This window comes from Anser brachyrhynchus (genome assembly GCF_964034855.1).
Source record: "Anser brachyrhynchus genome assembly, chromosome: Z".
NCBI classification, from domain to species: Eukaryota; Metazoa; Chordata; class Aves; order Anseriformes; family Anatidae; genus Anser; species Anser brachyrhynchus.
In genome coordinates, this window is record NC_137697.1 from 39,673,010 (window position 1) to 39,817,188 (window position 144,179).

Sequence of the window (144,179 nt, forward strand, 5' to 3'; positions counted from 1 at the left end):
CTGAAGAGAAGGTGAGATGAGGACGTTTAAGTGTCAGCCTTCGTGGGGCAGAGAGCACTCGATGCCTGAGATACGTTGCTGCTTGGCGGGCAGTTTTATAATAAGTGCTTGTGCGCAGATACAGTACATGGAGGCTAACGGGCAAAGAGGCTTAGGAAGGACCACAGGCTTTTTTTGTAGTTGAAAATAAACATCGGTCCTAAAATTCTCAGTCTGACTGCAAAAGGAGGGTATGCCCTACAGTAGCTTGGTTACTGAGCTTTTCTAAAGGTCGTAGGAAATAAATGTTTGCGATGCTTAACTGGAATTGTCTATAAAGCTTTGTTTTGTAGGCTCTTCTTTAACGGATGCTCTCATGACTTCTCTGCAGTTGTAGCTTAGCGTTGTGTATCGTTCGCAGGAAATGATTGTTTCCGACTGGAGCTGCCACTTACGGCTGCTGCTGTTGTTCCAAGCGTTGATGGACCCGTCCTCCGGTGCCTACTGAGCTGATATCAGTTCTGATTTTACACACTGGCTCAGTTCAGCAGGAACAGGAGTCGAGCCCTAGAGCAAAAAATAAATAAATAAATAACCTTTCTAGGAGCCTTTGAGAAATGTTGTTACTGTTTTCTCTCTAAAATCAAATTAGTACACATTACGCTGTCCTGACGTTAAACACCATTCGCTTAAGGTGGACAAGCTACCTCAGTACTGTTTAGAGAACTGTTGGCTTAAGACGAGAAGGTATGTGGATATGTGTAACATCACACAGCATTGCTCCAGTAACTGACCTCCAGCGTTGTTTTCAGAGTAACCTGCTAATAACCGGGGGAATTGCTTGTCCTTTGGCTCTTTCATGTCTTCTCCAAACATTGTTGTGGTAGCTCTAAGGAGGTCTCCCTTCTGGGTACCCAGACTTCTTATCTCAGAAAATATAAGGGGAAACAATGTTTTTAAAAATACAGTTATAAATTTAGCTTTGTTAACTTTGTAACCACCGTTATGCTCCACTAGTAAGCTTAAAAAAAAATAATTTGAAAGACTGGGCCAATCAAGAATGCACAGATAATCCTCTATTGTGACAGAGTAATAACTTTTGCTGCTGTTTCCGTTGCAGGAAAGATCACAGAGAAATTCTTTTAATATATCTCCTACTAAACCCCGGTGGTACTAGGATTTCATTGACCCAAGACATCAAAGGAAGGATTATGTGACTGCTAAAACAATCAGCTGACAGAAACATTTACCTTTCAGTATTTATGTTTTCCAGAGGCTCAGTGAAACCAAGAACAGGTAAAAATGCACATGCACAAGACCAGCTACACACACGGATACACACACTCTAGTGTGCCTCTAGGTAGTTTTTTAATACCAGCAGTTGGGGTCTTACCCTTGCTGTTTGGTGGTACAACTGTTGCAGTTTGCAGAGGCCCAAGGACTCTTGACTTGAATGATTTTATGTACTCCAGTAACTTGGCCAAACACAGGAACTGATGAAATTTGATAACACTGTATTCTGTGCTTAAAATGTTGTTTGTAACTTCAATGCCAAATTAAAAAGTTAACATAAAATCAGATGGATGGCTGGGGTGGGGAAGTTAACTGGAAGATGGAATAATCTGTGGAAAGCGACCAACCAGCGATCTGGTGATTGGATGCACCGAAGCAAAAATTAAGATCAGGATTTTGTCTCTGTCTTGTTTAGGTTGACTTCTACCAGAACTGTACCTTTCATTTTCTGGAAATTTCTTCCATACCTCTGTGCTGCCCCTTTTTTCTTAGTGATGTATCAAATGCAGCTCTTCTTGTCTAGGAATGTACAGCTCCACTGATCACAAGACATCTAAACTGTTCTTTTCAGAGAGACTTTAAAACAAAAGCATTTGTGAACATATTTACTTTGTATATTATTGTTTTACACTGTACACTTGTAAAAATAAATATTTTTTTCAAATATGTGCAGTTTTTCCATTGCACAGCTGTTCAAAGTTCATATATAAACCTAAGAAAAAAATCACCTCTTTTCTACTTGTGTAGTAAGACAGAAGAAGCTGAAAGTGGAAATTAAGGGATATCAACAAGAAAAAGTGTGGAAATTACTTTTCTTTAAAGGTCCTGTGCAGAGAGTCTATTAAAAGACTGCCTTAATAGTGACTTAATTCCAAGGAGTCCTGTTCCTCTTCACCTCCCTCCATTTCCCGACCTCCCCTTCTCCAGGCACAGAGAGTTGTTACTGGAATCAGGGGACAGTCAGCAGCTTCTTTCACATGCAGCAGGAGTTTGGAAATTGTCCAAGGTCTTGCTGAGATACTGCAATGACTTCTAATGCAGTTACACTCATAGATGTATTTATTAAGGGATCCTACTCTCTTATAAAAGAGTTATGCTTCCTTTCACAAGGTTTTTCTGCAAAGGCCAGCAAAGAAAATCAACTTCCTTTTTGACTTTCCCCTATGTAAGGGAAAGAACCCAAAGCTGAATAAGGTTTTTACATGAGACATGTCAAATAACTGTGTTGTAAGCCAACGCTGGTAAAATTACATTGCAAATAAGGCGTTCCACACATTGCACATATCACCAAGTTTTTTCTTCTTTGGAACAATTATTTTTCTTACCTTTTTATTATTTTTTTTTTCATTGAGGACTGTAGTGGTTTAGATGCTTACTGTGGCTGTTGCAGTCTGTTTAAACAGTATTAATGAGAGCATTCATGTGAACATTGATGTTCCTCACAACAACTTCGTGCTCCGTTGTGCATTGCAGCAACAGAGGAAACGAATGGCAAATAAAACTCCATCACCACATAACCCACAAACGGCAGCGGTGACAGCCCTGGTTCTGTACCTGGGGCTGTATGACCTTTTGTTGCTAATCCAAGCATTCCTAAACGGAATGAGGCTCCAGATTAAGAAGGAAGCTGGAGTGTAGTTTCAAATAGTTATTATCACCAAAACTCATCATAAGCAAAAGAGAACAAAGGAGACTATTCAATATATTAAAGAGTAGCTTCATTAAACTGATAGAAGTGTTAGCACTGGTGTTCTATCTTGGTGAATCACGTAGAAAGTTCTGGGAGTGAAACACATAAAATGCCTGTTAATTAAGCTCTTAATAAAGCCTAGCAAAAGTTTTATCTGTATTTTTATATAAATATATATAAGCAGAAAGTGTAGTACTGTTTTCTTTTACTCAGCATTCCCCCAATGTGGGGGTTCCCATATTAATTTCCTTAGAGGAGAACTTTGTGGGTACTAGTTATACTAAATGAAGGTAAGCAAAAAAAAAAAAAATTCCAAACATTGTAACAAAGTAAAACCGTTACTGGAAGTGATATCAGGCCCTAACTCTAACAGCTTTGACTGTCAGCACGCTAAAATCCAGTGAAATTACCATGTTATTCTTTAAAACAGTATTTTCTTTAATCAGGCGTTTGGTTAAAGTGGCAGAAATGTTACAATGTCATTGAATCTCTCTCTTTGGAGGTGAACGCTAATACCTCAAGGCTGTCAGACATCACACAGCAGTGTACATGGTTATGACAGCAAGCACAAGCAATCATGTAGGTGCATTATCGCCCTATTTACTTTTCATCCTACTTCTGTCACCACAGAATCACAGCACCACAGGATGGTTTGGGTGTGAAGGGGCCTTAAAGACCATCCAGTTCCAACCCCCTGCCATGGGCAGGGACACCTCCCACCAGCCCAGGCTGCCCAAAGCCCCATCCAGCCTGGCCTTGAGCACCTCCAGGGATGGGGCATCCACAGCTTCTCTGGGCAGCCTGTGCCAGGGCCTCACCGCCCTCGGTGTGAAGGGTCAGCAAGCCCCCTCTGAATCAATCGAAGCGTTTCCCCACCCCGAGCTCAGCCTTGCCAAACATGCTGATAGTTTTACGTTGGATCGCATTAGAAGTCCCTGTACAGAAGTCTGGACTGTGTCCCACCTATTTCATCAGGTCAGCAGCTGGTCAGGATCTAGCTGATTATGTTTTCAGGATATAGCTTTTAATTGTAAAAATGAATCTCAGATTAAGTGAAAACTGTATCTGTCCGTACGGTTAGGCAAGGACTACCATCTATTTTCTCGCGGGTCACTTGTTTAGAGTAAAGCCAGACTGTAAGGAGGCTGTGAGCTGGATAACTCGTCCCTCTCAGACGAGATGCATTCCTGATCATACGCTTTCTGTTACAAACACGGTTTAAAACATACCAATTTGCTGACAGCAGTTCCTCTGCTTTGTTTTGTCTTCGGCTTTGCTGGGATGTGTTTGCAGCTGCTTTGGCTCTGCGCTTTCTTCTTTAAGGGGGAATTAACTGTACCATATTGCATGTTCCTCTCACATAACAGGGAAGGAAACAGGTCTAGCCTGGAAACGGGTCTAGCCAGAAAAGCAGCCTGAGCAAGTGGGCAGCTTGAGAGAACAGCCAGGGCTTCAGGCACAAGGAGCCGGTTATGGACCGCTGCCACTGATCGTACGCTGCAGCAGCGAAAGGTTACGGTGACCAGCACAGCCCTGATGATATTACAGCTACAAGTGTGTGCAGCTGGGCAATCTTGACAGACACAAAATACCCCGTCACTAATGAGAGAGATTTTAAACCCGAGCTTTGGTGCTCACATAGAATGTGTGTACCACTGAAAACAAAGGATGCTCCAGGAAGGAGCAACAGATTGTACTTTGCCACACAAAGGGGCAAAAGGATTTCAGAGTCTGGAAATCCCTCTTCAGTTAGCACAAAGATTAAGGGGATATATGAAAAAGCGTAACACCAAAATAATTATAATCCGTGGAGCGAGGTCATCATAACATGTAATGTAGCCAGCCAGTTTTTTTCCAAAGCTGATGAAAGTGTGAATGAGTGTTAAGGAAAGTTCTATTATGGAACACTTTAGGTTTTTTTGTTTGTTGTTTTGTTTTGTTTTGTTTTGTTTTTGTTTTAAATTTTACATAAGCATGTGGGAGGAAACCAGTGCATCTTTGAATGAAGCAGCAGCTATGTTACCGCAGAGATGTAGTGGTGTTTTTTTTTTTTGTTTTGTTTTGTTTTTTTGTTTTTTTAACTTTTCCTGATAGCACATTACCCTTTAGCAGATACCCTCTTCCCTCTGGCACATGGTGCTTTACTTTAAAAGTGGCCACGTTTTCATTCAGCTTTCCTTGCTTCTTTCTCCCCATTTCCCCCCGTGACTCTTTCCCCAGCGTGCCCACTACCACTGCAGCTCAGCACTCCCAGACCTGCCCAGCCATTTCATCTCTCTGTCCTCATGGGCCCAAGGCTTTACTAGTCCTGAGTGGATTGCTTCCGTAAAGCAGCTTGGCAAGCTTTAAGAAATACCTGGCTGCAACCCCACCCCTGAGCACTGGGCCGCAGGTGCTGCCCCTCTGTCCTGCAGACCCAGGGGACGGAGGGCACAGTGCCCGCTGCAAGGCTCGTGTGCAGGCACCGTCGGGCATCCTGGGACGGATTTTCCTACTGCCTAGCACTGCTGCCTCAGCTTCTGTGCTAAAAGAGGGAGGAATTTCCATGCTTTGACAAGCCTGTGTTTCCACATGTGCAGTTTCAAAGTTGGGAATTACATGGATTTTCTGGGAATGTTCACATTTTGCTTCTGTAACTTAATGGTATTTTCCTCTGAGCAAAGCACTCCCTTAATGTAATAATGTTCTTCTACAGTAAGACTAACATGTGACATAAACCCACATTCTGAGCACAAAACCTTGCTCTTTAATTCACTGCAAACACTGTTCCAGGACACTGAGTCTTAATATCTAAAAAACAATATTTAAACTGTAATATACTTACCTTTGCACTATAATTGCCAGTAACCATGAGATTTTTGTCTCCTTAAAATAGGTAAACTTTTTAACAGATACATAAATAAGTTAAAAGTAATTTTGTCCTTGATCCCAGACTTAGATGCTCAGAGTAGTACTCCAAAAAATAAAGGATTGATTGTAAGAAAAGACAAGGAAGCAACTGAAAAAGAGAGCCTGAATCATCTAGAATTTCACCATAACTAAACAGAGTTTGGGAACACATAAATAATGAAGCACATGTATACACTAATGTGGTTATGGCCTGCTGTTTCCACAACCACATTATATCGGAAGAATTATTTTAAGGAGCAATCTTGCTGGCAGACTGACAATTTTATGCTGGCGAAATATGTCAGCGCATCAGGAAATTGAGAAATTTGCACAGTATCTGAGAGATGAACTGCGTCTATCCATCTACCGTGACTAAAGCTGACCGCATATCTGCTGCACAAAATTAAGGTCTTCATTCCTGCTGCTTATAGCTGCCAGAAGAACCGGCATCTCTCATGTTATTTAAAGGTATCTGAAACTGAAGTCCTGTGAATAGATGCTTTATCATGATAATTTACACATCAGAAAGCAGAACCTGATTTTCAGCTCGCCACCGTTTTGTATTCGCTCCGCACCCCGACAGAACTCCTGTTTGCCTTACCAAAGCTGCTGTTGCTTACGCCTCTGGGCTGGGGACAACAGTGCTGCTGCCCTCCTGTGCACCACTGCAGCCTTCAGTTCTGTAGCTCTAATAGAAAAAAGTCCCCATTTTGTGTTTTTTGTTGTTGTTGTTTTGTTTTTGTATTATACTACCTAATGTTGTTACATCACAGTATCATCCGTTCTTTATATATATATTACATATATATTTGGTAGTAACAATTTTCTGCTTTACAGCTGTACCTCCTTTGCAGTAAACTCTTGCAACCACAACAAAACTAAAATATACACTATATCAGCATCCATCTCACTCCATTCTGCTTCTCTTGATGTTCCTAAAACTCACCAGTTTTAACTTCCAAGCTCAACCAATTAAAACTTTATTCCTATTTCATTTTACATTGGAAAAATAATACTCCTTTTTCTTGTTCAGTGATATAAAATCTCATTCTACTTTTCACGTGCGCCCTCCTCCTCGAGTCATGGCATTGTTCATTTAGAACCCAGTTGTTCACTTCAGTAATCTTGCAGTACTGCTCTGCCGTACTGTCACTGAGATTTTCTCATTGCCACCACTTGTACTGGAACTACCTGCCCTAGAACCATCAAAGAGTTTGGGTTGGAAGAGACCTTAAAGATCACCCAGTTCCAACCCCCTGCCATGGGCAGGGACACCTCCCACCAGACCAGGCTGCCCAAAGCCCCATCCAGCCTGGCCTTAAGCATTTCCAGGAATGGGGCACCCACAACTTCGCTGAGCAACGTGTTGCAGTGCCTCACCACTCTCAGTGTAAAGAACTTCCTCCTTGTTTCTAATCTACACCTACCCTCTTTTAGTTTAAAGCCATTACTCCTTGTCCCTTGTCCACACTCCCTGATGAAGAGTCCCTCCCCAGCTTTCCTGTAGGCCCCCTTTAGGTACTGGAAGGCCGCTGTAAGGTCTGCCCGGAGCCTTCTCTTCTCCAGGCTGAACAACCCCAACTCCCTCAGCCTGTCTTCAGAGCAGAGGTGCCCCAGCCCTCTGGCTGTCTTTGTGGCCTTCCTCTGGACTTGCTCTAACAGGTTCATGTCCTTCTTGTGCTGGGGGCCCCAGAGCTGGACGCAGTGCTGCAGGCAGGGTCTCACGAGAGCAGAGCAGAGGGGGACAATCACCTCCCTCACCCTGCTGGCCACCCTGCTTTTGATGCAGCCCAGGATGCGGTTGGCTTTCTGGGCTGCAAGCGCACATTGACGGCTCACGAGCTTCTCATCAACCAACACCCCCAGGTCCTTCTCCACCTGCTTTCTATCCACTCATCGCTCAGCCTGCATTCATACCTGGGATTGCGCCTCATGCCCTAACTCATTATCACCTCCTGGTCCTTCTGACTACAAAAAGGCTGTTTAATAAGCTCCCAATATTAGTCGAGTTGTCCCCATCTTCTTGTACACAAAAAAACAAACAAACAACAACAACAAAAAACTACCATATAAATGCTCTTTCTTTTTTTTTTTTTAAACATAGATGAGGAGTCGGAACACCTCACAAGGTTGTCCACATTATGCAAAGAACCTGTCTACGAGCTTTTTCTAGTTTCTACACGCACCTGCACAGCTTCCTTAGCACACACTTCTCCTTTCTTCAATCGAGTCACAGGAGTGCACGTTTCCCACTTGAGAGCTGAGAGGAAGGAGTGGGAATTTGGAAGCAGTCATATGAGGAAAATGGTAAGACCTAAGCCAGCTGATTCTCATCCAGTAATGGCAGCATCAGCTATGGGGAAAATGTGATGCTGAGAAAACCAATTGCTCTACACCAAAGAGAAAACGTCAATGCTGGCACTTCATGTGTATTTAGTATTATAACTTACGTTTTGGCACTAAGAGCTTCCTACACCACAACCACATGTTTATAATGGGCAAGAAACAAAATTATTCCTCTCTATGTCCCGAAGCACAGCTGGTAAGGATATGGGTTGCTGGCATGTTCTAGAGGTGGTGAGCACCCACTGCTCCCAGGGCAGCCAGGGAAGAGGAGCCCGCTCTGCAAACATCTTAAAAATCACAGCTAAACAATGCTTCAGATTCATGAAAGAAACATGAATTGAAGGAAAAATGATGAACAGGAACCACAATAGCACATCACATGGCAGTCCTTTCCCTATTTTCTTTATATACACGTCGATTGCCACACTGCAATATATTTTGACAAACTGTGCTGAAGCAGAGTTACTGTATGAATGGCAGATATTTACGGGGCTGTTCAAATGCCTAGTTTTGGAAACAGAGGGAAGAGAGAATTAATATAATACCAAACTCTCTTCTGCTTTCAGTGTCATATACATCTGAAAGAACTCTGTTATGATTGTCAAGTCTGAAGAAATCAGGGCAGGGAAGAGCTAACGCAGAGACTGATGTATGGTTAGAAGTATGTATGTGATAGACACTGGTGGATATTTGGCTTATGTGTAATCTTACATGACCTTCAACTTCATTCTACGATGTTTACCTAACTTTGCAGTATTCTACCTTAAAAAAAAAAATCACTGCATTTTAAACTGTTGGAGGTACTATTTGTACAACCTGCCCATCCACCAAGAAGAGGCAGCAGATACAATTCGGTCCCCTCCTCAGCTGCTTGAAAAGCAGAACATAGAGCAGTCTGTGAAACTAATTTTATAGGTGTGAATTAACAGTAATTGACATACTAAAATTCATATTAGGGTCGTGCCTGGGAGCAGAGCTGGCACCACATACACAAGGACATATGAGGGACTGAGACATGCCTCTTCCCCTTCTCTGACAAGGTATGCTGGATAATTCACACTATATCCTAGCTTGGCCTAGGTAAAAATGGTTGGTTTTGGTTGCTTGATTCACATGCACCTAGTAACCTGTTGATACCCACATTTGTCCTGGATCCTGGGCAGAGGGAGAAGAGGGTGGAAAGGGAAAGAGAAGGCAGTGCTTCTGCCTAGAGGGTACCTGAGTCTGAGCGCTCGCTCCCTCCCAGTACTGCAAGTGGAAGCAAAATTGTTGAAAAGAAATTAAGATCAGAAGAGCTATGATGACAGATAATGAAAAGCCATCATCTGAAACCTTTGAATTCCAACAGAAGTGTCTTTCCTTAGGGGTTGTTATAGCTGTATCTCAACGTTTGTGCTGGCTATTTGCTCAGCATGCTCCTGGGAGTTAAACAGGCCAGGGTAAGCAAGGATAGCTATTCAGCCTGGCCCTAAAAGCATGATACGCAGTATACTGCTCAGCACTGCTCACTTGTGTTTTAGCAAAGAAGCAAACCCACAAGAAAGAAAAGCTGAAACATAACACTGTTTTTTGCAATGTATTTCAAAAACGAATTTGTTGGTCTGTGGTAACAAAGTTTGTATTTTTGTCACGCCTCCAGAAAAGATGGCAATGATTCTGCCTACTGGGAACTCACAGATAATGCCTGACTTAAGACACGTATCAGTAATTTTCGTCTTAAGAATTAATTCCACACCGAACTGCAAGGCCTCTCTCCTCATCCACGGAATTTGAGAACAGCTTTTCTCTCTGTATTCTCAGACTTCTCGAGCTGATACAAGAGTGAAGCACAAATGTGAGCTTAAGAACAGTTAAACATTGCCTGGTAGTCTCTACCAGGAAAAATAATACAGATGGGAAATGTGTGTTGTCATGCCATTACAATTCTTTTTGGAATGAAACAAAACAACAACAACAACAACAACAACAACAAAAGAAAGAAAAAAAATCAGGGGAACTTTTAACAGTAGCATGTAAATGACATGCTGAACACATCTGCTTTGGGATGCTCCAAATAAACCACAAACTAAGGAATAAAACAGCAAGGAGTGAGTAAGCTGTACACACAGGTTGATTGGGCACATACACATGGGAAATCTCAAGGACAGTGCAATTCAGAACACAGATAACTAAGTGCAGCCAATTATTGTGGCCAAGAACATGTAAAACTGTGTTCAAGATGGAAATGTGCATATGCAAAAGTTCATGGTCTAAATGGACATTTTCATTCAAAGCAATATGAAAGAGAGGGGAATTGTTTCAGAGGGGCTGCGTTTTTATGAAATGAGTCTATCTAATGTAACACAGACAAGTTATGAAGCATGTTTTTGAAGTAGCAAGATTTATTGAGAGACTGGGAAGTCAGTTAAGAGCACAGAGCTACTAAAGACAGTATTGTTGGATTTTTTTCTGCTACTTGCTGATGTTTAGTTTAACTGTCTTGTATGGAATTGTTATTTCCTAATCCTGTGAGTTCTACAGTTAAACTGAATATAAAAATCACAGACAAATTTCTGCAACTGGGCTTTAGCATGCTAGGTTTCCTTCCTTCTCACCCTCTCTTCCTTCACACACATGCAGGAATATAAAATACAAAGGCACAATCCATGCCCACTGACTGAATTGCTAGAACTCAGCTACAGCCAGCTGACATTTCAGGTTTTTGTTCCAGTGTCTGATGGCAATTCAGTGCTATCCCCGGTTGGCTCTTGGCCATTAAAAGGACCCAGTCACCACGAGTACACTTAAGCCGTCGTGAGGGACTGGTGAGGTTTATTTCCTTCCAGCAGCCAGACAGCTGGTTAAGGCAAGATGGCCAACGCAAGCACGGGAAACTCCTTCCTTGGCATCCGCTAGAGAACGGACCACCTAACTGCAAATTCCCAGAATAAACTACTCCCTTCTAGGGCAGCAACCAAAATGGCTAGCATTAGCACATCTTTTAAAGTCCAGACAAGCATGTGAAGGAAAACATCGATCACCAGTAAGAAGAACTTGCCAGAGAGGTAGGTGGACTTAAACAGCCCCACATGTGAACACTGCCGTGAATTAAGTGCTAGAGGACATCTAGCACCAGATAATATAGCTACAGTGGTATAAATTTTTGTGCTGCCTCACAAAACATGCATTGAAGACTATTGGAAGGCTATAGGAAAAGACATTGAAGACTATAGGAAAAGTACAAAAATATGGATTAAAAACACACTCGGTGTTGTGGTGAAGGTCCCCTTGTATAACTTTGTAGGTTTTGACTTCTCAAACTTCAGTCTAGTAGCTGCAGTTCAGTGTCAGAATTTCCTACCTTTCTTCACTCTTCTTACATTACAATAAAAATTGCATTTTAATCAGCACAACATTATTCACTCTCACAAAACATTAGTATTTTATTCTGCCACTGGATAATACAGAAAATACATGTATTAATTTTTGTTTGCTTTTAGTGTTTGGTTTTAATAGTTGCTAGTCATTTTTGCTAGACCTTTCAAAATAAACTTGTACAATACTTCAGATTTTTTTGGATTGTATCCCCCAAAACCAAAAGTAAGCCAAACACACAGCATCTTGCCATGAACGCTAACTTACCAAAACTAATATTCACTCACTTGTTCAGTCTGACTTTCTGTAACACCTCTTTGCACTTGAAATGTCACGGGTACAGAAACCAGATTACAAATCCCAGTAATAACAGATAAACATGTTACTGTTGGTCAGCTAAATTGCCATACCTGATATGCTTGTTCCTAGCATATGTTAGAAAATAAAATGTATTGTGCGTTGTATATGCACTGCGCTAAGATCCTGGCTGAAGAGAACCACAGCAACATCTCTTTTTGAAAATGCACAGAAACCCACCAGTCCCATGCTGGGTGGACAGCTTGCAGTGTACCAAAGGCTGTAAGTTATCAGTCTTAGACTGGAAATAAAGATCATCAACAAAAATGTCAAATTCACTGATTGTATTCTTATTCAATGCAGAAGGATCTTGAACAGCTCTCTATTCAGTGTAATATCCAGGATTAGGGTGTGTGGTGATGTGGAGATTGGAGGGAAGGGAACAAGCTACTTGAGGCCCTGATTTCAGGGCTTCTTGGCTGGTTCTGCATAAAACTACAGCCCTGGAGGCTCCAAAGAACTTTTCCAGAAAGCAGGGATTACAGAGGAGAAGATGCATATTAGACGGATGGAGCCACCATACGAGAAATCTTTCATTACTCAGACCTACCAAATACATAGTTTTTTGACTTCCACTGGCAAACTAACAGAAGTAGCTTCGACATCCCACAAAACCATGGTTTATATCAATGTTAGATCACAATTCAAGCACTGTGAAAAAGCAAGAAAAAAGAAACACCAAAGTTTTATAACAACTATGCTAAATTAAGCAAAAAGAACACCAGTACAGATGTCTCTTTTTAAAGTTACAGATAGCATCACATGGCTCTTTTTCTATGAAGTCTCCTGAAACCAGCAAATCCTCCTTGTAATATTTAAATCATGCAGTACTTCTTCCTAAGTGAAACACTGTAAAACAAGAATATACCTTTTCAGTACTCATTTTGTTCTTTCTGCCTTTACTGCACATTTCCTTCCTGCTTGAATTGACTTCTCACTATTTAACAGGATATTGATTTTGTTTAAGAAAGTTAACAAGAATTGCCATATATTTTGCTAATAGTAAAATAATAATAAAAAAATAATACTGCACTGTGAAAAGACAGTTAAAAATTCATCTCCAGCAAATGAAATCAACAGGTAACTCTAATACCCATAGCATTACACTTCACAGATTTGCAAGAATCACACATTGCAACTCTCTGCCAATTCTTCTTTTAAGTAGGTTAAATTACAAATTGTTTTAATATGGAGAAAATTTAAGAAAAAACAAAGAACTTCACATCCAAGAATGGGGTTCTTCCTTTGGAAACCAATTTTAGAGTATTTGTCATTCTACAGAGAATACTGCACACATCTGTTTCCACTGGATAGATACTTCGGTTTCTGGTCAACAAACAAACAGTTTAGTTTAATCATATCTTTTAGTTATGCTATTCAAGGAATAGAAAACTGGGTTTCTTGATTTTGCTTTTGTAGATATGTGTACCAACAACCAAAAAACTGCAACACACCTCTTATTTTTTTATTCAGAACTATTTTTAATCCAAAAAGAGAAAAAGCAGTGTTCTTCACAGACATATATTAAATATTTATTATTTCTTCATATGCTGGAGTCAAATATTACAACCATATTAATAAATTCACTCAGAGGACACGTAACTTCCGTAATTTAGTCTGATATGACTCACTGGGAACAAAATTGTAAGAACAGTTACAGAATATTCTTCCACTTCTTGCAGCCAAAGGATACTAAGAACTTTGTTTTTCTTCTCCCTTGCTCAAAAACAAATGCTACACCCATAAAGCTGTAGTAATTTAAGATATGTACCTCCAATTTTATACGCAAGAATAATATTCCAACGCGTATCTTTGAACACAGCATAAGTGTTGACGTTAAAGCTAGATAGGTAATATATGAGAAGAAATGACTGAAATGTGTTAAGGTGCTCTACCATTACCATTCTCCATTCTTACTAGTCTAGTTAAGCTAGAAACATGTTCACTACACTTCTTGGGATAAGTACTTTCCTAAGTGTAAAACACTAAGGCATTGTTCCCTGTTGACGTTCTCGTCATCAGACAAATGACACAAAGATAGAAGTAAGCAAACAAACCGTACCTCTTGACACAAAAAAGGAAGCAGATGAGTTGTGACCGTATGCTTTCTTTAGGAAATCTGGCCTTCAAACTAGAAAGCTTCCTTACACTTATGTTGTGCTTGCCCTATTTTGTCTCTATGAATTAAAAAAAAAAAAAAAAAAAAAAAGATTTCTTAAACAAATAAACAATAGCATCAGTCTCCACACACTGAAAATAGGCTTTACTGAGAGAAACCTTCTATCTGCAGCATCTGTTGACAGCGACCAGCTCTTGGTATAGCACATTGGAGAGAACACTGTACTGTGAAAGCTGCAGTACTGTTAGTTAATCACTTACCAGATCTGAGAGGAGTTTTATTTTGGAAATGTTTTCAAAAAGAATTAAAGAGTTCAGGAAACACTGCTGATTTCCTGAGAACATGGAGTGCATTCACCATGAATCATTAACTCTCACTTGAGATCATCGCTACTCCTATAAAAGCAGAATTGTAGAACAAAACGTTTTAGGAACAACTTACCAACCAAACAATTGGATACAATTTGCTAATAAAACCATGAGTAATTTGGGAGAAAAATTGATCCACAGCCAGATAAACAACAAGATGAGTAAGCTGCTTTAAATGACATTGGTCTCTTGTAAAACAAGGAGAGATGAGAACAAAGTTTTCAATCATCTTTCACACTTTCTTTTATATTCTAATAGGCTACATTTCAAAACAAATAAATTTTCAAATATATGAGGGAAGAAGAAGTTATGGGCTATCCTTAAGTCAGAATGCTAAGACAGATTTTTCTTTTAACCTTGCTAACTAGTAAAAAAAACCTTCGTGAAAGGTTGACATCTGATTAAAGACCTGATTTTTTGCCTTGATAAGGAGATGACATTAAAAACCTAAACTTCAAATGTTAAGTTTTTGAAGAAGTTCATTCAGCAGCTTCACAGTCTTTTGGTTTTCTTTTCCATTTTGGTTAATTCTGTATGCAGTACGGATAAGAAGGCTACGAACTTCCTTGCTTATATCAGTTGTCTCAGTAATCTGAATGGAAATAGGGAAGATGGGAAATAATGCAATTAAGTTATTGGGTACTAGCTATTCTCTATCTAATATTAGCAACATAACCACAGATCTGTCCCTCAGATATCTGAACATGTGAGATGCTCTGATAATAAAAGCTGAATTCAAAAGAAACTTCCCTTCTGCTTAATCAGTCTTTTTTTCACAAACCTTGAAGGAACTGAGCACCTTTGAGATTTCTACTGTTCTCTCAAATTTAAGTGAAAAAAATCAAGCAGTCAATAAGTTTTCAAAGGAAACACAAAAAGGCAGACAGTACAACAATTTAGAAGCTATCTTCTTAGAAACCAATTGAAAATATGTTAATGGGTTTTGGGAGGCAATTCAATTCTTCAATGTTTTAGAAAGTAAAAATAAATCCCTTCCCCAAAGACTAAGAGCCAGGAAAAGACCCTGCGGTAGAATTTCTGCAGACCAGGATGGACTTTCCACCACATATCTGATGTGTTAATCCCAAAGTTTACTATGCTAGCCAAAACAACTGCCATGCGTCCCAGTTTGGTTCTGTACCATTCTGCCTTCCATATATTGTTTCAGGCCTTTTCAAATCACTTGGAAAGCCTAGTTATAAATCAGTGATTACACAGATGCAATCAAAACAAATCAGACTGACATACTCTGGCCTATAACAGCTCTTGACCTCCCTGCACTGGAAATTGAATACTCGGAATTTTAAAAGCCGTTTTTTGTTACTTTCTATGAAGAAATAAGAAGTTCCTTTCAGTCAGCTTTACAGCAGCATGTTGGCATACTACAGCACCCCTGCTCAACAATCAAGTCCTCAAAAGAGAAAAGCTGAAGGCAGCAGACTGTAAAACTACAAACAACCCCCTTCGTTTTATAATATTACGGTCTTATGCTGGGCAGAAATTGATCATTTCTGAAACTATATCTAAAATGTTAGAAATATCTTAGCCCTCCTTAAACAGATAAATGTCATGTCTCTTTAGCCATTCAAAAGGAATAACCACCAAAATAGTTTTCCAGTTCTTCCTGTCACAGAATCACAGCAATTATATAAAACACATAACCTATACAGAATAGAAGGGCTCACTGCTGCTGGAAGGAAATATTTTCAAAGTGCTAAAACCACACAGTACCTGCTTGTACAGGAAACTTGTACTTCTTAAGAAAAATCTTGAGAGACACAAGCACATTTTACAGTTTGCACCAATATCCCTGAAAGCTCTCCACAAAAATAGCAAGATATTGTAGCAAACATGCAAAATTTTACTCCTTTTTTCTTCATCTTTTTTCACACCCTAAGTGACACTCTCTTGGGTCTTCGTTCTTTTTCTCTCTCTCAGTTCTTAAACCATTTTCTCTCTCTGGATTTGTTAGAGTACGAAGCATCTGCCTTATCAATACTGACACTTAGTACCTGTTTTACATAAAGGAAAACAGAGAGAAGACAGTTCCAGCACCTCTGCAGTAGCTGGATAATTAAGGTAGTGATTTGCAGCTGGGGAAAGCAAACAGCAAAATTTACAGCAAGATGTTTACACATTATGCCAGCTGTAAATTAACTGTAGGTATCCCTTAGTCGCAAGCTACTACTTGGAGTATTTCTGCAGTCAATACAGCAATTTTTTCAGCGGGATCTTGTCAAGATATGTCAAGAAGGAAAATACTTTGACTGTAGCTGAAATAGATACATAGCAGGTTAGCTATAGTTGCTGTAGTATGTAGTTTCTTTCTTAAGAGGATTTAATGGAAATCCGAATAGTAAGAAAAATACATTTTGCTTAAACTGGAAAAAAAAAAGGAAAAAAAAATCACTTACATGGGAAATAAATTCCTGGGCAATCATATGTCCACTGGAAGACAATAGTAAAAAGTTGGTAAGAAGATGTGTTATAAGATGCTGGGTATAACGTTGCTCTGTATCTGTTATATAGTTTACAGCAGCCTGCAGATCTCTGACAGAAAGGGTAGTAGTGTTGAAGAGCATCATTAGATGGTTGTAGACTGCTCGAGCTTCTGCCTGTATGGAACAATTTCAAAGGATGCAGGATCAGAGAAGAGTAAAGGTCACCTATGGTATTTTTCCTACGGATTTATTCACTAACAAGACACTGAATACTTGGCAGAAACTACCCAAACATGAAAAAAGTCAGCATTTAGGCAGGGAGAACAGGAAAGGAAGGGCAGGACACATTTCTTTTATACTGATTCACACATGCAAAGGTGAGCAGAAAGGATTTGTTAACTTTCTTTAGTCTTGCAAACTAAGCGGGCAGGGCATCAAGCCAGGATTTGACCTTTTTAATAATAAAAGGAAATAGAGAAAGTCCCTCAGTAGAACATGGTCAGGTTTTTGCATTGTGGGAAAAAGAATAGAGACTCCTCAAGGGCTTATTTCAGTTTTGCTGGTACAAATCAGTCAAATCCCCATGCAACCTGACCTCAACTGATAAAATGTTCTGGTAAGAATGCAGTTCTTTCCTTCTTCCTGTGTTGTTTGCAACTTATGTTTTTACCTTTTGAGTTAGCCAATAAAAACTCATTTTTACTGGGTGTAGAAAACAGAAGACTTTGGCTCCTACACAACTGAAAAAGAATTATACACAACTATTGAAAAAAAAATCATAACAGTAATTCTGTCCACCCTATTAAAAACAAACCAAAAAATGTGTGTTTAAAAATAAAAAAAGAAAAAGAAAAAATCCACAACTGCAAACAAGTAAGTGCATGGACAATGGAAAAATGTAACAACTGCAAATCCAAAGGAAAAGGACATCCATTCCTCAACCATGTTCATTAGGACAATTTATGGCAATCATTTACCTGACCTCATTTTTCTCATCCCTTCCCCATAAAACAGCTTCTATTTTTGAAAAGAATTATGTTCACAATTACTTGTAATGCAACAAATGATACCAGAATTTAAAGAAAGGTAACTGGAATTCTCCAAAATCCTTTCTCCCTCTGTGCATCCTACTCATGGTGTGCCTCCATCCCATGTGCCAGAGTAGGGAGACTGATAGCTAACAGGACCTGCTCCATGAGCTCATGCACCCTAGGACACTCATTCTTAAAGCCAAAGTTACTACGACCAACCTCCAAATTTTGTTCCTTCAATGTTTCACAGTCTAAAGGTAAGAAAGAGCAGATGAATAGATAAGCGAGGAACAGAATATTCCGTCCTGCATATGTAAGTGAACTCTAGTGAACAGCAAAAGCACCGCTGCCTTCTATAAATCATTTTAACAGTATGTATTCCACTCTTTCTGATATCTAAGCTGCTACCTAAATTCAGTTTCAGGAATACACAATCTTAAGTCATGAGTGTGCACCTTTCCAGACAAAAATATACTGAATGAAAACGTCTCCAGCTTATTCTCTGCCAGAAAGTGCCATCCCGTCTTAATTCTTAACTGGTAAAAGGTGCAGGGGTTGAAGATGAAATAGCTCCATTTGACAGAGCTGAGAGCTAACCTGGCAAGGAACAAATAATGGCAAATATTCCTGGCAAAGAACAATAATAATAATAATAATAAATAAATCAAACATCTAAGAACGTAACGGCAGAAGCTTAGCATGAACTGTGGAAATACTTTTCAAGTAGCCTGACCTGTGCAAAAAGTCTTTTTCACTCTAAGTAACTGAAGAAAAGAACCATACTGAACTGAAATATGAGACCTCTGGGAACAGATGAGTAACTGTGTGGGCTCTAAATGGAAAACATTTTTTTCATTTAAGTTTATCATACACTGACTGAGAATAACAAACTGATAGCATAAGGGACACACGGGAAGGTGACTTTATATATGTGACAATATGATTTCGTTCTGTGGTGCTGGAGGTGGACAATGCTCCACGTATAGAGATACTAGCACCTACAGTCATTTGGTTTCATTCACTCCTGTTTGTTTGGGTATTGCCTTCTTTCTCAAAACTGCACTCTAAAACCCTTGTTTCTTTGTTACACTATAGCTCTAACCTAACTCTACTTGATCAATATTCCACCCCTGCTCCTGGAGTATAAGAAATTTAACAGAAAGAAAGTAAAAAGTGATTGGCATGTGAGTTTGCATATATAGTGGGGGAGGGGACGGAAAGGAAATGAAATATTGCAAAACATACTGGAGATGTACAAAACACACTGGAGATGCAAAATGAAAACATGATGTTAGTGTGGTGTATTGAGCTGCATTTTTAAATCTTTTTTTTTTTTTTTTTTAATTAAGAAAAATCAGATACTGCAGCCAGATTTTCAATCTGTGCTTTGTAAAGCAGACAGCTTGGGCTAGGTCAAACTTGTGAATAGATCTAAACGCTTTTAGTAGACTTTCATGCATTTAATAGACTTTCATGCACTTGCAGGCACACAAAGACATGCACCAGTCCACTCGGTTACAGAGAGCAAAGTTAGAACACTGCTTCATTCTGTTAGAAATTTAGCATGTGAGAATATAACATACGTTTTACGGCCTCAAACATGTGAAGAATCAGTAAAGAGATGTAAGATAAATCAGAATAGATGGGTGAGGTTGGGATTCAGGGCTGCGTGTAATGAATGTCTTTACTGCTTCGACTGCTGTTGTGATTTCTCTTGTGTTTTGTTCTCAGAAGATGCCGTAACACGGGAGTGCTGAATTCTGCCACACAGAGACTTCAAAAATACCATTCCCAGAGTAGTTTTACGTCTAATGAAAAGCACATGAGTTGTTTCAAAGAAAGCTAAAATGATGCTAATATATATAACAGTCTCTAAAAGGGAAAAAGTTTTCTGATTGTCAACAAGAAAACTCACAAAAATTAGCTTCCAACTTCACTGCAACACTATTCCCAGGAGACCTTGTAAAACCAATACCTTCTCCAGTGCAGACCTTTCATTTTTTCTGGTGTGTACAATTTGTTTTATAGCAATAAGATATAAGCAGACTATCAACTGCTTATCAGTGATTGCTACTGTTACATTACTCACCATTGTTTGAATTCTCTGTAGGTTTTCATTCTGAGGACAGTAGTAAAATGCCAACAGCCACAGCAAAGCATCTGGTTCTACAGCTGTCTTCAGCAATTGTTCTGCAGCAATATCCAGCCACTCTCCAAAACAAGCAACCAAAAACCAGATTTCTAAAAGGTCAGAGGAACTGCAATATGACAAAGATGTAATTAAGTATTTCTTATTAAACACTCTTAAATTTCTTACATTAACTGCAAAGGGTGTTGGCATGAATACAAAGACCACTAAGCTATTCTTCAACAGATAATGTCTTACCTGTTAAGCAGAGCCATGTACTCTGTTATCTGCAATAAGGTCAATAGGGACACCGCCCAGTGCTATTAACAGGTTAATTTTATCAGCAAAACAGAACATCCATAACACCAGTTTCCAATAAATAGCAGTGACAAAATTTATGTATTAAAATATATATCATAAAAGTATTCACAGTTTATGTTCTTCTGTCTAAAGATTTTCAAAACTTTAAGTCATATATTATGTGTATTACTGTATTCTAAAATGCCATTGCCTTATATTGGTTTTCTGTTTCTCTGTTTTGCTTTTCTGGGTTATTTTCTGTTAAAAGCACATGTTTTTGGTAATTAATGAGGAAGTACATTTAGGTGGGATAAACATAAAATTTTTAAGGATATTTATCTCCTGATTTTTAAAATTTGGATCTTCTTTAATGAATATTTTGAAGATATTACAATCTGGGCTATTGCATTAAGGAAAAGAAAGATTAGAATGGACCACAGCCCATCTCTACACTCTCTCACATTAGTTTGCGTGGGGAGACGCAAACTATTGATGGGCTTCCCATAAGTAAAAAGACAAACAGAGTGAGGAAGGAAGAAAGGACATCTGGAAGGAAACCAAGAAGCAGGATATATTACTATTAAGTGTGGCAAAAGGGTTGAAGAATCAGAGGTTTTCCTTAAGTTTTATTCATGGGGATTCCAAGAGTTGCTGTACCACCCCTTCCAGGAAACTCCAAAATATTTTAGAAATTTCAAGAGTTAACGCAGCTGTTTGATCACATCACCTGGAGAATATCATGAGATGATAGTTGGAAAAAACTGCTTTATCTTTAAGACTTCCTGAAGGAGGCACGCCCTGTTTTATGATGGAAAATGTAATGCGCACACATAATATTCTATGTCTAGAGTATACTGTTGACTTACATTGTCAATGAGTACCCCAGAAATTACTGACCCTGTAAATCATACTTTTATACCACAGAATCCCAGGATCTCAAAATTCTATTCCTAAAACATAAATCTGCCAAAAAAGCTTATCGTTATTTTTGGATAATCTTGGTCACTGACATCAGACATAAGAGGTTGATATAGGATGGGCTGGAAAATAGTGTACTGAGGTAACTGCTACAGAAGTCACTGCTGTTGATTTTCCACAGCTTTTGGAGTGGTAACAGCATGTCTCTGACTGCAGAGAACTAGATATGTATGACAAAACGTGAGACAAAAATTCCTCAGATAAAGGAACGGGATCAGCACTAGTAAAGTATTTGAAGTTATTAGAATCCAGAAATACAACATTAAAAACCTTTTTAAAAAAAAACGACGACAATAAACAAATGTGACAGTGATCTGGAAAAACAGCCTTCCCCTCAGCAAAATAACCTACTTATCTGACTATAATTCAATGTTGTGACAATGTAAGTGGATAGGCTAGCTCTGAAACACAGTGATTTACAATCAAACAAACAAAAAAACCTAATTAAAAGTTAATTACAGAGAACAGATAACTAAGGGTAACATTGACAATATTTACGGCTGGAAGCATTCATAGCTCAAAGGGTAAATACATGTCCTTAAACTTGAGCATTAAACCGATTTTAACAGGTATTAAGTAGAATAGAGTCCAACTCTTTCCTAGACAGTCTAGGCACCAGTGAACTTACAACTCACTATGACTTTCCACCAAACTGCCTGGTTTGGAATCACATAACTTCCACTTCTGACCCCGTTAAAGTTTCTGTCCACTCTGTACTGACAACTATGTCAGCCACACTACTGCCATTTCCAAAAGTAGCCCTTCACTTCTTCTGAGACTTTTTTTTCTCCTAAACTTAAGTGAGTTGATTTAGTTTTAAAATGTCACATGATATTTACTGTTTACTGAGATGACTGCATATAATAATAAGTAATGGAACAGAAGCAAACTCTTCATTAGAAATGCACAGAAAGCGCTTTGCTGCAGGACTTAATATTTGGTGTAAAACAAAATCACTGAAAAATGAAAGCATTGTATAAATACAGAGTAGTAACTATAAGACAAGAGGATATGTTGTATAGTAGCTTTTTGTGCTCCTCTGTTAATCTTATTAAGTAGAAAGAATACAGAATCAAGAATAATGCAATGAAAAAGCAAATAAAATACAGTTAGTCATTGATATTAGTACTGAAGAAGACAAGTCAGATCCATTTTCTTCACAACTGAGAGGGATTTGATGGAAAAAATAATTGTTGTGTGAGTCCCAAAGAAAGTAAAAAGATATTCTGACAAGTACAATGCTATTCAAACTAGTGTATTATCAAGGCAGAAGAGGTGAAAAGCCAAGAAAGGGCTAGGGAACAAAAGCAGAAAGACATGCTTCTATTTTTGTAACACTTTAAGATGGAAGATACTTGTTTGTTCAAAGTCTGAGTTATTTTTCTTTAAGAAATCATGGTCAGCTAGTGGTCCCACTTTAAGGGCAAAAAGGTTTGACATCACAGCAGAATGGGCAAGACATTGCACTGAACTGCAGCTCATACAGAAAATAAGAAGCAAGCAGCAGACAGCCAGGTCTCAGGGGGAACAGCAAAAAGCTTTTTTATGCCACGCAACAACAAAAATAAAAGCTTTCATCTGTTAACTGAAACCAAGTGTGGATTTAAGAATCTGCCTTCCAGGATGCTAAGAACAGGGAGACAGTTGGGTATCTTACTTTCCAAATCTATCTGGCCTAGGCATTCTATATTTCTATCTAAATTTTCAGTTTTTAAATTAAAAAATAAATTGGTTCCTTGGAATTTAAAAGCAGTTCAATATTCTTTGGAAAGCTCATTTTTGGAGCAGATCTATGCAGACTCATATCTAAACTCTAGCCAAGTCAAGTCTCGTCACAGACCCAAAAGGAAAGAATTACAGTGCAACAACAGATAGGGATGTATCTTTTTTTTCCCTATAGTCCTGGAACATACACTACCAAAGCAGAATTCATCTAGACAAACACTATCATTCATTACAGTAGCTATTTAGGAAAATAAAACAAAACAAACAAAAACCACAAACAAAAAAAAACACCTAAGGGCAACAGGTCAGAAACACTGGGTGTCAGCTCAAGGAGCAATATAGCAAACAATGTAATAGTCTAGCAGACATATCTTTATGAAACAACAACAACAACAACAAAACAATACAGGAAGTTTGAAGTTTGAATGTTCGTACAAGCCTGCAGAATCCCACTACCATCTCATACATAACAGAGTACAACTCACAACAGACTCTTTCCAATACTAGCTGTTTTGTTTTGGTTGGAAGAGTTCTCTTGTTACAGCAATAAAATGGAGAAATGTCAGATCAACTTTCCAATAAGTATCCTCAGCTCCCCCTCCTCCAGCTCATAGCCTAGGCTCTATTTTTCCCCTGACAATCCTTCCCATATATTTTCTCACACTGCTTCTTCAGGACTTTACTCCTGATGCTTTAATGAGCCAAAATGGGCTCATTTTAAGCGTGCACTGTGACTCTGCGTCCTAAAGGCAATGGCAATGCCCAAGGACAAGTTCTTGTTGGCAACTTGCATTGGACCCTCTCTGGATATGACATTATTGCCCCAATAACTTTTGAAAGTTCTGGCTAAACAGAATTAGAAATTCAATCCAGAATCAGTTTAAAAAGTTTGATGGGACAAATGGCAAAGTAGGAAAGTAAGCATTTCTGTTACACAGTTACCTATTTCCTGAAATGAAAGCAAGGAGACTTGGTTTACACAGGAGCTTATTGGACAGGTCTGTAAGTGCTACAACGTTCTGGTTCAGTAAGTAATCTAAGTTTTTAAGCCAAACCTATATTTAGAGAAGAAAATTACATTTAATGAAATGTAGCCACTAAAGAGTTCAAATGGCATGACTTTTCACAAAGTAACACATTCAAAAGACAAAAAGTTAAGAAATACTGCTTACCTAATGTTTGTGTCTTCTACCAAGGCTTTGAGCATATCAGAAATGTGTGTCAAGTGTTGAGACCAGTGTGTAGCTGGCAATTCTGAGGAGGAAGGATGAAATAAAGATCTTAAAAGATGATTTTTCAAATTTAAAAGATGACTTCTTTTTTTTTTTTTTTAATGAAAACTTTCTGTCCAAGTGGAACAGAACAGTGAAATTAACCACATTTAGCAAGCATTAAAACTTGTTCAGGATTCAGTTATTACAAAGCATTTATAATTTCCCAATTTTCAACAATAACTGTCCCTATGTTTCTTAGAACAACTCATTGACAGAGATATGTGAGGAATTACAGCTAGGAATACTCTCCAAATTAGGCCGATGTACCCTTGTGTAAATCCTCCCTCAATATTAGCCTATAATCAGTGGAGTAACATTCTCAAAGGCTCTTGTATTGAACAGAAATTACTGCTCATGAAAAACTGTATGGTATTGAGCAGTGATTTCTTGATCTATGTAAATGGGAAATCAAAAAAAAAAAGATAAAAAGTTTGCAGAACCTAAAAGAACAGCAGAATTCAAGCTTCAGAGACAAACAACAAAGCAACACAGTATTTCTTGTCAGATACACACTAGAATTTTAATAATGACAATTACTGGTATTATAAGAAAAGTGTTTGTGTGTGTGTGTATATATGTATAAATGTATATATGCAGACCGTAGCAACCTATCTTAATTCCTAATATCACAGATTCCATAAAAATATAATGTACTCTTGTTATTCTCTTTTAGTTTTTCTTGAAGTTAATACATGTAGATGTTTGTAGATGTTCCTACAAAAAATACACTAAAAGAATATTATTAAAACTGCTAAGTCAAAACACCCAATCTAGAAAATGGCAAAATTTAGTCTTAGTCCCTTTTAAAGTTATTTTAAGACACACGAAGACAATGCAAGTTGGCTAATGCTGCAAATATATCATTTAGAAACTTACCAAAAGGACGTCTCAGTAAAGCTATTACGAGGGGCTGGTGATGGTGAGGGAAGTAGGCCTTCAGTGGAAATTTATGCTAAAATAAAAAAAAATATATTATTTTAAGAGCTTTCTGGTCAGTTTTCAAAACAAACTCAGAGCAAACAATCTCATCTAACATAGTAACTAGCAACACAGTCTGAAGCAGAAGAACACAAAACTAACTCTAAACTCAATTTTAAGATTTAGTATACAGAAGAAAGGGAGATACTAGTGAAAAAATTGATTATAATAAGTAATTATTTATGGATTTAAAAAAAATACATGCATTAAAAAAGATTCAGAGTATAACAAAAAATACATCTTAATATTCTTAGTCTTTTTTTCCTGTAATCAGAAAAGTCTTCACTCTTAATACACAGGGGCTAAAAGATACTAATTAGTTTAATTTAATTTTCCACTGTAAACAGGCTCATGGACCATATCAAACCAAGAAATAATAATATCCACAAAATCTGAGGGTGTGATGTAGATTATTGCATTATGTTCAATTAATGGAAAACTAAAATTCCTTGGATCTGATTCAGCACAACGTAAGGTTGTCATAGATAACAAACTTGTCCTCTATTTATCTGGGTGTGTGAAATTTGCATGACGTGAATGTCGCTGCTTGTGTAAATGTGAGACTAACAGCAGAATATCCTTTAATCTTGTTCTGCAAGCATCTACAACAGGAGTGTTCAACGTATAACACGAACTCCATTTGAAGTGAATTGAAAACTGGCTGACACCCAGGCCCAGAGAGTGCCGATGAGTGGCACAATGCCTAGTTGGGGGCCATAATCAGCAGAGTACCCAAGGGGTCACTGTTCAGTCCAGTTTAACATCTGTATTAACGATCTGGATGATGGGTCAGTGTGCACCCTCAGCAAGTTTACTGATGGCACAAAACTGGGAGGAGTGGTGAATATACCAGAAGGTTGTGCTGCCATCTGGAGGTGTGGGAAAGGAATTCGCAGGCGGCTTCGCGCTGTTTCATACGTCCCTCTGAATTAGAGATAATGAGGAAACAAGCGGTAGAAACAAAACCTTGAGCAAGGTTGAGATAAATGAACTTGGCTGCAGTGTTAAAGATGAGCTTTGGGCAGTGGCCAGTTGCTGGCTGGCTCAAGGTGCGTGTCTGAGGGTCTCTAACCAATTGTATGACCGATTTGGGCGCGAGGACAGCGCGTGGGGCTACGGGGAAAGTATATGTAGTAGTGAAAAAGGGCAATAAAGGCCTTCTGTTCAAGAGCCATCAGGAGTCTGTGTCTTTCATCCCTTCATGGAGGCACCTCAGCAGGCTGGAGAAGTGGTCTGATGGGAGCCTCGTGAAGTTCAGCAAGAAGTGCAAAGTCCTGCAACTGGGGAGGAACAATCCCAGGCACCAGTACATGCTGGGGGCCACTCAGCTACTCAAGTAGCTTTGCAAAAAAGGACCTAGGGTTCTGGTGGACACCGAGCTGGCCATGAGTTGTCTACGTATCATTGCCATGAAGAAGGCTAACAGTATTCTTGGCTGCATTAGGCAAAGTATTGCCAGCAGGTCAAGAGATGTAGTCCTTCACTTCTACTCAGCATTGGTGAGGTGGCATCTGGAGTTGTGTGTCCAGTTCTGGGCTCCCCAGTACAAGAGAGACCTGGATATACTGGAAAGAGTCCAATGTAAGGCCACCAAGGTGATCAAGGGACTGAAACACCTCTCCTATGAGGAAAGGCTGAGAAAGCTTGGACTGTTCAGCCTGGAGAAGAGAAGGTTTGGAGGAATCTCATTTATAAACACCTGAATGGAGGGTGCAAAGAAGACAGAGCCAGGCTCTTTCAAGTGGTACCCAGTGAAGGAACAAGAGGCAATGGGCATAAACTGAAACACCGGAGGGTCCCTCTGAACATCAGGAGATACTTTTTCACTGTGCAGGTGACTGATCAGGCTGGGCTGACACAGTTTGTCCAGAAAGGTGGTGGAGTTTCTGTCCTTGGAGTTATTCAAAAACTATCTGGATATGGTCCTGTGCAAACCTGCTCTAAGTGACCCTGCCTGAAAAGAGGGTTTAGACCAGATGATCAACAGAAGTCCATTCCAACCTCAGCTATTCTGTGACTCAAGTCTCCATACCAATGACCTTAGAACTCTTCTGGCTTCTTCCTTTAGGAATAAGAGACTAGTCAGCAAACAGATCACCTCTTGAAACACAGATTGGGAATACAGACTATAGAATGTGACTAATCTCTAAACCCAATGAAGACCACATTCAGTCTAAGAAGACTTACTTAATTTGTGAAATTCATCTATGCACCTTATAAATAAATGGAGCGACACATTCTCTCTCTACTATTTTTGTTGTTATTGTTCTGTAAACAACAGTTAATTTTAATTACAGCACAGTAATATGTGCGGTATTCTCAGGCAGTCAATGTATCACTGGTATGGTAAGACTCTGAAAGTGTACTTGTCAAATGGAATTAGGCTAATTAAAAATTAATAATCCCTGTACTAAAGTATGCGTGTAGCCAATTAGCTTGCATCAAAAATCCCCATGAAAAAGCAGCTCTTGACACAGTCGGTAGTGGCCAAGACAAACCGCAGCGTGAGTTACATATCAGAACAGTATTGTAAAGCGTGTAAAAACCAGTTTTCAGCATATGGTTTAAGCAAAGTAAAAAATAAATAAATAAAAATTGCCTTCTACCATACACACAGTATTTTAAGCAGTTGTTTCCTGACATAAACCATCACGAACTGCAAAACAAGGTACCAAGAGATGGAACTACTTTGGATGTAGCTGATTATAATAATTGCCATGATATCAAATGGGAAATAAAAGTTGATGACTGGCTTAAAATATTTATGCAGCTATTTAAAACAACATTCCCAGGTGAAAAACACTGACAATCCTAAGGGAAAACAACCCTGGAGAAAATTATAATTTCCATCAAATAAAAACATGAGCTTTCAGTTCATTAATTTACAACTAACTTGACCTCAAGTCAGCTCTCACTACTGTCACTAACTGGAATGAAATTTGCTTCTACACAAGACAGAGAAGATCATCCCAACAGTCAAACCCAGTACAGCCTACAAAGTTATTAGAAAAAGCAGCACACACTGCAATAGGGAATCATTTTCCTCCTACCTACCCTGCAAACCTGTGCAGCTGCCAGACATGACCTGGTTCTTCAAAACATTTTTTGGACACATCTGTTTGCATAGCTTTTTTTCAATCAACTGTACTCTAAATCCTATGGCCTCAGATGATCCTTCTTCATCCTCTGTCATTAATGATTTTACCATTAATATTTACCATAAGAAATGTTACTGGAGCAAATTGAATCCCCATCAAGGACATCCAGATACTACAAAACGGTTGCCCTATGAATATATGTAATACTGGTATGACCACAAAAAAATAAATAGATAAATAAATCACAGTGATTTAAACAATATTTAGGAAGTAGTCTGTGCCTGCGTATTTTTATGTCAACTGTTAGTTAACATTACAGTTGATTCATAAACTGTGAAACACAGGATTTTAAGTTCTAAGAATGAAGATAGTATCTAAATTAAAAACCCATGAATTAAACTGTACAAAAGTCAAATACAGGAAACTTAACATTTAAAACCACTTTCAAATAGTTGGGCAATAGTCCATGTTGCGATGTCAGCAGATGAAGAACTTTCACCATGAATCAAACATCACCTGCACAACAGGATTAGCCCTTGGGTGTCTGATGGGTGTGGGATCTTTACTTGTGTTCTCCACCCAGTCACCCACACCTGGGGCTACACAACATGCTGCTGCCATGAAACCAGGGTGGCATAAAATTAACACGCACGGCACCGAAATATTAAGCAACACAGCTGCAGTTTCATCCTTAAATCATATTGCCTGAAGCTAGAAGATAGATTCAATCACAATGCTAATTAAAGGTCAGTACATCACAAGTTCCCAGATGAAGTCCCCACATTTTCTTAACTACTATCTCCCCAAATGGATGCAAAAAGCAAAGGAATGGAAAATTTCTTTGAGTCTAAACCAAAAACTATTAAATGATAGGATAATTTCCAAACTTACATTATATGCATTGGAATTAAAAACAAGCAAAACAAACAAAATGGTCAGGATGCAAAGTGACAGTGATACGGTAATCTAAAAAAAGTTTGTAACCTATAAACAGAACAAAACCTATTCATATCTCCCATTGTAAAAATGTAAGATAAGAAGCTAATCTTACTGATGGTTAAAGTAGTGCATACAAAAGTAAATCTACTTAATTCAGTTCATTAAGAACAGCGTAAAATTCTGTGCAGAAGAATTGATGTTAAGCTGGGAAATTTGAAGCTTTAAACTGAGGAAAAACTTCTGAGGTATTAATGACCAGAAACTGAAACTGTTTTGTATACTGTGTGTTCTACCTTTTGGTATTTGGTATCCTACTTACTGTTATTTTTGGAGGGATTGAGTGGGGGGAGACAGACAGGGAATGGGAATGGGGTTGGAGTTATTACCTCTGTTTCATGTATTATCAAGAACCCTACAACTGCAAAAGAAAAACTAATCTAAAGTTTTTCATCCTGTCTGTCAAAGGTGCACGACGATAATGATGCTCATTGTACAGGCAGAAACTTCAGCACCATGACAACAACTGCTCTTGAGAAAACAACAGCTTGTATGTTCTCAGCATGTTGTAGGATTATTCCAGGATAAACTCAGGTAAATTGCTCTGGTATACTGGTTTCATGCTGCATTTTCATTCACAGGTGAAAATATCTGAACTAAACTTTGGCATGCATGTACAGCCATAGAGTCGCTACCACTTCACTCATTATATTCAGTCACCATTCCTATCAGTAGGATTGTTATTTTCTTGCAAAAATTTTTATCTTCTCACTGAAAAGAAACATTAAGAAGTAGGTCTTGACCAACCTGCTTGTTTTCATTCTGGTGAACCTGAACGAAGAGCTGTGTAAACACCTGTATTATGGTCATAACTTCTGGAGTTCCATCAGTTTCCAGCAGTGCATTCCTAAGCATAAGCATTGAAAAGCTAAATTATGACAGATTAGAAAATTAGTCTCCCAGACACACCACTGTTATTGAAAGGAAGGAAAAAAAAGGTACATTCCTTCTAGGCTGTAGCTTCAGGCTGTGTTTGAGCTCACCATACTAATTATGCCAGTGTGGAAACTGACAGAATACCAACTTCACATGTTTTTGTTTTGTTTTGTCTTTAAGAAAACATATCAAACCCTACAGATACTATGGATTTATGTGCATAGAGTACACACACAGAAATGTAGAATTTTCCTTATCAACAGGGGAAAAAGGATAAAAATAAAATAAGACTATCAGACTATCACAACTTTACTAGGCAAATTTATTATTGGAACAGTCTTATTGGGTTCAAGGAAAGTATTCCGATGCCTACAGTTAGGCATATTTCATTGCTTTGTGGGAAGGCATCCATGGGCCATCTCAAATTAGAGAGAAATTACAATCTCCTGGGGCATGGTACCTGGAGGAAAAATATGAGAGAGAAAGAGGGAGAGAGAGACTTAAATTGTTAAGTACTGCACTCCTAACGTAGTCAGGAGAAAAGAAAAAAAAAGAAGTTGTCAATCAAATTTAAAAGTTCCATCTATAGCAAACTAGACAAGGAGACCAAACTTAAATATTAAATAATACAGCTGCTGTTCAATCACTGTGACTCCGTAGTGATCATCAAGTAATGAATTAGCAGCACAAACAGAAATGAGTATACACCAAAGGCATACTTTAGATCAGTAATTACTGCAGATTTGATTAGAGACTGATTCCAAAGTCCTTTCATTGGTGAAATCATAAAATCCATTCTGGAGGTTCAGGAATGTGAACCCTTTAACTGGCTTTCCATAAGGCATAATGAAACCTTGAGCAAATGGAGCACAAAAGCATGTGGACAGCCAAGAGTAATTTTCATTCCCATCATTAAAAGATGTGTAATGGTCAGGAGAAAATTGTTCAAAGTAAGCTGCCACGGGGATTTAATATATTTTTTTTACTATAGACTAGTTTATTTTTTTACCACAACTAACACATTACTGTAATTCAGAAATTTCATAAAGCTGCAGGCAAATATAATCCCTAGTTTAAACACATGAAATAGTACACAAACTCAGGCTAGGCTTATGGACTCTATAGCTGCACAGAGCAACAAAGTAAGCTTCTACTTTGGTGGGAAAAAAAAAGAAAAAGTTAATGTCTTGTATCTTCATTCATTAATATCTTGTATCTCCATCTCCCTGTGATGAAACAATTTAGCACAATAAAGCTCAATAACAAGCAAGCAAATAGTAGGAAAAGCTATTCCTGAAAGAGACAAAGTTTAGATGTGTGCTTCTAAGAGTGTGCTGGGGTCGCCTCTGCCCTGCCCTGCGCTACAGTTTCTGCAGTAGAGGCTCTTCTGTCAGTACCTGAACAAACCTAAGCATGCACAAATGCCCCTAATCACATGCACCTGGAAGGCATTTTGTTTTATTATAAAGGAAAACACTTGATGAACAAAGATCGTCAGCTTCTTCTTAGCAGGAAATACACTACCGTTGTATCAAATCTGATTACCACAGCAACAGACCATCTTAAAAAGAATGATAAAATAGAAGAAGGACAAGCAAAGAGAAAAAATCACTGAAACTACAAAGGACTGGAAGCCCCCATGTGGTGAACAATATACACAGCTTCAAAATAATCTCGATGCATTCAAACACAAACTCATTAGTTTGTGCAACTCATTACAAACATTAGTTTGTTGCAAACTCATTAGGCAGATCAATAGTTTAGTGCAAATAAGAGCATATCTGATGTCAATCCTGATGATAATTAACATAATGGAAAAGATGCCACATTGGTAATTGCAAATGTTATAGCTACATTCCATCTTCATGCTGGCAGGGGCCAAGCTATTACAGATTATTTACAGTTTTCACATCAAAATAATATTTCAACCACAAATTTCTACTATATAAATAAATTCTAACTTCTAAAGGCTAAAATACAATGTAGTCAATTGTATCAATAATTGTTATAATGTAACTTTCAAATAAACTTCCCAGGATTTTTAACATTTGCTATTATTTGAAATATATATTGCACTAAGGAGTATACTGAGGCATTCTGCTAAAGAGTATATCATCCAGAAATTATAACATGACATATTCTCATGAAGAAAAATCTCGGTGTTTAGACCAGTGATTTAAGACACTTTCCACTATAATTTCAAAACTTACTTGAAGATTTCATTAACAATTCTGAAAATGGCAGGATGGCTTGCTGCTTGTGGCTGTTCATAAACAAAGGAAAGGAAATTAGTCATTAAGAAGCAACTCAAACAACTGTCACTGTATAATCTATGGCTGAATTCATGGATACTATTATGCTGCAATTATTAAACTGTAAATCTCAACTTAGTTCTTACTAAACACTCAGATTTTCTCAGGGTTATATTCTCCAAAATAACTACATGAAAATCGTGAAGGGACAGCCACAACGATACCAAGCAGGCTAACAGCTGATAAATGCAAACACCTGGGATACCAAACTGTTTATGACAACAATCACTAAAAATACTACGACTGGCAGATAAAACAGGTTGTTGCATGCAATTGCTGGAGGCAAAAGACAGGGAGTAGATTTTAAAGAGCTTTTTTCTTGCCTTTAAAGACAATTCCTTTTGGATGTCCTTAGAGATTCTTGACAAATCTTCAAAATGAAATTCCAGAAATTAAATTTATTTCCTTTGTCTTTAACATTACCACATGCATTTTGGTCCAAGACATATTTTCACAGTATTATGTTCTTCTGTGAACTTCAGAGTTGCTAATATGAGCTAAATATCTCAGTGCATCAAACTATTTTTTTTTTCAATAGTGAAGCTTTTCATATTTGTGGTTCTACCACATAAAAGACTATTTTAAGAAAACTATATTAAACGTGCACGGGTAAACACACTACTTACTAATCCCATGTTCTTAAATTCTAAGATTTATGTAGGCTTTTATACAGCACTAAGATTAAATTACTATTTACATGTTCTCCAAAGTGCATTAGCTTAAGTAAAAACAAAACAAACATAAAACAAACTCATGTTTTTTGTTTGTTTGTTTGTTTTTGTTGTTGGTGTTGTTTTTTCCTGAAATTAGCACCTGAAGATTTGATGAGAACATAATTACTCAGCAATCTGGAATAATGCATGTCTGGTTAATTGCATTTTACATACTTCAGGATGCATGGAAGGAGTACACACGGCATTTATTGTAACAGCTCTAAGTGTCTGAAGCACCATTCCAAAGAAAACTTTTCTGCATCTGTTTCAAGCTAAAAAATATCAAGTAAATGTGATTTTTCTTTTTGCCTTTTAATTACACACAGGCAGACTGAGGACTTGACCCTACACGACAATCTCAGAAAACAAAAAGACAACCTTTAAGACAAACTGTCTAGAAAAACTCTTAAAAGGACAACTCTTTTTTTCTCACAGTTGTTTTTGCATATTGGAAATACTAGGTGGAACCTTATTTTTATGTTTTACCACACTGTCACACGGCTGTAGCTAGGTTTGTCCTATTGAACGTATGCCATCTAGCGTTCGTGAGTATTTACAGTTGGTTGCTTTGATGTATGAAAAACAGCATGCAGCTTGGTGCAGGGCTGGTCTCCAAAATTCCACAGTTAGAGGGAGGAAAAAAAAAAAAAAAAAAAAAAAAAACCAACTGGCTGGATGTGACAAACAAGCAAACAAGACTTCTTTTTTTCTTTTAAAGAAAACCTGGACTAGACAACCTCTAGACATCCTTTCCAATCTCAGCCACTGTATGGAAACAGTGGAGAGTTAAAGCTATGTTTACCAGTCCCGCAGGTTAAATGGTTGAATTCAGCAGTTTCTGTGCTGCCTTCAGATACTCTACCCACCTTTAACATACAAACCCCCTGTTGCCTAAGACATGTTGAGTATAAACTAGAAAGGGTCCACTAGTACATTGCCACACATACAAAGATCAAACCATAGCTCTTTTGCAAAAGACCAAAATAAATTTTCAGTGCTGAAAATCTTTCCACCCCTTCCTGACCCACAGCACCAATCTACAATACCACCTATTCATTAAGAAAAAAAAAAAAGAAAAAGAAAAAGAATAAAAGTTACCTAATTTCACAAGACTTTGATCAACAGACTGTATCCAATTCATTTGAAAATACTCAAAATAAGAATACTAACCATAGCACCAAAGACTCCAAGGCTATCTGAAGACGTGCCTTTGGTGTAGCACGTCATACTAGATCAATTTTGGAGTTTGGGAGAAATTCTCAAGTTTGGGAGGGTTTCTCACAGGGTTTCTGGGTTTTAACATTATTTTCTTTTTTTCTTTTTTCTTTTCCCCCCTGATGAGAGCTTTTTATATTTGAATAATCTTGTCTGTAACTACATGATATTTTTCAGAGAAAGCTCAGAAAATCTAACATCTTGTCTACTGGCAGCTTGTTCAATCACTTTTCAAACACGCACATTCCATACAGCACAACACATGCTAAGCTGAAAAGATCCAAATGCAGGGAAATGGAATTGCATGTCATGCATATCATGATTACATGTTTTCAAGAGTGTGAGATGTGGAGCTTCAAAAAACAAAACAAACAAATCAAACAAAAACGTAGCCATTTGCCATTTTTAAAAGGAGGAAAATAGGAAAAATACTTTTTCCCTTTTTCCATTCACCAGTGACTTTGCCTGACTGCCATGCCTTTTCAAATATGATTGAGATTGGTTTGGCAAGTACATCAGAAGATGACTAATATTAAGCCTTCTCAACCTATTGCAATATGGTAGGGTTTTCGTATATCTTTGGATGAAATAAAACTTCTTTGGAAAACTATCTAAGAACAGAATACAAATTATAATTGACATTGATTTGTTTGCATACTTCTTTACAAAAATGGGCTTAAAATTTGTGTATATATATGCATATATCTCTAGGAAAGTATAACATTCTGATGTGTTTTTACTTAAATTTTAGTGGTTAATTCACACACAAAAACTTCACCATTACTTCAGCAAGGAAGACATCCATCCACCCACCAAATTCTGAAGAAGCCAAAAGACAATTTGTGATGGTCACTTCACTTGTTTTTGTTACTTCTCAATAACCATAGAATTTCCAATATTAATTCCAGTTTAGACCAAAACCCCAAAAACCTAATAGCATACCACATAAAACTACAAGTTAGTGGACCATCACACTATAATTACACTTGGAATTCAAATATGAGTATTTCATATCAAGTTGCTATTACAATAGAAGTACAGTATTTTATAACCGTAGGGGTACTGTAGGTCACTATGAGGTTTATGTACAGTTTGGTTGCCGTTTCAAAATATTTTGCTTAGATAAATGGCCCTGATAATGCAATTACAAAACAGCTTAATGATTTTTCCTTCTTATCATATATTATAATCAAAACACTAACATATAATCTGCCTATTTGTACTCTGTAGGTCTTCTTGCAAACAGAAGAAATGTCTAAACCTATCAATTGGTGACTCATGTTTCCACTTTTTTATTACTATACCCATAAAGCAAAGAGGTCACATCCTATAAATGCCTTAATCCAACTGTCAAAACATGCATACCCATACTCCTAAATAAATATTCAAAAGTCTTTCAGGCAGGCTGGTGGATTCAAGGTGCTGACTGATCTAATACAACTATCCTTACAGTACCAGGTACAAGCCGTACAAAATATCATTAGATACTGTAGACCATAGTTTCTAGATCCAATCTTTTCCCTCTATAATTCTGAAGATTGTCATCCCATTGTTTTTAATTGCTAAGCCATCTCCCTTTTATACATCCTCTCTCTTCTGTCAACTCCTACCAATAAACTACATCCATCTTCCAAATGCTCTCATCTTTATGCCCTGCCTTCATTCCACTCCTTGTCCACAGGATGTCCTCTCTAAACCAGCATTCAGAGCTGCTGCACTGGTCTTTCCCCTTCGTGAATGTCTTCTTTTGAAAGCACCAAGTCTTTGGAGCAGAGACAAAGAAGTATAATTTAAGTGTGCTAGCAGAGTAACGTTCTGTTATTTTCAGGTATCAGGATACAATAAAACAATGTAGACATGAAAGTCATTAACAAACAACTATAAACCAACAATTAAAACAAACATTTTACTTCCTGCTACATCTTAACTTAGACTTTTTTCTTCTCAGCCATGTGTGGTACCATGTACTGTATTCAATTCATACTGTATCTGGTACATAAAACTATGTACAGGCCTTGTGTATAAGCTTTGCCTTCTGGGACACCTAGAATCCCAGATGATGCATGATACGCTGTTGATGCCAAGCATTTATGAGATTCGTAAGCATTATAAAGACACCCTGAAATAGAAATTTGCAGATTCAATTAAAACAGAAGAATTTTTAAAACTCTAGTCTTCCTATCTAAAATACTCAGTCTTTCATAAGTGGAAAATAAGATATGATGTACCATTTTTGAGTGCTATCCATTTTAAGAAATACATAATTTAAGTGCATAGTACATATGTTTTTTCACACTCTAAATAACAAGTTTGCATATAGCGTTGCTAACTATCTCATTATTTTGTAAGAGGTACAGCGTCACTATGTTTTCTAACAGGAAAGATTTTTGGTGCATTTTAAAATAGATTGTAATCACAGTTTAGGAAATGTTTTGTGTTAAGAATTTTGTTCAAGTTTTCAAACAAAACCAAGTAACTAAACAGTCCACAATAACAGTAAACTACAAGGCATTTCAACTTTAGCAGTCTAAACTGCTAAACTTCAATGGGCACAGAGACTGAGGTAAAAACAGATTCAAATCCTCCCTGGCAAAAGAGGATAATTTTTAAAGACATAGGCAGGTATGCAGCACTCCCACCAACAGGATTCTCAATTTCTTCATCTGTTTTTCATCACAGGATGAAACTTCTTTTTTGCCGTCAATCAATTAATTATAAAAATTAAACATTTAGTGAAATTTATAAGACTCAAGGTTTGCCTTTAGTAATGCCAAAGTTATTGCCACATGACAGCCCGGTTCCCTCAAAGATGCTGACATATTTGAAAACCATCACTTCTTAAGCCTGAAAGAGCAGTATCAAATGTACTACAACATTGTACATACCAGAAATGAATCTTTTATGACACAAGTCACTTCTTCCAGTGAATTCATCTGAATGGAAACCAGCTGGTCTAAAACATGTAACGTAGTGTTTTCAAGGCTTGGTAAGTGACGAAGCCAGAGACTGAAGACAGCTGATTCAGAAAGGGAGATTTTCTTCCTGGGTTAGAGGAAAAAAATACTGTTTTTTCTTTGAAAAACTGGAAGACGTGCAAAAATGTAACTTTTACTTTTTCTCTTTTGCTGCAGATCAACCTGCAGCAAAAGAGAAAATCTTGTTTGGAGTACTCTATTCAGTATAAAAAAATAGTGGCAAAGAGTAATAAGGAATCACCATCACCTAAAAATGATACTTTCTTACACATCATTAAAATCTAAAAGCATGGTTAAGCCGGACCCCAGCAAACGGAAATAGAGGGTTTGAGACTGGTGTTTGCTTAGCCCCAGAGAAAGGTTAGACTCTATGCCTACTCATTTTCATGCCCAGACAGTTTCCTGTAGACCTGTCTGCTCAGAGAGTATCAGCAGCTGGCAGGTAAGCATGAAGGTCCTACACAACTTTACTACTGGCTGCATCAAAGCATTACCTTTCTTTGCAAAGAAATAAGGAAAAACTCAAAAAGAACAAGGCAGAGGTAGGTAATTTTTGACCCTACCAACACCGACAGGAGCCAATGCTCCTGTCAGATAAATGCTTCAGAAGAGAAATATCTCTTCACCTAAAACTTTCAGCTATAGCTCAGCTGAAGTATAGTGTTATATCGCTAGGAAACAGAAGGCATAGTTTGTTTTGAGACAGCACCACAATGTGCTGGCACACATCAAAACCTTTTACAGTACCCACCCAAGAAGAACAGGTATTGCAGCACAAAACATCCTGGAACATTTTTGCAGCTATTATTATTGTTTCAGATCAAAAACTTAAAAACAAAACAAAACCTAAATAACAAGAAATACGTGTCTTGCAGTTAAGATTAAAAATAATTAGACAGAAGAGTACATGCAGACTGAAGCTACTGATAGAAAAGAAAAGAATATTAGCAGGAAGATTTAACTCCATTTTAGATTCTCATTTTTTAATGTATTTTATCATAGTCTTGCTTAAATATCAGCCTTCGAAATTCTGATTTCCATTGAAAAGCTGTTTTTTCATTCACGTCTATTTAATAGCTTACTTTAAAATTATACTTCTGTAGACGAGAAGAAATATATCCTTAGAATTTCAATTTTTTTTAGTACTGCTCAGTTTTGAGATGCTGTATAATTAATATGGTATCACTATTAAAGCACATATGCACATCAGAATAAATTACGAATCATGACAGATATTTTTCCACAATCCTCTTCTTTTCTTTATTTTTGCAGTAGCACAATAGGTATTGTAAACGTTACGCCAAGAAAAGAAATCTAAGAAGGTGTTCTTAGAGATATTCCAGCTCCAAGAGTTAAAAACCATATAGGAAGAAAACTGTAGTCATTATCTTTCTGGAACTGAAATTTCAGTCTCAGTGGGACACCTCTAAGTTCTGGGAGCATCATGAGCCACAGTTTTCTTTTTAGCATTAGTGACCCTGTTTCTTGGAGCAGGCTTCACCCGTGTTCAGAAAGAAAACAGCGTCCAGAACGTAATGACAGAGTTAGGGAACAGAATTAAATTATTAAAGTGGAAAAGAATACAAGTACTTTCATCTTAAGATCACAAGATCTTCAGTAGCAGGCCAAGAGTGTACCATGCAAATGACTTGTGAGCCTACATCTGCTCTCAGGGAAACCAAATACTTTTGTCCAGGGCCCTGTATGAGTCACTTTGTCAAAAGACACATGAACTGAATTATTTTTGCTCACTGTGATAAACAAGTAGCTCAAAGATTAAGCAATGTTTATTTTAATCAGAAGGACCTCTTACAACCGTCTAAAGGATTCAGATTCACTTTATAAAGTGGCAAAAGTATGTCACGGTCGACTGCCTGTTGGCTCACTGTCATTAGTATAAACTGTCATTGCTGAAACTGTGTACTTGCTCTGCATTTCTGCTTGTAGACCACACTCAATCTGAAGCCATGCAAAAAGGACAACTGAAAGGTAGCTCACTCTTTTTGGGGACTCATCTTTCACTACAGACTTTGCACCTTTCACTACAGACCTTCACATTCCTTTTCCACTTGTTTTTCTTGACTTCCAGGAGTACGTGCACAAACTAGTACCTGTGCTTTTTCTATTGATTACTGATTTTTGCTGGAACCCTCAGAGGAGCAATGATGTATATAACGTTAAAACATCTCAGAAATAATGCTGCTGGGTACGGGGAAGCAATTAAAACTTTGATCAAAAAAGAAGAGAAATGGATAATTGTAGTAAAGGATTCACAAAGGATCCTTTCTAGTATCAAAAAAAAATCTGTAATACATAATTGCAACTTGATCACTGTTTTTTGTTGTTGTTTTTGTTGTCGTTGTTGTTTGTGTTTTACATTTTTATTTGCCTTTTTATTTTTAAAGCTTTGGTTTTTATTTCCCTAGCATTAGGTGATCTTTTATTTGTCCCACGCCAAGATCACCAAGTCCTCTGAAAATAATGACAGTCCTAGAGCAAGTCAAGAGAAATGAGCAGTGCACAGATCTGATATTCTTGCAACTGCATCCAATGTTATCTCACAAATATGTTGTAACATCCTTCATTAAAATAGGCTACTTCAAGTCTGGCAGCTTCAGAAGGAGTTCAGAGAAAGTCATTTCACATGCGATTAAAACACGAGATGCCAGAGACTCCTAAACCAAAGATAAGCTGTCATCTGTCAGGATTGAGTGGAATTTCCTAGCTGACCAAAGGTGACAGAAATTGTCCAGTGACACAGGTACACAACAACTTTGTCACAAAACAAAATTCAGAACCATCTTTCTCAGTTACAACTTGCATAAATCAAACTGTCTTTTCTTCCCTGGCACAGCCAATCTTGCTGATGTTCAGCTTCTCTCAGCTGGCTTTCATCCATAGATTGATTTTATCAAAACAGTGGCTTTAGTGGCAGCAAAACAAGCAAAACTGTATTTCACAAATTGCTTCTATAAGCCTCATTAAAAATAATCTGCTGAAAATCAGCAGAACTGAAAATCTTGAGAACCATTTTCACAGAAAAAAAAAAAAAGAGAGAGAAATATGGAACCACTTAAACAAGAATTTATCTTGTGCATTGAAAAGTAAAGATGGCTCTCAAAATGTCTAGTTACGCATGCTGATACACCTAGATGAAAAGTAGATAACATTTCTATTAAAAGTGATCATATCTTTCGCCAGCTTCATAAATCCTAAAACTTTTACCTCCGTTTTAGAGAAAAGGTGGGATGAAGTCACAGTTAATATTTCAAGCTGTTATGCCACAATTTGTATACCAGCACTAAAATTCTGCTTTGGCCAACAACCTGAGCTCTGCCATTCAAATGTAAAGAAAATATTTTATTATAACACAGAAGATGTACAGTGCACTCAGCATACAAATCTAAAGCAAAGACATTTAATTGAATTAAGAATCTTTATCACAGAAAGCAGAAAGATCATACAGACCTTACTTTAAATTATACAGCTACTTACTTTAAAAAGGCATCATTCACAGCCTCCAGGAACTGTGAGCTCAAGATTTCTTTTGGTGCACCTCCATGGTAAAGAAGAAGAGTTTCCAGCAGTGGAGTTATATCAGGCAAAGTAATAAGAGGGAGACAGAAAAGGGACACAGCATTCACACGACTGGCTGGAACTCTGAGGAAAAATAAATACAGTTCCTGTTTTAGAAAAGTCAAAATTTAAATTTCTAAACCAACAGGGTAAGAGAAACAAAATTAATTCCAGAAGATTAAACACAACAGATGAATACGTTGATTTGTAATTATACATTGCCTATTGCATATTGTCTGAGAGAAGCGTGATGTTTTAGCACTCAAAGAATACCACGTGAGGGATATCAACCCAATTCTGAAGTGCAGCTAGTTATGTTCGCTCAGTAATTACTGCCTTCCTAGCAGGAAATGCTTTGCCCTTCCCAGAAAACAGCAAAGCACAGGTAAAGAAGACTACCGTTTCACGGCTCCCGTGGAGGTTTGCTAGATTCTCACAAGAGAAAACCTAGCTGCTTTTAACACCTCCTGTTTCCTTGACCTCTCTCCTCTCAACAGAGAGAACTTCTATAAACCAAACACTACAAATCCTGCTGACTTCAAGCATTCAGGCAAAAACTGTTTGTCTTACAGCTGAAGAAATATGTAATGAATTTCAATCTTTATGTACGAACCACTCACTTGACCTGCTTGCTAAAACTGCATGCTTGGAAATGACTAAAGATAGTGATTTAGCTTGCCACAAGACTAAGAATAAAAATGTCACTTATAAACATATTTTGAAACATGAAAGCTGATCCCAAAATATGTTGCCTAAAGGTCACTGGCATATGTTGTGACAAAATGCTATGATTTGTAGACACAGAACCATAGTGATACCCACAGTGAGAGAAATAAAACATGACACCTTTTCAAAGACTCAAATTTCTGATTAAGTACCCAATCAAACATATACTTAAGGTTTTTCATGCTGAAATACTTTGAGATGCAGTTTTGCTATGAGAAGTGATTATGTAGGAATGGTAATTATTAGGCTAATATTTATTCTGCAGTAGTATTTTCCAGGCAAAGTTCACAGGCCTTAGACTCTTTTTGAATCAGTTTCCTTTAAAAAAATAATCCAGGATTAGCAAACTTTAGCTGCTTACTTTACTGTTACTTTTAACTCTGGAAGATAAACCCTGCAAAGGCATTTTTTTCTTCTTTTACATAATCTTTAAAATATGTTCTTGGAGAACACTGTGCAGTGCATGCAGTTCACTGTGTGCAATGAATTTCCACAGATATTGTCCATGTTGCTGTGAGCATCACTGAACAGAGAAATGAAAACAAAGTACACCTGTAACTGCAAGCCCTATTTGAGGGGTTGGAATTAGATGATCTTTAAGGTCCTTTCCAAGCCAAACCATTCTATGGTTCTACGATTTGTCTCTGTAAGTTAAACCAACAGCCATATCATCATTTCTATACTCCAAATCCACTTGAAGTTCAAACTTTTCCTTTTTTCCTGGTAGAAACTAGATATTCCCCTTCTCAACAGTCTCATTAGCTTTTCAGCTTAGTCTGTTTCACCCTATATTATAAAATGTGAGCGTTTGTTTTCTACATTCAACAAAGCTTTGTGGTGCTCCTGACTAATCTGTCTACATGATCATTTATACTTTTTTACACGTACATCTAGGTGCAAGAAGGAAAGGAGGAAAATAGCCAAACTATGCAAGAAAAACAGAAGGAATCACAACACTGTGAGGATCTTTCAATCAGTCTCCTCTTTCCTATAAAGTTGCTGGCTATATGGCATTATATAGGTAATAAAAATCATTTCATCAGTGTCAGCAGCTTTGACTCTGAAGAACAGGGTATGCACCAATACACTTTGAGAATAATAACTTTTAGAGTATTTACAAAAGATTATGATTGATGTTTCAAAGCCAGTAGAAAGGCACAATCATTTCGAAAATAGTTGTAACAGGCAAATGTATTTTTTTTTTTTATGTAGTGTGGATGAAGAAGGTGATTATTCACACTGACTACATCTAGACATGTACGAACACACTACACGACATTGCAAAATGATTATTAGCATCTCCTGATAATCTGGATTGGAGATCTGCCCACAGCACATCACAATTTCCCACACACCCACTTTTCCAGACTTTCTTCCTTAGAAAACCAGGGCATGGAAGCAGTTTAAGGGTGGAGATGCTATGTGCTTGGGTACATTTAAGATATTTGTTTGTGAAACACACGGTATTGCCACAGCACTATTTGGTACCAGATTAAGGAACTAATAATAGAAGGAAAATGAGGGGGCTTATTTAAATGAGCATGGAAAATTTTCTCATTAATAACAAGTGCAAAGTAACACTTACATATAAAACCATTACACAAGAAAAAAAATCCTTTGGAAAAAAAAAAAGTGTTGTTTTGTTTTGTTTTTTTCAGTAACTGCCAGTTAAGTTTGGCTATAAGAAGGTATGCAGCAGTAAACACAGTGATTATCAGGTAACATGAAGCACAGCTTAGCAAGCTTGTCCACACCTGAAACTGTCTACATGCATAACCAAAACTTACCAACTGAAGCCTAAGTACTTGCATTTCCAAGACTGCAAAAATGCCCTCACTGTACTGTAATGATCAATACTAAAACATATCAAAATAATGTTTAGGTAACACCTACCTCCCTTGAACGGTAAGTCCATTAAATTGATTTCCTCTGAGCTCTGTTACTAATGAGGAGACCATCTGTAAAATAAAATAAAATAAAATAAAATATAAATAAAGTAAAATACACATACTGCAAAGAAACAGACATTAGTCGCATTGGTTCTCTGTATGGCTGACATTCTGTGAAGTTAGTAACTTTCCCTGCTGTTCTATTTAGTTCTATTTTTTAACTCATTGGGGCCAAATTAAAGTTGTCCAGATCACTGAGTAAACTGTTCAAAATGTTTTTGATCATGTTATTTACCTTCCACATTTGAAAACTAACAAGCTATTTTAGCTCTGCCAAGAGCTGAGGCAAAATTTTCAGAGAAGCAATAATCCTAGATGTTTTGTCTAATTTAAGTCTACCTATTATGAAATATTACTCCTATTTTTTAATATATTAAACATAAAATCCACTTTTCTTAGGATTTAAGGCATATCTACAATTTTAAGTGCAGTCAAAGAAACATTAAAAAGTCATGTTCTTGCACACAAAATAATATATATAACTTAATCTTCACAGGGAAAACTGAATGATAGGGCAGGCATTTTTGTTACAAAGCCACAAAAAAATTATCAACCTCTATTACAACTTCTATGTTTTAATCAAAAATATTCTCTTCCGTCCAAAGATCTCCCACCTCATTTTCTCCCTTAAAAGGCTGTAAAAGGAACGGAGGTAAGAAAAGATAAACAAAGTTCAGTTCATGTTCCTTATAACAATGACAACTCCATGTATGTGCTTATAAACTGGTGATTTATTATAAATAAAATCTCAATTGCACAAAACACTTACATTTTCAACTAAGTGACAGTAATAATCTGCTGATGTGTAGCCAAGAGCTGATATGAATGTCGTGGTTTCAGCTTCATTACTTTCCCACTTAGATGAAGAAAGGAGATGGCACAGCAAACTCTGCAAGAAATTAACAGAAGGGAAAAAAAAAAAAAAAACACGATGTGTTAGGCTACAACATGACCTGTGAAAAGAACTGACTGCTATTTACCTGTATCTGGGGAAGATCTCTTGACGGGTTGTGGTCATTTTATACCATATCATCAAGACAGAGGAGCAAGCAGCTCCTCCAAGCCATTAGGAAAATGCCTCAGCTACACTACAGTCAAACACAGGTCCATACGCCACATGATTTCTGTAGTTCTAGAATGGCAAAAGAGCCCATGTCAAAGCAGACTGAGCTTAGGCAGCTTTCAGTTCTCTAGGAGCCATTTCGGCCATTTCAGTCAGATATGGCCCAGACAGCAGTAGCCATGTTGCAACACAGGAAAAAAAAATAAAATAAACAAAAAACTATGCATGTAGCAGTACCCTGATCAAGAAGAAAAAGCATGAAGTTAAGGTTTACTTTTCCATATCACTCCTATAAGAGGCCCCAATATGTGCAGTCATACCTAACACCTTGTGACATAGGGCTAGGATTAGCAAACACTGCAAAAGACCTACATTTTAAAAATATGCTATTAGAAGAAAAGTTCAGATGAAAGCTCAGTGACTTCTCTGGTCTTGGGGGCGTTACTCTATGTGTACTTTTTAGAAGGGTGATCTGATTAAAGATTCTAGAATAAAAAAATAAAACCCACTTAGTTAATTTTCTGCTTTCAGAAATCCAAAAATATTTCTACACGTTTTTGTTGAATATCCCTAGACAACTGCTTCAGAAGTCCTGGAATTAGATATATGCCTTTTTTGATATATTAATGTAGAAGAGAAGATAAAAAAGGAGAAACACACCAGAAATCTAAGAAAACTATTACTACAAAGTAAACAACAAGCATTTGGGACACATTATTTATAGTATTTTTGTTTAGGGTTACTTTACTATGTTGGAGACTGAAATGCCTAAATACCATTTTCTTTCATTGTAAACTTTTTTCCCGAATAGCCATCACCAGAAGAAATTGCTGCTCTTGCGCCATCTAGTGACGCTCCTGAAATTAAAGAAGGAAAATGCTAAGGCAACACAGTTTCAAAAGAAATAACTTAAAAGGAACTTTTGCATTCCTAAGGGAGGAAAAAGGGGGGGAGGGGAGGGGATTTTCAAAATGTGTAAGTGATTAAAAAGACTAAAATCTGTTAAACTACGCAATCTCATAACATACCTTGAATAATTTATTAATCTGGAACCATTAATTATATTTTTTTCCATTTCAACTATTACTCAAGTTAGCCTTTATTTTCAGAACACTATCAAGAGTTCAGACAAGTAGTTCCCACGCAGCATGAGGGTTTGGCAAGTGGGATCAGATCTCCAGTTGAAAACAAAATAAAGCAGGAGGTAGATGAGATGCTGAGATGACATTTTGCTAGAGGTAAGGTGGAGCTTGAAACACACAAAGTCAGTTGGACTGTTCAGTGAAAGACTTCAATAATGGGAAGAACAAACTATTTTCCTAAGGACAAAACAAATCAAATGCTCTTTATGTGAAGAGTAATGCTCTTGTGTAACAGTCATTGTTAACATTTAATGAAGGAAAAGACAAGACAAAATTACGAAACATCACCAATCTGCTTATGGCCTCCGACACTTACCCAACGATTTTTTGCTTGTTTGTTTTGCAGGGCTTTGGTTTGTTCCCTCACCCCTCTTCCATACGTTTTACTACATCCCTGCTGGGATTTTGCAGATCACTTCAGCTATTTTTCTGGAATACACAAAACCTCTGAACAGCCAGAAGGGGGCAAGGGAAACAGGGCCAAGGAAATGCTGTAGTCAATATGAACGACGTGTTAGGTACGTATAGGGAAAGGTAGGTATTAAAAAGTGAAAAACATTAAGAATTCAGCTCCATGTCTTATATACTTCATTTTGCAGACCCTACTGCCATTGCAAAGCCTGAGACATACTTACATTCAACATAGACAGGAAATTTGGTGACAATAATATAAAGCATTAAATGTGTTTAAATGCTTTCTTTGGTGAAAAAGATGCCCAGACAGTTCTCATCCTCTCTAGAAAATTTAGTTTATTTAGTGCACTTAACTCTGGTTGTAAGTAATGATTCTATACCACTATACATTGCATTAGGAGATAGCTGTCTGAAAAAAAAAGTAAACATACAGTCCACTTCTATATTTGTATAAGGCTCATTGTTTCTTAAAAACAAGATGCTTTAAGTTATTCTATCACATCATCTTATAACAGCATACTTATGTGTAAGTACATAAATGGAATGGAAGGGGTAGATAATGGCCAGAAATAAAGCTTATACCTAATAACCTTCAAATACAGGTAATTTTTTTTAATTTATTATTTATTTTTTTTTGCATGTGAGTTTTCCAGTCACTTAGCAGACAATCTCCATAAGGCAAACTCGGTAGTTGACAGAGACCAAGTTATCTAGGTAGAGCATGGTAAGAGAAAATGAGCAAACTATTCCAAGAGGCTACCGAGTCAGGTAAAGCCAGAGGACTACCACCCATTCCTACCCTTTTGTGTATGGTTGAATGAGGCTGCAACAAGGAGTCAGCAAAATATTGAAGGGGACTTTATATCCCTTGGAAAGACGTCACAAGGATCAGGAGCACATAAATCTCTAACCTCCCAGGTGGAGAACGGAACTCAAGAAGAAGACGACGACAAACAGATTGGGTGAACGGTGGGGTGCACGGCTGGTGCCACACTCAGGGTTTGGGCTTCTACAGTCTCAGATGCACTTTTGAGACACCAGGTGTGTCGACACCAGATGGGACGCACCTGACAGGGGGTAAGAGTGTTCTGGGCCCAAGCCCTTATTATAGCAAGGCTTTAAACTAGATTCAGCAGGGGAAGGGGATGTGCCTCTGACTGACAGAAAAGAACCAGGGAACACTGACATGTTAGGAAGCAACAGGGAAATACACCTGCGAGTTGTCCCAAAGGAATTATGAAGGGCCCCTCTAAACAGGTGATGCAGCTGAAAGCCCAGCTGAAGTGCCTCCACACCAACGCACACAGCATGGGAAGTGAGAAGGAGTTTGAAGCTACTGTGCAATTAGAAAACTATGACTATATTTAGAAAATCATGATATAATTGCTATCATGGAAACGTGGAGGGACACATCACACAACTGGAACACTGGAATAGACGGCTACAAGCTTTTCAGAAGAGATAGGCATGAGAGGAGGGGCAGAGGTGCTTCCCTCTATGTTAAGAAATGGAAAGATTGTGAAGAGCTGCCTCTAAGAAACAGCCATGGACAGGTAGAGAGCTTGTGGGTAAAAGTTAAGGATTGGACCCATAAAGTACACTTGAGTCTATGGCAGAAATAACGCATTCAGAATGGAAAATAACAAGGTGCCATGGTTCTGGAAAATGAACAGCAGCAAGACACGCTGTCATATCAGAAATTATTTCTTTCTGTTCTAGTTTGATTTTCCTCACCACTGATTCAGCAGGAGGCAGAAAGGAAACCATCTTAGTTTTACTTGCAAGAGGATACATCCATCCCCACAGCCTTGGATTAAAGTTCTGTGACAGAATCCCTTTCAACTTGAAATTGAATTAATCAATTTTCATAAAGCTCTCATAGTGAACAACTTCCTTAAACTACCTTGCCCATGCCTTTATTATACTGATGTATTTTATATTGAGTAATACTCTATTAACTGAATTGGCCATCACCTGATGCACTGAGGTTTCTGATATCTTTAACAGACAAAAAATCCTGTAAGTATGTGCATGAAAATATAAAATTATTTACGTCATCCACGTAAACACGGTGCTTGGTATCTACCAAGCTTTGTAGCAGAGGAGGCCTGATGTAGCTTTTACCCCTCTGATTCATAGATTGGCTGTAAGAGTGTCTCTCGTCAGCTCACTCAAGGAAGGTGGTGGGAATGAGAATAGACTTGAAACTGAAGTCTTTCCTCTGAGAATGGAAGTGGAGAAATATGAATCGCTGTGTTCCTGCTTACTGTTCACCTGAATCTAAACGAAATTAAGTAACTGAGAAACATTTCCTTCATATCACTTTTCCATTAAGCTAAATACCATTTTCCAATTAAGCTAAGACAATTCTTTAGATACTTCTTTTTAAGTAACAAAGGCTGATTTCTGTGTGTTACAATGGGTTTGCTGAGTCGTTCCATTCAGTTTGTTTCCCAGAGACAAACCATCTCTTTGAATACATGCTTCAACAAAAGCCTGGAAACCACTTTCCAGAGCAGAGTTTGCACCTCTGCTGAGGTAAGCTGCACGGCACTGGGCAGGTAAAACCCAGCCAGCATACACAACTCCGTACAGGAGGAGAAGGTGTTTGGTCTTTTGGTAGTGCTATTACTAAGCAGGAATTCAAACAGGTCTAAAGGCTTTTCCCCTTTTCTTTCTGTAATAGCAAATATCACCTCCAGTATTGGGGTGGGGGGGGGGAGGAGGAAGTCAGATTTAAAGGTATGATTTCTTTTGAAATTAAATAGTGGGGGCTTTGTTTAGTATTTTTTAAAATTACAAGATTGTGTGACAAGTTTTATTCTGGAATCTGCATTTGTGTAGCAACTGTCCTGGAACTGCTGACACCAAGGCCTTCCAGAGAACCAAATAAACCAATTTGTTTCTGGAAACTTCTCAACGCAGTCTCTCTAATGTATTAACGATTTTGAATGTCCTTGAAAGCAGATGTTAAGATAAACAGCGGCAATATGTTTTGGAGGGAAAAGACAGATGGTTTCACTAGGATGAGCCTATTGAATCTGATACTAATTAGGACTTCCCAGTGACACTATTGTGCTTTTTTGCCAACTTGGATGAGTCAGTCAAAGTGACAGGTAAAGCAGGAGGGAACAGAAGGAGCTATCATTTATCCTAAAGGATCTTTCTCCTCTTTATTTATTTATTTATTTTTATATTATCTTTCTAAGTAAAGTGCCATTATTTTTGAGAAGAGATTATTAATGACATTTTACTGAAAATTACAACGTATGTGAATTTGTTGGAATTCATACAACACGGATACCCAAGGGTAAATTTCTTAAATCTGATCACATAACTGGTTTATTTCTGACCTCTCCATCTGCTTAGACATGAACCAGACTTTCTCTGCTGTGCAAAGAAAAAGCAGGTATAATGCAAAAAGCTAAATCTTATTCAGAGGAAGCATTAGAAGTAAATGCTATTTCCTCCTTACATTTTATCAGGTTTGGGAATGAATATTTCTTGTATGGCAATGATTTCAAAAGTCTCCAGATCAGTTTTGCTCTGAAGTGCTCCCTGTACTGTCAGATGGGTCCATTGCTTTCAACACAGGTCTAGAAGAGAAGAGATCTCACTCTATTTCCAACCCGGCATTAAAAATGCTTCATGACTATGTAATAAGTTGAAACATTAGTGATGATTTTCATTCAACATAACTTCCAATCTTCCATTCAAAATTTCTTCCTTTAAAGAGGAAGTGTTCCATCTTTTCAAATTAATTCTTAAATCATTTGACCAGAGTCCTCAGGAAGCAAGGTAAGCACATTGCCCTGATGTGTTTAAATTATTCCCTGGTTGCTTTTTGTTTGTTTGTTTATTAGCTTTCAGCAGCCCAATCCAACCCAAATGCCTGCCGATAATTTTTAGTCAATTTTTCTTTAAAATCCTGCTTGAAGGCTTGAGAGTTTTAATGTAGATGGTATGGGACACTATAAATGATTGTCAATAAAACACAAGCTGGTCTGGTATTTTTAGAACCTTTATACTATGAAATAAACAGACAGTTATGGAGAATCATAGCAGCTAAGTCTGTAAATGTCAAGGAAGCCTGCTCATTCAGAGACCAACCATTTACAAAAGCAATTCTGTCAGCAGGATGCTAACATATCACAATTTGTATTATTTCCAAACACTTATCCAATCATAACAAAGTCTGTGACTTTTAATTTTGCTTACAGGACCTCTTGCTCACTTGCTCCTTAGTTCCAGGAAAAGACAGAAAATTAGTTTTCCACAAACCAAAACCAACAAGAAAATAAGGTAGTAAAACATCATACATATTTAAACATAATGTAGCTTTTAGAGCACTAGTTTACTCTAAACAAAATTGTTTTCTAAACTTTTTATACAAATCTCAGCATTTAAACTAGGGGGAATTACATGGCATATATTGTTAACAACTTAATTATTACCAAAATGTAAGAGTGTGTTTTACAATCTAGTAAAAAAAAATCTTTATTTACTTATCAATGATAACCTAATGAAAATCTCAAATTTCTGCCTTAAAATTCAAACATTTTTAAAACATACTTCAAATACACAAGTTGCTATACTACATACACTAAACACAGTAAATGCTATACACACATATTTAAATGATTAGCTAGTCAACAGAACCTCCCACTTTACCCAATTGAGTCTATTCCAGTAACCACTCAAATGTTTTGCACAAACAAATCACTTAAGTTTCAACATAACTTTAAGCTTAAAATATTCCTCAGTAAATACTGGATCATGGCCAAAGTGCCTAAGTATAGGGTGGGGAGGGGTTTTCTTCCTACATTTCTTTCTGACATTTACTGTCAGGAAGTTTTTTTGTTTCAGCCCAGTTTATGGATACACATTTTTTACATTTATGGGATGGTTTTCATCAGCTAAATTTCCATACCAGCACATTAAATAAAATTGTTGGCCACAAGTACATGGTTAGTATTTATTGGAGCTTCTCATTTTTCTTCTTATTCACTTGGAATGACAATCCAAAATCTGCCCACATCTAAATCTCCATTGATAACCATGAAAGACTAGCCAATAGTAAACAAATTACTCTGCTAAATTCTCCTACAGATACAAGGGCCTTGGCATTCGAGAATCTGACCAAGTTAAAGAAAATCTATAGACAAATGACTATACTGAGTTAATATTACTTTAGAGTTTAAAAAAAATAATAATAATTGGGAAACAATATTATTCTTTCACCAAATTGATGTTGCCAGATGTGCAGAATTCATTGATTTTCACATATTACTGGGCAGGAAGGCATAGATTCTATCAAGTTCTCCACACTTCACCTGATGCAAGAGAGACCTTCATCCCATTTTGCCTTCCAACCACATAAGCAGGCTTACCTTTAGTCCATGTTTGCAGCAGAACTGCTCAAATGTTCTTACATTAGGCCAATTTCCTTAATTTTGCATCAACAATTGTAATTGCAATTTGTTTTTTTAATAAAATAATAATTGCTAAAATACACAGAAGGACTATGAAGGACTAGAAAGGCTTAATGGCAAAAAAATATATATATCAAAAGATCATTCAGACTGATTTCGGTTTTTGTTAGAAACTAATACATGCTATTAATTGCATTCATCTTGCTAATACATGTAAATTCACTAAAAGAGTAGGCTTACGTTTTTCCTCTAATTCTTAAAATGGAAGAAAAGTGTTACATTCTTCCATACAATTCAAAATTAACCTGATCCTGATTTCCAAGTGGTATGCAGCAAAGAAAACTATGGGAAAGGGGGAGGGAAGCTGCATTGTTGTTCTCTCACCAATTTAAGCTCTGTTAACTTCTGTGAGACTAGGATAGGAAAAACATGTTGCAGTACTACTGTGGCTAAGACCACACAACTTTGTAATGGATGAGTTCCAAAACCTAAGTTCCATCTGCAAATCACTAACAAAACCCTTGGAAATCATAAGAAAAAGCTTAGGAATTGTGGGGCTGGCAAGCTTTGAGGCTACACTTGGCCTCAAACAGGAAAAGCAGTTTCAAATCTCCTCTTTTCTTTCTCCTCTCTCTTTTAAAAACACCCACCTAGAAAGCACTATTACTCTTTGTATTAAAAAGGAGAGACTTTTGCTGCTGAAATAAAACACACATTTACACTAACTTACAAAAGGAAATTCAATAGCTTTACCAGAGTCAACCGTAAATCTCTTTTTTTCAGTCCTCAGGTTTAAGTAGCCAGAGATTTAGAATTAATTTCCCTCTTCCTTCCACAATTTTCAAAAGCCAAAATGCAAGCTTTCCACAGAAGAATTCTTTAAATAAAAGGCAAAACAAAACAAAACAAACAAAAAACACCACAAGATGAAGACATTTAAGTTTAGGAAGACTGGGTGCATCATAATTTTTTTTCACTTTTCAGTTTAAATCTTTAAGTCTAATACTTTCTAGAGAAAATAATTTATCAATAAGTATATGTCCTCCATATCAGTTTTTTATGTTTCCATTTGGTGTGTGTTGCAAATACTCAAAGGTCATCCAACCTAGGACGATGTTCAGGATAAATTATTTTTAGTCTGTTGTTTTTGGACTTCATAAATATCAGGTTGTTAAAAGTTTAAAGGGATAAAAACGTTCTTAAACTTTTTAGTTAAAAAAAATGCACATATAATGGTGATGCAATAACTGCTGGTCACTAATTATAGTAGGCTGAGCAAAAATAGCTAATGCCAGCAGAATTCCTTCAAATGGAGACCACTTTCCTGTTTGTCAGTAACAAATCATTATTCTTTACTAGAGCCACCTGGCACTACTAAAGTGCTTTGAGAAATGTCAGCTGGCTAGCAAATTGTGACACTTGCTGTTAAACCTCAAGCAGCTTTACAGGAAAGCAGAATCCTTAGTTTCCCATTTTGTTCTTTGAGATACTTAGCTTTTGTTTATTTTGACCCAGAAGCCAAGAAATTATTTATATTCATGTTAGCTTGGCATTGTTAAAGAATTGTCTATTTGAAAAAAGTACAATTGAGATCTGCTTTTCCACAGCCTTTTGTTATTATCACGCTATTCTTAACCAGAAGAATTTGGTAAGAAAGCCAAATACTTTCACGTCCTACCAAGCAATTATCTATAGGTAGATAGAGAAAGTCCAAGTCAACTTGTAAAGTTGATTCACAAAAGGGTAAGTGAGAAGGCTAACAATCTAGATGCATAATCTTCAATAGTTTAGAAATGACTAAGAACTCCTTCAGGTTGACTTCCAAAAACTGAAAGAACAACATTAGAAAAAGTTGTCAGTGAACTAAGTAAAACTTTGGGACAATAATCATGAAAATTGATTATGCGCTGTGTGTAAAAATCCATCTCCATTCCTAAATGTTCTCTCTATATTAAAATGAGCCAGCCCCAATTTCTTCTTGTATGAATCTCTCTGAACACCCTCAATCACTCTTTGATCCTTTATTAACAACACTGATTTAGTACATAATTTATTAGAATTCTTGAATACATACTATCACTGTATTAACTACTTAATAAGCTTTTATTCGCAGGTCAATTGGCTAGAGTGACACACTCTAAACAATCCTGAGAATCTTGATTTTTAATCTACTAGCGGCAGAATTGTGTATTAGCATGTAGAAGAGGCAGATATGTCAAATCTTAAGCAAGTATTATTAACTAATTCTAAACAAAATGTAGGTTTTAGAATACTCGAATACTTTTTTAATACAGAAGCATTTTAAATTCTGAGCAAAAAGTATGGATGCACAGACAGTACAAAAAGAAAAATGCACAAGTGGAAAATTAAACTGCAGCCAGAAAAGCCCTTATATTATATGTCTACCACAACCAAGCAATACCAGACATTTAAAGTCATTTTTATTAGCATATGCTTGCACCAATCAAATATGGGGAGAATAATCTATGGTCTTCCTTTATTTCATGAGCATTACATTTCTCTAAAAGAAAAATAAGAAACTCATAAAGAAGAAAGTTTCATTTGCCCAGACCGGGCACAGAACAGATCACACTGCTAGCCTGACTTTACCCAATTGTTTAATGACAAATATATGCATTATCAGAACATGTTACTGAAATTGCCAACACGTTATAAAAGCCATCAAAGAGCTTCCCGTAAATAACAACTAGAATTTACTAATAACTTGCAACTAAAACATGATTTAGCAATCCATGAAAAGTAAAAACAATTTATGTTTCACTGATCCTAGACCAAATTAGAACCTCCTCCTGGTGTTCCTGAGAGAAGCGGATCTCAGTAGGTGTGTACCCACTGTAATCACACATGCTTAAACAGCTGGTGCAGCTGAACAAACAAACACATTAAACAACGGTTCCAAAATTACCCCGTCTCTGGCCCACGTATTTTGTGTATGCACATGACATATACACCAGGGGACAGGAATAAAGAAGGCCAGCAGCTTGGAAGAGCCTGTTATCCTTTCCAAGTTGATAAACGGGACACAAACAAATTGCAGAAATGGGTAAGAAAAGTGCCTTTATTGCTCATTACTCCCTTGGGGCATGCTGCAACACAAGCAGACTTGGTTTTCAAAATGAGGTTTAACCAGTAACTTATAAGTTGAAAGCTCCCATATCGCATTAGGAATTCATTAAGTCTTAGGGCTATAATCAATAATGTCAGATCTTAAAAGTGCACATATATCTCATTTAACAGTCATTTGCTCTCTGTTTTGATTCAAAAGAAAGCCAACTTTCAACTGTGAGTTATCCAGTGAAAGAGTTAAGACATTCTTTCAAGCTCATTTACATACTTGAGTTCTTTCCACATATGCTTCAATACCATGTAAAAACTCATCTGTCAAAACCTATCTTTTCATGCCTGTACTCTTCTATAATGGAATTACAGCATTTGTCCTCAACTGCAACTGATTTACATACTCCAAAAAGGCCTATAAATACTGTGTAAGTATTTGCATGACACCCACCTTAGCCATTTAAATCTATTTCATGAAATTCAAGACTCCAGGTCAGTATATGTCAAACATTAAGGAGGTGAAATCAGCTTCCAAAGCAGTAAACGGGATGCCAGGTGCAAAAAAAAAAAAAAAAAGTTCTTGGTCATTTTGTTTGGAGGAAAAGTACTGTGCTAAGGGCTAAACTGACAGTAAAACCTTTTAGAGAAACAGTAAAACAACACTGAGCATCAAAGAAAAACAAATAGGGAGAGGGAAAACAAGGAAGATAAGAGGTTTTTAAAAAAGGATTAAACATTATGCAGTACTTAACATAACTGCAGAGGTTACTTATTGTCAAAAAATAAGAAAACATGCAGTTTTTAAAGTAACATGTATTTTTAAGAAAAAAACCTTCTGGAGAATTTATATATATATTATATTATATTATATACTATTAACTTCAAACAGAATTGATTTGGTAGGAAGCATAACCTGTGTGGTTACAGCTCACAGAAGCAAACAGACCAAAGGAGGGGCCAAAGAGAAGCTATACTTTCTCAAAATTAAAAGACCCTGAAAGTCTGTGGAATGCTGTTTACTTCAGTTCTGTTTTACAACCACCGTTGCACGGAGAATGGATTGACTGAAATGTCTGCAGACTGTGACCACCCACACTATGGGAAGCACTATGATTAAAGAGAGTTCTATGTTCTAGTATCTGCCAGCAAAGTCTGCTCCATGCTGTAATTATTATACTTGCAGTCTTCTTATAATCTATTGCATGTGTTGCGGCAAGTCCCCCTACATTGTCCAACAAGAAAACCATTGAACACGAATAGCGAGTTATTTTTAATGTGCACAAATGGCTTGAAAACTGGATACTTTAAATACTTGTATTTTAACTTTATGAAAACATTTTGCCTTACAGTATAGCCAGTGCCATAGTGAAAGCAGATCTATGACCAAAACTTTCACTTAAACTTTCTTATCAGAAGATATACTGACACATCATCTTTTCACCCAACGTTTTACAATGAGCTAAGTTGTAACTTTATGTCTTTAAAGCACAAAAACCATGCGACTTGTGGACTAGGCATATACCTAGAGAGCACTGAAGTACTACAATTCCATCTGCTACTTCGTTAAGTGATTACACACATTGAACATTTCCGAAGATCCTAAGACTTAAATGCAGTACAACTTCTCCCTTTCCCTTTCAGAATGCTCAACAGTTCATTGTAAAAATAACTTAAGGGAAAAAAACAAAACAAAACAAAAAACTTAAGCATCAAAATAAGCTGCAGTTCTCTTAGCAGAAAATTTTATTTATTATTTATTTATTTATTGTATGGTGCTCTATCAGACAAAACTAAGCAGTATGATGCTGTTGCTGGAACCACAAGACATAGCTGTTATTGAATTCTTCCCTACCAAATTTACGAGGCAGCCTGTACCATTTCCACAATTTTGCCTGGAGTTGGCTGCACAGATGCTCCTGTGAAAAGCGCAGATTGTCTACTGGCTATAAATATGAAGTGTTACACTGAACAGTGTGCCACTGCCGAGCAATGGAGGGAAGAAGGATGTACCAGAAGCAAGGCTGAACGAAAAAATTCAACGACTGGTTAAAAGCCCATTCGTCTCCACCCACTCCAGACCACTTCCTGTGGAAATGTCTTCAGACTCCCTTTGATACAAGCCTTTGATTACAGACAAGGTTAAGTTCCACATATAGTGACTGAAGAAAAGTGCCACAAAGACTGCTGAAGGATGAGGGGAAAAATACAGCAAGAGTGAGTAGGAAAAGTATAAACAAGATACATACTGTAATTACCATCAGATGTCTTTCATCTGGAGGAATACACTACAGCCTTTGCAGTGATCAAAGTTCCTGATGATTATTTGCACAGGTTAGAAGAGGAATGACAACTCCTCTTTTCCAAACATACCAAAAAAGCCATAAGATCCCTAAAACCACAAAAGTGAGTCTCAGAAAGTGATTAAGTAACTTTGAACTACTTTGGCCTCCAGGAGACTTAACATTTTCCATTTCTCTCTTGGAAGCATGCCCCCTGGAACACAGACCTCCCTCTTCCCACAACTGCTAGGAAAAAACAGATCCCCCAGTCCGCTCCTCCCCTACTCTCCTAAACTGGCATTCCCTTCTAATTATCTTGTGCTTTACCTATGGTTAAATATTACAGTAATACCGTTACAAACATAAGAAGTAGTCTATTTATTTTAGTCTGAGCGTTGCTAATTTAGAAGGGAGAAAAACAAAAATAAAGTTTCAAACAATGTATTTATAACAAAACCATTCTAAACCTTCTGTTTTATGAAGCATTATTTCTCCTTTAACTTTCTCATTCATAATTTTAACTCTGATATTTCAGTTTAACTTTTAATCTCCCACTTTCCACTCATCTTCCTCGTGTTACCTTAGAATTACTTTCAAAAGGTAAGAGAATACTAAACAAAACAAATAATACTTCAATATTATATCTGGATTACACTTAATGTATCATGTTCTTTCTTAATAACAACATTTTGTGAAGGGTTCCTGCAAAGAATTAGTCACATAGATCTCCTGCTAAGGTCTACAGCTATTCTTTCTACATAGAAAATGTAGATTTGGCCCTAGATTAACTGTCTAACAAAGCGTGAACATAAATAAAACTAGTGTATAGACAGTCTTGTTAAAAAACAAGTATGTTGACCACAAAATCAAATGAATGTTCTTCACCTTAGAAAAGGTTCTCCTAATTCCTGTGTACAATACATATCTTCACCTATAACTTAATGTCTTTATTAATATAATGTTACAGAAAAAAATGAACAGAAAGAATACTATCTTCTAAAAATCATGATTTAATTTATATTAAACCAAACTTACAAGCAACAACACTAAAAAACAGACAAAAGACTTGTTTTACAAAGCTCATTTTCCAGTAATGTCACTCCCTTTCTTCCAAAAACTACAAAATACAGTGCAATTGCAGTTCTTTTGAGATGTGCTGACACGTATTCTATGAAAGGACAATCAAAGAAAAGGAACTGTTTTACAAACAGAGCATATCACACCCTGCCTTACCTTGTTGTGGGTGTATGCCCTCAGAAGGGGAGTACACACCCTATTAAATTCAATACCTACTAGAAAGAGGTCAGTAAGGAAGTTGAATAAATGTGTAGCAAACTACATATCTTCAGGGTGTAAAGAGAAAATCTTCTCTCACGTTTGAGGACTTACCAGTATGCAAAGTCACATTGTGGGAGACTTTGGTCTCAGCAAAAAATATTGTGCCAAGGACAGTATTGTTTCAGGAAGCCTCCATGATGATCTGTTTTTTGGTTAGGGTACGAACAGAGCTCCAAGCAATTATCCCACACATACTGGATTGAGGCCTAACTTCTGGAGGAGTGTGCCTCAATCTCTTGACTACATTAGCACTCCTACAGGAAATACTAACAGAACATGGCACCCTTATGGACATTTTCTGCATATAAATGAGTCTCAGAGAAGAAAACAGCCAGGGGATCTGCTGATCCATAAATAGACAGGATATGCAGTTGAGTCCAAAGAGACTGCATGATAAACAAACACTAAAAAAAAAAAATGTTGATCCTGGGGAAAAAAGAGGTGTGGGACAGAAGGTGTATCAGTCTCTGACCAACAGATGAGGACAAGTTCCAGGCAAAAATCACAGAATCATAGGATGTTTTGGGTTGGAAGGGACCTTAAAGATCATCTAGTCCCAACACCCCTGCCATGGGCAAGGACACCTCCCACCAGGCCAGGTAGCTCAAAGCCCCATCCAGCCTGGCCTTGAGCACCTCCAGGGATGGGGCATCCACAGCTTCCTGGGCAACCTGTTCCAGTGCCTCACCACCTTCTGAGTAAAGAATTTGTTCCTTACACCTAACGTGAATCTACCCTCTTTTAGTTTAAAACTATTACTTTTTGTCCTACTTTTTGTCCACCCCCTGACGAAGAGTCCCTCCCCAGCTTTCCTGTTGGGCCCCCTTTAGGTACTGGAAGGCTGCAATGAGGTCTCCCCAGAGCCTTCTCTTCTCCAGGCCGAACAACCCCAACTCCCTCAGCCTGTCTTCACAGGAGAGATGCTCCAGCTCCTTGATCACCTTTGTGGCCTTCCTCTGGACTCGTTCTAACAGGTCCATGTCCTTCTTGTGCTGGGGGTCCCAGGGCTGAACACAGTGCTCCAGATAAGGTCTCACAAGAGCAAAATAGAGGGGAGAATCACCTTGCTTGCCCTGCTGGCCACGCTGCTTTTGATGTGGCCCAGGATGCGGTTGGCTTTCTGGGCTGCAGGTGCACATTGCTGGCTCATGTTCAGCTTCTCATACACCAATACCCCCAGGTCCTTCTCATCAAGGCTGCTCTCAATCCATTCTCTGCTCAGCCTGTATTTGGGCTTGGGATTGACCCAGCCCAGATGCAGGACCTTGCACGTGGCTTTATTGAACCTCATGAGGCCCACCTCTCAAGCCTTTCAAAGTCCCTCTGGATAGCATCCCTTCCCTCCAGTTTGCCAACAGCTTGGTGTCCTCAGCAAAATGATCTCTTGGTCATCACTGAGACAAAAGGGTTCATCTCAGAAAACCTTCAGTCATGGAAGATAACCCAGAAGATATCATTCTTGTTTTCAAGCTCATAATCTTATAAAGATAACTTGATAGAATCAAGGAGAAATGACAGACAAATGGGTGTGATGATTCACAGTTTGCACTATTGCCTAGTTCAGAGAAGATTATGTTTTATTATTGTTTTTATTTAAGTAAAATAATTATTACCCACTAACAGCTGGACAGGATGATCTGCATACAGGGATTGCAAACAGCTTGAACTCTCAGACATTAATACACATACTTCTCTCAATAGGGGAACCAAATTTTTAAAACTATTTTCTGTGTCTGAAATAGTCTCTCTGACCAAAAAGTAGTCACTATGACAATCATCCAGACTAAAGAGGCAAAAAGTGAAAGCAGCTCATTCACCAGATGTTCACAAGAGAAAGGATATTCCTGGATGCAGGGAAGTATACTGTGTGGATTAGATATTGAGAAAATAACTGTTTATTTGAAGTATAAAGGTCTTCAGTGTGAAGTCATGTCAAAAGGGGAAAACAAGCCTCATCTGACAGCACAGGTTCAAACTAGTGGGCAAGCAGTCAAAAGAGAACTGTGTTAATGGAGATCAAGTCAATCCTACAGTCTCTCTATTAATTCAACTAAATATATGAAAGAGTGTATGTTTCATTGTTTGCCTAAATAACCAGGATGCTCCATACATATGGCATGTATGTGAACCTGAGCTTCTGGATGCACTTTCTCACAGCTATTTTTCTTGATGAAAGAGAATAAATCTCCTGAGATACTCACTGATAGGAAGACTTTCACAAAGCTACTGGTACTAAGGAAAGCTAAATGTCTGATCATAGGCATGAGCTATTATGAAGTGCTGATACTTACAGCAAGAGTGTGTTCATAAGGGAATTTGAGATTGGAGTTTGAAACTCTATGTGGCAGAAAAACAGCTGCATTACAATATGTATTAGTACACCTCTATTTAGTTATTGTAGCAGTCCGTAATGCCTGCAAATTAGCCAACATAACAGATGGAATCAAGTCATCCGGAGTCCCTGTGTAGACCACTTACTTAAGAATTAGACCAAGGACAGAATGCTTGGACAGAGAATGCCCTAAAGAATGGGTTTCACCTTCACTGTGACACACTCTCTACACCATAAGATGCTCCTTTCATCTGCCAGAATAATTTCTGTTTCTACTCTTCAAAGCTTTACAGTACCATGGTGCAGTGAGGCAGCTGATCATGCTGGATGAGAAGGAAAAAGAAAGTGTTCAGATTTCAAAGCTCAAATGGAAAGGAAAGAACATGCAGTTTTCTGCTTTGACTGTTTCTACTTTCGTTTGAATTTCAGGGTAGTGCTGAGGGGTTTTTTGCCAGTTAAAATCAGGATAAGTGAGTTCTGTTTTATCACCAAGACTAGTGAATCATCTCACCCTATGTCAGAAGAAAGAATGACACTGCCTGGTGGTGTAACAAAATGTGATACAATAACGTATTCCTACCCGAAACAGAAGATAAGGAGTTGGACAAGGAGATGGACGGTCCTTGCTCCTCAAAAAAAAAAAAAAAAGCCAACTGATTAGTTAAGGCAAAAAAGAAAAGTTTTATAAAACTAAAGATAAACACTGGCATTAAATTCTGGAGGCTAGGAAGTCTTACGACTTAGAATCTTCTTGGAGTCCTAAGAGAAACTTATGCTGAGAAACAGCATCTCACATCAAAGATTTAGCAGAACATGCTGAGACAAGGAAAAAAAACCATCCAGACTGGTACCAAAGTTTACAGGCTAGTTAGAATGGAGTAGCTAAGAGAGACAGCGAAGAAACCTTGTACATCTTTTACATCTCATACTTCATTCTTTCTACATCTCATATGAAATAAAGCATTTACTTGGAAAGTGGTTCTTCCCCAAAGTATACAGAGTACTCATGGCAGAAGAACGATCATCACAAGACAAAATTTGAAACCATTCTTTGAAATCAGCATGATAACAAAGAAGAAACAAGAGAGGAAAAGGTAATCTGGAATATGGAAACAGAAGGAAACTGGTGAGAAAACAGTGCAATAAGGATCAAGTAACCAGGTATCCTTCCTCTTAGCCTCACAGTGCTGGAACAGCACATATACAGAAAAAAACATGTATGCATATATGCATACACATGTATATTATAAGGAAAACTTCAAGCAAGAGACAGTGATTCAGGAATAGAGTTCTAATGTCACTAGCAAAAATGCTCTGATTTGACTAGACACCTGAGGGAAAGTCAAAGTAGTAAAGCACAACACTGGTGCATGATCACTTGCAAAGGTCATGGAGAAACTGGATGTAAGCCCCACCAAGAATTAGTATTAAGTTAAACATTTTCAAAATTACAAAACTCACAATGTATATGCCAGAATTAGAACTAATAATATATCACAGATTTCCAATATAATTATGCTCTCTCAGCCTTATCCATGCTGACAAGCTGAAGCCAACTACATGACTTGAAGGAATATGAATCACACCAATAAATGATGGAGCTAGAAAAGAGTCTGTCAGAAGGCCAGCAATGTTACATTAGATAACAGCATCTCAGGACCAGTGTAATAAATGCACTCACCTTTGTATTTCAAACACAAAATCATCACACTTTGCTTTGGCCATCAGTAAGAAATATACTGTGACCTTTGGTCAGAAAAAAATCATACATAATAATCTGTTCTGCTTCCCCACTGTAAATCCTTTTTACTGACCCTTGTAGAGCTCCTTCTCTCAGTGTGCTACTGTCCAGTTGTAACTCAATACAAGCAGCTACTGAAAGATACAGGAAAATTAACTGCCCACACCCTCGCAGGATTTTTCAAGCAAAGTTTTGGAAACTGTACTCTTAGATCTTCTAATTCACAACTGTAGAAACCTCAATATGTATGACACAAAAATCATGTGAAGCAACAGTGAGACCTGAAAGAAATTTCAGTCAAAAACAACAACAACAACAAAATATCAGTAGTGCGGCAAACTCAAGAACAGCCTGCTTATGTGTGGCCTACTGAAACGCTACACAGAAGCGATTTAAATGCCATATATATACTGAATATGCTATGGCTACTACAATTAAGTAGTCAGGGAAAAAAAAAAACTTATTAAATACAATATCTTATAGGGAGGCTATTTATAGGAAACAGAACAGTAATCAAAGTATGTTTGTTTTTCTAAAGAGTACATATTTCTATGCCTACACAGCGTTAGGGGATTCTCTCTTTACTTGCCCTGCATTTTCAATGTCTGAAGTAGGCCTTAACAGATTTCTCAGTATCATGTCATACCCATTTCAGAACAGCCTAAAACATCTCCACCAAAACTAAGAATTTCCTAATCTGAAAATGATTTATTTATCTCTTTTAATATATTTTCCTCCAATGCCTTAAAAGAACCACCATGACAACCATTATACAATCCAGCAGAGTACTGCAATAGCCTCCCTTTGTCCTCTCAAACAACAGTAGTTAGAGCTATGTTGTTGTGACCTTCTGAACTAGTAATCTTTTCCCACATTCTTGCTCTCTTAAATTACATTCTCTAATGCTACCTTTAACAATTACTACATATGGTATTTTTGAAACAAGACAACTTTAATTACACGGTAGCATAATTACCAAACAAGTAACTTTCTATTTACCCAGTATGTCGTCTCTGAGAGCAGGTAAAGGCAGAAGCCTTAGGAAAACTTTTATGACCAGAACAAGCACCTAATTTTAATATCAGTTTTAACATCTTGCAGCTCAGGATCTTCTCAAGCTGCAATTGGTACTTTTCTACTTTGTAACCTTTAGCAAATTTGTCTTCAGTGAACCCAAGTGAACTAAAACCAACACCATTTTGTGTATCCTGTCCCCAGGCACAGTTAAACTGTATTTTACACAGAGAAATACTACTTTTAGTTTTCAAGCTATTACTTCTCATCTAATGATCCCTAGTCCTTATATTGGAGCCCACCAAAGAATTAACTCATTCGCTGTTGACCCTCTCTAAAACTTCTGGGATTTTACAGACATCTGATATTTTATTCTATGTATAGGATTTTTTTTCAAGGTGAATGGTCTGTAACCATAAACATAGCCTAAGAATTATCATTAAAATAAAGAGTCATCACCATGCTCATAGATGTCATGTACCTCACCAAAAAAAACCTTCCCACGCTTAAGTCATAATAACATCACCACAACACCAACAAAGGTGTACAAGTTACATACACAGTAAAAATCCAACCTCTGTCCCTTTACCACCACATGACAACAGCAATGTCCTTTTAGTCATTCCTCAGACAGAGGCTATCCAATGCCTTGAACTGTATTTATAGCTCATCCCTTCACCTCTTCTACCTCTAGTGCTCTTTTCAAAACGGTGACAAAGAAACTGCACCAATTACTTGTGACACAGACTACCACTGCCATCATTTTCTTAAGCAGCACTAAGTATTTTCCATTTTGTTTCCTATTACTGTCATGATACTCTCTTGAATAGCAGCTATTGATCGGCGGTATTTTCACAGAAATACCCATTCTTATCCCAAGACCTTACCCCTGAGCAATAATGATCACCTAAGGGTCTGATAGTCCGTTCTGCAGCCACCTTGCCCTCCTTCCCAGGGGCCTGGCCACCTGTGCTCCAGGCCAGCTCTGACACAGCACTGTGTGAGCAAGACTTGTACAAAGCTGGCTCCTTCTGGCTTTCCTAGAAAGCATATTTAAGCACTGGCTTTGGTCCTTGCTTGAGGTATGTTGCAGGTATACTTGTGGTTGATCACGTACCAGAGCCTGGCCCACGGCCTTGGCTTGATGGCTTGACCTTGGACCCACCTCATCACCATGATCTTGCCCTGGTGATCCCTCTCCTCATGGCTGAGCCTGGTTACTGTCACTGGAGCTGCCCTGCTCTTCTAATCCACATACCATGCAATCTTCTGTATAGAGTACCATTTCTGCAAAACACCACAGCCACATCTGCCATATCGTCACCCTTGGATCCTGGCTCACCTTGTCCCATGGAGCAGCCTATCCTTGGTGCTCCCTCACACCCACATGTGTAGCATTTTCCATTCATTTGTGCTGAGCTTCATCTGTCCCGTTATGGGCTCAATACTCAACCTCACAAGGTGCAACCAACACGTATTTTCAATTAGCCTTTAATACTCTTAGATATGACACTAAAATAGTTGATCTGCCTCCAAGTTTTGCCTCACAGATGTTTTTCCAAATGCTTATTGGATTTTCGAGTAAACACCAATTCTCTCCAAGGTCCAAATTTAGGTTTGTAAATGCAATATTTAGAGCTGAAAAGTGTTTGATTATTATATTTATCCTCAGACTTTTTTCTCCAAATGCCCATAATTGGATTATTATCATTTCAGCTGAAGTTTGACTCCCACAAAGAAAAAAGACGAGTGTTCTACTGCATGAAGTAAGGCCTGTGAAAGAGTAGGAGTTCTTACTCTCACTTTTGTTAGGCCCATGATACAAATAGTAGTAGTCTCCCATTTTAATCGCAAGGCTGCAGCATGACTGCAGTGATACCATCTATTCTTTTGCAGAGATGATCACGAGCATTGAGGATTCTTTTCTTAAATTCATCTTCTTTTTCTCAAAGTCTTAACAAATGCACAGAATGCTTATTAGACAGCTTTTCACAACATTACACATACAATTATCGTTCAGACAACTTAAGTACATAAGGTCCCTTCAAAAGACTCTACACAGTCCATGCACGCTCCTCTTAGTACAGTCTGTCTTGCTATATGATTCTCCACAGGCAATGTTACATCTATGAAAAGGTATCTTTGATTGTTTCACTTAGAAGTTCTGTTTCTTTCAAATATGGTTTGGAGTTTCTCATCCTACTCTTCCATTGTTCGGTTTGGTGTGTGGTTTTTTCATTCCAGAATCATAGAACTTCTATATTTTCAAACACATTACTGCAGTGGAGAGACAAACTGACTGCTGTACCCAAACCAAAAGACAGACAAAGAAACAGAAGCAGTTTTCCCTGTGGAGAGGGCTGAACTTGAAAACATTTGCTCTGTTTCCCTAAGAACAACTATTAAACCCTGATGTTACAGCAAGTTTAGTATCAGGCATCAGTCACTCCTTCAGATATATTTCTCCTTGTGTCATTATCAGATATTCTCTTTTTAAATATTTAACTTGTGGTTTTAGTTTAGTTTTTTTTTTGTACATGGACAACAAATGTACCAGTCAAGTGTTCTTTAGAATAGCCAGCCTTCAGAAAAGAATCATAGAAGCATAAGCACTTTGAATATTACTCTTCTGACCTGGAGATCTATTTCTTTTTCCTATTTTTGCCCACTGCCCAAGCTCCTGACAAAAGTTATGAGGCACTGCCAAGAGTTTTGAGATAGTCATGCCTTTTCAAATCACCATTTTGTTTTTCCCCTGTCAGATTTGATTTGCAAGGGGACCCTGACAAAATTAGCGCTCCACCTCCCCATGCTTTAGCTTTGACTGACACAAGCTTGTTTGGTTAGTTTTGACAAAACTTTAAGTGTCAAATTGCTGTTTAATGAATAAAAGGCATCAGAAGTTAGGTTTACATCTGCTGAAGTGTGGCTCACCATTTATCCCATATCCTGATCACATTGTGATCTCTTGTGAGTCCACCCTCAAGTCTGTAAGACTGATTTTCTTTCCACCTTGTATTATTTAGAAACTTTTAGGTAATTTACTAATTGCACTTTCCCTATGCATTCCCTGCCTAAAACATCTAATTTTTGTTTCATTTTACACAATGTGTATAGCTTTTGTATGTATGTCTGTAATAAGAATTCACCCAACTTTCTCCATCTGAATTAACTGAAAATTGTTCTAAAACATCAATTTACTTGCAATAATTATGAAGAGGAGGACTATTTTCTGACTTTTCTGGGTTTTGATACAAATCAGAAAATCTGAGTCTTTTATATGTTCTTTCAGCTCTCTTAGGGTGGGGTGTAAAGCTGTTCTATCTTCAGTCAAAATAGGTTTTTAATTCCTGCTATTACAAATAATTGAAAAAAAAAAAGCAATAGAAGAAAGTGTTCTTCAGATACCCATTTCAGTCTCCTCCTGCAATCTAGTCCACCAGTGTGCATATGCACTACATGTCAAGAGAACTGGACTATGTGAGCAAAAAACAATCTTACAGTCATTGCCATGACTACATATTTAATTTTCCTCACATAGCAAGATGGGCTGACCTACAAACTAGGGGGGAATAAACACTTCTGATCCTTTTTTTACTTAAGTAAACAATGTGAAAAACATCAGTTTAACACTTGTGACAATTGTATTCGCTCAGGTACCTTTGCTATTCTTTAGTCAACTTCCTAATTAAACACATCAACTTTAAAACAAACAAACGAACAAAAACCTGCACATTTAGTTTCACACACACAGAACTATGCAAACAGAATTTTAGACAGAATTGAGTAGCAGTGTATTTTATGTTTTCCCTTTAAATCTGAGGAGCAATTTTAAATCATCTTTTCCTATTTAGGGATATACTTTCTCATCATTCCTTGACTTACAAGTCAAATACAACATTCAGGTTTCTTGGATACTGCTTCAATGGCTTGTCAACTTATAAACACCATCGAAATCTGCATTTCCCATCCTGTCCACAGGATGTGAGCCAACGTGGGATTTAAAATTTGATTAAATTTTATGAATAATAAGCACATTAATAATTGCATTGCATAACAACAACATTTCTAAAATTACATTAAGTTCAAAGTGTTTCAGTTTTCTGGTGAATCATGAGTTATAAGAATGCCTGGTTTCAGCTGGGATGGAGTTAATTTTCACCTTTCCCTTCTCCAAGATAGTTACAATAGCCCTTAAGAATTCTGAATATCCTTGGGATGTTCAAACCAGTATATTCCTATTGGTATGTTTCCTGAACATGTTTCTGGTTTTGTTTAAGGTTAAACAACTGTTTAAGAATACCACCCAGAGATCTGCCCTGAGGCAGGTTGGTTATAGGTGGCAAGCAGCGTGGGAGGATATGTGCAGGTATCTATCACAGCTGTCACCTCCAATGGTTTGGAAATTCATCCCAGAACAAGTGCAAAGCTCTAAAAAACTGACAGAATGTTTGGAAGAAGTATGCCTTGACCCTCGCATACTTCCACAGTTACAGCTTGCTGCACTTTGCTGGGGCCTGGCCTGTGCCTATTGAGTAATAACAAACACTATTGAGCACCCTCAAGGGGAAGGGCAAGGAGGCTGTTGTTAATCTGTAGCAACATTTAAAATAATTACTGTTTAAAAACTGTGAGTGAGAGTGCATGTTCGTTTATATAGGCACACTCGTGTGAATGTACATACTGGTAATCACTTAATAAACAGAGTGCCATCTACTGGTGTTCAGTGGTGTAATTTTTCTTATGTTTTGGTAGGGGCTGTAGTAACGCACTGCAAAAGGCTTACTCTTAACAAGGTATCAGAAACAAAAGAATGGATGCTTTGTTGTAGCCAATATTGTGGGGACGGTCTGATGCCAACAACAAATAAACCTTTGAAAATGACCCCAGTAGAACAGGGGACTGAATAAATTAAACCATGGGAGCAGCAAAACTAGTAATATGATGACATACGAACAAAAAAAGTTCTGATCTATATAGAGGCTTTGTCCTTAAAAGTATAGTGCATGGCCATACATAAATGGGCCACCATAAAACTGGAAATGGTAAGGTTTGAGTAGGGAAAACAGAGAATGGGAGCTACAAAAAACCTGCACTGTTCAGTATATTACCTGTAACTTTATAACAGTGATGGATGGAGGAATCTGGAGGAAAGACATAGTTGTTTATTTTGATTCTTTCTTTTAAACCTATGTGCATGATAGATTCATTGTAACCACTTCAGAACCAAAAATGTATTCTAAACTGTTTGTTTACAGTGTTTAACAAAACAGATTCTCAAAGTCCCTAAATTCATAAACAAATAATTAAAGAATTAGCCACTATCATCATAACAAGTAAAAACACAGGTAGAACTGTTCCATATCCCTGGAATAATTATGGGCAAGAAAAAACAAAAAACAGTTCACTGCATGCATTACATATACAGGAAATTAGGAAGACCATGAAAATAATTTTCCGATTAGTGAGTATCCTGAATTTGTTGTTGCTAACAACTTCAAGAAATCTTAACACAGAATTCTCACTCATGCAGGTATCAGACAGCTAAGACACACAAACTGGACAATAGTGAAGTTGTATTCTAATCTAGAGACACACTATAAGAAGAAAACGTTAATGTTCCCTTTGAAGAATATGCACTGGAAGGCTGTGAAATGGAAAACCTTGTACTTATTAATGTAAACATACGCATACCTGTATATAATATGAAGAATGCCATCTGCTGGTATGTAAGAATATACACTACTGGTTGTAAGGTAGAAGCTATCAAAATAAGCAAGAAAGTTGTCATTATTACCTACTGTGAACAGTTGTGTCCTGTTCTAAACAATCTCTTTCTACATACTCTGCATACTGCATTTTAACAAATACATATGAGCTATATATCCCTCAAATTAAACTTTGTTCCACAAAGCAGACACATGAAGAAGATGCAATGAGAATTACAGAATTTTTCTTCTTCCATTTCCCAAAACAGTTTTCATATTTTATAAAAATATATTGAGAAACTCTGTATTTCTCATAGATAATCTAGTCCTTTTCAGTTCCTTCATGTTTTAATGTGATACCTTATTGTCCTCATTGTGCTGGGAACACAGAAACTGTTAAATGAAATAATTTTTCAGAGGCAAATAATTTCGGATAGAAGCCAAAATATATGAAATTACACACGCTTTCACAGTCTCCAACCTTTCCTTAATATGACTTCTTTCCAGGTTTTTGTTTCAGTTATTCTTTGTAACTTGCCAGTAGCTCCATCCATATCTACTATCACTCTTTTTTCTTGTAATACTTTCTATTTCAATTTCTGAAGTAAGTAAATAATCTCACAAACTCCCAATAAATCAAAGATGAGCAACTCTTCCCTGGCAGACAAAACAGGAAGTCCACTTGAATCCAAAATTTTAAGAAGTTTCACTTTGCAGAATTCTTTTTTTTTTTTAATAACAATTCTCTTTTTCATCTATTTCTAAATATTCAAATGTATCATATTCAAAATATGTCACTAAATTAAACTATTAAGAATGACAAATTTGGTAGCTCTAAATAGCTGCATGATGCAAAATACAAGACAATAAGCACTTCACAACCAAGGAAAAAAGGGTAACCACCCACAAGCTGAAGTTTATAGTGAGAGGTAACTACATATTTCAGTGCAGGTGCAACTGCTCCAAGAAGTAAATCACAGGTGTTTCCATTTTCAGCCATCACTGAGAGACCATCCTTCCAATGATGGGTTAATTCATTTCAGTATTACATATACATAGCAAGATTAGAATGACATTCATTAAGCGAATGCTCTTGTATAAAAACAAAATACTGCTACACAGAAAGCAAAGGCCTTAAAAGAACATTTTGCTGAAAATACTGGCACAGATTCAGAACTAGGGGTGAAAGGTCAGTGCTTCATTAACTGAACCAACTCAATTAAAATTGTAGCTTAATGAAAAAGTCAAGATGATCATAAAAAAAAAACAGGTCATCCGGAGAACATCACTAAAAATCTCAAACATCCTGTGCTTAATTGGCAGTAAATTTCTTGTTCTGGCTTTTTTGAGGAGTGGCAACCCACTGAAAAACAATTCAATACAATTCAAAGATACAATAGACAGAACTCTATCAAAATTAGAGTGAACAAATACAACCTTAGGGTACATAAATGTTGGCATGTGAAAGGCAAGGATATGCTCTTCCATTCTTCTGGAAAAACAAGACTTCCACTCAAGATGCTTTAACATGTCCTCCACAGGTGGCAAATGTATCAATGCTAAAGGAAAAGATACTAACCAGAAGGTTCTCCTTGGCATTATGTTTTCATATTAATAACTGAAATTCAAAAAAAAAAAAACAACAAAAACACACCACAAGGAAAAAAAAAACACACACAAAAAGCCCTTTTTTCCAGAAACATTTAAGCATTGTGTATAAGTAGTTCTGCCAAACACTTACTGTATTAAATGAATGGTTTTCAAATTGTCTAAGTGTTTACTATTCAAAAATAACTTAGGAAGATGATTTCGCTAAAACTCAGGGGAAAGTCCAGAAAGCAAATGTTGCAGTTCTCCTGCAAATACTGCATTTGGCCAAAATGGAAATCCTGTATCTGAAAAGGCAACATTTGCATTCTCAAAGACGTAATTGGGTGCTTATCATTGTTTACTGAGTGCTGACAGTGTTCAAAGGAAAGAATAATATGGTTTCTGCTTACTGGTAGCGTATATTTGGAAATAAGTGGTCTGCCACCTTTCCATCAACACTGTTTAGCTCAGCAGAAAACCATGAAGATAAACTCAATGACAACAGGGAGAGACAAGGACTGCAGACCTTAATTCAAAACTTTGATTTTACAGCAGAAATACCTCATCAACTTAATGAACGAATAATAGATAAGTCTGAGATTTAGAGTTTTGTTTTTGTTGTTTTTTGTTTTTTTTAATCAGTTTTAGTATTTTCATAGAAACATTTCTTTTACACAATTCTGCTGAGGAACTTCTGTTGCTCACTGACGCCAACAAAAGTAAAGGTTTCTGAAGGAAAAATTTTATATTAATTTTGCATCATACCATCCATTTTTAAAAAACGACCAATAAAAAAGTGGTAAAAGATAAATATGTATGAAATCTTATGAAGATAAACCACACAAGTTTAATTACATATTTTTACAAAAAATAACTGGAATTTTGTAATTACAGTGCTATTAAATAACTGGAACTTTATAATTACAGTGCCATTAAAAATTATTGTTATAAAGGACACCTATCACTTTTGTGGCCATTAATAAAGTGTGGCCTTGCACAGCATACAGATAACCAAAAGAACCACACATTTCCAGAAAGGAAAATTTGGTCAGGCCCCAAAACCATGTTCAAAAACACATGCAGAGGTTGATCGGCCTTCTACCCCTATGTTTAAGGTATTACACATACACTGTCTTGTTTCTTTGCTTTCCTTTGAGGGAAAGTAAGCTATTAAAAAAAATCTTAAAAAACAAACAAACAAACAAAGATATATTTACAGTTCCTGTTTTTACCAAGCTCTAAAGGAAAGAGGCTGCAACACTCTCACAAGTATGTACGGCCTTCCAGAACAATACATCAAAAGCAGTGATAGTATAATAAAGTAACAAATTTCAAAGCAGTAAACAATCCATAAACACAGTTTATAAATTTAAAGGAGAGGAGGAGATGTGATCAAGTTACTAAAATGGAAAACTACTTCGGAAAAGTAGTTTTCTATCTCTTGTTGGTGCAATGCCACTGCAAGAGCAACCTGCATTGTGACTGAAACGAAGCATTCTAGCCCCACCAGACAGAAGCCCGTGTTAGAACAACACACGTGCAGCTCCAAAAGCCTCTGCTCAGAGAAGGCCAGATGGAGAAACTAAATCATTTTCTGATAAACTGGTTTTACCAGGTCACAACTGATTTATTCAGTGACAAATCAGTGGCAGGGTGTATCTTGGCTTTCTACACTGCGCCAGAGCTGGTACATAAACAAGGAATCTAGCTTTCAACATTCTAACTCGGAATGTAAAAAAAAGAGAAGCTTCTCATTATTTTAAATAGCATATCATTTTAAGAGCACTGCAGTTGATGTTGCAAGTGTTAATTAAATATCAAGGTTTTTCTCTGCACATTTGATTCTTTCAAAGGACTTACAGACATGCATCATCTTGATTTCTGAAGCTGATTAATAATACAGATCAAGTGCAGCTACCTTTCTTTCCATATTTAACTTCCTTCTTCCCAAACAACTCAGCTTTACTATTACAATGCCAAGAAATTTAAAGAGTAAGCAAGCAGCAAATACATTTTTTGCTACTTGATTGAAAATCTAATTTAGTAGCTGGAAGGACTTCAGATCAGCTTTCCTATCAATGACCTTAATCAAAGAACCACTGACAGTCCACGAAGTATTCTTCGGGAACTGGTACTTGCCATGACAAAAAGTAAGGTGCAATTTAATAGTCAATGGACATTGACGTGAAAACAAAGGAAAGAAGAATATTCACCACTATGCTGGCTGAATAGCATCATTTTGCAGTCACATATAACCTTGCATTCTGGGAGAAGAATTTTAATCTAACACAAACTTAAATCCCATAAAACTAGGAAGCAATCTTCAAAGGTCAATCTTCAATTTTTTTTCCTTGTTAAAATTTACCCATTAGTAGTGAAGAAGTAAAGTTTTCTATTCCACCACTAACTAACTGTTAACCACTCCTTCTTACTTTCTGTTTGGATGTATTTGTTTGTTTGTTTTATGGTTTGGTTTTGCTTTTTGTTTTTGTTGCACTAGCATTGACTAAAGGTGCACCCAGAGGTCTTCATTTATCTGATACATGGTGGCTTACATAGTGAACTACTTCACCTCTTTAAAATATAAGTATTCCTCCTCACTGCGTGCTGAGGCATGAAGCTGGGGAGATAATACCAACTCTGAGCTGCAGGGCAAAAAGGACAATGCTACTGTTAAGGTCAGTTATGCAGAAGCTGAAAAGCAGTTCCTATATGTAAACCAGTATCTCTTCCATAGCTCCTGTATCAGTGTATACAGCACTAACACCGAAGTCCGTTCAGTGCACTGTCGTGGAAGCTTACCATGCATACCTCCTAGATAGAGCTTAACTAGTTTAGAGGATCATTATTTCATTCCAAGAATAGGCAAGTTTTCCATAATACTAAAAACATTTTAAGTAAAATCTGAATTTCAGAGGTTTATTTAGAACTAATTTCTGGATTTCAATTTCCTTACACCACATTGTTACAAAATTATCTTCCTCCCCATCCCCAAGAATTTGTTTCAACTATATATTTTAACCTTTGGGTCATTTTTTCCATAGTGAACAACTGTATTAGGCATCTTCTCCACAAGACAGTCAATATCCCCACTGTAAAGAGCTCCCACTGTATAATGAACAAGGCTGAGGTCAGACCAAGGCACTGCACAGGTTGGTTATCAAGCCACTAGGAAAACAGCCAACACAAACTTCAAAATTATAGTTGTTATAGCAAAAGTATCTTGATCCCCCACTGTAACAATATTTTGTGATGAATAATGTGGAAAATAAAACAGATCAGGAGGAAATAACTGTCAGTATACATTAGATGGGTCAACAGACTTACTGTATGTTTCTTTTGCAATCTGATATTGATTTCTATTTTCATAAAAAAGAAACTATTCAAGAGTAACAAAATACTTAACTTACATTCTTCTGTACAAACAAGCGTAATAGTCCTTATCATATCACATTTGCTGGTAAATAGAACTACAACGCTGATTTGAAAAAGGAGATAAAACCACTTTCTCTAAAAAGTGGTTGCACTATGATGCACTCCGGACTGTGAGGAAGTGAGAAGAAATTCTAACAACTGTAGAAAGCAATAATATCCTTTCTTTTAATCTCAATTTAAGTATTCTTATAACGTGCATTTTACTATCTCCATTATTTAACCGATTTTTTAAATTAAAATTTTCTAAGGGTTATTTCTTTCTCTCTAATCAAAATACGAACTTGTTACATTTCAGGCCATATTATGCTACACACACTTTAATCAGCTAGGGAAGTGCTGAATGACAGAACTAGATTGCTTTGAGTTCCTCCGTGCCCTTTTCCCTCTCACTTTTACGTTAACTCTTGACCCATCGAGTCACAATTATTATTTAAGGTTGATTCAAATTCACAGACTGGGTAGAAAAATTCCTGCAGAGTACAGTGTGTCTTATATCAAATGCTTATATCAAATGTGTCTTATATCAACGCGTCAGTCCCAACTTTGGACAGCTTAAAGTGGCAGTGCTGCCAGGAGCAGCAGTCCCTCCTCCATCCATCCCTAAATGCTTGTTCATGTTTACTTGATGCTTTTTCTCGTGCCACCAAAGCCACCAGTCCAGTTACATCAAACATAGGTAACCGATCGAGGTTAAAATGGCATGTTTTCCCACCACCACAAATGGAAGCTATCAGTAGATCAGAATCATTGCCTGGGTTTAGCTCCCCCTCACCATGGCATATGTGTATGCTGCTGTTAATAACACATACTATGACAAACTCTTCTCTGTGGAACACCTAAGTGGATGCTACTGTCAATCTCCTATGTCCATATGAAGAATATGTCCAACCAGTAAGAATGCATAAGAAAAGACAGATTTGTTTTTGCATCACTTTGCTTAGGTGTTCAAGAAGACTTTTAAAAAGTCCTTTACTTTGCTTCACCGTCAATCACAAGTATACTAACCTCCTGAAAAGCCTCTTGAGAAAGGTTCAAAACAGAAAGAAAATAAGAGTAATTTTAGTTATTATAAAATTAATGAGAATTTCATGGTGTATTGTACCACCCACCAAACACACACATATAGAAACGCAGGGGCATCAGAATGTGAGAATGTACTGCTGAGAATTAACGCACCAATATCAATATTACTACTTAGCTAAGCACAGCTGGTTACCAACATAAACATGGCAAAACCACTACCTATTTTATAATATTCTGTATTACATTCATACCTAGATAAACTGAAATGTATAAAGTCAACTAATAATTAAGAAATGAACTACTCAGAGATGTAAATTTCTGCTAAGCTGAATTTTTTACTTAAATGATAATGAGATTGGTGCTGCAGTCTCACTAGTTCTGAGGACGGTAAGCTATAAAAAATGTATTGACAATTCAATTATTTTTTTTTAACCATATGATGACAAAAATCCACAGAGAATGCAAAGATGTAAAAATCAGCAATACTGCACCCAAAAATTGCTATTCAGCAATGTATAGCATTACGCATCAATGTGCTGCAAATTATTTACATGCTCATGTGCTTCGCTGGTACACTGTGGAAATATACAAAATATGAACAGATGTGCCTATGAAAACCCCCTAAATTTGGGATTAAAGTTAAGGATTCATTACTCCTTAAGTCGCTAAATATAAATCCACACACAAGTACTACCCCTCCCCTCTATGACTGCCTTTGAAGAAAGTTTGGATACAATTAGCTTCTTCATAGGCAGAAGACTAAACAAAAGCAAAAAAGAATGAAATTAAAGAGGAAATACAAGCTGTTTTCAAAACAAACTATGGTATTTCGGCAGATTATTTATTTTATCCTAATTGAAAGGTTCTTCTTTTTTTTTTTTTTTTTTTTTTTTGATAACACTTGCTTCCCTTCTGAGTTGTGGTCTTTGCTCACTATTCACAGTTACTAGATTCAGAGACTCTACTAGGCTATAAGCCATCAGAACTACCCACTTTAAAATGCCACATCTTTTTAATATTTGAAATGACAGGCTAGCACAGATTGTGTTATAATTAGAGCAGTACACACTTCAATGCAATATGTATGGAAGTTGTGTTTGAAACGGTTTCTTAAATGACAGTGTCTCTATGCTGTAGATGTAGCACCTTTAAATAATCAATTTAATTCAAAGCAGTCCTGGGAAGGATTCATTCACTTACCCGTATCCAGCTGTTGGCCTTCAATTCCACAGGGTTCTGTGGTTCACTGCTGTACAGACAACATAAGCACCACATCAGAGTCTTCTGGCTTTCATCTAGAGAAAAAAAGTAAATAAGGATACATTTAGGGGGAAAAAAAAAAGGAAAATCAAAACATAGACAAAATTACACACAACAATTCCTATCCATCCACAAAAATAAAGCCCCAAATATCAGTCTCAACTCATAATGCTTCAATCTACCAGATTTGCACAACACATTTAATATTATTCATATGTAGTAGTTCTTGTGTAGTCATTTCCTTAATAGCATTTTAAAAGGAGTCAAATTAAAATCTACAGAATATTTAGATGTTCTTAAGAAACATGTATGACCTAGTGAATTGTTTACATAAAAAATACTTGAAGCTATTGTCAAGAAACATTCATTTAAGTATCTAACTAATATAATTAAAAAACAATAATCAACTGTAGTAAGTAGTTATTACATTGGTGTCCAAACTCTGCACAACTGAAAGTGCTCATTCTGAAAAATTTAAGTTTGCTAAGTATGAAATCATTCACAACAAGAACGTAGAACATGAAGTTTTCTGCAAAAATATATTAGAATTCCCCATGCTTCAGGAAAATAACAGTTCTGCAGACAGCTAAATGCTGATGGAAAAAATCATATTTTCTCTTCAGCATGAGATCAGATTTTACTTAATTATAATGTACTGCTGGAAACAAGTTGCCTTCTCTAAAAACCTACTATACTCATCAATATTGACACCACCTAGATGCACAGATATTATCATAGAAGAGCTGATTATTTGGAGTAAGCAGATAAAGAGCCATGTAAGTCACAATTTTTCCAATACTTTGCTCACAATAGGCTTTTTTTTAACTGTTCTTAAGCAGATACAAGGAGTCTCTAAGCTGAATTTTATGCCAGAATAAAATTGCATAATTGTAACCCAAACTATGAAAACTAGATGCATCATTGTAGCTTTGATATTGACTTAATAAGTGCTATTATTCTTAATATAAATGATACAAACAGATAATGCCACATAACTTTCAGAAGTTACATTAGGAGATAATTTAAATATTATCACGTTCAACAAATGACTTCTTCTGTTTTCTGTATTTTTGCTACCCAGGATGTAATAAAGAGTATTATTTAGAAGAGCTTTGTTGGCAAAGCCTGAAGAAAAAATAAGAGCTCCATTAAGTAATGCCTGTGTTTTCACCAGGTGATCAGAGATGTTAATTTTGATTTAAACCAGTATTCCTCAATAAATGTCCAACAAGCCTGTAGGCCATCACTGGCCTCCCACTGACTAGCATCTCTGCTCTGAAATGGTTTCTTATACACATTTAACTGACTACAGTTTAAGGTACTCTAACATTGTGTGTTTGGAGATATATTTTTTTTAATATGGGTTTTTACAAGGCTAATGATTTCCTACATTGTTTAAGATCAGAGCAAGAGACAACCTGCATACTCCTCAGCAGAAATTTAAAGTATCCTTAGACTTTGATTGCAACTATATTGAACCAGCAGTCAGACATCAACACGAACAGGCAACCCTATCTCCTTCAGAAAAAACATTTTACCCAATACAACTCTAATCTGCAATTTTTGGGGAGAAAAAAAAAATGTCTTATTTGTTTAAACAACTACGTGATAACCCTTTGCTTTTTGGAAACACAGAAGTTTCTGACCATTACAAATAGACATTATTTTAGTACCAGTAATTGGTAAAGTTCAGACTTTACTAACTGAAAACGTAATAGAGAAATAAATTTACAAAGTCAAAACATAACTGAAAAATAGACAGGACAAAAATTTAAAAATCGAGTTCAAATCACCTATCCTGAACAAAGTACATGTAGTTCAGGTGTCCCTTCTTCTGCCTCATCCTAGTTACACTGTACATCTACAGTATGTCATACAGTCCTTTTATTTAAGTGATGTTAAGGGAAGGGAAGGGAAGGGAAGGGAAGGGAAGGGAAGGGAAGGGAAGGGAAGGGAAGGGAAGGGAAGGGAAGGGAAGGGAAGGGAAGGGAAGGGAAGGGAAGGGAAGGGAAGGGAAGGGAAGGGAAGGGAAGGGAAGGGAAGGGAAGGGAAGGGAAGGGAAGGGAAGGGAAGGGAAGGGAAGGGAAGGGAAGGGAAGGGAAGGGAAGGGAAGGGAAGGGAAGGGAAGGGAAGGGAAGGGAAGGGAAGGGAAGGGAAGGGAAGGGAAGGGAAGGGAAGGGAAGGGAAGGGAAGGGAAGGGAAGGGAAGGGAAGGGAAGGGAAGGGAAGGGAAGGGAAGGGAAGGGAAGGGAAGGGAAGGGAAGGGAAGGGAAGGGAAGGGAAGGGAAGGGAAGGGAAGGGAAGGGAAGGGAAGGGAAGGGAAGGGAAGGGAAGGGAAGGGAAGGGAAGGGAAGGGAAGGGAAGGGAAGGGAAGGGAAGGGAAGGGAAGGGAAGGGAAGGGAAGGGAAGGGAAGGGAAGGGAAGGGAAGGGAAGGGAAGGGAAGGGAAGGGAAGGGAAGGGAAGGGAAGGGAAGGGAAGGGAAGGGAAGGGAAGGGAAGGGAAGGGAAGGGAAGGGAAGGGAAGGGAAGGGAAGGGAAGGGAAGGGAAGGGACATAACTACTGAATTAGACTTCTGGATGAGAAGAACTTTTGCTACATACAAAGTCTTGCTGCATAGTATAGCAGTGAATTATATATACTATTGCCTGTCAGAAATGCAAATCAGTATGACAAAAGCTAAAATGATGAAAGCAAAGCTTCGGTGAGCAATGTACACTTTGTCAGTATAATGAGATTACATGGATATAGCTACCTTCAAACCTCAACCTGTGTTTGAAACCAGGGTATGTTTGTATCAAAGCCATGCCAATGGTTCCCCCCAGATAAGGGACTTTTACAAATTCACAGTTTTCCCAGTCAAAATTACTTTTCAGCTACAAGTGAAGTAGCTTCTCACAGATCTGTGAAAATAAGGAAAAAGGAACACTTAGTCCTCTTGCTGAAGCACCAGTGGTAATCTGAGGGCCATTCCCAGGTTCACTCTTTCCTTTTCAAAACTTTCTTTCCTTTTCCTTTAGAATTGGGGAAGAAATATTGGATGCCTAAGAATAAGATGGGATAGACCTTTCTAAAATAACTGTGGCAGCTGTGAGAGACAATTGCATCAAAAGACCAGAGAGAACCATAGAAAACTTTCTGCATTTTTTTCCTTCCATTTTGCTAGTAACTGTGATCACCATGAAAAATATACCATTGTCGCATGCACTGAAAACCATTTTCAGGATATGAATCAAGATATCTGATCTTACAATAGCACGAAAGAATGCTCACTACCCAAGTAAGCCATCCAAAGGAACAAAATTAGTTACTCCAAGGTGGAAATTATACGAAAAAAAGAATGTTTCCAGCTTTCTGCTGGACTTCTTAAACACATTATGTTGAAACTCCAACTAAATTAGCAACAATTTTTAGGAAGAAATTTAAGACAGCTTGGAAGCTGTGTTGAGACAACAAAAAAGCTTTAGTATTAATCACACTGCACTCCTTCCCAATCACTCTCTCATGAATAAAAAATAATATAAAGAAGACAAAAGGCAATGCTTTTTTTTTTCTCATAACTCAGTGTGGTCTCAATCATTCTGGGATGCAGTCCATTTATCAATAACCCATCATGAACCAGGCCAAATGCACAGAACTAATGAGAAAACACTTATCTTAGAAGCAGAAATATTCTTTTTAGATCCTGTTGTAAAATTTTACTGAAAAATGCATAGAGATATTACATATATACAGATACATAACACAAAATGTAGATTAGCTAAAACTGAACTTTCAGGGGAAATGAATACATACATAAGCATGCACGCTCACACACATATGTTGACATAGAGGGCCACCAAGAAATTCCCCAGCATTTATAGTATTAGTTTGGGATTCAAGACATTTGGGCTCAAAACTTAAACCAGGAGGGGCCTACTGAGAACATAATCCCCCAGCCCACAGAAAAAACACTGGAATTCCTTACCAAGACTGAATTCCTCATGTGTCCCTCGTGGTTCAGGACCACAAGTATAGCCATGAGATTTTCTTTGGTCGTGCTTCCCTCACATAAGCATTCTATATGTGGCTAACTTGGCCCCCTCCTGCTCAAGAGTGTTTATGAGGAGGTTATTTTCCATTGGAGGCCACGCTCCCTGCACTGAGTGGTCAGCCATGCCAGCATCCAGCACCAGCAGACATACATCTAAGGTGATAGGTATTGTGGTTTGGACAAGATGCAGATATATAATGTTTTGTGTGTGCTGTGTTTTTTTTTTGTTTGTTTTGTTTTTGTTTTTCCTCTTCCATTTATTAGTATGAAAGACTGTACTGAACAGAATTAGTTTCTTCTACTGCAAGGGTGGCCTGGTCTCAGACATGTCTGAATGAGCTGTTTATCCAAATGAGAAATTATATGAAACCCACTTGAGAGTCAGCATCTACTAGCACTACCTTAAAGAATATCTTCAAAACTAGTGCCAAAGAAAATGAGAACTAGCTGAATCTAAAGTGCCAGCAGCCCAGAGAGAGATCAGGTGGCTCTAAAAGGAGGAAGTGGTGGGAATGGATAAGCAGACATCTTCAGGTCTACCGATGTTGGGAAATCTCCTTCTCCCATCTCCAAGCACTGAAGTGAAGAGAAGGATTCCATTTAAAGCAAGTGAAATTCTCTGAATTGGATTGGTTGCAACCTTGAGACCAAAACAAACAAACGAAAATGTAGTAAAACTCATTGTCTTGCAGTCTTCAGAGGTAACGATAAACTTGAAGAAAAAGTGTTTTTCCTGCTTTAGAAAATACATAGGGATAAAAAGGAAGGGAGAAGTAGAGGAAACTAAGAATGTATAGCTGGGGTTGTTGTGGAAATGATTCAAAAGGAAAAAAAGATGAAAAAAATAGATGATGCTCCATTCTCTAATATAATATATTTTTGGCTCAGAGACACTGGTGGTCTAAAGACTGGTGGTCTCAAGACTTGTTATTCCAAAGCAAAAAAGAGAAGAAAAGCATGTGTGTATCTGTAAACATCAACAGTTATCAACATTCCCAGAAACTGAAACTATGATTAAAAATGCAACCTCACAAAAATAAGTCCATGAAGTAGAAGACGTCTGTTCTCAAAAGATGTCACAAAAGCACAGATTTGTATCTCTGCCATAGTGACCTACGTTTAAATCTATGGTTCCTTCCCAAGTCTTCCTTTTAGATGGGAAGTGCTGACATAAGGCACATCTACCATGTTTTTCGCAGGCAAGTTCACTCTGCCTATGCTTGGAGCTAACTGGAAAAAGATAAATCCAAGCCAGAAGACATATGATCACACTAGCACAGTGCTCTTCTTGACCTAATAAACTGCTCCAGGAGACCAAAAAAATTGCCCTTTCCTGTATGTCTCCAAAAGAAAGCATGAACCAGAAGAGACAAAATGCAACACTTTTTCTTTTTGGGGGAGATGTAGCTGTAGCAAACTGATGTAGGACATCAGCAAAATACTATTTCAAGGTGCTGACAAAGAAGGTCAGAATTAGCTTTCCCTTCCAGAGTAGATCCTAAGCCATTTATCAACATCTCAATGCATGGTAAGTATACTGGAACTACAGGTAGTGTCCTACTTGTATAGTTCTACAGGTAGTATACAGGTAGTATACCTACCTGTATAGTACTACAGGTAGTATACAGCACAGGTAGTGTCTGGTCCCTCCTAACAGTTTTCCTGTCCGCAGTTTCTCTCCTTTTGTTTGATCTCACCTACACCCCAACAGTAAGACATTTTTGATTTTTCTCACCTTTTCTTTCTAAGTCACCATTTTACTGCTTTGCTTTTTAATCTATGTGTATTTTTCACTAGTTTACAAGTTAGAAAAACAAACATTCAGAATAAAATCTGTAAAAACAAACACAATCATAACACAGTACAGCTTTTCATTAATAAAAAAAGAACACATCAGAAAAATTAATTCTTCTATGTTAAACTATCTGATAGAATATTCTGACATATAACTGGAAGAAACCTCAGTTGAAAGTAATCTAAAACTTTTTTGTGCATTCTGGGAGACTAACAAAATTAATAGAACACGAAAATTTGAAATACAACAGAAATAATGATGCACATAAACACTCACTGGGTTTAAAACCTACTGTTTTCAAGTCAACATTCTGTAAATGATCCATGAAATTAATTATCTCCAAAAGTAAAAGTAAATTTAAGATTTCTCAGTGACACGTGTTTTAAATAACTTGGATAGCATTTTTATTTCAAAATTTTACCTAAGTAAGAAAGAATGCTGCATTTTTATGGAAAAACTGACGTATATATCAAGTTGTATTTTTTTTAATTCCTAAGGAATAAAATTTATGGACTGTTACAGAAATATCATTACAGGTTCTTACCATATCCTATAACAAAAGGATTCCAACAAAGCCTTCCTAGTAGCTGGCCAATTAAAGGGAACTGCTGAATTGCTACAATTGAATTCTGTTAAGACATAAAAGCAAACAAAAAGACAATAAACATACTATACATCAAAAGCAAATTAGAAGAATTGCTAATTACAGATTATTGTAAATTACAGTCCCAATGATTTTGCTGTGAAATGCTCTGGAAACAAAACACTTGCAGGTAGGTAATAAAAGCAGAGCTTGGTGAAATCAGCTATAATATCATAACTCACAGAAGTTAACGTTTAAGTAATTTCCTCAGCTAATGTTTAATTGTGGTAGAAAATTTACTAATTCCTCTTGCATATAGTAATAAGAAAACAGTATTAGTAACCGAGATTTAGTGATAAACAAAAGCACAATTAAAATATACTTTTGTTGGTCCTCATTACTTTAATATACTGCTTCACAGAGTTTCTGAAAAAAATAATACTCACTACAGCATAAAACTAAGTATTTTTCTGTTACTTCTGCTTGCTTTCTTTAAATTAGCTTATTTTATGACTAGGCAGTAACAAACTGCCATTTAACTTTTAACCAAATAGAAAGCAGCTTCACTAAAAAAGTAGTAGGCAATGTAGTTTATACGCAATCCTGTGTAATCAGTCTTATTTTTCCATTTTTGTAGCTTTACTATCTAATAAATGAAGGCTTTTAAAAATGGTGCTGTGCTGAGATAACATGCAAGTAGCAGGAACGATAACCATCTCCTGCTGCTGCAATAAATTCCTTACATTTGTCTCACATTTGGGGCTAGCCCCAGACTTTCTGGGGCCATATTCACAAGGTCCATTTCAGGCCAAGCCTCAGATTACTCGAAGTAGCAACATTAAAAATTGTTTGTTTTTTTCTTCTAAGAAAAAGACAGATATACAGAGGAAGAAATGCCACTCCTCGAAAATCTTGTATTTAAAAATTAAATTCAGATTTTTAAAAACTGCAGTTTTTAGAGAAGAAGAATATTTAACAAGAATTGCTTCCATAAGAAGTCAGCCTCATACCATAACACAACATTTCTAAAGCTAATTAAAATTAATACATATATTGAAAAAGCCACGCTCAGGAAAACGTATACATAACTAAGCATAAAACCAACTAAACTTACTTAGAAAAAAAAAAAAAGCACTCTAGTGAGTGCAGACAATAATCAAATTAGAAAACAGAACAGTCAGCAGCATGTGCCAATGGAATTCACTACATATGCCACAGCACTGGGGTTAGCGTGTCAACAGACTCCCTGAGATTTAAAGGATCAGTTACAATTTTGCATGTTAAGGCCTTTAAACAATCCAATATATGGCTTGAAAACCAGAATCAAATTCTTGTTTATTTTAAAGAGTTTTTTAAAGAGGTTAGAGCATCGGCTGGGAAATCTCACGTGACAACGACCAATCAAGAAGAAAAAGCTCCTTTCCTGATAACCCAGGGGAACCGGAAGCACATTCCTGTTTGCATTACCTGTGACTGCTTCCCCAGTTTGCTTCTCTGATCCGGTAACACATTGGGTCAGTAACCCAAGCCTCTTTGCTTCTGGTTTTGTCAAAACATGCTGCAGATTGTTTCTGAGGGTGTCTTCAAAAGAGGCCACTTCTTCCTTTTAAAGTCACTTACCATATGTTTCAAAGTCTCGTAGGTCTGCTGTAGAAACTCCTGCAGCTGGGGCAAGTGAAGGCAGACATCTTTCTGGGTTTCCAAAGTGGTGGCTTGACCCCACTCAACAGCTTTATCCAACCAATATTTGAAGTCCAGTGTCGGCGCTGTAGTATCCTGGGCCATTCCACAACCCTGGGAAAAAAAATAAAAAATAAAAAAAGTATACAACTCAAAAACAGGCATAACCAAACACTGGGGCTTGAAACCTTGAATGAGAACAAGAAGAAGGATTTCTACTACCTTTTTTTGTGTTCCAGTGGGAAGGTGGGGGGGAATTGCACCTCATAAAGGTGCCAATTTTCTTTCTAGTAGTAATAGGGTAAAATAATAACCCAATTGTGACAAAGTAACAAAGGCAGCATAGTAATGAGTAAATTAGCTTAGAATGTACCACCCAGTTGTGTCTCAGGCATTTATGATCTGAACTTGTCATCACCAATATTTAACTCAGCGAATACTACAATAATATGAGTGCACACTAATTTAGAATGCTTTGCATGGGGAAAAACTGAAAATGCCCATTTCAAGATAAATGAAAACATTAAAAAAAAAAAAAGGTTCAATCAAAACAAAAGGGGCTGCAGGGCATGCGCTGGGGCTTTGCTTGTTTTAAGATCTGCATTTGTAATTGATCATTATATTTAAGTGCAAAAGGAGGATTCTCTTTAAAGGAAGCCAATAAATTCAGTATTTTTGCTCTGATTTTCTTTCTATGTTCTTTTTATTATCACACAAAGGAGAAAGAAAAATGACCACATTCAACTTTACATATAAAAGCTTTTGAACAAAAGCTGTACAATTGCTTGTATAATCTACAACCAATTACATACTTCAATGTAAAAACTAGATCTTTAAGAGGATTATTGTCAAGTACAAATGTTAAAAACTAACCAAATTTCACCAGTAGAAGACACAAAACATTTCTTTTTTTCCTCCTTTGCTGTATTTTTCCTTGGCAGAAGGACACAGAATAGAGCAGCAGGTGCTACACCAACCTTTAAATCTCTTTGAAAGAAATACCCCACAGGCTGAAAGAGTAAAGGAGCTCTTGCAGCCATTCAATCATTGTCTTTTATGTCAGATGGTAAAGACAACTGTCAATTAACACACACAGTGGCAGTTTTCAGAAATTAACTGTAGTCCGCTTGGAGATGAATTCAGACACTCATTGAAGCAACAGAAAACAGTGAAATTTTCTTTTGTAAGCTACAGACATGAAGCTACAGACCAAAAAATAAACCTGAACCTGAGCGGCAGCCCTGCAAATCAAGTCTGCTTTATACAGCTAACTCTTTATAATCACTTACTTAAATAGCATGTTAATCCAAGCCAGACAAAAACCTAAAGATTATTAATAATTTTTTTTAGTTTCTAATGGTAATAAATAAATACCTCATAATGAATGTTGACTATTATTTGAGTTTGGATTCTGTCCATAAAAAAAAAAAAGGTAAATATGATGGTTTGTCAGAGTTCAAGGTATGTTTGTCCTGATCATTTTCAACACAATGTAGGTAAATCCCATGTTTTTGCATTCTTTATTGTGTGCCTATTTCTAGCTGTAACTGTTGCTCTAACCTGTAACTATTAATCAGCATGTGCAGGCCTGAAATCTCACTGATCTTCTAAATACCCCTAAACCTTATTAGCTAGTAAGCATCTAAAATAGGGTATGAGACTTCATCACAGTAGCTCTCAGAAGTAACATAGGTCAAACATCCAGCTGCAATTTGCCATCAAACTTTCTACCATCACAAGAGCATAATAAAGGCTTCAAGAAAAAATTACATTCGGAAGTTGGACTTATAGATTTGAGTAAAGAAATGAGCTTATTTGATGTTTCCAGGTCTGATTAATCAAAAATAAGTCCTCTAACACAATGGCTCCTGAAAGTTTAAAAGAAAAAAAAAAGGCGGGGGCGGGGGAGGGGGCAGAGGGAGGGGGATGGAGGGGCCAGGGGAAGAAAAGAAAAAAGAAAAAAAAGAAAAAGGAAGTATCACAAACACTCCAGCATTTTGGGGCCAGCCATAAGAGACGACTGAGTATTAACAAAGCACCCCAGGTAAGCAAATCAAACAGGCTTTTCTCCTACATCAGGTACATGCAATTACTATTCCAGGATGCAAAGGGGGGAAGCTATGACAGAGTAAGAATATCCTTATTCCAGAAGTCTGAAATCCCAGCTCATTTTGCCGCATCACATTGCTTATGTCAGACTAAAAGAAATCCAGAAAAAAATCTCACAAGCTCCCATTCTATTCACAATATCATGATTTTTAAGCTGTACTTGTGTGTTTGCTTTCTTTAGAAGCCTCCACTGAAATAGCGATTTTCTTGATTGCTTATAGCATCTAGTCCTGAAAACAACTATTTTGTTAATATCACTTACTATTGTCTTCACCTGAACACTACAGGAAAGCATACAGTAAAATGACTGGATGTATAAATAACATAATTAAAAAGAAAATACAACACAGTTGTATCTCAAAAATTGTCAGAGAATAAATAGTTTATTGCTGAGAGAAATATAAAACTGCTGGTTAATTAAATTTAATTACAAGTTAACCATTTATACTCCATTATAAAACGTATTAAAATGCCTACAGAAATTATAAAAAATAAATTGACCTGTCAAACCTGACTTGACCTGTCATACTGTCAAGGGTATTCCCAAGGTCTTTTCAGCCTCTTTTCCACTCTCTTCCACTTGGGATTCCTTTTATTTCAGCTGCCAAAAATCTAAAACTGCTTCTTATTTTGGACTATTTACCCAAGAATATGAGAAATTCAGAAGCTGGATTTACTGTGAATCACCTCATAAGATATCGTTTACTTCTAGGAGGAAGGAGGAGAAAAAGCCCTTGTCTCCTCTATCAGAATCTCTCCAAGAATCAAACTCTCCTGGTCTTGTACTTTCAACACCAGGAACCCTGTGGAGCTTACTCATGAAGGTACTTGTTTAGAAGCTGAAGGCTGCATTTCTAACAGGGTACGGATTAGCTTTATTTTGCCAAGAGAGCTCTCTGGATTAGTGTCTAAAATATAACATTTTACTTGGTAACTTTTGTTACCAGGTCTGGAGGCAAAGCTCTACAGTATGACGCTCCAGGTAACAACTGAGCTACTGTTCTGTCCTCCTGAACACATACATGCAAGCACCACATTGTCACAGCCTTCCACAACAGATGTAATATTCTTCAATGGTAGATAAAGAACTATTTGCAAAAGCAGATGAGACACCACCAGGTTTCAGAGAACTTGTTTGCAACTATCTCCTTATCCAGAGTCTGAAAATGAAATCATATTTGCACATCCAGCATATAAGGTAGCAAAATAGTGAAGATTTCTTCTCTGGAACTGTAGAAATATAATCTTTTAGAACACAACCACACAAGACAAAAATCACATAAAAGCAAAGTAACTTCTTCACTAGTCCAAATCCTGAAACTCAGAACTCAGCTATTACAAAACATTAAGGGAAGCTGCAGTAGCTAAAACGTTACAGCTCCTTAGAGCTGTAATGTTCATAGCTTTCAAAGCTATGTTTCAAAGCTGTGTTTCATAGCTTTCAAAGTCCCCAAATTTGTCTTTCATAGAATCATAGAATATCCGAGTTGGAAGGGACCCACAAGGATCATTGAGTCCAGCTCCTGTGTCCTCAGAGGTCCCTCCAAAATAAAAAAAATAAATAAATAAAAACCAGACCCTGTGTCTGAGAGCATTGTCCGAACACTTCTTGAACTCTGGCAGGCTCGCTGCCGTGACCACTGCCCTGGGGAGCCTGTCCCAGTGCCCGACCCCACTCTGGGTGCAGAACCTTTCCCTAACACCCAGCCTGACCCTCCCCTGTCCCAGCTCCATGCCGTTCCCTCGGGTCCTGTCGCTGTCCCCAGAGAGCAGAGCTCAGCGCCTGCCCCTCCGCTCCCCTCGTGAGGGAGCTGCAGGCCGCCATGAGGCCTCCCCTCAGCCCCCTCTGCTCTGGGCTGAACAAACCAAGGGACCTCAGCTGCTCCTCATACGTCTTGCCCTCCAGACCTTTCACCATATTTGTTGCCCTCCTTTGGACACTCTCTAACAGCGTTATATCTTTCTTATACTGTGGCGCCCAAAACCGCACAGACTACTCAAGGTGAGGCTGCACCAGCCTGCCAAGAAGTGCTACTAAATTTTATTACTTAGTTTTCTTACTTGTACATTCGGCTATTATTTTTAAATAAATAAAAATATTTCAAGTAGAAGGATCTTTGAGATAACATTAAGGTATAATATTGTCTTATGTCATAGCATCAAGGTTTCCAAGTAACTCTGATGAAAATTTCTATTCAATGTATAAAGCTCTCATTGGCGTACCTTTTCTTGAACTGGTGACAAGTACTTCCACACCCCAAAAGAACACTTCACCTTCCATTACTCCATCTCCTCTCTGAAATCATACCCACCAGCAACCCCAGCTTGTGAAGAAAACAAACAAACAAACAAATAAATGGATAGATAACAGCAAGTTTGCCTATTCCTCTGTGCCCACATCCACAGCTATCTTACAGAAAGAACAAACCACTGTTATAGAAAACAACTTGTCTTTATACAGACTTTCCAAATTAAAACAAATTGCATTCAAATATATCTCCCTCTGGGAACAAAACCAACAAAGAGTTTTGCCAAAAGAAAGGAACCAACATTGACTAAGTAAAATGCAAAATCTGGTAAAGTAAATAGTTGTCAAGCAGATGTAAAGTGTGCTAAAATCATTCATCTTTTAGACTGGTAATTCTCTTAGAGAAAGTAATTAGTATTCCACATCTCTGTGTTTGTTTTCTCTACTTACTCTGATATTTAGTATTGGTATTTTAACAGTTGTCATATCTGCCTTCTGAATTCATTGTCAGGTCTCATTGGAAAAAGAGCCCAGTTTTCATCTTTAAGGGGCTGTGGATACTGACAGTATCACTTCTGTGGACAACAAATGTATGCAACCTCCTACACAGGTTTACTCTGAACAACATTAAGAAGAGCAAAATGGTATTTGCAGTTGTGTTATGTTGCCCTGCTGGACTGCAAAAGATCTGACATCATGGGGAAGCACGTAATGCATTGCTGGGATTCATAAAAAGATTTCCATTTCTACAGCACTCTGAAAACGTTACACCTCCCCCTCTTCCTGCCCTGCGTAAGAGCTATATGACCATAATAAAGGCTTCTCCTTCATATTCAGCGGGCTATAAGCTTCATAACCAATACATATCATTTATGAGCCTTTCTTGTTAACAGCAACCACTTCACACAAAAAATAATTTAAAAACTTTCTGGTCCTAATGGCAGGCTTCTCTGGCAGCAGTAGTCCCTTCTTCTGACCCTCCCCATCTGAAGAGCCTAAGAATAAAACTTTCTCTAATGCAAAAGGCAGAAATAATATCCCAGCACATCCATCTAACTCTTATCTTTTGCCCAAGGGAACAGTAAAAGATGTGAAAGACGTTTTGGAGTGATATCGCTGAATTTTACAGATGTTATTCGTTACCTTTCCATAACGAATCTTAACAGGAAAACAAGACAATTAATTATTATTTCCATATACAAGAGATGTAATTACCAGCCCACAAAACAGATTACTATGTCTTCAGGCACAGCATGAATAGAAAGTCTGATCACAAGACAATGGAAGCCTCTCCTGCACAAAACCAGCCAACTACATTATTAAGAGTCCAACACAACATGTATTTGAAAGAAAAAGTTAAATTTAACAGGAGAAAACAGACAATGAGGTAAAGCACTTTTATATCTCTGACAGAAAGCTCTTATGCAATCCAGCAAAGTCCTCAACAATACGAGGTGCTAATATAAAAGAATTCCAGCATCAGGACTAGCCAGATCAAAATCCAGCAAGGCCCACATAAAGCTGTGCATACCGGGGAACCGGCTGAGTGTACAAACTGGAAATTTGTTTCGAGGCAATAAAGCAAATCCCAGATTTGACTGGTGCATACTGATGTTAAGCAGATCAGCGTGGCCCTCCAAAACAGAAGCCAGACTTGAAAGAAACAGGGGACTTCTAGCTCACCATTTAACTACTTGCTTGTTCTCCCATATCTGAATTGGCAATCTCTCATCAGTCCACAGCGATCTATCACAGAAAGGCAACAATATGACAAAGCACAGCAGAGGCTAGAAACTACATGCTGGGTATGGTGGACAGAAGCACAAACAAGTACACACCTTGACGACATTCTAGAAACAGTGGTGGACTGGGAAGGTGGGCTGGATCATTGTCTTTCAAGGTATTTCCCCTGCAAGGCAAAAAGTTACATATCTCGTCTTGCACAATCTAAACAGCAAGCCTCCTGAGATTATTTTGCTAACACTGGTTGGTACAATCTTTCCTAATGCTGAAGGGATAAACAGTTTGGGGGGATAGGTCTAATAAAGTTGAACGTTAAAATATTCTCAGATTTATTTTGCTGGACAGAGCCTTTTCAATCAGCCCAGTTCTTTCTCAGCTGATTTATTGGGCAACAGCTGCAATTAAGGCCACACAAAGAAAACCACGGCTCAGAAGACTATGCAAACAAAGAATAAATGCAGTTCTGGAAAGAGGCAGAAGGTCTGGTTCTGCCTGTGAACTGCAGGAGGTATGACTGCTCCTGAAGAATATCTGTGAACATAGAAGTAATCTGTTTTCACACCACTTTGCAAAAAGCCCAATCACTGCTAACACCAGTTTATCTTCACTACGGCTAGTAATACCACAAATCAATTGTACACGGGCCTCTGATATCAGTATCCTAAACACTGTATAAATTTTACCTTCTTTGGCAGGCTACATGATAAGGAAAGAAATTTTCATCCTGTTTACGTCAGCAGCCAAATTTTTACTAGTGTCAATGGGGCCTAAATTTGGTACATTCATAACACTGATAGGATTACCCACATCATAAGGGCTCTCACTGTGTTGGCAACATCAGCTAAGTTAGACCACTATTGGCAATAATGGCAAGTTCTTGTAAGATGAAATTTAACACTTTTATCACTTCTAAACCCAATCCGCCAGCCAATGCACCACTCATGGGCTATCTCTTATGAACTTTGTCTAAAGTTTTCATTACCCTCTTCTGGCAAACAGCATCCTCTCACGTGGCATTATATAAGTCAATGCAAAGGTGTGAACGAACTATGACTATCTAGACACAGAGTCATTTTTGTGCCAAATACAAATTGTATTTTCTCAGCTAAACTTTTACACCTGGTTACCACTGTCTCCTGCATCTTATATTCACAGTGACACATTTCTAGTATAAACTCAGATGCCTAAAAGGCTTTCGTCACCCCCTTCGCTATGGAACATCTTCAGGAAAAAAAAAAAAAAATCTGATCTGAACATAAACAGACAAATCATAAACAAAACCAACCATCCAAACTTCCCCATTATTGAACCTCCTCTGCAATTAACTTTTATTTGTATATTGCTTGAGTGGAATACAGAGAAATTACTTGCTCTGTATATTAGTTCCTTTGCAAAAACCTTTAACTAGAGATGAATTCAAAGTTGCACCCTGAAATATGCATGAAGCATTTCTCTTTCCATAGTTACTATACCAGCATGGGGACAGCTGCATATACAGTAATTGTTTTTTTTTGTTGTTTGTTTTTTTGGTTGGTTCATTGGTTTGTGGGTTTTTTTTTGTTTTGTTTTTTTTTTGCTTTTTATAACTTTCACTCAAGTTTTGCCATTACCAAAAATGCATTAATTCCCTACTTTCAAAGCATAAGTAGAAGAGAACATAAACTAAATTGCAAGCAGCAAGATAGAATATTAGTCCTCTCTTCTGTGATTCTGAAGAGTTATGCATGATCCACAAGGTAACAGAAAAAAGTATATTCCTTCACACTAGTATATCAAGGAACAGCATTCATTTCCACCTGTGCATACAATTACTAGGGAAATAAAGCCTAAAAAAGTTCCTGCCAGAAAAAAATCTGCCTGCAATTGGACTACACAGAAGATCCTGCAAACTGGAAGCATGCTCCCAAAATATTCATGTTCGTTTCATCATTAAAAAATAAAAATAAAAATAAAAAAAGGAAGGGGGGTACAATCTATCTAGATATCATGAAGAATGACTAGTCTTTTTTTAATTAAATTGTAAGTTAACACTAAGGGCTTCATATCCCCAACAATTATGCTTCTTCTTTAGTAGCCATGCAACTTTGCTGAATTCCAAGTTTTAACCCTGAGTTACACAACTATAAGAAAAGAAGATACAAGGCCCATACTTTTCAGCACAAGTATCTAAAAATCAGTTGAAATACTGCTTATGGTACTGACATACAGCGTTATTCATAGAGAGTATAGAATTGTCTTGGTTATGCTAAGTGAATTCTTTTTCTCCAAAATTTCTAGAAACTTTTTTTTTTTAAAGAAAAGGAACCTCTAATATTTACCCTAGTAATAAAGCATGTACTTTTCATTTTAATTCTCCAGCTCTACAGAATTAAAGTACTTTTAGATAAACATCCTAAATGTGAGGAAATGAGAGGCACAAACAGAAAACAGTGGTGAAGGGCAACATTCCACCAAAAAGTAAATGATCACACAACAAACACATAAAACATTTTCTATCCAGGCTTTACTATACATACTTTTTTTATATGCCCTCTAATGACAGTGCAGTAAGTGTTAAATAAAAGTGATACAAATTTATTCCAACATCGGTTGAGAATACTGAAATTCTGTGAAAAGCATTCACATAGTTCATACACAGTATAAGCAAGTCTGCAAATGAAAGAATGTGTTTCCCTTTGGCAAAAGAAAAACTCACCAAAAATTCTGACACTTCTCTCCCTTCTCCCTGAAATAGCCACGGAATAAAACCTGAAGAAAGATGTCTTTATGGCACTAAGTATACCTGACAGAAAAAGAAAAATGTATTCTTCAGTAGAATAAAAAAATAACTTCATGACATCCACATCAACATTTACACCTTTTTGTTGTACATTATTTTAACACACTCCCACAGACATTTGTCCCTTGAGTCCATTGACAAGGTTTCATGCTATTCACAGGCATTAAATCAGCCCATTCATTCTTTGCAAATAAGAAGAGATAAGTTTCCTCAGAAACATCTAGAGCAAAGGCTTTCCGTGACTCAGTCAAACTTGTACCACAGCAACAACCGTGAGCAGTTAGACTGGAGACACAGCACTGATATTTGAGGCACTGATTTGAGGGATTCTCAGTCAATTATTCCTGCATATTCTGTGCCTGTGTATTTGTTAATGTGCTAATAGTAGGTCCCTGTGACTTGCCAGTAAGATTTTCGTCCCACCTATTCATGAAAAACTCACAATCTAACAATGCCACCCTTGGGGTGAAATTAAAGCCATATAGGTCAGGTGTTATATGGGAAGGGAGCTCCTTATCAATTTGTGTCAGCTGATGAGAATTTTTGATGTAGAACACAGGAAAAAAGCATTAGGTAGTGGTACACCTTTTTCTTGAGCTATTCTGCTTGGACACTCATGTATACCAATTAAGTTGTATGATACAATACTTCTACTACAGTAACTGCTTGGAATATTTCAGTACTGTCACATAGTTAATCTAGATTTATAAAATAAACATGTCTAGTGAATCTGCTAGCAGGGAGGGAGGAAGGACAACCCTGCAGTTTGGCTCCAGGATTCGGATGCCTAGAAGTCTGATTCCCATTTCTGACACATTTCACATATGACACTAAAGAAGTAATTTCATTCCCCAAGGCTTGTTCTACTTCAGGAACCTGATTAGTATTGATCTGAGACTTAAATATTACTTTCTTACTCTTTTTTTTTTTTTAATCAAACTATAATTACACATCTGAGAGCATCCATTTTGATCTATTTGCGAGTTAAGAGAACTTACTGCTCTCAAAGATTCACAAAATTTCTTGTGCTGCTGTAGCCTGGTGGACTTTATCTCTCCAGATTACCATAACTGATGCTGTACAAGTTACATTTCAGCAAGTCAGATGTCTTTAGATTGCGTCCAATAATATCTGTACAATTAAGTGACTAACAAGTTTATGCAAATATAACTCAAGGCTTTTCTTACCTGCAGAATTTCTATTCAAAGTTAAAAACACATCAAAAAAAAAAAAAACAAAAAAAAACCATGTACACAGAAATTACTACATCCATATGCAAGGCCAACAGTTCAAAAAACCAGCAGAAACCTCTTGCAAAGAGGTAAAGTCTGACATCAGTCCATCCTTTACCATTACAGGTAGAGTAATGGTAACAACTCTTCAGCTCTTACCATTACAGTGTTAAAGACGCTGTAACTCAGAAATTCTTGAGTTCAAAAGGTTTAAACTATAAGTGTTAAATTAATATAGATTCCTCCATTTATGATTAATATAATACTGTGTATTTTTGTACAAGGGACAGAAATCATGACCATCATATACCGTTTTGTCATAGCCATCTAAAATCATATTCCTATAGTAAAATGCTTAAGTAAAAGTCCCAACGATGCACAACTAGTCTTACTGATTTTTAAATACTTTTGCAATACCCATGAAGTTATTGGCTCTCACTAAAGAGAAAATATTTAACATATTCTACATTCCTATAATGTAAAAAGTGGATTCAATATTTGGTCCTAAAATGTTCTCAGCAATTGGTGGGATGTGCCACCAAATTTCAGTACAGAAAGGATTTTTTTTTATTCCAAAGTTACATAAAAGAAAATAATAAGAAGAAAAGATTTTTAATGAATGTTACCATTGTATTCAATTTAGCAACATTAACAGCAGCAATTTATAACATTTACCAGAAAAACAGAGATGGGAATAACCAATTTAGTGAAAGTTATATTGTTTAATTAGAGATTTTACATGAGTTATAACAGGTGCTGTACCATTTATACATGCAATAAGATTTTTATGGCCTGGCATACTTCTACCCATTTTTCAGATCAGGTTGGTATGAAACATATTGTACTCATACCAAAAAAGTCTGATAAAATGAAGGCTGAATATTTTTATTTGGGATTAGTCTCACACAATATATGAATTTTCCTGCTCACACAATATATGAATTTTCCTGTAAACATCCAAATCAGCCCTATGTTTTAGAGGACATGTATTGAGTCTCTATGAAAGGACTGTAACATTTTCTGACCGATTGTTTCAGGAAACAATTGTTTCACCCACCACAAGATCCTTCACCCATCTTTTAGAAGACATCTTTGTCAAAAACAACACCTTTCCAACTCTAGGTCAGTATACGGAAACACGCATCTTAGAGGCAAAGAAACAAAAGAGATTTAAGAGATGGTTTTAGAGTACACAGTGTACAAAGCCGCCCCATTAACAGGAGAGTAACTGTGTCTAGTACTTTCTAAGAGGGTATCCTTTCTGGAAGGTGATGTTAATCACCTTCAAAAAACCTAACACATGGTGTCCCCTCTGGCACTTTGACCCAGCAAAGGCAGTATCCTACGGTTGACTTGACATGCGCTGGATCCAGCTGGCCCATCCATTCGCATGTGAGGGCTAGTGGTAAACAAAATATGGAACAACAGAGTTGTACCCATCTCAGTCTCTGTTTCACCCTGCATCCAATCTCTAGAAAATATATGGGAATAGAATTGCTTTCAAGAGTTCCGTGCTGCTTTCAAACTTGGTTAAAACTGGTTAACAAGTTCAATTCTTAGTTGCCAAAGGCAGGATGGTGCAGAATCACGTAGACCTCATGCCCTCAGGAAACTAAGAACAAAACGCAGAGAAATGGTTATCAAAACTCGATCCGTGCCTGCAAGCAAAAAGATAACCTCCAGTATCAGTTCCCGACTCATACTCTCCCACTGCCTTATTCTCGAAAGACAAGCCCCCAGCGGGGGGCAAGCCCAGCAGCAGAGCCTGCGCTGCCCCTGCACGCCAGCCGCTAGAGGACAACCCGCACAAAGGCTCGGCGGGCCTGCTTCCTTCCGAGGGAGGGCGGCAGCGAACGAACAGAGGCACGGGGCGGAGGGTCGTGCGTCGGGGGGGGGAAAACATAACCGGCCGGGAAGGCTTTCCAGCCGCGCCAGGGTTCAACAGGCAGAGGGTGTTCGCAGGCCTGTCAGCAGCTCACGATACGATCTGATCGCTATCTCGAATCCCGCTGGGAAACAGAAGGATGAGTTCTGCGCGGCAATTTTTCGAGCTTGGACAAAGGGGACAGGAACGCAAGCAGAGGTGACGCACCTCACAACCACCGTAAGGGGGAAAGGAGACTGGGCGATGTTTGGTTTTGTGGCGGCAGTCTGAAGAGGTTTTTTTTGTAATAGGAAAAAAGGATTTTCGACTTTAAAAAGGCTTCGAATCTTTATTATAATCGCAAACTAGGAAAAAAAAATCCAAATTGCCCAGACTCTCCTGGCTTTTGAAGGCCTGCCGCTGGAGCCACGCAGTGCCCACACACGGCACAGACGGGACCAAGGGCAGCGCCCCGCGACGTGACGTAACGCGACACGACATGACGTGATGTGCCGCGACATGACGTAACGCGACACGACATGACGTGACCCCCCCCCCCCCGCACAGCCCATCTCCCCTCCCTCAGGGGGACCCCTGCTCCCCCTTCCCCTGCCCCCCCCCACCCGCGATCGCGCATGCGCGCTTCCCCCGACCCCCGCCGCCCCCCACGCCGTGCCCGCCGCGGCCCCGCCCCCTCCCCGCGCCTTACCGCGCGGCCCGGCTCGCGCCGCCGGTTTGGAATTTTCGCGCGCTCCGCCGGCGGTGGCCCCGCCCCCTCCCTCCCCCTCATACACACACACTGACAGCGCCGTGCGCGTGCGCGGGAGCCGTTGGGCGGCCGTTAACGGTTACTGGCGGGAGGCCGGGCGCCCGGCCCGTCCCCAGAGCCGGATACGTGAACGGGGGCGGGAGGGGGGACGCGGGCATGCGGCCTGTGTGCGCGGCCCCGACGGGGGGTGACAGTGGCGGGGCGCTTGGCTCCGTGACGGGAAAACGTTTTTCCTCGCCCCTGGGGTTGTTTTCCACAAGCAAGTAGCGTGGGTACAGAAGTACAGTAGGGTGAGGAACTTTGGGTTGAATAAACTTCAAATTTGAAGAAAAAGTAAGATTTCTGTGGCTGGAATTTGTTCTGGTGGTAAAACGAGAAATACACACTCCTAAACTTGCCCTCAACTTGTTAAAAAGTGTCCGAGTAGTAAATAAGCTGCAAACACCCACGTTTTGTCATTTAACCTCTCCGTCTGTTCCTGAAGGAAATCCTGCTGAAAATAACAGCACTATACGGTTCGGCTATTTAGAGCAGTTTTGTTCATCGCCCCGTCCCACTTCCACTCTGACTTTTATTCACCTTCTCGCCATTCTTCCTCTCACCAGCTCGTCTTCATCCTTGCACTTTTTCCACTCCTGACCGTTTTAACCTCCAGATTCAACACTTGAGATGAAGAGCTGGTGAGAAACAGCTACAGTCTTTCTCCCTTTTTTTTTTTCTTTTCTTTTTCCTTTCCCTACCAACATCACTAGTCTGAATTTACAGGCTAATTCGTATTAGATATTCAAGAGGATTTGTCCTGCATAAATACAGGACCACTGCTGCTAAGTTGTTTTTCTCTTTGCAGTTTTCACCCATTTTAGCTGATGTCCTTAATCTCATTCAGCTTTCATAGTCTTCTGTTCAAATTTTGTGCAGTGTGTCATCTTTTCCAATCACCAGTGCTTTCAACTTTCTGTAAAATGAGACACAACCCCGTTCCGTACAAAGGCAAATTCAGCCTACCCTGTGCAGTAATATCTCCATGAGTCCTACGTTACTTTCTTTTCATTTTGTCTTATCGAATCACCAACACCTGATGAATTAAAAGGCTCGGCTGTGGAAGTTCCAAAGTACTTTTTTGGGAAACAGCAATTGCTCGTCAGGCAATCCACCAAGACAAACTGGCTGGGATGTTTCCCACACATCCAGCACATCTGCACAGCACAGCTCGGAGCTTTGGGTGTGACGCCCATATTCACACTGTGAGTCCAGTTCATAACTCATGCAAGTCTTCAATCATTCTGCTCCTTCCCTTTCTTGTCAAGTGAAAACACGGGAGAATTTATATTTGTTTTCTACCATCAATTGTGTTAACACTTCCTTAGATGTCAAGATTATTAATTATTTCATTGCTGAAACGTGTAACTGTTCTGGTGCAGTGAAATAAACTTGACTGCAAAAAGTTCGATTTTTCATGGTTCTGACTGGGTACGTTCCATAGCTGTCCAAAGTCTATTTCTATCCTGTAGTCACAGAGTAGCAAAAAGCTGCCTTAGTTAATCAGCTTGATATTTATACCACCAACAGAGCCAATTTTCTCTTTTCTATGCAAGAATCCTCATACCCGTTCTCATGCACACCCAAACATATGGCCAAAAATCATTGTAATATACCAGAAGCTGCTAAAAATAAATCCATGATTTAAAAAAAAAAAGGGCAAAAAAAAAGGCGCTAAGAAGTTACAGGCAGCGGTATAACATATGTATAAAAATAGGAGTAAATATCATAGCAAAGATGAAAGCAAATGACTTATATGCATAAATTCCAATAGGTGGAAAGAATACTTGGCACTTACCTTCAAATGACCCTTATTTTAAATACTCAAAAAATAATTGGCATTGATTTGAATAATGAATTAGGTAGTACAAATCAAGTGAATGCCAAGACAAATGTTATGTTACTTCAGACATTCTGTGTGCAGCTTGCCACTATCCTACCTTTAATACGTGCAAAACATCTGAATGTTTAAAAATATTATTAGGACCATTTCTCATAGCCTTGTCCTTTAATAGCAGGCAGTACTAAGCATACAGCTAACCCAGCCATCTAGTTTCGAAGAGGGAATTACTAAGAGTAAATCTTTGAAACTTCCAGAAATTATATGAAACTGATAAAAGTCACCAGAAATAGTACTGCTAGAAATAAAAATGCCATGACTTCAAGATCTGAACAGGAAGGGGAGGATATTCCAAACACGGGAGAGCTGCTGGCTGCTCCTATACAGCCGCAGCAATCTTGTCTTTCCTCGGGTACATTGCAAAAGCCCCTCATTAAGCTGAGCACTTTGATGAGATAGAGCAGATACCACACTTCGGTTAAGGGCAAAATGTCACCATTTGTCTTTTGGCCGGTATTAATTTGGTAGGAAAGAATCCCCTGTTGGGAGACAAGAAAGAAATACATCTTTGACAGGTGTTGGAAAACAAAACAAAACAAAACAAAACAAAACAAAAAGCCCCACAGCTGTTTGAAGCTGCTCAGAGGCTTGGAATGTTAGAATAAATACTGGGGGAGATAGATTAATGGGACACACTGCAGGTGAGACACTCAGAAGGTGTGTGGTAAGTATAATTTATCAGTGTGCATCAGTGTGTATACAATATGTTTCGTACACGTTATGGTCATGAGCTAAAGAACATGTGCTGCTTGAAGGACTGGAAGAGCTTCTGCCTATGGGAAGTCACAGTACCAAGCAAAATGCCCTCAGGCACTGTACCTGAAGTAAACATGCTAAGTATCTTCAGGTAAGACCACGTTTAGTTCAAAATGGTTGTTTTGAACAAGACAACAAGGAGTTAGCATATCCACTGAATATGTATTGTTGTCCGTTATGGACTGACCTGGACCTGCCTGAGTATTAGCCTGGCAAGCATAGTGTCAAAAACAGTCAAAAGGCGTCCTTTCCTTCCAGAGAAGACCACAGTGTGTAACACACATACACATAATTGTTTTAAATGCCTATCTATGTTTAGAATCATAGAATAACCTGAGTTGCAAGGGACCCAAAAGGATCATCGAGTCCAACTCCTGCCTCCACACAGGACCCTCCAAAAATCAGACTTTATCTCTGAGAGCATTGTCCAAACGCTTCCTGAACTCCGGCAGGCTCGGTGCTGTGACCATGGCCCTGGGGAGCCTGTCACAGTGCCCGACCCCCCTCCGGGTGCAGAACCTTTCCCTAACACCCAGCCCGACCCTCCCCTGTCCCAGCTCCATGCCATTACGTATACACATACAGCACAAACCCTATCAACTCTTTAGCTGGGGAGCCTCTGCAAGGTTCTGAAAAATTGGCCTTGAATACGCCAATGGTATTTTATGCTCCTTAAACTGGGCCTTAGGAGTTCTCTTAGTATCTATTTAAGCGATGCCCTTGCTGTTTCCCAGTCTTGTGTAAAACGTATGTTCACAAGAACAAAATTTGGAAATTATGCCATGTATTGATCATTTAGCTAATCTTGACACTGTCAAGACTGTCGTAATTTGTCTCATTGCATATCTTTTCAATATGTGCATTTTCAATATGCACATTGCTTCACCAAGCTGAAGTATTTAGCTTGGTGATTGATTATGTTTCTGTCTTTATAAACTTCCTCGTGGATTCATATCCTGAGAATAATTCCTATCCCTGTACCTATCTGCACTCTCAGCAGGTGCTGTAGAGAAAAACATGAGTGAAGTCAGTCATTCCCAAGACACCGAGAAAGCAGCAAGACATAAAAATCTTCCATGACATCCCGCTGTTGTTGTGGAAAGGGCAAACACTTGATGAATACTGAGCCATTTCCGAAGTTTGGTCCCCAGGAACTAAGTGCGGCGCATAGAAGCCGAGAGCTTACTCATTTCTGTGATATTCCCTGTTGATACGCCGAAATGTTTCTGGGACGTATTCGGAAGGAGCATAAAATACTTGCTGCAGAATGGAAAGTTAATGACTGAGCCTTGACCTGTTGTCTCAGTGACAGCTGTTACCAATATGAAATACTTCAGTGAGAACTTCAGTTTCATGTATGGGACTATATTCCTTCTTGCTGTACATAAAATATACAGGCGAGGTGTTTACACATCCTAGAACCTGAAAAGTTTTAGCAAAATTTAAGATAGTAAAAAGGGAAACACCAGTTTTATCGCCACCAAGCAGGAGTCAAAATAACAAATCAACAAAATGTGATAAAGATCATGCTTGAACCAATTTACAGAGATTTGGAGGTGTGGGAAACTGCCTGTTCAGAATCAAAATGCAGCTACAAAACTTTATATTCTCTCGTGACTTACATCATTATTCAAACTCGTGTCAAGTTATGAAGCATTAAATCTTAGAAAATGAAGTTACCAGCATAATTAAAAGTACATCAGTGAACTCTAAAACTTCACCCACTGAAAATCTTTAGTATATTTTTCTTTTGCAAACTTGATTATTAAAAATGAGATTATCAAATTAAGAAATTACATTTCAGTGAATTATTTTTTCTTCACAATTTAAATGCATGCACAAGAAAGCTGAGCTCTGCCTGAAAATAAAATTTCAGACAAGCCCACAGAACTGTAAAGCGTTACAAGGGAAACAGTTTGTAAGTTCTTATTCCGTTAAACACAAGAAGTTTGAAATAAAACAAAAAGCAAAATTCACTCACGTGAAAGGTACACCTCAAATTTTCATAACATGATAGAAATCACTAACTGAGATAAAAGCAAAATATTGCCCTATATTTCCCTGCTAAACGAAAAATTCAGCAAAACAAATTGTCTTTTCATCTGTAAGTCTTTCCATCAAAAATCACCAAAATCACCATTAAAAACCAAAGAAATCCAAAGTGCAAGGAATGCAAAAAATAAAATAAAATAAAATAAAATAAAATAAAATAAAAATAAAATAAAATAAAATAAAAATAAAATATAAAATAAAATAAAAATAAAAATAAAATATAAAATAAAATAAAATAAAATAAAATAAAATAAAATAAAATAAAATAAAATAAAATAAAATAAAATAAAATAAAATAAAATAAAATAAAATAAAATAAAATAAAATAAAATAAAATAAATAAAATAAAATATGCAGGAAAAGAAGACTGGATGGAGAGACAGTAAGAAGATATATCTCTCAGGCTTAACCCATTCTCATACAGTCATCTTCAGCTAATCAGTTTAGTAAATTGCCTCCGTGGTCTGCATTTTTCAGCATTTGCTGAATGTTGTATGTGATCCTTTGCTCACAGTCAGATAGGCCAGTTCGCTAGCCTAACCTTCATGACTTTGGGAATTATGTGTTTCCTCAGCGTAGCAGATCCCTGCCTCACAAAAACAGTCCCCAAGCAGGGATTATTTTAAAAATGGAAAAGGTTTTCATTTACTGAGTATTAAAGTAACTACCAAAATAGTATAGCAACTCTGTAGAACTGCATTCATCGTGTTGTTGGTCAAAACAAGGTTGAAACAATACAGGTCTGCGGCCAAAAAACAAGAACTGCAATTTGTGGATTGCTTGCTTTGCCCCCATGTTTTCTATATGTTAACTGAAACCTCATATTTCTCATTCCTTCGTTTAGTTTATTGGACACTACAATATGGTGCTTCTTTGACCTCCCAAAGGAAATATAACTCCAATATTCCAGTGCCTTCACTGCTTCTTTAAACAGTTTGTCATCCACACTCCTTTGCCTGCAATATTCATAGTTGCAAATCTCTGGAATGCACTCTTTCATAAATCTCCTCTCAGTTGTTTTAGCAATCCTTCTTCCTTTATTGGTATTAACCTTTCTTTAACCTTGTCTATCTTCAGATTTAGTCCTTTCCTTATGACATCCCAGACAAAATATCAATTTGTTTCCTATCATTCTCTCATTAAAACAGTGTTCCTTTGTTTCCTTAATTTCCTCGCCGCCTTAACTGAGTATTTACATTGGATCACTTTAAAATATTCTATAATCTAATATGGTGAATCTGATTCACAACTGATAATAATTTACATGCATATAATGCATACAGTTAAAACGGCTTTACACAGCTTCATGCAGGCCCGTAAAGCCCAGTTTAAAGTCATTGATTCAGATATCTCTACAAAGGAAAGATGGGTATACAAATACATAATATGTAATAAAATAACAAAGGCAGAAAAAAAAATGTATTGTGATACAGTTGAGTATGTGTATCACTAAATCACAAATCAATAAATTCAACATTAGTTGTGTTGAATTATCCCAGATCTGAGTGGGAACTCAGATTAAGAACTAAGGCTAAGATCACATATAAAATAAATCTAAGAGTATTACAAAATACAAAGTAAGAGAGAAAAATCTTGTAAGGCTGTTCATGAAATAACCACAGGATTAAAATACAGAGTTGGTTGCTCCATACAGAATTTTATGAATTTTGGAAATAGCTGCTTGTTTCCTGTTTCTCTCGTCACCCACAATGTCACACCCTTTATTTTCTCTTGGTGGTGACCCTGGAAGCTTGCTCAAGAGCTTTAACCCAGCCTTAGAATTTAACTATGCATTGCCTTACAGTCGTGTACTTTCATTCCATAGGGCATATATGAACTCTAAGAACATCTACAGCGTTGCTAGAAGCTCTTTTGTATTTAATCTTGTAAAACAATTTTTTGTCATGAAATAACATGATATCAGATAAGGATACCAAGCTGAATTCCCTCACCACTAGGCTGTACAACAAGGGGCTCATGGGGACCTGAAGGTCGTGTAAGCAACCATAATTCTTGCCCACAAAGCTCTTATCAGAAATCCACTAGTCTGGGCAGAGCATTCAATAAAGACATTGTGGACGAAGTCCAATATATTAAGCTGTGAGATGTCCATACTCCAGGTGCTCCTCTGTTCTCTGGTGTCGGGCTGCCCAGCCGTGAAGGCAGGGGTGTACAAGGGAGCCTTTCAGCTACCGGCACCTGAGCTAGCGTAAGCCGCAGAGCCTGCAGTGACCGATAATGCTAGCATAAGCAATTCTGCACCCATGAATAACAGCTCAGAGCTACTTACCCATGGGCTACTACTGCAGACAGGTAACCTAGATTGCTATACTGGTGGCCTGATCCACGATGCTAATTTCTTTTCTCCTCAGCTAGTTTGTACAGATGAAAATGGAAAAATAATTAGTATTACCAATCCTAAAATGTAAGCATTTAGAAATACTATTTATTCTCTATTTCCTAAATATCAAAAGTCCTCTTACTTTCTCATTAACAAGGCTCTTACTTCAGGTATTCAGATTGTACAAATTGACTGAAGAGACAACTAGATTTGGAGTAACTCCAGAAATAGGTGGTATTTGACTGTAAGAGAACAGTGGTAGTAATCTTTTCACCCATGATCTCCACCTATGCCTGAAAGTAAAATCCATCCAGACTGACCTTACCGAAAAGCTGAAGACCTAAGCATCCATTTCTGTCCTATCTAGAAAAGTTACCCTCTCTCACTGAAGCCACAGTGCCTTGCATACCATAGGGCAATAAAACCATATTCAAAATAAATCTATTGGGCAATGAATTTTGTGAAGAGTGCACTGGAAGAACAATGAGTCTTCTGGCTGGCTAAAGACATTTACTTCCTTCCTCCAAGTGGCAATTTTTCCCCATCTGTTAAATGAGGATAGTGATACTGGCATTGTAAGATAATCTAGGAACAAGGGCTAAGGAACGTGATGTAAAAAATCATTCCAAGCATTATTGTAGAGTCAAAAAGATAGCTGAAAGATAGCCAGGAAGCCTGGTTCCTCAGAGTCATCGTTAACTGGCTTTATGATTTCTAGGAAGACATTAACCTTCAGCTTTCTCATGTGCTAACTAAACGCCACAAGGCCATAGTTAAAAGTAAAAAATTCAAACTATCAGTAGGAACTTACAGGGGGAGGCATCCAGGATGCAAAAAAGGCTGCTGAAAAGGCGGTTTCCAGTGAGTATAGTTACTGGAAACATACAGGATACATGTTTTAAATGCGGTAGTATGTAGCTGTACATTATAGCATAGGAAAGGCTGCAAACAAGTAACTAAGTTAAGGAGACATCATCTGTCGTTAGTGGTTCCAAATTCCTCACTATTCAAAACGAATGTAGGGGATGCAGCATTGCTCGTCACCTCCCAGAAATCCACTCCAGGCTTCAGGGGTGCAAGCCAAGCTGCTGACGGGAGCAGGTGGCCAAAAGGACCAAGGGCTTGACCCCCATCTGGATTTTTTCTCTGGCTGCAACAGAGAGGAGCAAAAACTCGGTGGGATGTGGCACCTCTGTTGTCAGCGGAGCCCTTGAGCTGACGCTGCCATCTGGGTGATTCACGCTTCACCAGGCACGCTCTTCAGAGGGGGCTGCTCTGTACCCCTGAGAGAAATTACAAATGGAGCATGATCAAACCATGCTCTGGGTCGTGCCGATGCACTAACATGCATGGGAAAGGCATGCGACAACTGGTCTGTAACTGGGAAATGGTGTGATAAGCATTTATCATGTAATAAGTTAATTCTAACTAAGAAACAGCAGGGAGAAAATACAAGAAGTAAGTTCTTTTAAGAAAGTCTGTGAGCACTGAAGAAAAGGTTTTAAAATGTCATTTTGGTAGCTTTAACAGCACACAACTTAGAATTATAGAAGAATCTATATTCAGGAAACTTGTAACTATATAAGATCTAGAAAAGTCATTCTAGGCCAGTTACAAACAATGATATAATTGAAAAGATCGCAACTGTGCTACATTGTCCATAAGAACAACACCATTTTTTCTGTCAGCTGGGTTTGAAGTTATGTACAAGTGATATCTCAGGCAGCTTTGTGCTCATCATCAGTTTTTCTTCATATTCACATGATAAAATTCCTGAGCCTGCATGTGCCAAAACTCATTTCTCATATTAAGTTTAGGACTGTTGCAGTATTACAATTTTAAAAGAGGCTGGTCTAATGGTGGCTCTTTAGGAGTTTGCTTCAGGCTCCAGAAACTCTGTTCTTCTGCACAGCACAGCTGCATGCCCAGCAAAACCTGTACAGCCTTTGCTGGTAGCCTGGCAAAGCAGTTGGTCCTGTGCTTCACACCAGGCACACCATTCCCGCACGTGAGAGCGCAGATGATATGCATGACACCCAATGCAGGCCTACCTGGCTTTCCAGCATCAGGGTGAAATTTCTCAGCACCTCACTAAACCTTGTGGTTGAGTGGAAAATGATGGCCTGAGTCTTTGACCACGTTGCTGGCATAGAGCAAGCCAGAAAATCTGGCTTTCAGCCCCCTGATTCCTCTGCTTTATCGGTCACTGGGTCTGTCTCTTCATCCTTCTGGTTATTAATGTCTCTGCATTAATGTTGCTGATGACAGGGAAGAAATTAGACTTACTTGGTCCAGCTTAGCCTGTTCAGCAATGAGATGTTCCCTCCTAAATCCCCTGCAGCACGCAGACATTGCAAGTAACGCTATGCTTCCTTAGATGTAGTACCCATATCATAAGACTTAACTGCTTACTAGTTACATGAGCATATATATTTTTTTTTTCTCCATGTAGAAGCTCTGGTGGGAGATGTTTGAAGACTTCTGACTTATTTCCCCAGGGGATAGGTAAATGTCCATTAAATTCAGATCCTCTTAACCAAAAGCCAGGGGTAGAAGAAGGTAATGCTTCTCTAGCCTATAGCCAGAATCAGCCGTGGCTGGCAGTCAGACAACCCTAAGGATGTCTAATTTCTCAGAGACTTACTGCGAAAATGAATCTTCTTAGTCCTGTCTATTAACAAAACAAGCTATTTTCCCAGCAACAAAAATCACCTTGGCTTACTTTTTTTTTTTTTTTTTTTTTTTTTTTCAGAACCCTCAGCTTGTAAATACTTTGGAGTATTTTGTGAAGGAAGGTACTATGTGCATTTAACAATAATTATGTTTTCTCTGCTAACAGCTATTTAGAGTCCAGGTTGACTTGCAGTTAACCAGTAACAATCAAGGAACAGAGCATTTCCTAAGAATTAATGACTGACTGGGCAGCGTTTAAAGCCTGAGGTACAGCCAAAGGCTATTAACTCCAGCTGGTCATTAAAAATCCTTCGGAAATACCTTGCTCTAAGGTCAGTATTACTGTTAAAACAAATGTAGGCAGATGGATTTATTTCATGGATTGCATTTTCAGTTGGTATGCAGAGGGCTTTTCTGGAGAATTTACACCTTCGTAACATTAACCAGCCAATTACTTGAGTCACCTCTCAGCATTCCAGTCTTCATACACTTTTAATTATACTTATTATGAAGAATGGAAGCAGAGCACTCTGACTTTTCAGATCAGTTTATATGATTATCATTTCAGATCTCTTAGCAGACATGGGATGTTTTTTGCCTCCCAAGCAAACAAACAAAAACATTGCAATGTACATACATTTGCCAAGAAGTAAGGACTCCATCTTCTTCTCCTCATTATCTAATGTGTTTGCACAAAGACATGATCATTCAGAATACCAGCTGGCCAACAAGCCGAAATGAAAATTTAACAGAGGCAGGATTTTATAGGCTTTAACAAGGGCCTATAAATAATAAATAATTCCATTTAAAACATCTTCTGGGGAGACAATGTAGTAGCAGAAAAGAATTCAAGAAAATACATTTGGAATTGATTTGCTGGAACAGAAAAGGAGCATTCAGTGGAAGTATTCCTGCTCATAAGTGGAGATGGGAACTGCACAGTTTTGAATAAAAGAGAAATTGATTTAAGCACTACAAACTACTGAATAATTCTTGGGTCTTATGTTCCTAACAAATCAGTTATCTTTCAGGATAGCCATCCACACATGGCTTTTTACTTTTGTAATATTCTGATTCGAAGGAAGAAAGAAACAACAGTAAAAACATAAAAACATTGCTGAAATATTGCTACTGCTGGGGGACAGGAGGAGGAGAAGAAATTCTGGAAGTTTCGTAGGAAAAAACCAAACCAAACCAAACCTGTTTTATGCATTTGTACTGTGATACCACAAAGAAGTCCTGGTACAGATAAGGCTTTCAATCTTCCATATCGCCAATTGTATAACATTTGAGTCTGTAATCTCACTGATGATTTTCAGACTAAAAGTTAGACTACTTACCTGGAGCTTCCAAGTTTGGCCAGTGCATAAAGTTAATTCCGTTTTTGTCATATAAAAGCCTGCTATTTCACCAAAATTTCACTCCCTGAATGATTACCATTTCAGAGAGGTGGCAGGGCTCCGAGCTTTGGGCTTCGACTTCAGCACTTAATAGTAAGATGAAAGTGAGTATCAACAGATCCCCTGGTAGCTGTTGTTGGAATCACTGTCAGTAAACAGGGCAGTTCTCAAAGCTAGTCCTCCTGCTGGGCAAACAATGTTTCAACTGTGAAAATAATTATTATTTTCTTACAGCGCTCAGAGCTGCAGAGCACAAGATAATTCCAGCAGTTCCGTCAGTGTCCTCTTGTGCTAAAAATCTCATGTCTAGTGAAATACTCTTACAACTGTTTGCCTTTTCTCTATACACACATACACCCCAATACCCTTTCCATCCTATTTTGATATTATTTCCACTGACATAAAGGTTTCTTCTATTTCCAGCTCAAAAACTTTTCACCGTCCCAGCAATGTGCATGTATGTTATCTGAAGGCTTCTGAATCTCTCAAACCGAGCCTCTATTGAGGTTGGTAGGATTCAGAGCGAGTCCTAAGGCACAAATCCTGTAAACAGTTACACATCTGCTTAATTTTACAGACTTGAGAGTCCTCTGGGAGTTAAGCACTTAATAAACATTTGCAGAATTGAAGCTTAAGTATTTTTTATTGTAATACATTATTATGCATATAGGAGTATGATCATATCCTGTGATGCTATTGTCTGCTCACAATGTAAATTTTCCTTCTCTGCCACCAGCATCTGATGGCAGTAGCCAAATGCAATCCATGAAGCCAGCCTCCCAGCCTGAATTCAGGGCAGTCTAAGAAACTCAAGTTTCTGCAACAGGAAAAAAAAGGCACTTTCCTAGTTAAGGCTGAAATAGTTGCAAATGCTGCTTGTGCCTGGGCATGAATTATGGACTTTTATACACTGTTTGGAAATCTGTGCTTTTAGAGTAAGAGACAGTGTGTATAAAACCAAATTTTGTCCTTCTAAATGTGCTTTCGAGATGAAACATCCACCCCTCCGACATTAACTGGATAAGTTGCAGCAGTTAGAGTGAAAGGATGCCAAGACTAAACTATTTACTTAAAGGATTCCAATTTGTCCAAGCACCAAATGGTTTAAGTCTCTCAACCAGACAATTAATAATAAAACCACCATTCCAAAACACAATTTAGCACCCCAGATATATACCCGAGTTTAGCACTATCTGATTGTCGAACATGTTGCACATTGCTCTGAACAAAAATTTCTCACCAAATGGATAGCTTCAACCCTGAAATCCGTACCAGACGTTCAGAAGGGATACTGGCAAAAGATATAAATGCCTCTAGGTTTTATACTGCAGTTTATCTTTCTATGGACAAATAGAAAAAAAAAAGTCTTTGAAAATACATATATATATGTATTCTTTTCTTTTTTTGTTGGGGTATCCCAAGAACTAACACTTTTCCATACTAATCAGGTTTTAGGCAGAAGTCTTTCCTTGTGAGCATAGCTACATGTCGCTCGACTGGACATAAAGTGTTTTTTTTTTGTTTGTTGGTTGGTTTGTTTTTCCTAAGATGAATACATTGCATCAAAATAAAAAGAAGCCTTCTCATGGCACTACAACTTAGCATTTGTTATTTGTACATTACCTGACACCCATTGAGGTGGCTCGGCTCAGTAAGTGTCACAGTTTTTAATGTGGATGAAAGATGAAAATAGGGGCAAACCCAAGCGAAAATCCAAGTGAAAAACACAATTGAAAATATATGACCAATATGGAGGTCCGAAGCAAAATGCTGAAAACTAGAAGTGAACACAAATTTCTGTATTTTGACAAAATAAATGCAACCACTGCAGGAACTTTCAGAAGTCACAGGCCTTACCAAGCAGCATCCACTAAATTCAGTTCATAATTTCAGACGAAAACAAATTGGAACAGTCGAAGCTCACGCAGCAATGTGGCTGGGTTTCATGAAGGGTTAAACTAATCTATGCACAGAGATCCTGGGCTTAACTGCGGCAACAGAACCACTAACCCAAAACAACAGGTCAGGTGTATGCCTAGTGGAAGGAGGAGTTCTGGAAGGTAGTGTGCACATGTTGGAGTCACTGCAGCATTTCACGGGGAAAGCAGAGCATCCTTGCTAACGGGATTCCAAGTATGCTTTTCTTTATTCCCAGGGACTTCCTCAGATCTATCTGTATGCACCTTAAAAATGTTAGAGAGAACCTAACAGGGGCACTTTCACATTAGACTCCTAGAATGAGTATAAATCATTACATATAGCAGCATACAAAGGCATACATTTTATAGAGACAGAGTCTTCTTTCAACAGCTTGCAAACAACACGCAGTTTCAAATTCCCATATTCCCTAGAGTGCTGTACACCGTTGTCCCCTGGCGATGATAATAAACTGCTTAAATGGGCACGCACCTAGGCAGACCAGTCTTATCAGAGGCCTTGGGAAAGAGGACCAGTATTCTGGCTATGTTTCTGCTGACCCAGTGAATGCTTTTTCAGCAACAAGCTTTGCAACACATACGAAGCTGTAGAAGTAAATATCTGCTCAGACTACTTGATCTAAAGCCTCTGCACATAGCGTAAATCCTGCTGTCAGATTTGCACGTTCACTTCAGCTCATCTCTTCTTAACTAGTTACAGAAAAATCCTTCCCTGGTTCCTCTTTCCATGCTGCTAAGCATGGAACTGATTTCAGGGAAAATTTCAGCAGAGCAGAATTAAAATCCTAATAAAGATATAGGGGGGACTTTAAATCAAGTGCAATTGTATGAAGCTGAGAGTCACACATTTTTTTATTAGCCTAAAAGATCATGCTGCCAGTCCTTTCATCAATTTTCCAGTTACAGGATCACTCAAACTCCAGCCACACTGAACAAGCAATATTTAGAAAACCTCAGTTATAATGAGTTAATCTCTGAAGCTATCGAGGTAAATAATCCAATAAATATAGTAAAAATTTTGTTTAATATCTTATGAGGGGCAGATCAGAGATCTATGTTTTCCATTAGAGTGGCAGAATGGATCTTAATAAGAGGGCCTTATTATGGAATATGCTTCAGCTCAAAACTCTGCAGAGAAAATGCCCTGACCCTATGCATTGTTTTAGGAGATCATATTGGATCAAAGGTGCACTGAGATGTGGAAAGTCTGTGACGGATGAAAGGCTTAGATTTTATCAGTTATTACAAGATATAATCAAAAAGAATGGGGAAGGATTCATGGCACACAATAAATAGGATGTGTAGGCATTTTTAATTTTAAAAAGAGATTAAAGGACTCTTCAATAGCAGCGTGCTGCGTAAATTACTTCAAACCGTTTTGATTTTCATATATTTTTGAAAGACAATACAGCTACCTCTGTTCTCCTGTGACTGCAGCACTCCTGAGAACGCAGAGCAGCGGCTGAACAGATGAACAGATTGAATTTAAGCCATGATTTACAGCAGTGAATGTTTCCAGAGCCCACTTCCTTTGGAACAAAGCGTAGCAGAAAAGAAAAGCTTTGATAACTCTTTCCTACCTCTGTAGGGTGGAACAAAGGGGCCATCATCCAACACAGAAACCACAGCTGAGTTCTCAGCGCTCCAGAAATTTTGGTGACCTCTTTTGGTGCCTAAATAAAATTGTATAGACCTGGAGAGACCCACAGGGAAAACCGAAGCCAGACAAGCCTTTTAGGAAGGCAGAATTCCCTATCCACTTGCTGCAGTTAACTGCGTCACAGTGCATTTCTCTTTCCTGGTTGCTTTGAAGAGGTGTTTTGCTCTCGAAGCTTTAGAGAAACAAATGTTCAAGATGTTAACTCAGTGAGAAGTGTTCCTTGTCACAGACAGTAGATGTGCACTGATGAATTTGAAAGCAGAATCTCTGAAGTTAAAGAATATGCTTAATTGTATGGTGTTCCTAGCAAAGTTATACTCTTACTGACAGCCTATCGTGACATCCCCACACCCCATTTGCCTTTTAATTCCTTGCTTATAAATAAGATGACAATTACAAATTTGATCTTGCAAAAAAGAAACCACTTTTAACCAAAACAGGAAGAAAGGTATAAAATTCATTCTTTACCACTGGTGATTTTAATATAGCAGAGTTTTGTAAGAAAAGGCTCTAGGACAGCACTGTCCCCTCCTTTTTTTTTTTTTTTCCCCCTTCTTTTTTTTAAGGGTCATTCCAAGCTATGAAGAAACTGACAGCAAAATGGGCAAAGTGTCAAGTAAAGCACATTTATGAGAGAACATAGCCTCCGGGACGCCAACACTTGACTGCTCTTAGGTCTGTGAACTGTAAGTGCATTAGCTTACCCCTGTGATGGCAGCCCCTTTCCTCTCCAACTGCCTTAATCTTCCGTAGTATTTATCATTATTGTAACGTAGGGCTCGGAAATATAATATTTGGACCGAACAGATAACTATCCCCTGCTTTTAATGAGTATTTTACAAGAACTGATTTCTTATGACGCAAAAATAAAGACCTTGATGTTACATTTTATTTCAATTGCAAATGCATTGATTTCCAGTTTGTGCATCCCATTTTGTTGGTCTGTTCCAAAGTTCTATGAGTATTTTAAGTTTCTGAATACTTTTAAGTAGAGAAGGTGGATTTGATGGCTTTAAACTAAAGCTTCACTCAGAGGGTGGTGAGGCACTGGCACAGGCTGCCCAGAGAAGCTGTGGATGCCCCATCCCTGGAGGTGCTCAAGGCCAGGCTGGATGGGGCTTTGGGCAGCCTGGTCTGGTGGGAGGTGTCCCTGCCCATGGCAGGGGGCTGGAATTGGATGGCCTTTAATGTCCCCTCCAACCCAAACCAGTCTGGGATTCTGTTCTACGGTTGTGTGATTCTATTATTTGTTCTTATGCTGTTTTTCATTCACTTTTCTGTACTTTTACATTGAAGCAGTCCCAATTCCCCACAACTGATCCCAGCATCCCACTCCTCCCAAAGTGATGCTCCTATATCAGAAGTCCCCTGCTCCTTCTAACCCTTCCCCTCCTGGCTCAAGCCCCTTTCACCCATCCCCAGCCAAATCCCCGATGCTTCCCAAACCTTCCTTGCCACTGCCTGAACACAAAGTTGGGCCCCATGGCCACTCAAGGGAATACTGCTGCTGTTACCCATAATTTGGACCCAGACAATGCTCTTTCTGGCATTTTTCTCCCCATCTGCCACCCTTTTATTGGCTTTCACGGCTAGCCAAGTCCATTCATTCTTTCAGTTCTTTTTGACCAGATGTTCAGGGATTAAAAACCACACACCAAGCCACATGTACCACAAATCCCCAGAGAAAAGCCAGGAAAAGCCTTTGTGGCACCCCGACCCCCAGGTGTCCCCTAAGTGATGGCTTCCTATACACCCCCTTCTGCAATGCTCTGTCACGAGGTCTTCGAGAGCCTCTGCTTTTTGACGTACTTAGCCTCTTAGGTGGCACGTGAGGAACAGTATGATGGTTAATAAGGGGATGTGTGCTCCTTGCAATAGGAAAAAGGCTTCCGCAGGGCCACAAACAGCTGACACAAAAAAAATTCTGACACAAAATTTCAATGGGAAACAATTAAGCATTTGTCCCACTGTCTGTGCAAAGGCGACCTTAAAGGGAAAGGTATTTTCTCTGAGGCCAGAGAAAATAATTTTAAACGACACAGTGGAGTGTCATCAATTCAAAGCCTTTATGTATATGTATAATGTATAATAAGGAAACTAACATGTATAATAAGGAAGCTAACAACCATTTCCAATAAGTCAGTGTCCTTCCATTCTTCCTGGTCCTACTTGTACCGTGGAGAAATGAATCAACGCAACAGGAGTATGGAAAGGAGGTCTAGAGACTCCCATAGTCTGTAGGGCAGTGTGGAAGAAAATCTTTAGGAAGAGTCAGGGAAGCCAGCCCCCAGATTGAGACAGTCTTCTGAAGCCTCTTCATCTATGCTTCCCTTCAGGATTTTGCCAATCAACAAAAATTAAAGCAGAAGCAGAGTATTAAGAGATGTCCAACAGGGTCGTCGACCCCAAGAAAATTCTGAAACCCCAGGTGCAACTTCCTGCATTTTGCAAAACTTTTAAAACATTTCAGGACAAAAAAGCACATGCAAAAATATGAGCCTACCTGGTATTTATCTTGGACTCCACGCTAGAATAACTTGCCAGTAGCAAATTCCACACACTGAAACCACAGTTCTTTCTACATGCTCGTGTGTTTCCCATCATACACACACACACATAGACACACACACGTTGCATAGAAAAACATTGAAAAAGCCAGCATCAACATTATAAAAAATATCCCCCAAAGCAAGTTATCACCTCCCCTATGAGTAGGAACACTGGGCTCTTATGCTCAGCATCTAGGCAGAGCTAAGCCTCCCTTGTCCAGCAGAACGGCACCCCTCGTCATTTTACACAGACTTCAAATGCACCTTTTAAAGAAACTTTTGTGAGTCCTCCCACATGCTCTCAGGTATAGTTCTCTCTTGTTTCGCTTTTTCTGCTGTTTCCCTTCACTTTCTGCTGTATGGCTCACTGGCTCTTTGGTTCCCTCTTTCTCTGCATCTCTTCTCTCTGCATCTATGAGGGCAAGCAAACAAGCGTGTCTGCTGTCTGTGCTGTGTGCAGAATATTCTGAGACCCATGCTGCCACACTGAACCAAGTCTCGTCATCACTAGTAATAAAACTCAAACTTTCTTACATGTGTTTTTGCCAGATACAGCAGTGACATCCCATTTCTGCAACTACTTTAGCACTTGTGTAATTTTTCTGGTTTGAATAGTTCCAGCTACTTACCACGATGAACAAAGGACTTAGATGTTTAGGGGATCAGGGCCCATGTCACATTTTGTTAGAGAAGCCTGAGTTTTCTGTAACAATATGTTTTCTGCTAAGTATGTCTGATAAAAATGGCTTGGCTTTTAAAAATGTAAAACTCTTCCTTAGGTTCATGCAAAACTGGAACCATACATCAATTTGTGAAACGTACACAGAAAGCACGGAAACAAAACAAAGCAGAAAAAATGCAGGTAATCATTTCCCAGGGAACATACCCTGAGAGGTTTGTTAGAGTCATTTCATTTTTGGGATTCCTCAGGCCTGCCCAGCCTCGAATTTGTACTATCTTGCTGGCTCACAGGAGATCTTGCAATTCTGCACCAGCTTTTTCCATTGGCTTTCTGGAGCAGCTTTGCTTGAAGTACATGCCACAGATATCTCTGGGCATTGCTGTATCTGCCAGGTAATGATGAGCCTTGCTGGATGGACATCTGCATGGGGATGCCGGGGGGAAGCAAGGAAGGGGAAGGGAATAGAGAGGAAGAATAGTGTCATAGATATGACTAAAATCATATTAAAATGAAAAAAGAAAAAAAAAAAAAGAGCTATTTTCCTGCAGAAATCCACTGCCACAGAGATAAAAGGTACAATCTGGGTCACTGCACTTAGGCTATAGTAATTCTCTTGACTTAAGACGTTTTGTAATATTTAAATAAAGGGAACATAAAAAGGTGAAAATTTAATACAGAATGGTCGAAATAAAATGCAATTTTAAAATATCAAAATAGTGACAGAAAGCATGGATGTAATGGCAGTGACCTGGAGGCCTACAATTAAGGTTCTGGAGCATATTCTGGCATAGCTCCTCTGCATGTCTCAGATGGCAGAGAGATAGGTCACTTTCACAAACAAGGCCCTCTGCTCGCTGTCTTTCCTTGTGCAACTTCGTGTTTCCATTGCAGCTCAAACAGACTCCTAAGCGAGTGGATCTGTTCAAGTCCCAGAGTATCATCAACAAAAGTAAAATTTGCAGCCTGAGGGAGAGAAAAAACACCCTGACTTGATTCTCATCCACAATTTTGGGAATCTAGATCAAGTATGAGTTAGAGCCTCTATAGTCCATATACCTTCTGCAGTCAATGAGAACAGATGGAGGGATGACCTGCTGTGCCCAAGTCACATATCTTGGATTAAAGGAAGGGTGTTAGTAGCATCACCAAGACCACACTTTTCGCTATAAACTCTGCAGGACAAACCATGAAAGACTGATACTGATGCAGATTTACCGGTGAGTAATCCTGCTGAAGACAATTAAAAAGCAGTAGTTGCTTAAGGCTCTTAAATGCCCTTGCTGACTCACAGTCTATTCCCACTTGATTTGGCAGGAATTTCCATGATGCTCCATGTACGTTCATTTCAACAACAAAATGTTAAAAAGTTCTTAATAGCTCCTAAGGAACCATAACCAGCTAATGTGTAAATCCTCATTAATTCATGAGCTACTGATTCAGTGGACTGTAACGATTACTTGGGAGCATTACAGCCTGTTGCATTAGAGAACATCCACTGAAATTGGTTTAAATCCATGTGTTATCGAATGAATTGGGAAAACTGCTTATGAATGAGGTTAGATCTTTCACAGAGAATATGCTTACAAACACTTTCTGCCTCTATACATACACTTTTCCTCAAAACTATGCTGAAACGCCTGACAACTGCATGGAGATGCAGAATGAAAAGTTTAACTAAATCAAGCAATGTTAAGTAACTTAAATAGTCAGACACCACAGCTTATGTATTTGTTGGTATGTTTAACAAATATGTGCTTAATAATCAGCTGTATTCATACTCGGACATTTTAAGGGCTAAAAATAACTCATCTTATTTACAGTTCCATTTCCTCATTTGATTCAATGTAGGCCTAACTGAATGAAACAGCAACTGCATGGTGCTCACAGAGTTCATACCATGCATACTTTTATTCCATTCATTTAGTTGCACAAGAACTTTGTTGTCAGTTTGGTTTGCAAATCATGAGAAGATGAAAGTGAACAAAAAGAGGTCCTCCCTGCCCTTTTGCCAGATAGAAAGCTCCGTACTACTAACTCCAAAACGCTGCTTTTTTCCAGCTGTTAGATGTCATCTGAAAATTTGCATAGGTCTGTGGTACCATACAATAACACTCTCCCTTAGCGTTTGTAACTGTTTAAAGTTGAATGCGTTTGTCCTCTAAAGTCTCGCAAAATGCTACAGAAGCTTATTAAATTGGATACTAAAGTGAATATTCTAAAGTTAAAATACATAGCCTGCTTAATATGATTGCCTAATTGGGAAGCAATAAAGTGAAAGAGGGTTTGACCAAACTACCTAATGGCAAATGCTAGTTATTTAGGGTGAAGGTTGTGAGCTTCCTATTTACACCAGTTACTCTACCGAAAAAAGGTACTCAGATCCTTTACCTTTATTAGAGTTAGCAACTAATAAAACACCTGCTCTCTTGTTTAATGAGAAGAAACAACCCATTTGGCTCATAATAGGGATAAACTGTAATTACAGATGTGTTACACGTTTGATAACTAGGTAAGGATAAATTGGTATTTTAGCCTCGAGATTACTCATGTAAATCCAGCCCATCTCAAAGGTCGTTTGTCACTTAGACTCGTAGAGTCACAGAATATCCCCAGTTGGAAGGGACCCACAAGGATCGAGTCCCACTCCTGGCACCACACAGGTCTACCCCACAATTCTGACCAGATGACTAAGAGCACAGCCCAAACGCCTCTTAAACTTCTGCTTGGTGACTTCGGGAGCCAGACGTGCTGCCGACAGTGCAACACCTGGGCAGGAGCAGCACGCTCTGGTGACAGCTCTCCTGAAGGAAGGTCCCCACGTGAGGCCCTGCCAAGGTCCGACAGGCCTGGGAGGTGCAACCCCTCCTTCTGGGCAGGACAAAACATAGGTTGCGAGGGAGGGAGAGAGGAAAGATTTCCATTAGCCAAAGTAACATAAGATGGAAAAAGGAATCATAATAATGCTCTTCCTGTGAGCTCTTTCTAGTTACCAAACGATTCTTGTTTAATTCCTTTCTCTTCCCCTCATCATTCAAAGGGCTGGCCCGACATTTCTCCCTACAGGCCTGCTCCCCAGCATGACGTTCAGAACAAAAGGTCTGCCAAAATGGACAGCACCTGGAATAGAGAAAAAGTAGTCAGTCTTACCCAGGCTCTACAACGCATTGGCCAGGCCCTTCTGGGTCTCTGAAATCAGATGGTGGAGCTCTCTCTCTTTCAGAGCACTCAGGGTCTCTCCCTTTCGGCATAAATCACTTTGCAAACACCTCAGCAGACGGGGAAACCCACCTAATTCACTCACCCGTGAATGAGGTCTGACCTATGCCTCCCAGCCCTCCCTTATTCAACCAAGACAGAGCCCTCCCGCGCCTAGGAAGCAGCTTCCAGCCTCCAGCTTCCAACACTCCTCCTCTTCCTGATCTGCCCTGGTTTATAGCTTTGCTTCCTGGCAGGTTTTGTAAGGCTCTGGTGTCTGCAGGCAGCCGGGGCCCTGCAAAGGCAGCCCCACTGCAAAGGCCTGAGCTCAAGGGGCTGAGAGACCAGGCAGAAAAGCCGAGGGGTTGTGCCCTGTTGTGCAAAACCGTCTCCACCGTGTGAAGGTGAGGTCCTTATTGAAATCCGCTGGCTCAAAGGCCCTGCAGCTCCTAACTGGCAGGGTGAGCTAAGCCTGGGGAAAGGCCTGCAAGGAGGCATGAATTAGCAAGACAAATTAAAATGTATGCTGGCTTGTATGTGCTGCTTCTTTAGGCGAGCTGTTGCAGCACTTTAACTAACCCCAGGTAGATAGAAATTTCTTTGTGCAGCCTTACCCTACCTCAGTGCTGAGCAGGTACGGCTACCAGGGCAGCACAAACATTAGCGACCTGTCTGTGCAGTTACAGCTCTTAAAGGCAGGGTGGAAACGTCTCTAAGAAAAGCTACTGTAGGGCAGTGAGAAGCTCAGGTGCCGCTGTAGATGATGCCACTAAAGGCAGCCAAAAATCTGAGATACAGATTTTATTTGCTTACATACTACCTACAGAGTCAGAATGGTTTCTGCAGTACCAGCTATGCCAGTATGTATGTTTAACTGTTTTGTCAAAGCAGCAGTACTGCTTCAGTTTTGTATGCAATCACCTGCAATTAACCATGCAAAGCTGAAGTGGGCAAGCATTTTTTTCAAGCCGCTCAGGCTGGGTAATGCAGTTTCCTGGCCTGCATCCTGTTCTAGCAGTGAGGTTCAACATGTCTGCAACAAAAAGGACAAGAATGATTAAATGGAATAGGGAAGTAGTAATTGTTCTCATTACTTGCAACAGCCATTAAAAGTAATTACAATTTGGCAAAGGTGGTTTTCAGATATAAAGAGTCGGTGTCTCAGATGCTCATTGGGAGTGAAACTTAACAAAAATGAAACACCTGTTCATACATCAGTGCTGCTGCAGTTTAGCAGCATGCAGCATTCCTGAAGCTGTTAAATACATGCATTACGCCAACAAAAATTTGGCCACATGTTTACTTAAGGCCTGAATAAATATGGCCGATCTCTGACAAAAATCTGATTAAAGTCTTACCTGGGGTTAATAAGACTGACAGCAAGAAGTGTCGTTTATAAGAAATCTACACATGACAAGTTGTGTAAGGTAAATAGCTTCCATTGATGTGAAATGGAATTTTGAAAGAAAAATCCTGTGCTCTGACTGGAAGAATGTATTGATTTATTCCCATCATCTCTGGTCTAGCGAGCGGAGCTGCTCCCATGCATAGCTGGGACACAAAGGGCGAAGTCAGTGATTTTAGCTAATGCAGGATCTCAGTGGACGCTGTTCTCATGGTGTGTAACCCGCTAAGGCCAAATATGTAATCTGACTTAGTCTGGCCAGTTCCAAGCATCTGATGGAGAGTAGCGAAAATATGTGTAGGAGTTTGGCAGTTCAAGTCCTTTAGCTGTATTTTTTTTTTCTTTTCTGGCTAAACTTTCAGAAAACATAAAGAGTTGTGTTTGTATTTCATCTGGCTGTGAAAAGTAGAGGCTGAATTCTAAGTTATGCTGAGACTCGCTTGAGCCTTTTAAGAAATTCAGAAGACTCATGATAAACGCATGTAAGGGCTGTAGGATGAAGCAGAGGATTGCTGCCTCTATGGTACTCTCCTTGGCGCTTGCACGTAGCAAACCACGTTTATGGTGCAAGTGGCTTCTGACAGAAATGCAGTGGTCTCTCCTCTTTCCCAAGCAATGCTTGCATGGGCACAGGGAACTGCAGTCTGGCTGGCAGTAGTTGCTTGCATGCTTCTTAAGCCTCCCTTCTCAAGGAGCACTGTAGTTTTTAGAACCCCAGATTTATTTATGTATTTATTGTTCCATCAGCTGGAAAAAGTAGGCTATTTCTCTAATCCAATTTAGGGAATGAACCAAAAGCCGAAAAACTTTCCCCTACTTCTAAACCCAAATAATCTGTGCATAAGCTGCTTTGTGTTCAATGTTTATACAAAATGGTTTTCTCAGAATGAGAATGAAATGTGTAATCCAGCCCAAGCCCCATGCTCCTAACATATAGAAGAAGCAACAGAATCAACGGATAAGCACCAGTTTATCACAATTTAGGCACAATTTTAGAATTGGCTCCTGCTACAGAGTGGGCCAAAACTGAACCTCCCAGATATGTGAATCCCCTAAAACACCCCAAATCCATGCTTCAAATCAGTATAGCTGCATGATTGTATCTGCACAGTTGACCAGTACATAAAAAAAAAAGCATTCTATAAACAAACAAGTCCATAAGCAGTAAGTTATAATATTTTTTTATTCATGTTAGAATTTCTATCAGTGTTTGAACATTAATATTTAGAGAGTTTGTAAAATTTCCATTCAAAGTTTAAAATGAGAACCACACTAGATCACAAATGGTAACTAAAACACAGTTCAGAATTGTATGAATATTCACACTCTCTTTCTCTCTTAACACTGTTAAACACTTTCTTTTCTGCCAGGGGGTTTACAAGGAAAAGTGTGCACCGTAATCACATCTCAGCAGTGTTCCAAAACATAATGGTATCATCATTACATATAACTCTTTAAAAATATACTTCTGTCAAAAGACTTGATGACTACTATGTACACTACAAAAATAAATTTTCATATAAATAAATTATATGGCATAATTTTATCTTTGTAACTGAAATGACACAAACCCACTCCTACCAAAACAGGCAGGCAATGAGACCCAGTTTGAATATTTTTTTCCTTTTAACTCCTTAACGCTAAAAGCTACGACGAGTCCTTAATGTAAATGTTATATACTCTTTCCTATTTAACATTAGTAAGCACTCTATACAAATAAAAATCCATTAAAAAGTAAAAACATAGCTGTAATAGTGTTTCCAATAGAAATAAAATCCCTGCATTTTGTTTGTTATAAACTGGCATGACAAATACTGTAAGAAAACATTCTTATGATACAAAAATATAAATATCACCCATGATTAAAAAAAAAAAGTTTAAGACAAAGCCAAAACAGAACAAATGTTGCCAGCCACTGAGTTCAACCTTGGCCAATGTGACTACTAGAGGAGGCGGCGCACACCGTGCACGAAGCAGCAGACAGCTCACCCTGCGCACAAACGCACGGGGGGTGGGAGATGCTGAGGCTCTCGCCGCCGCCTCAGAGGAAGAGGAGGGAGGGAGGAAGGCGAGGCGAGGCGGCCTGCTGCGGCCATGCCGGCGGCAGCGTCAGTGGGAGGGAGCCCTGCTGACCTCTGACACAGGAGCGCGCGCACTTGGCAGTTGAAGGTAGCTTCCAATTAGTATCATACAGTTTTGTTGCAGAGTTTTCATGATCTGAGGTCACTATGCTGCTAGTGCTAAACTGGGGCCCCTCGTCTTTTTGCCATTAAGAGTTTTCATGCTAAGACAGTGAACTGGACCAGTAGGCAGTTGCGACATTAACCCTTAGTGTACGTTGAAACAGTAGCTTATGTATCGCGGGAACAATACCAGGCTCTCACCTGCTCTTCGAGCGTTCACATTGGAGATCTGTAAACAAGTGCCTCATATCAAAGTGTTTTCAAGTGAGCAAAAAAAAAGGCATGGAAATTTGTGCATTCTAGTTATCCCCATTTGCTGCGCTAGGAAGGTCTGTGGGCAAAGATAGACTCCCTGAAGCCACTGGAGAAATACCCTTTCCCATCAAAGAACCGGCCACTGCCCTTCAGGCATCGTACTTGAAGAAAAGCCTCACCAGTGCTGTATTTAGAAAGTGAATATTGGTTGCGTTTACTTGGCTCCGAACACACATTTGCACTTCTACCTGCTCTAAAAAACAACTTGTAGAAGGGCAGAAAAAAATAATGGAGAAAGCGGAGGACAGAGATAATGAAAACTTTTCTTCTAGTATTTTAATCTAAGGTTCTCCATACTTAGGGTTTGTTTCCAACCAGAACACATATTGTTGTGTTTTTGTTTTTTTTTTCAGACCCTTCACCTGCAGCAATCCATCTTTAGTTAAAAAAAAATAATACAAAAAGCTAAATTAGTTTTGCAAAGAGATCCCCATTTAGCTGTTTTAATTAAAAGTGCCAATGCAGCATGGGAAAATACAAACAACAGAGAAAAGAACACCCCAGGTCTTGTGTGTCATTAATTACAGTCCTGGACCCAATAGAAAGCCATTTATACTTAATAAGTGAAAACAGAAGTTTTATATATATATATATATATATATATATTTATCCTTCCATTTGATTTTTATCACTTACTATTAACTTCTTTCCTGCCATGAAAATAAGGTGACAGAAGATACTGCTTTGAATGCTATAAGGACAAAGCTGAGCTGTGGCTCACCATCAGACAACTCGATTATTCAGCTTCTAATGCCACTCATAGTTATTAACAGCATCAAAATACGGCATGTGCTCATTGAATTTCTGTAACCACCAGCACCTCTCAATATCCAGCACCTTTGGAAGTGACAAAATAATATAGTTTTTGCACTTACCTGGCACCTTTTAAAAAAGTATCAAAGCACTTCACAAACAGTAATTAAGCCTCACAACTCTCTCGGAGGTAGGTAAGTATAATTATACCCATTTTACAGAACGAGAAACTGAGGCACAGGGCAGTTAAGTGACTTGACCAAAGTCACGTGAACCAAGTCATTAATAGTGTGGGAAACAGAACCACAACACCAACACCCTGACTCCCTGTCTTCTCTTCTATTTTATCCTGGGCCTTTGTTGATGGCAGTCTATGGTACATGTTGGTAAACAACGTAGTTTTCAGTACTGCCTGCTAAGAGGGAAAAGCAGACTCACATCAGCATTAGTGGGTTTATAAGCCCACTAAAGGTTACCATACAGTATAAGAGAAACTACAGTACATCAGGAACACACATACACAGGCATGCATAATTCCAGATGCACACATGGATACACACAGCAAAACAAAACCTGCACATAGCTAAATCTATTTAAGCCTCCAAGATTAACGTGCTTTTCTTCATATCTGCTTATTTTAAAGAATTATCACGCATAGCGTGTTTGAAAGTTAACAGTAACATTTCATACTACCACAGGGTTGTGATATGCAAACTTAAAATATTTTAAACAGACATGTAACTTTACAAAAAAATCCTATTACATAAGCAATATTTGCATAGAATTATACAAGTAAATTATACAATATTTAAGCAGCAGCAACTTATGCTGAAATTTAGAACTAGATTAAGCTTAGTTGTGGCACAGAGATCAATGTACAATAAGTACAGAGCACAAACAAAAATGTCCCCACTCTATTGTCTGAAGGCAAATGACTCCAGATTATACTACTTTACATTGATTTTTTTGTATATTACATATGTGTACATCTTTTAAATACTTAAAGAAATATTTAACAAAATAATACAATAGGTTACAGTAACAGTGAACTGTTGTCCTGATGCAGCATGTCCTTTTCTATAACTTCAAGCAGTTCTTCTCTTCAAGCAGTTCTGGAAATACAGTTTTCCATCTTTGGCCTCTTCTTTGCTTCAGTTATCACCCTTTAAAAATAAAGAGGGGGAAAAAAACAACAAACCAACAAATAAACATTCATTACAGTTGAAGAAAAACAAGCAAATCAAGCTAATCTAAAACTCAGTTCATGATTCTTATGGTTACAGTCAGCAGTCAGGTAACGTGGGCTCTTCTTTCATTTTAGTCATGAACTTCCTGGTAAAAAGATACTGACACCAATTAAATAAAATGTAGATGCTTTCATTTCAGAGTGTACAGCTTTAGATACCTGCCACAAATTTAGTCGAAATGGATGCTTCAGGGAGTAATAAACTGTATTGGATACTGGGCACAGTTAAGACTCTTGCATTAGCTTGCAGTTAAACCTGGAAAAGCCGAGCCCAAGTATTTCCTCATTCGATACTATTACTTGCAGTATTTCTAGTCTGTGAGGCTAAAGGCATTCAGGGCTATTTGAACTTTGAGATGCTTGGAGAGAAATTTTATAAATCAGAAGGCAATTTTATCACGAGCCATCAAAAATTTTTCATCAAAACTCTCTACTTATGTGTGTGCACACAGAATACTTCTACAGCCAAAATAAGATGGCTTGCTCTGATCACACTAGTATCTGTCCCTGAAAGCTCCGAAAAGAAAAGTGAGACAAAAAGAATCCACAGCTAACAATTTAACACTTCCTCTTCTCCCCAGTAGAGGAAGATTGAGTTAAAATACCGAGACATAGTTTTGAAGCCACAACTGAGTTTTTAAGTAAAAAAAGTTTTCTACTTAAAAAGTAGAAAGAGTTTTTAAGTAAAAAACTCAATTACTTTCTCCTCTTTGAAGCAGCACTCCCTGTGAGATTAGCGTAACATTTTCAGGAAAAAAAAACAGCATTTTTCTTCCTCAAACATCTGCTAAAATATCTTGTGTGTTCTAAACAGCACTATTTCCTGCAACTTTCTCTTGCTAGCTTTAGGGGGACAATGATATAAGTCTCAAGTAACACAAACGCCTGGGTGAATAAGGGGAATATTGTTTCATGGGAACACATTAAATGCCCTTGAAGGTCAGCTGTGAGCTACACAAATCTGTGACAGCCACTGCAGCTACCCTGGCAAGAGGGAGAGCTTGGCCAGGGGACACCTCCAGGCTGTGAACGGGCAGGGCAGGTCCCTGAGCACAGTGAAGGGGACACCCCACAGCTCAGCAGTGCACTAGCCAAGGTCAGGCCTTTCTGCCTCCCTCGTTCAGCCCATCTCCCATCTCTCTTAAAGCAGATAGCAGTTTTACACTCTCCCAGACAATGTCATTCAGTATTATGCTTTTAAAAGGCAGAAGATTCAGTAATCAGAAGACAGGATCTGTCAACAGTAAACGTAATCACACAGCTCTGAACATAACACAACGTATCTGCTTCATTCTCCTCATCTGGTAAACCGGGACCGTACTATGTACTTACCCACTTTGCAAGGTGCTTGGAAATAACTCATGTCTGGACACCTTATAACTTCTTAGTACTGTAAAGTGCTATCTCATCCAGTGTAAAATGTACTATCTTCACAGTCAGCAGATTTACGATGAACAGGAATCAAGAAGTACGCCTACCTGAAGGTAAGGTACTTCAGAGAAATTTTATCTTCCCCCTTTCTTTTGCACACCATTGCCCAACATAGGCAAAGCTCACAGCTACAACAGACAGACCCACCTTTACACTGAGCTTTTGCCAGCTGTCCTTTCCTCACATTCGACATCTTGAAGCTCTATAACTTCTACTTTAGAATTTCTTCTTTCACACCGCACATTAAAAGGCACATGGGGGTCCTCGAACATCCCATGGTCAGCTTCATGGTACCCCTCGTAGGATGGAAAGCTTCCTCCCCGAGAGCTGTGGCTGTGCACAGCAGGGTGGACAGCGACAGTCACTGAAGCTGAGGCAGTCACAGTAGTGATAGGCTGGCAGTACGCTGGTCCCGAGGTGCCCATGGCACCGAACGCGGGGCTTCTCATGTTATGAGAACGAGCCCGGTGGCCCAGGCGATCCCTATTGCTGGGTCCTGAATGCCCTTCAGTAGAAATTTCAAAAGCGTCCCTGCGAGGACGGTAAGGAGGTGGTCGCAGCCCTTCCCTCACTTCCCGTTTGGGTTGTCTGCCCTGACGCCACGCCTGCTGTGTGCCGGCCTCTGGATTCGATTGTAATCTGGGACTTGACTGGTGCCTCGTCTCTGGCTGAACCACCTGGAAGATAGATGCACAGTCAGGCCTCTGAAAAAGCAAGGAAAACAAATGCCATGCTCTCTTACAGCTTACGCTAGGAAGACTTACAAGACTGCTGTCCTGGCTCTACAAAGGTCATGTTCTGGAGCCTTGTAACTGTTGATTTTTCCAAACAGTTTTTGACTGAAGTTATTAAAAACTGGAAAGTATAACACCACAAAAACACAGGACTACAGCTGAAAATATTATTATAGGCTTCCTACATAGTGGTCCATGTTTTCAAAAGGATGGATAAGAAGCACTTCATCTTAACTGATTCAGCAAACAGAATTGCAGGCATTTGGAAAAGGCTCTATTCCGTGCAGGGTACATACACAGGATGTTAGCAGGGTAGTTTGTATAGGCTGTAGGAATCTGTTTTCTGATTTCTGTAAAAAGCGTGAAGCACAGCAGCCACATCAGTCAATAAACCGTGACCAACTTCAAATGTGGCTCTGCTTGTACCTATTTCTAGGCCTCTGCTGAACAAAAACAGATCCACATTGCAGCTCAGCATGCAGCATCAGCAGGGGTAGGAGACAAGAGCTTTTTCACTTTCCTTTGAAATTGCAGTTATGCCAACCCAGTAGCAAGATGCAACAGGCCTGAGACTTGGTACAACCCTGAAACGGCTTTTTTCTAGGCTGTATTATTTTTTCTTTCCAAAGTTTGCTGTCAGAAAGAGGTATATGAGATGGTGATCCACGAGGAGGTGCACGGAAGAGGTTTGGATCTCTTTATCTCTCCCAATTCTAAGAGGTCATCTAGAACAGCCATCAAACAGACAGAGAGCTCTCTCTTGTGATCGGTGCCAATACGATGTAACAACAATTACACATCCCGGAGACCTCAGCCCTGGTACCATCACCTTATACCCAACGTGATTCTAAAGTGAGGATAAGAAAAGCCTTCACTCCCTGTTTATAAGTACTCTAAGTTTTGGCACAAAGTCACGAAGCATTATCAGCCAGAAACATGAAAAAATCTTCCACAAAAAAATAAATACATTTAAATAAAAAACCCCAAACACTCTTCTTGCCCATCCAGCAGCCAATATTTGAGATACTTACAGTGGATCTCGCAAAGACAGGATTCTCAGTGGCTTCCACTACCACTTGATGGACCGGTGCCCCGGGACCTTGGGTAGCCTCATAATGATGGAGCTCTTCACTGATGCCTGACACTGTGGTTTGAGAGCTGTACTCTGAGTCAGAGGAATCTGATCCATTATTTGTGTGCCCAGGTGGCAGAGCAAACCTCACGATGCTGGGGGGTGGCTCAGGAGATGGTGTGGGTAATCTGTTTCGTCCATTGGCTGGTGAAACCTGGTGATGACAACGCTAATTATAATTACAAGCCTTCATATGATTACAAGACATATGATTAGCATTACCCTTTTAATTGTGATCGCTTGATACAAATGTTCTTCTGACGAATACACCTTTCAATGCTGTGAGAACCCTAGCACCAGTTTTCTGATGAACATCTGTACTAATGTGAAAAACACGCATGAAAGTGAGACACGATCTCCACCTGCAGATACGTATATGAACAGGATGACTGAGGTTCTTCTAGGTACTGTTGTTTCAGCAAGTGCACGTATGTGTACGGGCACGGGCTCTTGCAGTTATAAATACAGAAGTCACCTGTGGGCTTCCCTCCCCCTGCAGCATACACTAACCGTGGCTTTATAAATTGCCTCAAACGTGTGTATAGTATGGTTCAGTGACTATTTGCAAAAGGAGACAGGTACACACTTAACAGGACACAGTGGTAATAACATGTACATACTTACTGTTTGAATAAGGGACAGGCTATGTATGCGTACTATTGTGAAGGTAAGAGATGTCACACTTGTCAAAAATGTTTTACTAATTCAAAAAAAAATACATCTCACATTACTAATGCTACATATATACCTTGTGTTCTACTTTTATACACACACACATACAGCCAAATGAAGCGTGGCATACTTATCCTACTAATGCATAATAAAGATTACCCTGTGTAACACAGTAATTGTGTTAACGAGAGTGTACAATCAAATACAAATTTGATAGCTATGAATCCTTTTTTTTTTGCTGGACTTGGGCTTCATACTGTAAAGTCATCGACATTTAAGTGAACCCTCCCATCCATCAAGAACCTTGCTCGAGCCAAGAGCATTCTGCAGGGAGGGGCAACTGGACGGGGGGACCTTTTGGCAGACTTCTGGTCATGGTTATAAAGGTGTGGTCTGTGGACCACCACTGGTGTATGTTGGCCCACACAGGCCTTCCTGGTGGTCTGCTCAGTTAAATATTTTGAGGAAAGCGACAGAGGCAGTGAGGTAGGAAAGGGGAAGGTATGTGTACAAAAGGAAACGTCCTTTGTGAAATATTGAGGAAAAGCCTAATTTTACAGGCTAGTTTTTATATCACGTTATGCTTTTAGAAGTGTACTTAAAACCTACATTCGTATCTAGTTTGCTGACAACCTCTAAAACAATACTTATTAAAAAACATACTTTAAAAATATAAGAATATTAAATAAACAAGAAATAGCAAATTTAATACAGATCTAAAATAAAACTAGAGCAAGAAACTTTTACATTTAAAAATCCAAGAAAATTTTAAAAATAAAGAGTTTCTAGAAAAGGGGAGTAGTCCTGGGAGGTGGGGTTGCAAAGACAATGTTATTATTTCTTCTGTTCTCTATGAGTTTTACTGACCTCAGGGTACGGTCCAAAGAATGAAAGAAGAACAGGAAGCAGCACCAATCCATTGAGAACTCCCAGAATGGTTAAGATTGCCAAAACAGCAAAGAAATACCTGAAGTGAGATTTCAGGGATTGGGGGGAAAAGAAAGGAGCCACAAATATTGTTAGTAATAAGGGATTACAAACTACCCTTAAATATATTAAAATAATACATTTATAAAATTAAGCCTCAAGTATTACTAATATTGTACTAAATAATTGTATCACTTTCTATATAGAGATATAGAGGTTTTTTTACCTTTTGTATCAGAGAAGCTACATTCCACAACCAAAAGTGTTAGTTCATAAAGGAAAGAAAAAAAAATTACATTTGTTAATTTCCCAGAATCTGGAAGCATGCAATGTTATTTATGAATGTGTTACACAAACACAAAAATATGGAATGTGCAGTGAATAGCTGAATGGACTGAAAGCACAAATACAATGAAAAGGGGCCCCCATTAGTGAAAACCCAGCAGAAGCAAACAAATGAAGTGAAGGGTGTAGAATTTAAACAATTTAGCCTAGAAGGAAAAGAAGCCCTCTTCTCGCAGCAGCTAATCCACTGTGAAATGCTTCTGCATCTTACAGCAGAATCTCTAATTAAATCTCTAGTGTATCAGGTAAGGCTTTCCCTTGCTGTTCATTAATCACAACTTTCCGCCTAGAATTCTGTGAGTTCCAGTTTTACCAAATAGCTCAAATTGCAACCTTTTTACAACACAGGAACCCGCTTTCTGCAAAGAAAATGCTGCCCATTCTATAGCGAGCTTCAGCATTGTACTGAGTAAGAGCACTCCACAATGGCAGAGCTGCATTGCAGGCTAATCTTTTGTTGAACAATTTAGCATCTCTGAATACTCTTGTTTTGCGTCAGCCAATTCAAACATAAAGGCTGAAGTACTATGGAAGAAGAGGAAAGTGCACAAGTGGTTGTCCTTTCCCACCATTGAGGGCTAAGGTCTGGGATCCTTCATGAATACCAAGGTAAACCTGTCAGTAAAAGGAAAGCCTTGCTAGTTGGTATTCGGCACAGCTGGGGCTCAGACTAAACTTAAGGCTGCGTTGTAACTAATGATTTCAAGGACTCGGTCTTGGTGAATTCCTGGAGGAGAAGGGGTAGGAGAAGAACTGAGGGCAAGTTTGCTACTAATGGGTCTGCTGATTACATTGTCTAGCTGGCAACAAACTTTACTGCCTCTGTCTTTCCACATTTGATCAAATATATCAGACTCCTGTAAAACTACAAATATCCTACTATTATAAACATTTTGGAATTTCTGATCTGCATTAGCAAAAATCAGCAAACCAATCTACTCCACTAACATAAACCACCAGAACTTTATACTGGGACAGAAATCAACAACAGGCATTAAAAACATTTGCATCTCATCCATCTAACACTAGGATAAACAGCAGGATTTTAGCTCTGACCACTTGGTGTATACAATGTCTGTTAATTTACTTAATCTTCCACATTGTTGGACTAATCTATCCCCTTCCGGAAGTTTGGGATCTTCTTCACCCACTATAACAATACTTGGGCTCTGATAGTTTATTTTACTGTATTTTTTTTAAACAGGGCAAACTAAAGTCAGATTGTGCTAGAAAATGAGAAACTGATGGCCCAAAAAAGTAAAATAACGTAAGTTGAAAAGTTGAAAGGCACATTTTATATACTAAGAGAATATCCAATCCAAATTTGGCATGAAGGGCTGCTACAATCATCCATTTGCAATGACACAAAAATATTCTTGCCAAAATCTGGTCTGTTAAGTAGGAAAGTAAAACACCAAATGTACCCCTGTAAATTTAGGTTAAATCTGTAAGTAACCTATATGTCAAACACCTCCATCTCTTACAAGATCAGCTCCTAAAAGAATAATTCTAACTTATTTGTTCAACACCAATAAAATAAAAAATCCTGACCTCAAAAAATGCCTGTTATACTTCAGGAGATGCGGTGTCTCTATAACAATAATCCCCATGCAGGTTTCATGAGGTCCAACTACAAACCTCCTGCCACCTTGCTTTCTTCAGATCTCTTATACACATAAACAAAAAATCCTAATGAGATTTAGCAGCCATTCTCTCAGTTCTTGCTTCTGATGTTTTGTTGCTGTTGTCAAGTGGATGTCAGCAAAGTCTGGTCATCTATCCAGCTTATGTCTACCTAAGTAGTTAAGTCATCTTAAAGACAACTTGTATTTGGCCCGGTTCTACCTCAGTTCTGTTTTAGGTCTTAAAATTTTTTTTTTCATGCTGTAGTTTGCCACAAAGAACCTGTGTTACTTCTAAGATTAGCCATTTTGCAGAGTTCCACAGGTTGTTTGGAATAGAATAGGATCTGTTTCACTGAACTTCTCAAATTCCCCTCAAAAGAAAAACTTGCTCTCCCCTCATACTCGACGAATTCACATTCTTAATTAAATCCACAAGAAACAGCCTGCCTGTAGTTCTAAACAGAAGGGCCTTCAGGCTTTGCTTTACAAAATTTTAATATGAAGTTCTGTGTTCATACTTATGGTTCCCTAGCTCCCAACCAGAGCTTTCTTTCTCTCCGCTTTCAGCACTGCTGTAAGCCTCGTATAACGACAGAAGGAGAAGGCCCAGAGAGCGACGCTTGTAGCACAGTTGCAGCACGTTTGTAGGTTCATGTGTCCTTTCAACATAAAATTTTTGTGCATACAAGAAGTCTGGAGGATCTAAAGGTTAAAGGTCAAACCCAGCTAATACCAGACAATACTCGCTATTTTGAACTGACTCAAATCCAGAATTAGCCAACTTTGCTGAAGAGGGCCATTTTTGTTTCCTTCCACGCTGGGAGTCAGATTTTCCTGGAACAGATTTTAATACCAGCAATGGAAACACTACTATGTCTAGCATGCAACAAGGAGTTAATAAAACAGAAGGAAAGCAGGACCATGATGTCAGCATGCTTGACACACCATGCATAGTAATAAAATGACAGACACACTGAAATGACTAAATATTGAAAGCATACTTATTTTTATTTTTAAAATAAAGTCAAGACACACGCAAATGCTTTACCTGACAATAAAATCAAACTCTGATCCTGCGAGCATTAACACTCCAAGCAGAGTGGACACAGCTCCATCCAGCACTGGTGCAAACATGTGTTCCAGGGCAAGGACAGCCCTATGGTTCTTGTCTCCTATGGCAGTTAAGAATGCCTGTAAAACAATGAAATTCATTTCATTACACAGATACATACAACCTGTCAAACAGTCTCTCTCATAGCATGCACAGTTTTTTTGCCAGTTAATTACTTCAGTCTACAGTTTATGAAAATATCTCTGTAGCTGGCTAACCTTCAAGACAAGGTCTGAATCTGCAGTCATAGCACATAGCTGCTGCTGAAGTCACACGACCAGAGTAAGCACTGATTAAAGAATCAGAGCCCTAGCAGTAATTTTTGGAAACAAAGCCTGCTTGCACCAGTAGACTTTTCATGTTGCCAGCTTTGCTTATTTCCACCTGGAAAGAATTCATTTCACGGTGAGAGCACTTCAGGTGTAAAAATTATAGAGCTACTCTTCAAACTCTCAAGGGGACATGGCTTCCACTACTATCATGGGAAGTTTGCTGTAAAAATAGCCAACACTGACTGAGGTTTTCCTACACCAAGCTAGGACCAGTAGCCTTTGTTCAGATACGCCCACCCATGGTAACATTTATCAGTGAGTCAGGTCTTTCTGTCATATGCAAAGAAGTGTCCATTGGTACAGGACATTTCTTCTTCACACGTCTGAGGATCCAGACATCATAGGAAGGAAGCGCCCAACTGATGGAGAGTTGCCAGCATATTCAATGGGATTGGCATAAAGTAACTCTAGACTATGTGCTGTTTTAACACTTCTATTTCACTCAAGAATAATGTTTCTTGCAACATTTACTACTTCAAAGCTAGCAGCCTTATACATAAAATTGCCTTAGTAATAATACGGAACAGAGTAGTGCATGAGCAACAATATAACTCATAAAATGTCCATCTTTCTCCCTAAATCTCCTTAGTGAACAAGCTGCATCAAGAACACTCAAATGGTGTTTCTTACGAATTGGTCTTCTCATTGTATAGTGTAACAGTTTAAGAAAACAGCAATCTGTTTGATATTCTCCCTGTGATTTATAAGGTTTCTCTCCTAGGTGAAATCTCTTGCATCTACTAACATGTGCTCAAGAAGCTACCCTCCACATGGTCCTGGTATTTAAGTATCTCTTCTCTGGCAGCTTATTTTCACTTACCTAACAAAATTTGGCTGAAATCAATCAACATATTAAAAAGTTACTTGGTGGGACAAACAGACCAAAAACGTGGAATAAGGGTCCCAACCCTCATTTCTGTAGGGAGCCCAAACATGTAATATTAATCTTTACAATTGGACTAATGATGGTATATGGAAAATTAACGTGTCCAGGACATTTTACATTCCCATATCCACAAATGGATAAAGAATCCCCCTCAGGGTAAAGGCAGCTGTCAATGAGATGACTCTTGTGAATGGCAGCTATGGGAGCTGTGGGATTTGATCCACAAACATATTAAAACATTATCTAAACTACATATGTGTATGTGTGATTTTAAAGGATGCATAATACAAGAGTCTACTGTTGACTCAGAATTTATTTGCAGGAATGAAAAAAAATGAAAAAAATGAAGTGACAATTCACAGGTGACAGCAGAGAACTGAACCACAAGTAGACTGTTAATTACTCTTCAACAAGTTCAATCCAAGGTCTGTACCAACAGTGCCTTTTTTTTTAATGCAAGACTGGTGTATATTCATTAAGTCCTATGAATATACTGCTTACCATCATCTGAGGTCTACTAAGCATTTATGTCAAAGCCTGTGTTGGAAAGATTTTGACACCAGACTCAATGTGAAAAAACACAATTTTAAATTCACTTGGCACTCTAGCTTCAGCCACAGGTGATTTTTACTTACATATAAACGGTACTATAAATTAAATTGGTTTATTTCCATTTAGAAACAAACAAGTGTTTTGTACTTCTGTATTCCAATTTTCCTTTTTTAAAATGTCACTTCTATGAAACTGTGATTTCTTTCTTCCTCTTGTGCAGCTGGTTTCTAAAACTTCCCAATGTATCAAGTGCTGGCAAACATGTTTACCTCCAAAAGTCTAACTATCCATAGCGTAAGGGGAAAAAAAGCATCACCACTTCAGGGATCCGGTTGCTTCTATTTAACCTCCTTCCCCTACAACTTTTCTTAAAATTATTTTTATCATCCTGCCACTTCTTGTGCCCCATTTTTGTATACACATCTCCAGTGTGCTAAGATCCCCTTCAGTTCTCATCTCCTTTTGCGGAGTGTGCAAAGTGTTGGAAAGTTCAGCACTGACACTATCAAATGTGAACACAGAAAAATAGCCCTTTAATCTCTTCTTTATCACTAAATAAAGCAAGATGAGTTTTACAGACCTTGATCACCCAAAACTGCCCCCTTGCAAGAGCTCTGTCATTTTGCCACATTTGTGTACATCAGGTTGACTAAGCTGGGTGAATAGGTGCACTCTAGATTTGGACACTTAACTTTGCAAATGTTAAAAATGTTTACATAAAATGCATTTCTTTTTTCCTCTGCTCCTCCTCATCACATTGGAAAACTATTTTTCAACGTATTTCATATTTGTGCCCAACTGTTGATGGGTTCTGAAAAGAAGGTGCAGATTTTTCAAGTGGAATATGAACCTGAATCCATTCAAATTTTAGTGGCTTGGAGACATTAAATGACAATCTGATTTTGAAAATCTCCTTTCAAAGGCTGCTATTCCACAAGATACAGAACGTACACACAAGAAGAGTTTCTCAGCATTGAGGCAACAACAGCCACACTGCAGAAAATGACCAGGAAAGTCTTATAGCGACTATAAGGATTTGTGATCTGAACATAGCCATGACGTTATTTTAAAATACTTTGAAAATGCTTCCTAGTTTTACATACCAAAGCAACATGAACAGTGAATTCCACACCAATCCCAACAGAAGCAATCAGGATAACCACAGGCACTGCACTCAGTTTTATTCCGATTAGACCCATCATGCCGAACAGCTCCACAGTCATCAGAGCCAGCACCACCACCTAGATGATTTCAAAGAGCTGTTAGTAACTTCCCATACTCTAGACAAATGAAGAGAAAGACATTTCAGAACAACATGGTGACTATAAAAGCAGTCCTCTATTGCCAACGGCAAACTAGTTTTCCTTCCTTGTTTCATTGTGCTCATTGGCAATGACTTGCTAAAGAGCTGGTTTAAATTATACTCCTAAGAATCAGTTACCAGAGCAAGCATCAATTTTCTGTTGGCTACAATATTATAGGTGATCTGAAAAATAGTTTATTCTTCTTAATGATGGTTACCCACCAAACCTACATTCTCTTATTCACCTGATTCTCTGACTATCTTTCCAGAAAAAGTAACTTTCAACTATCTTTACTGGAATTCTTTTTGTAGAACTGTGTATGTAAGCGAGGATGACTCTTGAGGAGGTTTAAAGCCCACAAGAAAGTGAATGCCGTAATCAGCTGATGAGTCTCATGTTACAGAGGGGCTTTGAGCTTTTAAGATACTTGGAGGGATTGACATGAACAAAGTGAACAGTTAAATCTAAGGGAAAGCTTTATTTTTCTTTCATCTACCTTGTAAAAAAATTGAGGAAAAGGGAGGGGAGGAAATCTGTAGAATCAACTTTAAAGTTTCTAAAACCAAGCAAGAAAAAAAGATTGACATACTTATACAAGCAGTGGTAGACTCTGAAAATAAACCCCTTTTCTAAAGGAAAAAAAGTATGCACTACAATAAATGATTTTATAAGTTAATGAATCAAGAATAATAACATAAATTGCTTGATTAAGTGCTATGAAAAATATTCTAGACTAAACATTTACCTTTTAACATACCTGTCGTATAAACGTACATTACAAAAACTAGTAACCATTTTATGCTTTTCTACTTCTGGCATTTTATAAACCATACGACAGTTTATGGAATTTAAACATAGGAACCTCATCATTCAATTTAACTTGAATGTTTACTGTGAGACTTATGGTGCCTTGCAGAAAGCATGGAGGAGTATTCTCTTCAGTTTAGAATTTTATGACTCTTTCTCGTCAATAGCCCAGTTACACTCCTTCCACAGTGCGTACTGTACAACCTAACCATTTCAGTTTTTCCAGAAAGACTGCATTCAGAAATTAGTAGGAAAATTTACAGGCAAGCTAGTCACAAGCAACCGCCTTGAGAACTAACATTGTTTGATAGAAGAGGAGAAGGAATAAATAATTACAAGCAACTTTAACAAAACTCTTAATTTTCCTCTGTGTCTTTATCTCCCATGTTAGTATGCATCTAAGCAAGGGCAAAAGTTTATGTGCCTTTATAAGAAACCTTTAAAGCTGCAAAAAAGGTGGCCAAAGGATTAAGGTTATTGAGGTTTGTACCTTTAGCGTGAACCCTACCCCCTCAAGTTGAATAAATATATAATGAATGATGCAATATACATACTCCACCAGAGGCCCAGACATAAACAAAACCTTCCCGACTACAGCAAGAGCTATGCTGAAAGGAATTTGACTTCAACAAAGACCCTTATAATAAACTTACAATGATCCCAGCCGTCCAGGGGTTTAGGAGGAAGAGGGCACACACCAGAAACGTGCAAGCCAAAACCACACTAATGGATAAGAGAAGCCAGTGGCGAAGCCCAATGTACTGCTCCCAGAACAGAAACGGGTAACCATTTGGGTAGCTGGCGATCCCCAGACTGGTGTAGTTACTACAGATAGCTCTCACTTTCTCGATAGCTTCCACAAAGTCAGAAGTTTCACGTAATCCATTGAGGTAGAAAGGAAACTGAGCGTATTCTATGGGCTCAGCTGCTGGAACTAAGAAAAGGATAGCAATGTTTAAATGCATGTTTGGGAAGAAGATACACAGAGAGCATGATTAACAAAACACTTCAATCTCTATAGCAAAATGTTTAAAGGCGTTGAATTTAAATTTTACATCTTTGGAGCAAGCAACATTTTAAAAACTCTAAACACAGGAGATTACTATACTTTACATTGCAATACAAGGGGATGAAGCCAGTCTATATTAAGTTCCCAAACAATTTTATATAATTTAAGAGCAATGTGTTTAAGCTTCATCAGTTATATAGTGCTTTTTACTGAACAGATTGCCAAAAGTCCCTATCTGCAACAGAAAATTGAAGATCACATCATGTTAAATATTTTCTCCAAATGTTTTATGCAAGTGCAGTTCCTTTGAAATTAAAGATCATTTCCCTGAGATTGACTGAGGTCCACTGACAAAAAAAAAAAGAGGAAAGCGATATTCAGTCAGGTTGGTTGGCTTTTAAGATTTCCGTTGAATACTTTGAAATTCAGATTCAGAAATCCATGTTTTGTTACTGATGCAAATGACTGTAAAAAGCACTAATATAAAAGTAATGGTTTAGTGAGGAAATACATAACCTTTTATCCTTTAATAATTTGACAAAGCTCTCCATGCTTCTTTTTAAGCTCAGTGCTAAGTCTACTGTACCACAAGAAAAAAAAAAAAAAAAAAGCTTCCACAACAAGCATTTCGTTACTGCCGTTGTGTGTTCCAGACCCTGCAGGGTCATTCAGTTGACTTGCTAAACATGATTTGCCCTATTATAATCTCAACTATAAATTTTCATTAAGACAAGACTTGGCTGACTGCCACAAAGCTCTAGGGTTCAGATCCACTGAAGCACAGCTAGCTTGTTACCCAATCACATTTCCAAGTGCACGAGGCCTCCCCCACATGCCCTCTCCACTTCACCGGTGTCCAACTAGCAATCTTCCCAATAAATTCAAAGCTGAAGCAAAGCAACGCAAACTAGCATTACTACTCAGGAAAAAAACAAACAGCATGGAATAGGACTGCTCCCCTACCTAAGCAGCTCTTGTACCATACCAGTGTTGGTACCTTAGACATATGAGCTAACTCGATAAAAATCCCTTGGGTATTAAGAATTGAGGACAAGCATGGTATAATCTGAGCGATAACACTTTGGAGCGACACAAGCAGCAATTTCAAGCAATCTCCACGTTTCTCTCACAAAACTATCACACAGCATTAAAAAGCAATTCTTATTACTAGTTTTTAGAGCTTTAAGCTGTTATAAAACTCATTTTTCAACATGATAAAATCCTGCAGTGGCATCACATTTGCAATGGTACATTTGTCTCTTGAGGCTACAGAGTAACACAATATATTGTTCTGTTTATGCTTCTGAGCCCTGTACAGCATCAACCAACTAGAGAGTTACTGGTCCTTGAAGGAAGGAGTGGGGGCACTTATATAAACTGTAAGACATTAAGATGAAATGTTACTTACTTCTCAGCCTTGTTTCTGGCATATAGTCTGCTTTGTCATGGACCCATTCTGGGCGGTGAGGCCGGATGTTGGCTTGAGAGGCAGCATAGGCCACAGGGTCATTGCTAACCCAGGCTGTCAGGTAGATGTAGAAAGCATTTGGGTTAATGATTCCATCTGCATCCACCAGACGCTGTTTAGTCAACTGCAAAATGGAAAAATTAGAAGCCTTTCAAAATGAGCTTTGTTTTTGGGGCTCTTGCTGTAAAACTTTCAATGAAAAGACACATACATAGGAGGGGAAAAACAAAGAGTATAAGCTTTCAGTTGAAGTGACTTATCACTGAACTGTTGTTGGGCAATATAGAAGAAACCTAAAAAAGAACTAGTGATGGTAGAAAGTGGTTATTTATAAATTAATACTCAGATAGTATTTACTATAACCACTAAATCAGCAGACGGTTCCAGAATAGACTGAACCAATTAAACCTGAATTCTAAAAGCCTGCAGCCAAGAGTAAAAAACAACCAAGTTGGAGAAACATATTTAAAGAAAGGGAAAGAAAATCTGGCAAGAGTCCCTATACACGTCTGTGTGCAGTTAACCTCTGTTGTTAACACTGAAGGAAATGCCACCCAGTAAATGGAGGAGAGCTATAAAAATAAAACAACATCTGTATAAATTTTGCTAACACTTGCCTCCTATGACCTGTGTATTCAGAAAATGCCCAGCATCAAGAAAGCAGACGAGTGCCCTATGCTATTTGGGTCACTGTGGGCAACTGTATCTGTGGGGTAAACAGCAGTGGTACTCTTCTAGGGTTCTCAAGCTAAATACTGCACAGCTAGGGCTCTGACAGAGGACTCTGTGGATGAAAAGTATTGCTTTTTTGTTTTGTTTTGTTTATTTAAAATTCTGGCTGGGCTCCAGTTTCAGGTCTTTTTAATGAAATGAAAAACAACAGTGACAGCCGTTAAAAAAAAGCTGGATTCCAAAGATCTGGATTCAATTAATCCACAGGATATGCAACAACTGTATGTCTTCAAGCTGTCTTTGGAACTGCATAGTACAGGGCTCAGCCCCTGTGGGTGCACCACACTTTTCTCCCTCCCAGGCACAGGAAATTATATCAGCAGCTGTAGTCCAATCACATTTGTTCCACCACGTACCTGGTACACATTGCTAAACAAAACCTCACTAAAGGTTTTCTCTTCAACCCCCTTTCTTTCCTTAATTCACAGCTGAAGCTTCATTCAGACCTGACAGCATGCTGCATGTTGCTATACAGCCGTGTGTTTTACACACCATAGTACCTTTGAACAATGTACTCTGTAAATCTTTCACCTTTAATGCCAGCAAAAGAGAGAAAGACAATAAGCAGATCTGCCAAGAAGCTCATTAGAAAGACTGTTTTTCTGCCTAAAAGCACAGTGAGTCAATAGGGATTCTAGGACAGGAGAAGCTAGATTATTGCAGATTTTTTTCTTCGAGGTTTTAAGTATAATTTTAGCTAAAGGAGTCAAACCTAATGTGTTTCCACCTACCAATGGCTACAGCAGTCATATCCTGTGATAACCTTATGAAAGCACGTCAGACGTATCCTATTTAGGCAGCTCAGCCAACTGCCATTCCTGGTTCTACTACAGTATATTTTTTTTTAGTGATGACAGTACAAGAATATGATATTATCATTCATCAACATCCTTCTTTAAAATTCAGGTTTTGAATAAACTGGTAGGAACTAAGCAAATGATTAGAAATGCTAGATGCAAAACCACAGCAAAAGCTGAGCAAAAACTGACCCTGTAAGGAAGCTTGATTCAAACCAGCAGCAATGCCTCTTAATACAACAAGGCTGATGTTGGCTCTATGTCTCACGTAGAACCAGGCTCCATCTATGGATGCAGCAATGCATCCTCCACAACTCCAGTGAGAACAGAGAGTATGTTTGAGACGGGAGCAGCATTTAACACAATCTGCCCAGTAATTACCAAGGACAGGCATTCCCAGTGTTGACTTTGAACACTCTGCAACACAGGCCAGACTGCAGCTAATACATAGCTCTAGCAAAGTCAGCAAGGCCACGCAGAATGGTATAACTCAGGTATTTCAATTCTTAAAGATGAAAAAGGGACTATGACATGCTCTTTCCACCTCTCCCTACTCCTGATGACTTGTGCATTCCTGTATAAACCAGTATGGACTCTGATACAGTACCTGGCTGATGTCAATGGGCTTTGCTCTGTTGCCTGTTTGTACCAAGAGTTTGTAAGCCAGAACAGCATCATCAGATCCATTTTTATAATTGTTGTAAGTGATCTTCCCAGTTTCCCAGTCGCTGTCAAATGCATCCTGAAGTCCTGAAGAGTTAAGAAAGTCAAGAAGACGACAGAACAAACAGGTAAGAAATCAATCAGAAACAAATTTCAGTAGAAAGAAAGAAGAACGACTTTTTTCAATGTAAACTTTGACCCTGTGTAGCTGAAGCAGGAATCAAATTATCCACCCACAGCCTCCCAGATTTGGGTTCCTCACTCACTCACAGTATGGTAAGGTAAAAGTACCACTTTCACGTCCTGTCTTTTGTGCAGAGAAAGGCAGGAAAACAAGAAGGTGTAAGGGAGAAGCCTCAACACTCTTCCCACATTGTGCTGACCAGCAAAAGTGGATTAGCATACCACAGATGCAATCTGCACTGGAGTAACCACCCTACCCTCAATGCCTACAGGAGATCTGAGGTAGGATTAGGACTCTCAGGTCAAGTGTCCTTCTCAGAGACTTTCTTGAGTTTGTATAGCCTCACCACTGCCTGACAGGAATGCTAGCTGTGACACAGCAACCTAGCACTCTGCTTGGAGTAATACGTTGGGAAGAATTAAAACTAAAATAAAAAGTGTTTACCCTCATGAGCTACAATTCCAGAATCATTACACACAAAATCCATAACTATATCTCATTTATTGCCCCTTTCATATACACCCTCCTCAAAACAAAGCTAACACAGATGGTGCCAAAACAGAAGGGTCTGGGTTCAGCGCTCATTTAACATCACTGCCTACCTGAGAGTTAAAAACAGAGAGCCATTTAGCCCATTATCTGGAAGAGAAACACTCTCCGTGCTCCCCCCCCCTCCCTCACCAAAATGCTGGCCAAGAGTATTAGGGCACAGAGGAGGAGGACACACACCACTCTCATTAAGTGTTTTGGGCTACTGCAGAGCACCGAGGCAACAGCTCCTACGATATAACCAGAAATTCCACTACAAGGGGAAAAAAAAACACACTCAAACTTTCAACTTCAAACAGCAACTCAGCTGCTCCTCGAGCGCAGCGTGAGTGAACATGATTTTGTCAATTTGTTCCATCTGTTCAACTTGTGTAGCTAATACAAGTCGTGGGATCTGCTGCCAGCACATGTAAAGATCACAGCCAACACCTATTCACTCTCAACTGTTATTTTCCTCTTTGCCACCCTTTAAGGGGGAGGGAACACCTCACGGCACAAATTTGGATCAGATTTAGAACAGGAAGCCGCAGCCCGGTACAAGGAGGCTCTGTGCGAACAGATGACAAACCGCATGTCCAGGGAAGGGAAGGAAAAGGCCAGGGGGTGGTGGTGGTGGTGCTGGAAATCACCAGCCCACCTCACAGCTGCACTGAGGAGCCGTAATGAAAACCATCATTACAGATCTGATAGGTTAGCTACAGCTGTAAGGAGATAAGAGTGCTGGAAGAGAAAACAGGCCCGACTGACACCGCCCCCGGGCCTAAGTACTTGCTCCCGTTGACGAACTCTTCCCCCACTCCCTGAGAAAACTGCCTCCCATGTTGTCCTGCAAAACTGCACCCCACAAAAAAAGCCAGAAAGCGGGGAACGAAGTCATGCAGAGGGCCTGGCAAATCTGCCGCTGTGCCACCTGGAGGAGGACGGTTCATCGCCAGGCTTCCCGACACCACCAAAGGAGCTTCGCAGCCCTCCTTTAAAAAGCACTGCCTACTGCTGCCCTCAGAGCGGGGAAAACACTGTTAAAGACGTGCAGAAATGCAAACCCACCCCTCCATAACACAGCTCAGCTCTGCGTCAGTCTCTGAGGAAGTGGCTAGGTGAGAGCATTTCTGCTATCATAATCATCACGAAAACGGAGGGACCACCAAAGAACAGCTTGACTTTTAAGTTACAGCAGAAACGGTTTCCTTCAGTAAGAGGAGCACACAAGTTGCTATGCTAGACAATGTTCGGGGTGGAACTTCCAGACTAACGTGCAGCTCCTGTCACGGGGCTACACTGACACACAATACCCAATACACTCATTTGCATGCAACATTACCAATTTGTGGTCACAAGGTATGTTAAAAAATGGGCACGTACGTTTTATGTTACTACAGTGGATGGAAATTCAGCTCTTTCACATCTCTCCCTTTCTGCCCCTTCGCTGTTCCTACAAGTTCGATCATCCTTCAAAACCTGTTCCCTGTTATGTCTTTATTACTCAGATGGCTTAACCACCTTGCAGTTTGGGCCATTTTATTACTGACCTTGCTGAAACTGAAAGTCTGTGGAAAGAATATCAAGAAACCACACTCAGTTGTGTCTCATTTCTAGAGAATTTCAAAATTTCAATAAATAAAATTTCCTATAACACCTTGAAAATAATAGCAGAGTCACTGCTTACAAAGCAAATAATACATTTATTATATATTGTTTCCACCGATGATTTAAAAGACCTTTAATATACTGTAAAGATAACTGAGATTAATGAAATGTTTCTCGTCAGAAAGATAAAAGTAACTTGTTGATGTTGTTCTGCAGAGAAGTTTAAAAAAATAGTAAGGGAATTTTTAAAATGTTATGTATGGGATTTTTTCATGTTAGCAGTGACTTTTGCTTAATACTTCAAAAAAAAAAAAGCAAAACCCTCCAAAATTACGCGGGATACTGGAATGGAGGTGACGAAGCAATTCCTGCCTACCCATGTGAACAGCTGGCATCATGTAATGTGAGATAAGATTACCCTTTGCAGAAACAAGCCTAAGGTCAAGCCAGGAAATTCAAGCTACCTCATTTACATTCAGTCACTTGCAAAAATAATGCTAACATCCCCAGTTTAAATGAACGATTAGTATTAACTCTCTTCTGTTGCATTTTCAATAGCAGAAAATATGTTAATACGACTGGACACCAGGAAGCCAAATACAAGGGAACCTCTGCCAAAAGAAGCGTGTTAGGCTGATGGCACTCAACTGTACAGAAACTAGAAGTGTATGGCTAAACCAAGGACGCTATCTTCATAAAAAATGCTTTTGTTCATATGCTGTTGCTTCCCTCCAATCCATCCTGTAATCTGCTGGACAAATGCATACACATAAACGCATGGACAATGCATATACATGGTCAGAAGGCCGCCTTGAGCCATTAATCTCTAGTACTGAAGTACTCCAGTGAAGCCAGTACGAATTAGCCATTAAGTTCAAA

At 38.4% G+C, this 144,179-nt stretch overlaps 3 protein-coding genes across 22 annotated transcripts in view; 1 reads left to right on the forward strand and 2 right to left on the reverse strand.

Moving 5' to 3' along the window:
• The window catches only part of AOPEP (aminopeptidase O (putative)), a 198,495-nt gene extending 196,557 nt beyond the window's left edge, over positions 1–1,938 (forward strand). For 5 of the 6 annotated variants that reach the window (XR_013943187.1, XR_013943188.1, XM_080573008.1 and 2 more), the window contains one exon: positions 1,100–1,938. The gene's annotated coding sequence lies outside the window, so the exon portion shown is untranslated. The remainder of the gene's footprint in view (positions 1–1,099) is intronic. The other variant, XR_013943189.1, reaches the window with a different exon arrangement.
• Positions 1,939–14,077: 12,139 nt separating this feature from the next.
• FANCC (FA complementation group C) lies at positions 14,078–98,074 on the reverse strand. 11 transcript variants are annotated; one of them, XM_080573022.1, is made up of 18 exons: positions 97,308–97,359; positions 93,419–93,505; positions 90,819–90,889; positions 90,664–90,726; positions 84,564–84,737; positions 82,905–82,989; positions 76,476–76,570; positions 44,456–44,575; positions 43,631–43,695; positions 40,931–41,095; positions 37,346–37,502; positions 32,431–32,483; positions 30,092–30,191; positions 25,149–25,224; positions 24,171–24,252; positions 19,957–20,125; positions 16,810–17,010; positions 14,078–14,987 (listed from the first exon to the last, which is right to left on the reverse strand). In XM_080573022.1, exons 4-18 carry the CDS (start codon positions 90,664–90,666, stop codon positions 14,850–14,852), a joined length of 1,683 nt encoding a protein of 560 aa, XP_080429148.1. In that variant the 5' UTR covers positions 90,667–90,726; positions 90,819–90,889; positions 93,419–93,505; positions 97,308–97,359; the 3' UTR covers positions 14,078–14,849. The 11 variants fall into 11 exon arrangements, with proteins under 11 accessions (XP_080429148.1, XP_080429149.1, XP_080429151.1 ...); XM_080573023.1 differs by lacking the exons at positions 90,664–90,726; positions 90,819–90,889 and adding an exon at positions 96,640–96,885 and having other exon boundaries at positions 97,308–97,436; XM_080573025.1 differs by lacking the exon at positions 90,664–90,726.
• Positions 98,075–121,113: 23,039 nt separating this feature from the next.
• Positions 121,114–144,179, reverse strand: part of PTCH1 (patched 1) — a 73,612-nt gene continuing 50,546 nt past the window's right edge. For 4 of the 5 annotated variants that reach the window (XM_080573033.1, XM_080573032.1, XM_080573031.1 and 1 more), the window contains 9 exons: positions 140,925–141,067; positions 138,729–138,912; positions 136,965–137,245; positions 135,304–135,441; positions 132,368–132,510; positions 129,290–129,389; positions 127,650–127,904; positions 126,032–126,561; positions 121,114–124,370 (listed from right to left, as the gene is read on the reverse strand). In XM_080573033.1, coding sequence (XP_080429159.1) covers positions 126,034–126,561; positions 127,650–127,904; positions 129,290–129,389; positions 132,368–132,510; positions 135,304–135,441; positions 136,965–137,245; positions 138,729–138,912; positions 140,925–141,067 — 1,772 coding nt within the window. In that variant the 3' untranslated portion in view covers positions 121,114–124,370; positions 126,032–126,033. Of the gene's footprint in view, positions 124,371–126,031; positions 126,562–127,649; positions 127,905–129,289; positions 129,390–129,575; positions 129,593–132,367; positions 132,511–135,303; positions 135,442–136,964; positions 137,246–138,728; positions 138,913–140,924; positions 141,068–144,179 lie in introns of those variants that run through there. The other variant, XR_013943200.1, reaches the window with a different exon arrangement.

What these genes read in the sequence shown, in the direction of transcription:
- FANCC (XM_080573015.1), bottom strand. Translation starts at nt 88,466, where the DNA reads ATGGAGCTGGGACAGGGGAGGGTCAGGCTGGGTGTTAGGGAAAGGTTC. An exon ending in TCCTTTTGTTATAGGATATG is followed by an intron (nt 76,571 to 82,904) that starts GTAAGAACCTGT and finishes TTTTTTCTCTAG; the next exon opens with ATGAAAGCCAGAAGACTCTG. An exon ending in ACTGTCACTTAGTTGAAAAT is followed by an intron (nt 43,696 to 44,455) that starts GTAAGTGTTTTG and finishes TTTATTTTACAG; the next exon opens with ATGGTCTCCTCATTAGTAAC.